The sequence below is a fragment of the Mesocricetus auratus genome, unplaced genomic scaffold, assembly GCF_017639785.1.
Source record: "Mesocricetus auratus isolate SY011 unplaced genomic scaffold, BCM_Maur_2.0 Super-Scaffold_100007, whole genome shotgun sequence".
Classification (NCBI taxonomy): Eukaryota; Metazoa; Chordata; class Mammalia; order Rodentia; family Cricetidae; genus Mesocricetus; species Mesocricetus auratus.
Window position 1 is genome coordinate 55360472 of NW_024429191.1, and position 143207 is coordinate 55503678.

General features: G+C 44.0%; 4 protein-coding genes and 1 non-coding gene across 7 annotated transcripts in view; 4 read left to right on the plus strand and 1 right to left on the minus strand.

The window, feature by feature from the left end:
- Positions 1-306: 306 nt before the first annotated feature.
- Positions 307-21740, plus strand: Tmigd1 (transmembrane and immunoglobulin domain containing 1). 2 transcript variants are annotated; one of them, XM_040749170.1, is made up of 7 exons: positions 307-745; positions 10327-10493; positions 12593-12871; positions 15123-15401; positions 19244-19347; positions 20670-20710; positions 21191-21740. In XM_040749170.1, the coding sequence occupies exons 2-7, from the start codon at positions 10415-10417 to the stop codon at positions 21192-21194; spliced, it is 786 nt and encodes a 261-aa protein (XP_040605104.1). In that variant the 5' UTR covers positions 307-745; positions 10327-10414; the 3' UTR covers positions 21195-21740. The 2 variants fall into 2 exon arrangements, with proteins under 2 accessions (XP_040605104.1, XP_021081290.2); XM_021225631.2 differs by having other exon boundaries at positions 309-745; positions 10390-10493.
- On the plus strand, positions 2930-3036 carry LOC121141601. Its single transcript, XR_005878582.1, has one exon. It is a non-coding gene; the product is annotated as a U6 spliceosomal RNA (small nuclear RNA).
- Positions 21741-41909: 20169 nt separating the features above from the next.
- Positions 41910-83373, plus strand: Blmh (bleomycin hydrolase). Its single transcript, XM_005067370.4, has 12 exons — positions 41910-42109; positions 42386-42583; positions 46512-46621; positions 47445-47586; positions 48839-48927; positions 50170-50262; positions 62360-62515; positions 63327-63485; positions 63589-63656; positions 65180-65297; positions 68719-68788; positions 82462-83373. Exons 1-12 carry the CDS (start codon positions 42097-42099, stop codon positions 82611-82613), a joined length of 1368 nt encoding a protein of 455 aa, XP_005067427.1. The 5' UTR covers positions 41910-42096; the 3' UTR covers positions 82614-83373.
- Positions 83374-93993: 10620 nt separating this feature from the next.
- Positions 93994-128374, plus strand: Slc6a4 (solute carrier family 6 member 4). The gene is made up of 14 exons (XM_013111559.3): positions 93994-94098; positions 105555-105992; positions 108917-109051; positions 109186-109405; positions 110584-110722; positions 111793-111927; positions 112235-112338; positions 113790-113917; positions 114915-115027; positions 115646-115777; positions 116848-116947; positions 118644-118744; positions 123553-123720; positions 127641-128374. The coding sequence occupies exons 2-14, from the start codon at positions 105650-105652 to the stop codon at positions 127713-127715; spliced, it is 1893 nt and encodes a 630-aa protein (XP_012967013.1). The 5' UTR covers positions 93994-94098; positions 105555-105649; the 3' UTR covers positions 127716-128374.
- An 8952-nt stretch (positions 128375-137326) lies between these two features.
- Nsrp1 (nuclear speckle splicing regulatory protein 1) overlaps positions 137327-143207 on the minus strand; it is a 25644-nt gene continuing 19763 nt past the window's right edge. For both annotated transcript variants that reach the window (XM_005067368.4, XM_021225638.2), the window contains exons 4-7: positions 142216-142344; positions 141094-141301; positions 140154-140262; positions 137327-138620 (exon numbers count right to left, since the gene is read on the minus strand). In XM_005067368.4, the coding sequence (XP_005067425.1) occupies positions 137627-138620; positions 140154-140262; positions 141094-141301; positions 142216-142344 (1440 nt within the window). In that variant the 3' untranslated portion in view covers positions 137327-137626. The remainder of the gene's footprint in view (positions 138621-140153; positions 140263-141093; positions 141302-142215; positions 142345-143207) is intronic.

Genomic DNA, 143207 nt, shown 5'->3' on the forward strand with positions numbered 1-143207 from the left:
TTTGCAAGAGGAGATTACTGGCAGGGCGGCCGAGCTCGTGAGCTCATATTTCAAATCCACTTCTGGGAGGGTGGCTCTGGGGCTGTTGGTAAGCTCAGGTGTGGGGGAGGCGAGTGGAGGTTAACCAGGGGTTGATGAAGCAGGTTTGCAGGGACCGCGAGCAGGTGGCTCCCTGGCACCTTGTCATTTATCCCTTTGCAAAGTTCACAGCATGGGATTTCTGGGACTGTCCTTTTGGTGCTTTTTTTTTCTTTCCAAAATTGACACAATGGTTGGCAAGACCACTGTTTATTCAGAAAACAGCTAACAGGATGCTGCAGGCCTGTCGGTGAAAATTCAGGCAAACTACTGCCAGCCACAGGAACCTGTAGGCCAGCAAGAGGAAGGACTCCCTCACCCCTGCCTGCCAGCTTAGTTCATCACCCCTTAGAAGTTAAGTGGCTGCTGGGGGTCTTTGGCCCTTGAAATGAACCGTCCTACTCTCACAGGAAGCCCTCCCTTGTTAGTCTTGGAGCGGGTGCTTTCCTTTGGAACTCCTGGCCTCCTTTTCCTCTCTCTTTAAATTCTCTGTACTGGAGCCAGTGGGTCTAAAGCCTATGGGACTTGATGCTTATTATGGAGAGGCCCCTTTAAGGAGAAGAGTACCAAACCACAACATTCATTGAGGAATGGTCAGGGCCTGTAGAAAGGGCCTGTGCATAAAATGGAGCCTGGAGCCGGCTGGGAAGGAAGTGGAAGTTTGCAGGTAAGGCAGGTGGTCGGTCATCTCATTTGGAGGTACCGCCACCTCCTCTTCCTCTCCTCTTTGGATAAAGAAGTCTTTGAACTCTTTCTACTTCAATCAAGACTGATACTAGAAGACATTGTCTCCTCCTTCTAAGAGAGTCACTTTATTCTGCGTTGCTCCTTCTGTATCCCAGCCTCCTCCCCCAAAATCCCCAACCCCCTTCCCAGTCTTTTCCCACCCAGCCCCTACCCTGCTTGATCAGAATAGACCTGTGAGGAAGGATCTTAACCCTAGCTCTAGAACCTTTGTGGGTGAGAAGTGACCTCTAGTGGTCACCTACTTTGACTCTTAACAGTGTCCCGCCCTCAAGTGGAGAAAGTGTGCAGGCCAGAGCAGGTTTTGAGTTTGAGGCCAGTCTGAGCTATGTAGTAAGATCCTGTGTTAAAGACAAGATAAAGGGGCCAGAAGATGCCTCCGTGGTGAAAGTACTTGATATGTAAGTAAGAGGACCTAAGTTCAGATCAGGTCTAAACCAGACGTGAAGAGTACACCTGTCACCCAAGGGAGGGGTGGGGTGGGGAGACAGGCACATCTGGGGCTCTTTGGCTAGCTAATCTAGCCAAAACTGTGAGCTCTAGATTCAATGAGACATTCTCTCTCAAAAAATAGGGTGTAGCTTGGCATAGTGCCATTCACGTTTGACCTTGGGGGAGCTGGTAGGGGGCCAAGGCAGGTGGGTCTCTGAGTTTGAGGTCAGCCTGGTCTACACAGTGAGTTTTAGGTCAGCCATGGCTACACAGGGAGACCTTATCTTAAAAAACAAAAACAGGTGAAAGGTGACAGAGGAAGACATCTGCTATTAAAACCCGGCCTCCACACATGCACATACATGTTCACACATATATATCATACACAGAGAGAAGATTAAAACCAGTCTGACACAGTTACTACTGTGCTGTCTACTTTGGAGACAGGGATTGTGATGCTTGGGGACATTTGCACTTGGTTTTCTGGGTTGCTGGTATTTGTGTTTGTTGGTCTTGTTTTGGTTTTGTTTTTATATTGGTGATAAAACCCAGGACTTTATGCATACTAAGTTAGCTCTCTGCCACTTATCATCAAGGTCCATTAAATTTAGTATCCTTACATGTGAAATGGTCACTATCATGGGCACCTTCTAAATGGAGGCAAAGATTGACTGAGAGAGCACAGAAAGGCATAAGGAAAGGGCCAGCAAGTGACTGGTACTCGGTAAACATCAGTTCAGTACTTCCTCTAGACCCAAAGTTTATAGAGGGTGAAGAAGGAAGGACAGGATAGGACAGGGGGAGGAACTGATCTTGGTTTCTAGTATGGGTAGGCTGCAAGGGCAAATGATGTCTAAGTTTATTCAGCCCAGGATGAGAGACGCCCTCCCTAGGAAAATGTACACACATACACACAAACCTTCACACACATATTCACAGCCTACAGATTTGGCAGTTTTCCCAGTGCTCTAAACTCATTTTTAGTAGTTCAAGAAGTCACATTAAGAAACAATGAGATGGCTAGCAGGGCAGTAGTAGCACACAACTTTAATCCCAGCATGTGGGAGGCAGAGGCAGGTGGATCTTTGTGAGTTCGAGGTTAGCCTGGTCTACAAAGTGAGTTCCAGGACAGCTAAGTCTACACAGAGAAACTGTGTCTCAAAAAAAGAAAAAGAAAAGAGAAAGAAAGTAAGAAAGAGGAAGAAGAAAGAAAAGAAGCAGTGGGCTGGCTCAGCATGTAAAAGTGCTTGCTACTAAGCCTAAAGGTGTGAGTTCAATCCCCAGAATACACATGGTACAAGCAGAGAACATCTCACCTTCACACATGAGCTGTGGCACATAAGTGCCCTCCCCCAAGATAAATAAATGTAAAATTTTTAAAAAATTAAACAAAATCTAAATACATCTGGAAAAGCATGTGCAGAGGATAGTTTTCAATGGATTCTGACCCCCAGCTGGTCACTAAAGAGGTGTGTCCCTTTAGACAAATCCCTTTCCTCATCTATACTTTCTTTACCTTTTAAATGACAAGTGACAAGAGGGGGGAGCTCAACTGATCAAGCACTGGCCTAACCCTGGGTTTGATCCCCAGCCCCGAGTAAACCAGGCCTGGTAGCCCACACTTGTAATTCCAGCACTTAGGAGCTGGAGGCAGGAGGAGCAGAGGTTCACAGTGGTGCTCGAATCAATAGTGTATGTACAAAAACTGAAACCACACAGAGAAGATTAGCATGGCATCTGCACAAGGATGACATGCACATTTGTGAAGTATTTCATATTATTTTTAAAGAGAGTCCACAGTGAGATAGAGGTCAGCCCAAGTTATGTGAATAACTTACAGCAGCTAGTGGCACTGTTGGATTCTGGGTAGAAGAAGCAACACACTGGGTCCCTGTGCTGGTCCAGAAGGTGTTCCGTGATCACTAGGGTATGACTGTCAGATTCCTTGCTTTTCTGCCATTCTACAACCTTCAGTGTCATTCCAAGTGACTGGTGTAGGCAACCCTCCTGGCCTGTGACCCTATCGCTGCAGGTATACGGATCAGTCCCTTCCTGGGCAGGGCACCTAACTCACACCTCCAATTTGTGCTGGAGTGAACACACTGACATCTGTCCCTTCCTCCCTTTCTCCCTTCCCGCTTTCCCTCCTTCCTTCTTTCCTTCAGCTCATACCTTTGAGTGACTGCCATTCAGTGGGGGCTGTGCTAGATCCTCCCCTTTGGTAATGGTTTTTACTCTGTCACCCTGATCTAGACCTAGTTCTATAGACCGTGGTTTCTCAAGAAAAGGCACAAGTCACCAGGCCACTGTGTCAGAGCGACCTGGGAAACTTGTTTAAGTAAGACTCCTGAGTCTCTTCAGAGCTGATGAAGGAAAGGTGCCTAGTAATGTCCCTGAGTGAGTGTGTGTGATGGGTATATGTGAGTGTGAGTGTAATATGTGCATGGAAGAGTGTATGTGTGTGGGATGTCTATGTGTGTATGTGTGGGTATATATATGTGTATATATGTATGTGTGTGTGGTGTATATATGTGTGGGGGTATATATGTGTGTAGGGGGTGTGTATATGTGTGTATGTGACTATATGTGTGTATGTGTGGGTATGTATATATGTGTGTGAGGGAGTGTGTGTGTATGTAAGGGATATGTGTGTGTGTGTGTTGTTAAAGATTTTCTGAGGGCCTCAGATAAGCTAAGTGTATACTTTACTACTGATAAGTCACACCTCTGCCCACCCCAACCCCATAATACTCACTTTAATCAGAAAGTCACAACTTCCCTGTCCTTGTACTCCTTCTTTGGCACCTTTCCAGAAAGTCCTGGTTCTGGGGAATGTGGAGCACATATGGGTCACGATTCTTAGAACTTTCAAACTCAGGCTGCTCCTCCTCTGGGCCAAGCTATTTGGGAAAGCTGTGGAGTACTAGACTGTATTTTTTCAGTGCTTGTGGTGGAATCCAGAGTCCTATGCATGCAAAAGAGGTCGTTCTACTTGCCCCTACCCAAGCCCTGAATTCTACTAATAGTCCAGTCAGCCACACTCCTTAGGCTTAGGTTAGCTGCTGGACTTAATTGTTAGCAGAAAGGTGATTTTCCTTCCCCTCGGTTCCAGGGGGTGGGACTGATCCAGGGATTTATTTGACTTTGGCCAATCATATCACTTGCCTGATTCTCCACTCCACTACCATTTTCTTGTTGGAAATCCCTCCTCATCACCTGCAGGCCCTCTACAGGGTTCGCAAGCTTTCTTATTGCGAACTAGAGCCATTTCCACCTTGGAGTTGGGCAAGTTGCTCATCAGAGCATCCTCCAATTTAATGTGAAGCCTGGGAAGTACCAGGAAACATGGGAGCTTTGTAGAGTCACTTCAACAATTTTCCATAGAGGGCAGTAGAGGAACTTGAGAAGACACCTTTCAGAACAGAGCCATCATAATTGGCTTGGATGGAACTGGCATTCCAAATACCTCGTACACAAAAGGTACTCATTAAATACTTGCTTAATACACTGCTTCAATGATTTTAATATTAAAACTGTCAAATGTACACAGAAGTTAAAAGGATAGCAGTTAAAATGAAGATCTATATAACCTCTAGTTGGATTCAGTAAATGCCAGCTAACATTTACCATGTTTATTCTGTTGATTTTCTGTTTGTGTTTCTGAAGATAGAACCCAAAGCCTTGAACATGGTAAGCATACACTCTCCCACTGAAACAGATACCCAGCCCTGTGTTTGCTGACTCATTTAAAAGTTAGTAGTAATTATCATGACACTTAACCCCTACATTGTTTGCAGGAATCTCTTGAGAATTAGGGCATTCTTCCACATAACTGCAACATCATTATCATATCTATGAATAATCAAATATTGTTTCCTAATATTATCTAATATCTAGGTATAGAAATTGCTGTTAGTGCCCTACCCATAGCCTCATGGCCTACATAGAAGTTACCTACAAACAGTTCCCAGAGAGCAAGTGACTTCCTGTGTGTCTTTAAGTTGACTCACCAGGCAGGCTGGAAGCACTGGAAAGTCATTGGCTGTCAACCAAAGATGGAAAGACACCAGTGGCTAATTATTGCATGAACTGGCTGTGGGCTGTATTGCACAGAACTCATTGAAGGCTCCACAGTAGTCACTTTCCTACTAACACATCCTTTGGTAGGTCTCTCCTTTCCCTGTCTTACTTATAGTGCTTCCCGATGGTTGTTAGATGAACTATTTGCACCCAAAGCTTTAGCCTAAGATCTGTTTTGGAGGAATCCAAACCCAAAGGCATCAGACCTTTGCAAAATTCATTCTCAGGGAGGCAGAGTCAGGCATATCTCTGTGAGTTCAAGGCCAGCTTGGTCTACAGAGGGAGTTCCAGGCCAGGCTCTAAAGGTACACAGAGAAACCCTGTCTTGAAAAGCCCCAAAAAGAAAAGAAGGAAGGAGAGAGAGAGAGAGAGAGAGAGAGAGAGAGAGAGAGAGAGAGAGAGAGAGAGGGAGGGAGGGAGGGAGGGAGGGAGGGAGGGAGGGAGGGAGGGAGGGAGGGAGAGAGAGAGAGAGAGAGAGAGAGAGAGAGAGAGAGAGAGAGAGAGAGAGAGAGAGAGAGAGAGAGAGAGAGAGAGAAGAAAAATACTTGTTTCGGGATGGAGAGATGACTCAGAGGTTAAGAGCACTGGCTACTCTTCGAGAGGACCAGACCCAGGTTCAATTCCCAGCAATTCACAATTGTCTGCAACTCCAGTTCCAGGGGCTCTGATACCCTCACACAGACATGCATGCGGGCAAACCACCTATGCACATAGAATAATACATAAATCACTAAGAAGAGTTTTTAAATGTGATTTGTGTCTCTATGTGAGTGTGTGAGGTACCTGTGGAGATCAGAAGAGGGCATCAGATCCCATGGAGCTCAGGCTATAGGCAGTTGTGAGCTGCTTGACATGGGTGCTTGAAAACAAACTCAGGTCCTTTGCAAGAACAACAAGCACTCGTATTCATTTCTTCAGCCCTGCTAAATTCATTTTTAGATAATAAAACAGTAGAACCCACTGCTCTTGTGTCCACTGAGAAGCACACCTGGATCCTGCTTGCGTTGGGAGGGCTGTACCCAGCCACCAGGAGCTTTCCTGATGAAGATCCTTACTTGAACAATGCTAGAGCAAGGTTGGGCTGTGCCCAACCTATCTTCATGACAATAATAATTATGGCTTATGAAGAGCCTACTGTACAGCAGCTTTACATGCTCCATTTCACTTAATCCTCACAGTGACTCTGTAGGGAGGGTAGGTACTATTATTAATTCTATTGTGTTCTTCAAGAACCGAAGGCTCAAAGTCACACAGTCAGTAAGAAATAGATCTCTGCTGTGGTTACCCAATGTGTTAAAAAGATGTGGAAAGAGCCAACTGTGATGGTATATACTTGTAATCCTAACATTTTGGAATGGAGGCAGGAGGATTGGGAGTAATAGTAGCCATGGCTACGTAGTGAGCTCAAAGACAGCTTAGGCTATATGAGATCTTGCCTAAAAGTAGTAATTAAGTAAGTAAGTAAATAAATAAATAACAAAAATGGAGAGAGTTGAGGGTGTATCTCAGTGGTAGAGTGCTTGCCTAGAATATATGACTAAGCAGCAACAGAAAAGGGGTGGTATGGATAATAACAAACAACCTTCTATTTTTTTTTTTTTGGTTTTTACGAGACAAGGTTTCTCTGTATTGTTTTGGAGGCTGTCGGTCCAGCCTGGCCTCGAATTCACAGAGATCCGCCTGCCTCTGCCTCCCGAGTGTTGGGATTAAAAGCATGCGCCACCACCGCTGGCCAATCTTCTATTTTTTAACAAATAGGAACCATAGTACTTGGCAGATAAATGCCCATTAGTAATACTACCATAAAGTATGGGGTGCATGGGGGTTTCTGTGTGAGCGCACATGCACGAGCATCCAGGCACATGTGGAAGTCAGAGGACAACCTTGGGTGTGGGTCCTCATCTTCCATCTTGTTTGAGACAGGCTCTCTTGTATATCAAGTTAACTGGCCAGGGACCTTTTGGGATTCTTTGGTCTCTTCCCCCTTCTCAACCTCCTATCTCACTGTAGAAGTGCTGGGATTACAGCTACTGCGTCAGGCTGTGGAGATCTGTAATCAGGAACTCATGCTTGCACAGCACGTGCCTTGCCCACTGAGCCATTTCTTGAGTCCAACTTAAGTATTTCCATCAATAAAATCAGTTTATCTCATTCTTAAAGTATAAGGCAGTGATTTCTCAATCCAGAGAGAGCTTCGGGGAGCTAAAACTGTCTCTGGTTGCTTGGCCCAGCTTCAGGACTGGGCTCAGGTTACTGGTGACAAAAAATTTTTCCAGAATTAAGTTATGTGAAATCTTCAAGTGTTACAATGATTGTGAAAGTCAAACCTCTCCTTAGACTTGTCCGGTCACGGTCCTCAAGCTATCAGATCACCAGGCTCAGTCATCTTAGTCGAGAATTGACAGTGTCAGGTGAGATGTGCTGTAGGTTTCTGCACAAGTTCAGGCTTCCCTGGGACAATACACCCCTGTTAGTAATATCCGGCTCCACCTAGTAACCTGGGTACACAGAAAGGCTTAGATCTTGTGAAGATGTCATTCCCAGTTACTGTCTTCCTAAGAATCCAGAAAGGGAAGAGGACTTTGCACCCAATTTATCTCAGTTACTTGACCCTTCTGTCATAAAGTGTTCAAATTCAAGCATTATAAAGGATCATAACAGGGAAATAATTCAGGGCTCCTGGGCAGAGGAAGAGTTAGCTGGGGAGGTTGGTCAGCTGCTCAGAGCTCAGTAGGTAAGTGACAAGCTTGTCTTTTAGAGAAAGTGAAGTCCAGTGAGGGGACTTTACTTTGAAACAGTGGTGTCTTGGAAAATAAGAGCCATCACTTCGTCCTCTTCACAGGGTAGAGTGAAGCCTCCCACTCTTGAGGGTTTGTTTGTTTGTTTGTTTGTTTTTGCTTTTGGTTTTGTTTGTTTGTTTGGTTGGTTTTTTGAGATGGTGTTTCTTTGTGTAGCCCTGACTGTACTGGAACTCTGGCCTTGAACTCACCTGCCTCTGCCTCCGGAGTGTTAGGATTAAAGGTAAGCACCACAACCACCCACTCTTGAGTATTTATTCAGGACCTTTAGCAGGCTGTGCTTGAGAAAAGTTACTGTTTTATCTTTTTTTTTTCTAACCTGCCTTGTTTCCTTAGTGTGCTGGAGATTGGCAGTGAAACCTCACGCAGGTTATGGTAGTGCTCTCCCACTGAGCTGCTAAGCAAACTCTATTAATGATCAGGTTCTGAAATCACCACTCTTTTTATTGTATCTATTATTAGTGTGTGGGGGAGTGGGCTCATGCATGCCACAGCACACATGTGGAGATCAGAGGACAACTTTCAGGAGTTTGTTCTCTCTCACGTGGGATCTGGGGGTCAAACTCAGGATGTCAGGTTTCCATAGCAAGCACTTTCACACGCTTAGTCATCATCTCACTGGTCCTGAGGTCATTGCTCTTACAATTGAGTGATAGAAATATTTGGGCAAGAAAAGTTCACTTACAAATTTTTCAGATTAATAGTAATTGCATTTTAAGATTAGTAGAGGCCTTCCAGTCTTGTGGAATGCACACTTGCTCCTGTGGGACAGTCCTAGAGCAAGGGAAGAGCAGAGGAGCCCCAAATTACTCAGAGGTGTATTCCTGCCCTTGACAGTTAATACTCACAGTAAAAAACAAAATACTGGGTTGCTAAGGCTAATGGAGGAACAAGGGACTAGAAGAGACTAGAAGCATCTTTTGAAGGGAAAGACTTGTAATTTAGGCAGAAGAGCAGCGATGAGTGTAGCCTTGGCAGTCTTGGGTTTGAATCCTGACTGTAACATTTACTGTCTCTGGGCAAATGTGTTGGACAAATTGCATCACTGCATCAGCAGGTTGGTTGTTGCTGAATATGGTGGCACACACTTGTAATCCCTGTGCTCAGGAGGCTGAGGTAAGAGATCCTATGTTTCTGTATAGCCAGCTTGGGATATCTAGAGAGACTCTGGTTCAGCTGAGCGGGTGGTGGAGACAGAAGCAAGTGAATCGATGTGACTTTGAGGCCAGAAAAGAAAAGACTTTCAAAGACAAAACAAATAGGTCGTTGTAGGGCTTAGTAGTGATTGAACAAATATATGTGAAGTGTTTAACACTCTCTAGAAGTCATGCCAGATGTGTTTCTGCAATATGTGCAGTAATACTCTTTTCCTTTCTGTCTGTCAGTCTGTCTGCAGTCCTGGGAATAAAACCCAGGACTTTGCACACTTGAGGCAGGTACCCTATCATTGAGCTATACACCTTGCCCCTCTCTCCAAGGGAAATAAATAATGTATACATGCTTTTCCAAGAAAGATCTTATAAGGATAGAGCATCAGTATGGAGAAGAAAGGAAAAGGGAGGCCTTGACTATCGGTTCTTGATAGGAATATTAAGACAAGATGCCATGTTTGGAACTAGTGGACACCTTTGAACCTGTTGTAACCTCAATACTGTCCGTGATGGACTGGAAAGATGACTTAGTGGTCAAAAGCACTTACTGTGATTGCAGAGGATCTGGGTTCAATTCTCAGTGCCCACATTGCAGCTAACAACCATATATAACTCCAATTTCAGGGGACCCAACACTTCCTCCCTGCTTACTTGGACACCAGGCTCACAAGTGGTGCACAGACATACATGCTGGCAAGATACCTAAACATATAAGATAAGGATTTTCTTTTGAAAGAATTTTCTCATTGGAGAACAGCTTTCCAAATATGACTCCAGTTAGACTTTCAAAAAAGAACAACTTTGCTCTGTTCAGACAACCTGAGAACACAGAATTAATTTCCATTAAAGTGGCTGTTTTCTCCTTGTGTCTAGGAAAGACCATTTTTCACCTGATAACTAGTCTATATCATTGTAGTTTTATTTTTGTTGCCGCTTTTATAAAAAAGTCTTAAAATCTAAAAGAACTTAATCAGAATTGTTTAATTAAAAGGTAGGAGTGTGCCATTACAGCTGGGCTAACTCACTTGGGACTTTATTTTAAGTCCTCAATAGGAAGAAAGTACATAAACTCATTGTACAGAATCAAGTGCATTCTTTGCCTCCAGGAGAGCCAAGCTGCATTCATTAAGGATGGTGTGGAAGATCATCTGGCCATTGCAAATATGCAAACTTTTCCTAGTGATTTTATGTTTGCCACATGGGAGAACAAGTAAGTTAATACTCTCTATGACCTCTTTTTTCCCCCTGAGACAGGGTTTCTCTGTGTAGTTTTGTAGACCAGGCTGGCCTGGAACTCACAGAGATCCACCTGCCTCTGCCTCCCGAGGTCTGGGACTATGACCTCTTTTTAGATTTAAAAAAATAATAATAATTAAATTAAAATCTCTGGACATTGAGAACAACCTTAAGTTGTTTGGAACTTGGAATGGCTGCCCAATACATTGGTTCAGATTGTAGGGGTCAGAAAACATTTTAAAAAGTGCTGCTATTCTCTCTAGAACTGTAGTCAGAATTTTCTCACATTTTAATATATTTTAGTACCAATTTCAAAAGAGATGATCTTCTGTTTATTTGAACACACAACTTAGAGGAAAATATTGCCCACATCTTTATCTCCATCTCTGCCTTAAAGTGACTTCTCTCTCCTCTCATTTTAAACTACTTATTCATGATAAAACAAATTAGGCCAAAGGTTGTAGCTGTAGCTTGGTAGTAAAGTGAATGCTTAATTAGCTTAAGGACTCCAGGTTCAATCCAGTAAACAAAACAAGGAGGCTGGGTTGCTGGCTCAGCAGACATCTTCAACATGCATTGTAAAAGCTGGGCAAGGCTCTGTATACTTGTAGCCCCAGCACTGGGGAATGGAGACTGGTGGAGCCTGAGAGCCTATTGGCCAGCAGACCTGAGATGGAAGGCTTCTGGTTTAGTAGGAGACTCTGCCTCAAGGCAATAAGGTGCAGAGACTAGAGAAAGACACCTGGAGTCCTCTGGCCTTTGCACGAGAGTGTACAGTGGTAGGCACTGGCACACTTATAGTCGAATTAGAGGTCATGTTAGCACATATTTGGGAGGATGGTCAGCAGCAGCCAGAGCTCTAACTTTTGTTACCTGCTTCTGATCCAGCAAAATAAGAACTGAAATTCAAGTATATATTACTATGCAATGAAAAAAATTAGAAAATCAGAGCAGAAAAGCAAAACCCAAAACCTGCCAGGCATGGTGGTGAATGCTTTTAATCCCAGCATTCAGGAGGCAGAGGCAGTGAGATCTCTGTGACTTTGAGGCCAGCCAGTTCTACAAAGCAAATTCCAAGACAACCAAGACTACATAATGAAACCCTTTCTCAAAAACCAAACAACAAAAGAGAGCTGCTGTAGATCCCGATTGCGCACCCCGCAAAATCTTGTCTACCTCACTTAAAATTTTTAAATTTTACTGTACTGTCTAGTATTAAGACATGAGAAATGCAAGAACAAATTAATCTATATTTCTATCATCTAAATAAGAAAAGTATTTTAAAGTCAGTTTTTGTCTATATACATATTCAATTTTGATGCTTGTGGTAATTATTAGAGATGGAACTTGTATTCTGTCTTCGGACTTAAGTTTTAAATATTTTTCCACTTTGCTAGTCCTTTTCAAGTCCTTGCATTCCTACACTACCTCCCCTAAAAGCAAGCATGTCAAACCTGCTATTTCTCTACTTCTTACCTATATTTACCAGTTCTAGTCTATATAAATATATGATATTTCCTCAAGACTTTTCTTAATGAACGTCCCATTTTTTTTCTGTCAGATCATTCTGGAATTGTTTTGTATGCACTCTTTCTAGCTTGGCACTTGTCAAACTTCACTGTACATTTGAACCACCTGCGGAACTTTTAAACAGCCCCAATATCCAGGTTACACTTCTGTCAATCAATCAGATGGCCAGGGGATGAGCCTAGCATCAGGATGTAAAGTCTCTGGGTGATTTCAATGTGCAGCAAAATTCGGTGGCCACAATTTTTAATATTTTTCTTATTTTAGCTAATAATACATTATGTTATGCTCTCGTACAGATAATCCTAGCACTTGGCAAGCTGAGGCAGGGGGATCTTCTGTTTGAGAACAACTCATCAACCAACCAAACACAAAACATTGTATCTATCTCCTTGTAAAATCATATAGCTTGATATAATTGTTTTTAATTGTTGAGAGTACATTTTATTGCAGTGATGTAACATAATTCATTTAACCAATCCTCTGTTGGTGGACATCTTTGTTCGACATTTGCCTATCTTAACAGTTTTTTCTCGAAATCCTCAGGTTCTGTTTTAACTGTGAATGGTAAAACGGAGAACTATGTCCTGGACACGCCAACTGGTGTCCAAGCATCTCTGGAATGTGCTGTGCAAAACCACACCAGAGAGGAAGAACTTCTCTGGTACCGAGAAGATGGAAGAGTTGATTTGAAAACTGGGAATACAATCAACACCAGCTCTGTCTGTGTCTCTTCCATCAGTGAAAATGACAATGGAGTCCGCTTTACCTGCAAGCTGCAGAGCGATCAGACGGTGTCGGTCTCAGTGGTGCTGAATGTTACTTGTGAGTGGAGGGAAAAGAAACTGCCAGTTAATCTTGGATATTTACAATTTGTTAAGTGACAGCTGAAATCCCCATCTTGATTTGGCCACACTGGCTAATTCACGTTCCCATATGAAACATCAGAGTGTCTATTTCCCCGTCCCCTCAGGAGCACCAAGTGTTTGCCAGGCACATTTGAAAGTCTACACCCACCCTCCCACCTGTGTGTCTCATCTCACGATGTTGCCCAGGCTAGCTCCAAACTTTTGAGCCCAAGTGGTTGTTCTATCTCAGTCTTTCAAAGTCAGCCACTGTGTACCTAGCGCATTCATTTTTTAAACTAAAAATGAAGATATTCACTCTTTCATGTACTTAATGACTATTCATTTTTCTTCTCTGTGGAATGCCTACCCATGCCTTTTAGTTATGTTTCTATTTGGATATTTGCACCTTTTATTCATTAGTTTGTATCAGCAGCAGGGTCTGGAGGTACAAGGCTACATAATGTTAGCACTGATGTGGAGCCTAAGGCAGAGGGATTGTCAATTAAAGGCCAGCCTGAGCTAAGATATTATCTCAAAACAGTAGGGATACAGGAACTGACTCGGCTGCAAGTCAAAGAGAATGTTTTAGCTTTATTTGAGATGTGATTTTCTTAAAGGACCAGTGTAGAGGACTTGCTTAGACATTCATAACGTTGATGGTTAAAAGAAACAATTAATAGGATATGTCCACAAATGGAACTGCTGTGCTTGGTAGTTCTGTTCTCTATTCCAGAAGCTTCCTGTGTGTTTGAATACCACACAACATCCTTGTTGGATACTGATACAGAATTCAAACTCATTCCACAGAGCAACAAAATGTCATTCTTCTGAGAAAGTTATTAATAGCACAGCCCACTCAGGGTCTAATTATTCAGTGTGCAGATGAGACAAGCTCCTTTTCCCTCCTTCGCCAGGTTTGCCTCCTCCCTTACTGCTCACTCTGACCATTTATCAATATCTGAAACACCTGTCGATAAACACAAGGGGCATAGACACGAGGGAAAAGTGACTTGGTTGTTTCTCCTGCACGTGGGTGAGGGGTGGAATGACCTGATGAAGATTAATGTCTCCGACTATCCTTGGCTACAACTGCTTTTGCTGTGGAGGACGAACGAGGAGGGGCATGGGAATTTATCAAGCTTCCATAGAGACAAGTTTTATCACACTTAGAAGCTTCCTGAGGCAGGGCATTCTTTGTAGAGGGCCACTGAGCCAGTGCAAATTTGTGGCCTGGGCAAATGTGGTCAGACAAAATGCAAAACTCGAGGGTGTGAATAACTTTCCAAACCACCACCACATTCATAATAATAGTTAGCATGCTATCAACTTCTTTACAGGGATTGTCTCACTTAATTTTCACAGTACAGAAAGGTATCATTATCCAAGTTGTTTTGTTTTGTTTTTTAACGAGGAAACTGAAACTTTTAACAGTTGAGTAGCTGTCTTAAAGTCACAACAGAGGGCATCTATGGAATCAGACCTAGCTAGCATGTCTGTCTTTAGTATTGTGCTGTTTTAACCAACCCTTGTACAAATCAAATTATTACATATGCTCAGAGAGCAAGGACTGTTTTTGAAACAGGGCTCCACTATGTTACCCTGGCCAGCCTGAAATTTGTTATGTAGACCAGGCTGGTCCTAAAACTCATAGAACTCTGCCTGCTTCTGCCTCCCAAGTGCTGAGGTTAGAGGCATGTACTACCATACCCAGCTATTATTTTATATATTATGCTCTTTATCATATATAGCTTTAGGTATACCTTTTTTTAGGAAAAAAACTTTACATTTAAATCATTTTATTTTATTAGTATATGTGTATGAGTATTTTTACCTGCATGCATGTCTGTGTACTGTGTGTGCCTAGTGTCCACAGAAGCCAGAAGAAGGCATCAGATCCCTGGAACTGGAGTTACTGACAGTTGTGAGCAACCATGGGAATCGAACCCAGGACCTCTAGAAGAGCAGCAGCCAGTGCTCTTAACTGCTGAGCATCTCTCCAGTCCCTTGTAGTCTAGCTTTATAACCTTTAAAGTTCTATGAAGTTAGGAACTGAATGTTTGTCATTTACTTTCCTGTCCCCAGTGTACTTACCACACAATAACTACTCTGCACATTTTTGTCTAAGAGGTGAATACACTCTGAGAAACATGGAATGGGGTTCTTGAATTGCTGACAGTGAACTAATTGCTGCTTGCTTCTGACTAATCTTGAATGCTTGAATCTTACAGTCCCTCCTCTTCTAAGTGGAAATGGCTTCCAAACTGTAGAGGAAGACAGAGATGTAAGGTTGGATTGCAACGTGAAATCCAACCCCCAAGCGCAAATGAGGTGGTATAAAAACAACAGCACCCTGATTTTAGAGAAAGACCATCACCAAATCCAAGAAACAACAGAGTCTTTTCAGTTGTCAATCACCAAAGTCAAGAAAGCTGACAATGGGACCTACACCTGTATTGCTAGTTCATCTCTGAAAACGGAGACCATGGACTTCCACCTGGTCGTTATAGGTAACTTTTCTTAAGTAATTGCTCTACATGACGCATAAGTCAGAATTTGTAAATATTATCAGTGACAACCAATGGTGGTGACCATTATGCTTCGAAGCTAAGATTTCATTGGAAAATTTTCCCCAGCCAGGAGAATTTCTTTAGGAATTCTAGTCTGAGTCAGGTTTGGTGCCACAAGCCTATAATCTCAACTATACAGAAGGCTAAGGGAGGAAGATTGTGAGTTCAAGTCCTGCCTCAGTAATTTGGTGAGACCATGCTCAGAATAAAAAAGGAAAAAAGACTGGAGGCTGGGGCTATAGCTCTGTGGGTATTGTGCTTTCCTTGTGTGTAGGAGGTCTTGAGTTTGAACCTGGGCACTGCAAAATGCTGGGTAGTTCAGGGCTAGAGTGTTTGCTTTAAAAAGGAAAAAAAAGTTCTAAGCCTGGTGTGGTGGCCCATGCTTTTAATCCCAGCACTTGGGAGGCAGAGGCAGGTGAATCTCTGTGAGCTCAGGGCCAGCCTGGGCTACAAAGCAAGTTCCAGGACAGCTAGGACTGTTGCACAGTGAGACATTGTCTCAAAAAAAAAAAAAGATTCATGCCCACTTCATATAGACTACTAGCTTTTGAGCAAAGATCTGGGACCAAGGTAGACCAATTCTGGTGCGGGTTTTTTTGTTGAAGAAACTCCTACAACTTCCCTCCAGCATTGATGTGTGTAGGAAGTAGCCATTTGAGTTTACAGCCTGTAACAGAAGACAATTCAGAAATACATAAAAGAAAATTATTGAGTAGATTTTTTAAAAATCTCTGAAATCATTTCAATTCTTGACTTGTATCCTGTTGCCTGCTCAGCAGAGGGAGAGGGGAAACATGGTTAATCAGAGGCCTGCTCCAGTCACTCAAACTTATCACCCTGTGATCATGGAGAGCCAGTGAGGTTTGGTGTGTTCTCCTTAGATTTCGTTTCCTCTTTAAAGATATCTTGGTTTTGCTTTATGTGTATGAGTGTTTGCCTGAATGTATGTATGTGCACCATAGGTGTGCATCTCCTTGGGTTTCCTGCTCAAAGGGGCAATTGAAATCCCTGATGCCACAAATACATACCATTCCTTTGTACACATGTGGTCTCAGGCAGATACTCGGGGAGCAGGCAAACAAGACGAGGCTGCTGCATCCTGCTAGAATACTACTCACTGTACCTACGCATTGCTATTCTTACCTTTTCCCAGTAAACAAAGAAGCCTCCTTCCTCCTGTCTGGACTGGTGTCACCAGAGCATAGCTTCTTTGCTCCCCACACTAGGGAGACCAGGATACAAACACAGTGGCTGCTTGGGAGGGGAGAGGTTGTTAGTTGACTGCCCCATCACTGGGGTTACTGGTTTTTTCAGTAATTTGTCCTGCTGAGCAATGGCAGTATGTCTCGGGGACTACTTGATTAAAAACAAACAAACAAAACAACAGCAAAACCTCCAAAAGAACCGTGTCCAGAGAGCAGAAGCAATGGAAATGACACCACCTTGAAACCTGTAGCTTTTTTTTTTTCTAGACAGGGTTTCTCTGTGGTTTTGGAGGCTATCCTGGAACTAGCTCTTGTAGACCAGGCTGGTCTCAAACTCACAGACATCTGCCTGCTTCTGCCTCCGGAGTACTGGGATTGAAGGTGTGTGCCACCACCGCCTGGCGGCTTTTTTTTTTTAACCTCACCCAGAACCTTTATAAAAACGTGGTGGGGTGAGCTTCATGTGGTACTATCCTAATTAGCTGTAAGACCACACTTGGAGACCGATTATAGTATCCCTCTTGGTCAGGAAGAAAGCATAATCGCTCTATGACCATGGGGTTTTTTGTTTGTTTGCTTGCTTTTTAATTATACAGCTTGTGTGGAAATCAGCAAATTGCCTATTAGGTGGGCAGAAACTTGTTTTGGGTGGAGTTCTGCCAAACCAGTTTGTTTTCTTCTTCTGGTTTTTTGTTTGTTTGTTTGTTTGTTTGTTTGTTTGCTTTGTTATTTCCCAGGCTGTCGGTTTGACTTTTATAGCACACATGGTCTGCTGCTGGTACTCAGTGGGGCTTGATGCCAAATTTCCCACGGGCTCTCCCTGCTTCACTGCTCCATGGAGGTAGTTTCTAAAGAGCCATGAGACACTGAAAATGCCATGACGTTCTACACCAGCATAAGAGTTAGCCCACACGTTAGAAACTGTTGTACCGGAATGGTCTGAGGGAGAGCAACATCAAAGCAGGACAAAGGGAGGAGTGCAGGCAGTTACACGGTTACACATGTCAAAGTCACTGCCAACGGGAACCTGGAATGCAAAGTAAGCCAGTAGGCCAGTCAGTTTGTTTCGGCAAGGCTTGGGGAAGGAAGGCTGTTCTGTTAACATGTGGCTTCATGACTTTCCGGTTGGTAAAAGATACTCTGATCTGTGACTGCGCTCTGATTTCTTCTCCTAGTCGTCTGATCTTCCCTTCTTCTCTGTTCTGATAGCCTTCCTTGGTGGCAAGTAGAGGTCTCCAGTCCGGTAATGACCCTAGTATATCCCAGAATTAATTAATATAGGATTTTCTAGAAGGCTCATCAGGCCAACCTCTATGGAGGCTTGGCACTACCCACACGTTCACAAGAATAATTTGGGGGGGTGGGCGGAGCTCAGAGAGGGCAGAAGTGAAGGATTCTCTGGAGCTGGATTTAGTCAGCAGTAGAATGTCTGCTTGGCATGTGTTAGGCCCTGGGTACTACCCCTAGTATTAGCACACACAAAAAATGAGGGGCACTTAATCCATTTACTCCACCTCCCCATTATCCTGAGCAAGAGCTGAAAGAAATAATTGAAAGAAAATATTTAAAAGATAATTGATCGGGCCAGCAAGATAGCTCAGTGGGTACTCACTGCCAAGCCTGATAACCTGAGTTCCATCGCTGGTTCCCACGTGGTAGAAGGAGAGAACTGACTCCTACAAGTTGTCCTCTGAACACCACACACAAATCAATAAATGTAATACAAATAAGTGACCTTTATGTTTGAGTGGGCTTCATTTCCTAGCTGTTATGGTTGCTGCAGCTCCTCCACTGTCCTTTCCTTGTCGTTTAGAGAACTATGGAAATTTTGGCCAAGGCTGATAACTGAAATTCTACTCCCTTGCAGCCATTTTCAATGTATCTTGTCTGCCTGGGGCACTAACACAGTACAGACCACTGAGTACACTGCTCCTAGGACCACCTGTGTCTCCTTTCTTTCTTAGTCTAGGGAGCCATTTCCACCTTTGTCTTCTTCCTCTCCCAGCCTCCTTTCCTCTTTCTCCTTCCGAGAGTCCTCCTAAAAACCTTTGTGCATTTAAGAAGGCATTGACTTCAATTTGCTTCTACTTTCTGTGTATTAAAAATAAATAAAGTAAAATAATGAAAGCATGAAATGGACTGAGCGATCACTTGGGATGAGGTGCTCATATTTCAGAAACTCCTTTCACAAATGAATGGGTTCAAAATCTGCCTCTGCCATTTGTTAATTCTGTCATTTTGAATAAGTAACCTAGTCTATCAAAGACCCCTCCCCATTCCTCATCTTTTGGTGTCATTAGAAGGATTTAATTAAAAGAGTGGTGTAAGCCAGGTGGTGGTGATGCACGCCTTTAATCCCAGCACTCAGGAGGCAGAGGCAGGCGGATCTCTGTGAGTTCGAGGTGGGGCTGGACCGATAGCCTCCAAAACAATACAGAGAAACCCCGTCTCGTACAACCAAAAAATAAAAATAAAAAAAGAGTGGTGTATGCAAATATAAGGGACCATGCCTGGTCCATATTACAAGCACATAAGTCAGAAGCTGGCTGCTCTTTCCTGTGTTTGCTCTCCCAACAGACAAAGTTCCAGTTGTACCAATAGAGCCAATCATTGCTGCTTGTGTGGTGGTCTTCCTGACATTGGCTTTTGGATTACTTGCTAGAAGAAAAAGAATAATGAAGGTACCTAAGTATTCTAAGTTACTGGGGTAGAAAGTCATCTAAGAGGCTGGGCTACGGCTCAGTGGTAGACCCTGTCTTGCATGTACAAGGCTCTAGCATCTGTCCTATGTGTAGCTCTAAAGAGAAGTGCACATGACAAATCCTGAGTGGAAATACCTATGGTGTCACAGGCAGCGGCTTCGGAGTTGGTTTTTCTTCCTTTTAAATTTCTCCTGCCAGGGGTGGCAGTGCACACCTTCCCACTGCTGGGGACATAGAAGCAGGAAGACCTTCAATATAAGTCCAACCAGGGCTGCTTGTTTCAAAAACAAAAACCCCAATCAATAACCTCCCCTTCTATTGTTGCTATGGTGCCCTTGGCACGATAAGTAAACATAAGGAGCAGCAGACATCTGCTTACTCTGCTCTGGAATACAGCCACATGCTCTACCGCTGAGGGCTGGAGTTTGAGTCCTCCAATGGTTTACATCATTGTTGACTGTAATGCAGAATGTGTGCATGTTTAGGTTAATGCCATGCATTTGACTCTGCCAGATCACTCAGGGCCAAAGAGGGCACATGTGGCAGAAAACCTCTAAAGAGAGACAGAGTGCCCTAGGCTGAACTCATCAGTCAGCAAGTCATTCTTCATGCAACAGTAACTAGATCTGATTCAGGGCAACAGTGTTTCCCAAGAAGAAATTTGCCCCACCCTCTATTCCAGTCCAAAACATTTTTTACAAAGAAAGAAAGGGAGGGAGACAGGGAGGAGGAAAGAGAGAGAATGAGGGGGAAGGAGGAAAGAGAGAGAATGAGGAGAGAGAGAGAGAGAGAGAGAGAGAGAGAGAGAGAGAGATAGAGAATGGGGGAGAGGGGAGAGGGGAGAGGGGAGAGGGGAGAGGAGGGAAGGGAAAAGAACAAACTAGATAGAGAAGATGGTTTATCAGGTAAAGGTGTTCAATTCTCCTCAGAGACCATATGAGGAGAAGAATGGGCACTTACAAATTGTCTTCTATCCTCCATATATGCACTATGGCTTGATACTCCCTCCCCCAGAGACAGTGAGAGAGAGAGAGAGAGAGAGAGAGAGAGAGAGAGAGAGACTTTTTTACTATGTATATAAAATGAAGACCTGTGAACATTAGAATCATTCTGATTAAGACCTGTATCTTCTCAACATTCAATAAAATCTATCCATGTGGTCAAATCAAAGAGACCTGTGCCCACACAGAGATGGCTGTCTTGTAGCTCCACAGCATCCATTGCCATGCTGATGCAGTCAAAATATTCACTCCTGACCTGAGAAAAGGATGCAAACTCATGAACTTTCGTTTGCCTTTTAGCTCTGCGTGAAAGAGAAAGATCGGAATTCGGACACAGCTCTGTAAGTACTCTGGTAGGGGTAGGGGGTCTAAGTGGGGGGTGGCAGGGACTCCCATCATTAGCCCATTCCGGGTATCCTTCTCCAGATATTGGAGGTGCTGGAAGGTGAAGGGGTTCAGAGGAGAGTAGACAGTGGTGGGAGCTTGCCTCCACGTTAGAACAAGTGTAGGGAGGGTTTCCTAGAGCAGGAACACCTGGGGGCTTGCCACCTACTCTCCAAGCAGGTTTGGCCAAGGCTTGCACAACTGCATTGCCACACAAGCAACCAAGGGAGCTTGTCCTGGTAGGAGCCACTGCCACACTATCCTTGCGCAGCGAGGCCAGGGCACTTGGCCTCATCCTCCAAGCTGTTTCCTCTGTGGGCTTTTCCTTAGGTTCACACATGGCAAGTGGGCATTCTGCCTGAGAAGATGGATTTTGTTTAGAATTTTTTTCTTATTACTATAATCATTGCTCAAACTAATTTCTTGTTTTATTTCAGATGAGAAAGCTTAGCTGCCACCTAGCTAACACAGGAAGAGTTTTGCATCAAGACCACTTCAATTTGTGCAACGTCATCTGTATTTATTGCTACTTTTAAATTCACTCTGGTCAAATTGTCAGAGATTGTGAAGAAGTATTTAATTAATTACAAAGCAGTAGTTGTTGTGACTAATTTGATCTACTTATGGAACTATTTATGAATGAGATTTTTGAATGAATTCTGTTATGCCCTCTCCTTGAAGTATATGTTAATTAATTGTGATTTGTTCCTAATAGATTGGTAACCACTTACTATCTGACTTATCTAGATAGAAGACTAACTGACATTGGGGTTTTCCAAATCAGTGTAATAGCAAAAAAAAAATGAAAATCAAAGTACAGAACACCTGAGAATTATGGCATTCCTAAGTTGTCAGGGAGCACAGGTAGATGTCAATTATCTCCTGTTTTCAATGTCATTTTGTTAATGTCTTAGGACTAAAGAAGGAAGGCTCTCATCTCAGAATGTAAGACATTCCTTCAAATGGAATAAATTTAGTATCACGAAATTTTTAGCATATGACCTTGTTTTTCTTATCTCAACACGGCTGACACTGTCATAAAACTGATGTGTGGCATGGAATGTGCAAAGGGCAGGATGGCTGGATGGTGCCTCTGACAAGTATCCTTTGCTTCTTTTCCCGTAGTTATTTGCATAGATTTTTCTGTATTCTTCATGACTCAGCCTGTACTCATGCTGTATATATCAACTTTAAATTGCAGCTCACTTATCACTCGTCATTGACTCCCTCCTCTTCCATTTTTCTCCTTCCTGATTTTTTTCCCTCAAGAATTTATGTTCCTCCCCCATACAACTGGAGTGAGCTGAGTAAGACAGCACTGGCCAGAACCAACTTTAGTGTTTTAACAGCAATCCACTTCTTTCCCCCTGAGACAGGGTTTCTCTGTGTAGCTTTGGAGCCTATCCTGACACTTGCTCTGTAGACCAGGCTAGCCTTGAACTCACAGAGATCCGCCTGCCTCTGCCTCCTGAGTGTTGGGACTAAAGGCGTGTGCCACCAACACCCGGCAGCAATCCACTTCTAACTTGAAATAAATTTCTTTTCTGTTTTGTTTCTTTGTGTTTTTAAGTACTCAGAGTTAAATCTAGTGCTCTTTACATCCTAGACAAGAAACTGAGCCTCTCTCCTCTTCAGAATGTATGTAGTGTAATAAATATGCTACAAAGGGGAGGGGGAGCAGGGGCTGGGCAGGTGGAAAGATGGTCTGGCATCATGCAGGGGGAGCAGGGGCTGGGCGGGTGGAAAGATGGTCTGGCATCATGCAGGGTTTCTCTAAGTGGAATCTGGGAGCACTGATAAGATGCTGAGGATGAAGTAGGAGGACAAATTGGAATACCTGGATGATTAGGAAGAAGCCTGAAATATACAAAGGCAAAACAGATCTCAGGCAATGACAGGTTAAGGTAGTTTGTTTTAAAAGGAAAAGGAAGTAAAAATATACATATAGAAATGGAGGTAGAAGCCAGAAGCCTGGCTCTGGTCTTGGCTGTGCTGTCTTGGGCAGTCCTTTTCCCTTCCCTGGGCATTTGGAAATGAGGAGGCTGGATTAGGAGAGCTTTACCGCATTTATATTAGCTTGGAAGTTTTGATTCCCACATGCTTTAGGTAAATGTGGGAAAGAGCTGACAAGGACTGTAAAGGTAATGCCTTTGCCCCACCTAGAAAACTTATGAATCACAATATGTTTTAGAACACGTAACAATCCTTGAGAATTGCAGGTCATCAGGAGAGTTTCTTCACCCATATACAATATACAGTGGCCTTGTACATTGGCACAATGACCATGAACTACACACACACAGCAATATCAGAAATAGACATTGCTTTTCATTTTGCCTTTCGGTTCAGAGAGAACAGAGGCAGTATTAACACTAGGTGCCCTGTTAAAATCAAAGTGAGCCTGTTTAGGACGTGAGATTACAAGCTTCAGACCCCATTTGTTGCCTCTCCCCAAGGTTTTCTCTACCTAATCTGAGATAACTGAAATCTTGACACTTGGACTTCTAGTTTTGACTTGAGATCAAGTTCCAGTAGAAAGGACAGACAGTTGCTCCTTCCTCAGTCTGTCCATTAGTGAGGACACCTTTTATTGTTATTTTTCTTCTTTTTGGACTTCATTCTTTTTTAAGGATTTTATTCTTATTTTTAATTATATGTGTGTGTGTGTGTGTGTGTGTGTGTGTGTGTGTGTATACATGTGAGTGCAATGCCCACAGAGGCCAGAAGAGGGCATCAGATCCCCTGGAGCTGGTATTATAGATGGTATGAGCCACCTGACATGGGTCTTGGGAACTGAATTTAGGTCCTCTACAAGAGCAGTTTTGTGTCTTGAACACAACCCCTCTTTTTTTCATTCTCTCTCTTTCTTCCTCCCCAGTATTGAGATCAAACCCAGGACACTAACCTATATCCTTTACCCCACCATGTTTTTGCCAGAATTAATCTACCAAGCAAATACTACTTATTATAGTAATCTATTCTCCTAATTTTATCAATATTTACTTGTTAATCTAAATTTTCATTAGGATAATCTAATTTATCACCTAAAAGCAAAGAAAAAGGTACTTTTCTTAAACCCTGCAGTCTTTTAGATGTTAACAAGATAAGCTAGGGGTGGTAGCAAATGCCTGTATCCTATCCCTAGAGAGGTGAAGGCAGGCATATTAAGAGCTCAAAATCAACTTCAGCTACATAGTAAGTTTGAAGATAACCTGGACTAGATGAAACCTTGTGTCAAATAACTACTACCAAAACCTAAAAGGGATAGTGTTGGGGGTTGAGGAAACAATATAACAAAAATATACTACATGAAATCCTCAAGGAATTAAAAAAAAAGGAGCAGCAAAAATACCCAATGTGATCATGAGTTTTTGACTGAATAGTTGAAGATGGCTTCCCCTCCCTGCCAGCTTTACCCCTTCAGTCACTCCTATTATGGAATGAGAAGGATTGTTTCACCCTCGGAGTGCTCATCTGTGTGCTAGAAGCTAATTTCAACCACTAGAGACAGAATCGATTCTTTAGAAGAAGCCAGAAATGTGTATTTGTATATGAAAGTCTCCTGATTTATCTTTGTTGTTGTTTGTTTACTTTGGTCCTTAATGTCTAGGAGTAGATGAGTCCTCTCATGCTAACAACAGCCATTTCCTGACAGATAGTCCTAGCCTGGTGTTGACTTGCACTTTCACCAACTCAATGAGGTCCTGTGGCAAAGCTCTCACACCAAATGCAGGAATGCTAACTAGTATGTAGTACAGGATAGATGGTTATGCTACACTGTGCTGGGAACTTGATCCGAATTTTTTTTAATCTTATAGACAACCCTGTGAGAGTCATGACTGATGTTAAGAACACTGAATCAATCCCAGTACAAAAAAAAAAAGAGAGAGAGATGAAGACATTGGGCTCAGAGTGCTTGCTAACTAAAAAGTGATTAAACTGGAGTTCATACCCAGATTGATCTAAAGGTTGGGTGCTGGAGTGGGAGACAGTGTCACAGGAAGAAAAAAAAAAGTTACACAATAAATGGAAACCGTACCTCCCATTATACCAAGAATGGTGTCTGTATTTGTCCTATTTTGGATGACTTATGGAGAATTTATAAGCAAAGGTAATTTACAATAATCTTGGTCATGATATCTTTGGAAAATGTCACCACAGTCTCTGAGATAGTCTGCCACATCAGAAGAGTTGGGGAAGAATTGTTGCCTTAGATATTTTGTGCCCTCCTGGTGGCAATCATAAAGTGTCTCTCGCACCTGTCCAGGGGTGGACATTGGTGTCTCCACTTGACAGGTGTGGAAATGGAGGACAGAATGACTTGCCCAGTCTCACAAGTAGCATGAGGCTGAGCCGGGAGTCTAAGGCAGAGCAGCTTGCTGCATGGAGGATGAGGAGTGTGAGTTATACAGTGCCTCTTGCCCTTTGGGGGCTGAGGATTGTAGCAGAGACACACTTCCTGAGTGTCTCTGTGCTCATCGTGTTTCCCATCGAGGGGCCAGAGAGAGAACCAACAGTGTCATTTCTGGGCAAAGCAAAGCAGAACGGGTTCTTTAGGTTCTTGTCTTCCCAGATGTGGCAGCTGTGGGGCAATGTCAGGACACCTCCCAAGCTGAGGTTCTTAATAGCCCTATGGACCAGAGCTTCCTGTTGATGTGTGAATGAGAGCTAGACCTCTGAGTTAATCCACCGGATTGGAAAGGTATGTGTTGTTGTTGCTGCTACACAAATTAACTTCTGACTAACACAGGTATTTCCATCACAGTAAGAATACAAGATGCTAGTGTAGCTCTTGGCAGAGCACTTCCTAGTATGTGTGAGGACTTGGGTTCAATCTCCAGCAATGAAACAAGTCAAAACAGTTTATAAAATAATAAAAAAGTTTAATAAAATGTTTAATTTCAAGGCAAACTTATTTTTAATTTTATTTGTTTATTGTGTTGAGAGGTAGCTCCCCTGTATCAGAAAACAACTTGTAGGAATCAATTCTCCCCTTTTACCATGCAGGTCCCAGGGATCAAACTCGGGTCAACAGGCTTGGTGACAAGGGTCCTTAACCTCTGGGCCATCTTGCTAACCTAAGGACAGTTTTCTTAATAACCCCATCCCTCCTACCCCCTATGGACTCTGAGTCATAGAAAATGCTGACTGACCTGCCACAAGATCATGCTTATCCCTTTGAATAAGTTTATCTCTGAGGAGACAGGGCAGCAATAATATGAACCAAAATAAAATCAAGCCACTTGTCTCATTTTATAAAAAACAAAAATCCAAATTCTACTTTACTTCATGCCAGGGACTGCAAAGAACGCACACTCCCCATTAACCACAGATGTCTCAGCACTTAGGTAATCTTTTCGGGAGAATCTATCTTGGCAACACGAAGGTGGGTACGTGGCCAGTGACTTGCATCATGGGTTGTTTATACTTCCATAGTGCTGTAGTTCTCAGAGCATCTTCTATGCATATGAATACGGCTCAAGTAGGGGTGGAGTGTTTGTGTGTGGGGATATGAGCCACCATCAACAGATTCCTAAAGTGTTGTTGTGGAAACTCATAGCTTACTACTGGCCTTTATTTCTTCTGATGCTCTCAGAAAATGTTAGCTCCTGTTTAAATAAATTAGGAAGGGCATTCTCTTACATTTTAGTGTTACGTTGTAATTTATAAAATATTTTACCTCTGGTTGTTTTTGTTGTTTGTTTTTTTCCCCCACTCTGGTAGGTAATGCTGGCATTATTTATGATTGGAGATACTAAAGTTCAGAAAGGTTAAGTGATCTGTCCAAGGCCACACAGCTAGGAAGGAGGGCCTCTCCTTTCCATCGCTGCCTTTTGGCCATAAGTACCACAGTTATTCTTGGTTTCACAGGACACTCAGCTCTTTTGGCAAGTTAACACGAAGAATGGAGACATGAGGTGGATATTTTGGCTATGACACATAAGCACCAGTTGTTTCCATTTGGTGTTGTTAGTTTGTTAAAGGGTCAACAATAAGATTAAGAGAGCTTTGGATCTGAACCTACAACATTCCAAGCTAGCCAAGGGCAGTCTGTAGATTTATTTCATATAGACAAGGCTTCTTCAGAAACCTCAGGTCACATCTGACTCCAACACCAAGAAGGACCATTTATAAGATACTTCCTGTGTCGCAGAACACACACATGTATAAAGGAAACACCCAGGATTGACACATTTAACATCAAATAGAAAGCAGAGGTGGATGGACAGGGAGAGCAGAATGAGAAAAAAGGGGGGAAGCAGGAGATGGAATGATTTAAAGCCCCAGTGAGTGACCAGGCTCTGTCTATTCATTCAGAGAAGACGAACACGAGTCCTGGCAGGTCCTGGGTTCCTTCATGGTTCTTAAGGTGTGAGTAGATCATGAACTAAGGATGAGTCTTGTGTTCCAGGATTTGCTCTACAGGGAATTCAGACAGTGTAGCTCAATGGAGAGCTTGCCTAGCACTTGGGTTTGATCCAGCCTGTGGGGCTACTGGGACGGAGGTGGTGGGACCTTTAAGTCGGCGGTCTTAGGTCAGTGGGGGCTGTCCTCAAAGGGAAATGTGGGACTCTTGCTTTTTAACAATTGTAGAAGGGAACAAGGACTCCATAGCAAGTTCCTATCTGCACAGCCATCAGCCTAAAGCAACAGGATGCAACAGTCCCAGACTGAATCCTCTGAACTGTGAGCCAGAATGAATCTTTTTTTCTAATTAAGTTGAGAGCTCATTTACTCTGTCACAGCATTGGAAAGCTGACTTACACCCCCTGACTTTGGAATCTTGTCCTTGGGGAAGGCACAAGGTACTGAAGCGAGTAGCCAGGCTCCTTTGGTTACATGCTGCCCTGCTATGCACAGCCAATATTACTCATGGGAAGGCTGTAGCTGCCAGCCACACATCCATGATGTATATGAGCAGCTGCTTTGAAAAACTGGACTCTCGACCTGGCTCCACCACACGGAATCATCCGTCTTTTATAGATTCAAGACAGAAGGACTATTCAGGAGTACTCTCTGTGCAGCTCCATGAGCCCCCTGATATTACACGATTTTAAAAGTATATATTTAACAATAGTAACTCTTAGGCTTTGCCATCTTGTATGTCATTTTTTGCAAACTGTATGTTCCTTCTGAAGCAAATTATCAGCCCCAAACAGGGCATTTCTCTCCAGCTGTTCCTGTGGATCTGACGGGTAGCTCAAGGGCATCATTAAACCATTCCATCAAAGAGACATAAACTTTGTTGCTGCTGAGGCACCATAACCTTGAATTCCAGAAATGATTTTATAGTTATGACACTTCATAAAATGGCTTGATAACGAAACTCAGCTCACATGGAAATGAGCAGGCTGAAGGACTTTGTTCCAATTGGAGATGTGAGTTATGTTTGTTTTTAAGGAAATATCTACTGATTGATTGCCAACTTTATCTTTCTGCTAAATTTACAGTTTCTTTTGATCACTCTAAAGGTGGGCATGATGCTATTTGATCTCACAGTCACTAATCATTTAACTGTTGTGTGTTCCTCGTTTGAACAGTGACTGGCCATCCTTTTTATCCACCTATATCAGATGAATGGGAAAACTTAACAGGTATGAGCACATGCCTAAGCTTCATGATAACGATGTTCCATCTGTCTGTCAAACTTGGAGTAGAAGTATCAGTAAGCCTAAACTATTCAGAGACTTCCTTGGTGGCAGGCTGAGAAAGGACACGCAATACTCAGCAATTTGTAAGCCTGTGGGCTGAGTCCATCCACTTACAATGTCTTTTGATCTCCAGTTTGGAGGGTCTAAGTTCTTAGCCTCTGAAGTCAGACTATGTCATATCCTGACTTTGCAGCTTTCCTAGCTGTGTGATGATACATGCATCACCCAATCTCTCTGTGCTTACATGTCCTTGTCTGTAAAATGGGGTGTCTCAGTTAGGGTTTCTATTGCTGTAAAGAGACACCATGACCATGGCAACTATTATCAAGAAAAAACATTTAATTGGGGCTGACATACAGTTTCAGAGGTTCAGTACATCATGGCGGGACATGGTGGCATGAAGGTAGACATGGTGTTGGAGAAGTAGCTGAATGCCCTTCTCTTGGCTTGCAGGCAACAGGAAGTGTTCTGACTCACATGTGAGTCGAGATGTAGGAATCTTAGCTCCTCCATGTCTGCCTGCTCACCACCATACTCCCGGAAGGTGTCATTCTCCCCACCACGATGATAATGGACTGAATAAATTTTTTCATTTATAAGAGTTGCTGTGGTCATGTTGTCTCTTCATAGCAATAAAAATCCTAAGACATGGGAATAATGACAGAACCCACTTCTGACATAGGGTTGTTAATGGGGAATAAATGACCAAAGATTACTGAGCAAAGCCTGTGATGTAGTTGGTACTGGAATCATTTTACTCATGATATCTTGTGTTTAATAGGAACATCCCTTTTTAGCAGATGAAGCAGACTTGGAGATTAAGTAACTACATATCTCTAAATGGCAGAGCCAGATTGAGTGGATTTCAAATATTTACCTCTTTTTTTTTAATCTCTAAGCTTCTTTTCTTCTAATACTGTTTTTTGAGACAGACTTTTCTCTGTAGCCTAGACCTCAAGCTTGCAATTCTTCTGCTTCAGTTCATGAGGGATGGGATTATAGGCATGTACCACCAGGGTCAGGTCTCCAAGTACTGAATTCCTGAAGAAATCTGGCCTATCACCATGTAGCATCCAACTCACGGACTTGGGTTTGCTGGGTGATCACTCACCACTGAGTTATATCTCCAGATTTTTAATTAAAGGGCTTTAGAAAATACTTTTTTTTAAGTCCTAAAAAGAGAAACTCATTTTTTCCTTCCCTTTCAGGGTGTGATGCTGCCAAATCTTTTTTGGTTTTCCTTGGGTTATGAACACACTCAATTTCACTTCTATGTGATAAATCACTCTGTCTTGGGACAAAGAAGAATGAAAAATAAAGTGAGAATGAAAACTAGGAATTGCACGGGAAAACGGCACTAGGGCATGCGCTGGAAAGGGTGGGACCGAGTCACCTCCTGTGTGTTTTATTTAGTAACATTTTCACTTTTTGTCCCAAGAAAAGGAAGAAGACGGTAACATCATGGTTATTGCTCTGGAACATTTACTTACTTTAGATAGCATCCACTTCACAAAAGAGGAAAGAATTAAAGCCCTGCCATATACAGCTAAGCAAAGCCAGTCCAACAGCATTCCTAAGAGGCAACAAAGACCTATGGGCTCCATAGAACCTAATTATTGTTTTCCCGCAGGTCAAATCTCTCCAGTTTCATATCTCCTGTTATTTGCCCTTCTTTTCTTTTTAGCTTCAGTCTAACTTCTATATTTCAGTAAATTTTGTCTTGGTGACTGTAGGTGAGCACTTTGTAAGAGTTAACCTACTTAACTGAAGAAATTAGATGTTCCCCCAGCCCCCACCTCACCCCTAACTGCACCCTACTTCAGGCGCTCACAATGAAACATTTTCAGAGCTCAATCAGGGCCTCCTTCTACCTGACTCCCACAATACTGAGGACATACTTTATCCAGCTTTTCTTTTCTTTTTTGGGTGTAGGTGTGAGTACCTGCATCCATGTGCATGGAGGCAGAAGATGATCTCTCATACAATGGTGTTCCTCAGGAACCATCTGTGTTTTTTGAGATAGTACCTCTCATTGGGACTTAGGACTGGCAGAGTAGGCTAGACTGGTTGACCAGCAAGTCCTGGGGACCCACCCTCCCGTCTCCACCTCCTCAGCCCTGGAATTACAAGTGTGGGCTGCCACACCTAACATTTACTTCCAGCGCTCAGGAGGCAGAGACTGGAGGATCTCTTTCTTCATGCTACATCAGGCAAACATCTTCCACAGCACCACTGCCAGTGTGTATGCCATACCCAAGTCCACCTCTATTGCTGTGCCCCCACAGCAAGGGTCGTGGAACATGCTGTGTAGATTAGGCTGGCCTCGAACTCAGAGATCCTCCAGTCTCTGCCTCCTGAGTGCTGGAAGTAAATGCCTACACTATCAGGCTCCAGATATTAGTCTTCTTGATCCTGTCTGGATAAAGTTATTGTCTCCTAAGATGTCTCCAAACCCCTCCCCTTTCTCCTTCCATCCCCACTCTTCCCCTTCTCTCCACTCCTCTCCTCTTCTCCTTCCATTTCCCCCTCTTCAGGTCTCCCTATATTTCCCAGGAAGGCTTTGACTCAGAATATTTTTGTCTCTACCACCTAAGTGGTGAGTTCCACACATGAACACCACACACACAGCTTACAGTCCTTCTTCTCTTTAGTCTTATTATTTACACTACAGTCCCAGTGACCTTTTAAAGAAGAAAGACTTCAATTAGACAAAATTCCAGATAATACACAGAATTAGTTATAATGAGTAAAGTAAGTACCTGTGAGACAACTTAAGAAATAGAGAATTAAACTGGGCAGTGGTGGTGCAGGCCTTTAATCCCAACACTCTGGAGGCAGAGAAAGGTGGTCAGCCTGGTCTACAGAGCAAGTTTCATGATAGTCAGAACTACACAGAGAAGTCTTGAAAAATAAACAAGCAAACAATAAATAGGTGAATATATAATAGAAAATAAAAAAAGAAATAAAGAATTACAAATACCTTCGAAGTTCAGATTGTCTCCTCCTTGTTAACCATATTGGACTTGATATTAACATTGCTTTGTCTATTTGTCTATCTTTTTTATTTATTTGTTTGACTTGTTTGATGTGTTGGAGATCTGTCTGTCTGTCTGTTTCTGTGTGTGTGTGTGTGTGTGTGTGTGTGTGTGTGTGTGTGTGTGTCTGTGTCTGTGTCTGTGTGTTGATAGGGATCAAACCAAAGGCAAGTATTCTATCACTAAGCTACAAATACCCTTATGATTTTGTCACTTTATATGTTTCTCTAACCAATACATTCTTTAGTTTGCCTTGCTTTCTAACTCTTAAAAATGGCTGCATGATGTTCACTTCATAATTTGCTATGTGCAGTAATATTGCTTTGGAAACTCCATGTAGACTTTTATTTCTGTATAGTATTTTTATGAAAGTGTCTATGAATGAGCTAGTGGATTTTGGGGGAATTCTGTGCAATTACCAGCAATTCTAAAATAAGCAGTCTTGACCGTAACTCCTAGTGCAGCAATTTCTCCTGTGCAGTAGAACTTACTATGGTGATGAAAGCTTTCTACAGTACAGCAGCTTGACACAGTGGCCTTGCCTCCAACCAGATATGAATGTTGAACACATAGAATGTTACTATTCCATTGAAAAACTCAATTTTTGTTTTAGTTCTTTTTTTTTTTCCAAGACAGGGTTTTCTGTGACTTTGGAGGCTGTCCTGGAACTAGCTCTTGTAGACCAGGCTGGTCTTGAATTCACAGAGATCCGCCTGCCTCTGCCTCTCGAGTGCTAGGATTAAAGGCGTGCCCCACCACCATCACCTGGCATTGTGCTAGGGTTTGGACCAAGAGCGCCACATTTACTAGACACTCACGATACCATCGTGATACATTCCCAATCTACATTTGAAATTTTACTTTGAATAATTCACAAACTCCTGGTAGCCAGAGTGACCCTAGAATTGACTTGCTAGGTTAGAGAGTATGTACACCTTGAAAATTATGAAATATAACCATGTGCTACATAGGATGTTTCTGTCAATGACAAAGAGTATACAAGAAAGTGTTGTTGCAAGATTATAGTAGAGCTGAAAAATTCCTATGGCCTAGTCATCTTGTGTCCCAGTGCCACAGCACAACAGATTACATGTTTATGAGGTGCTGCTATAAGTAAACCTCTGAGTGGCCAGCTGTGTGATAGCACAGCATAGACAATACATGATGTTTGATGGCAAATGGTTGTTTATGTGTTCATGATGTGATACCTCTCACTGTTCATTTAGAGGATGCCCCTTCCACTTAAGGTAAAAAGTTTTACTGCCAAACAATATGCCATGTTATACTAGCTTTAATCTCATCCACCCCCTATTTACTGTTTACCTCATCTTGATCATATCAAGGAACCATATTAAAAGATTGACTTAGGCCATCCAGGCTTGTGTAAGCTCACTGCGTGTTTGCACAACAATGAAGTCAACAACTCGGTTCTTAGGACGGCCCTGTCATTCAGCAGCAGGGACTGCACTGACGGATATTTTTAAGATGGCAATATTAAGCTATGCTCCCATGAGCAGCATATAAGAATTGTCAACGGAGCGTTTTTCATTTTTTTGTTTTTAGTGTCTTTCTTTAAATTGTTTTGTTACAGAGGTATAAAAGGTATCTTATTTCAGTTTTAATTTGTAGTTTTGTCATTCTTGTCATGTTTTCTTTTTGTGTGTTGCCTATTTAGTCTTTTGTGCCTTTTTTCTCTCAGCTTATTTTTAATTTTTTAATTACATTTACTTATTTTGTTCATTATGGGCATATATGTGCACACACATGCTTGTGCAGGTGGGAGGAGAACTGGAGACAGTCGTCTCAACCTTTTCATCTGCTTTTACTTCAGCTTTGGAAACCACCCACTTGCTGGGCAGTGGTGCACACCTTTGATCCCAGTACTCAGGAGGCAGAGGCAGGCAGATCTGTGTTTAAGGCCAGCCTGGTCTACAGGTGGAGATCTGGGAAAGCCAGGGCTACACGGAGAAATCCCATCTTGAAAAACAAACAAATAAACAAACAAACCTATAGTGGCTCCTCGACTCAACTTTTTTGCTCCCCCATGTCCTCCTGCCCTCTCCTCTTCTCCCCCTCTCTTTCTCCTAGAGCCTTCATCCAGTGGCTGATGGAAGCAGCGGCAGACACCCACAGCTAAACACTGAACTTAACTCCTGGAACCCAGTTGTAGAGATGGAGGAGTGATGAGCAAAGGAGTCAAGACCTGGTTGGTGAAACCTACAGAGACAGCTGACCTGAACAAGGGGGAACACATGGATGCCAAACTGATGACTGAGAAGCCAGCATGGGACTTACCCAGAACCCCTGAATGTGGGTGTCAGTGAGGAGGCCTCAGCAATCTATGGGGCCTTGGATAGTAGACTAGTATTTAGCCCTGGAGTACAAATGGACTTTGGGAGCCCATTCCGCATGGAGGGATGCTATCTCAGCCTGGACACATGGGGGAAGGCCTAGGCCCTGCCTGGGATAATAGGACAGACTTTGAAGATTCCCCATGGAGGGCCTCACCCTCCCTGGGGAGCGGAGGGGGAATGGGGTAAGGGGCTGGGGGGATTGGTGGAGGCTGGGAGAGGAGGGGAGGGTGAGCGAGCTGGGATTGACATGTCAAGCAAGCTTGCTTCTAATTTAAATAAAATTTTAAAATGGAAAACAAACAAAAGCAAAACTCAAAAAGTCAGAACCAAACAAACAAAAAAACAGGAAAGAACCCACTCACCTTAACTTAGAAGTGTAGATAACACTCCTATGTTGGCCTTGATGGTAAGCTGAGGCAGTCTGTGTGTGCAGAACATTGATGACTTCTAACTCCAATCACCTTCCCCATCCTCAGTCTGTTGCCTCCCCCAAGCCCTGCAGACTGGAAATATGCTGCCTGGTCTCCATGTGTGGCCACTTGTCAGACAAACACGCAGACACACACACACACACAGGGTGGGGTGGGGGTTCAACATTTATTTTTTACTTAGGTGTGTGTATACCAAGTGATGCAGGTGCCCGTGGTGACCAGAAGAGGGCGTCAGATTCCCTGGAGCTAGAATCAGAGGCAGTTATGAGTTGCTTGATGTGGGTGCTGAGATCTGAACTCTTGTCCTCTGGAAAAGCAGCAGGCTCTCTTAACAGTCAGGCCATCTCTCCAGCACCTAAGCTCTCTTTATGCAAAAATTATTTCAGTGGCTGGTACACCTCGCAGCAGACAAGACTGACTTGATTCAGTGACAACATTATTTGAAGATTTTTCTCACTGGGAGATTTTGTACATATAGAACTATCTAATGAGTCAGACAGTGGTGGCAGATGCCTTTTGTCCCAGCATTCAGGAGGCAGAGGCAGGCAGGTCTCTGCATTTGAGACCAGCCTGGTCTAAAGGGTGAGTTCCAGGATAGCCAGGGATATACAGAGAAACTCTGTCTCAAAAACAAAACAAATAAACAAGTAAAGAAATACCCAACTAATAAATGGTACGTGCCGGAGATCTAGAGAGATCACTCATAGTTAAGAGCACTGGCTGCTCTTCCAGAGGACCCAGGTTCAATTCCCAACACCCACATGGCAGCTTACAATTGTCTGTAACTCCAGTTCCAGGGGATCCAACACCCTCACAAAGACATACATGCAGGCAAAACACCAAAGCACATAGAATAAAAATTTAAATTTTAAAAAGGTGTATATACCATCAAAGTCTTCATGACATGACTATAAATCATTCTTCAACCTCATTTCTGACTTCTTAAATGTTTCCTTTTTCTCATCATTTACTCTATACTTCTGCCACAGTACATTCTAGAGCATTTGGTTTTTATAAAAAGGATGTGGTCCTAAACCTCCACACAAGAGCTGGGGAGATGGCTCAGCGAGTAAAGGGCCACGCCTGTAACCCAAGCCCTGGGACAGGAGGAGGGACAGGGATTCCTAGTGGGTTGGTCAGTTCAGCTAAAATGGCAAGTTCCAGGTTCAGTGAGGGACCCAGTCTCAAGAAATAAGGTGAAAAGCAACAGAGGAAGAACTTTAGCCTCCACACATGTATACACCACACACACACACACACACACACACACACACACACACACACACCACACACCAGTCACACAAAATTTTCTCAAGACTATTTCCCCTTAGCAGTAAGTATAAGTTTATTGAGGAGCAGATACTATTTTCTCAGCTGAAATACTCCGCCATGTGGCAATAGCACAAATAGTTTCTAGTTCACTTCACCACTACCAATTTCAAAAGTATTCATTTCCTTTAAGACTTTGTGTGTGTGTGTAAAATGTGGACCCCCTGTGAGGAGTATGTGACAGATGACTTTGTATGTTTACACATGTACATGCTGGGAGCATGCGCCCAGAAGTCAGAGGTCAATGTTGCATGCCTTCTTCCTCTATCATTCTCCATCCTTTTTAAAAAATTTTGTTCGTATTATGTTTTATTTCTCATGTGTGTGCATGAATGTGCCACAGCATTCATGTAGTGATCCAAAGACAACTTGTGATAGTCAGTTCTCTCCTTTTCTCTTGTAGGTCCTGGGGATTGAACTTGGGTGGTCAGACTTGGCGGCAAGTACTTTTACCCACACGGCCATCACAACCTCACCTTATTTTCAGAGTCTCTGACTGAACCTCACTTGCAGTTCCCAGTTAGGCTAGGAGGGCTGGCTAGGAGCTCAGCATGCTGATAGGCCTGGCTTTTACATAGATGTTAGGACACTAAACTCAAGTCCTCATTCTTATGCAGCAGGCACTTTAACAACTGGGTCTTTTCCCAGCCTTGACAGGACATTTTTTTTGGGAGGGGGTGGCATTTCAAGACAGAGTTTTCCTGTGCAACAGCCATAGCTGTTCTGGAACTAGCTCTGTAGACCAGGGTGGCTTTGAACTCACGGAGATCCTCCTGCCTCTGTACCACTACCACCTGGCAAAATGACAATATTTTTAAGACAAGCCAGGTTGGGCAGTGGTGGCACACACCTTTAATCTCAGAACTTGGGAGGCAGAGGCAGGCAGATCTCTGTGAACTTGGTCTACAGAGCAAGTTCCAGGACAACTAGGACTACACAGAAACCCTGTCTCAAAAACAAAAACAAAACAAAAGACAAGCCAGCTACCCAGAAAACATCTCAATTTTAAATACTGATTCAAAACTTTGAAATCATACTATGTTCGGCAGCACAAGCTGCAGTCCTATCATGTAAGAGGCAGAGGAAGGGAAATCTGAAGTTGGAGGTCAGCTTGGATTGTATAGCCAGGACCCTGTCTTGAAAACCAATAAATATTAAAGCATCATACAGGCCAAACAGGGCATCTAGAAGCTGGATTTATTCCAGTAGGCTACAAATGTGCAAGCCCTGAAGCTTACTAAGTCAGGAAGGAGAGTTCTGAGAAAAGCAACTCTCAGAGTTATCAGGGAGATACTTCACTGTAGATGACTGTCATGAACCTGAAAAGTGTTTGTGTTAGATCCTGGCCCAGACCTCTAGACACCATAAAAGTCTGACCTTTTCCATCAAAATAGAAGCAATTGACCAGCATGTGTCAAAGACTGCCGAACAACAAAGGAGGGATCTGGATGGAAAGTTCACCAGGGACTGGCCCTGTTAGCTCTACCACAGAAGCACTAGGCAGAAAGTCTAACTGCAGTGGCACATTGTGCTGCTCCCCAGGGTTTAGTTGCACCCCTCCATGAGATGTCACTGGGTCCCACTACATTTCTTCTAGCTAGAGTTAGAAGAGGAAAAATATCAGAAGAATTTCATTTGATGGGAATTGTCTTCTTGGGTGGGTCCCTTAGGGAGGACCCAATGGAAAACCAGTTTTCTGTGTACCTCCCCTCTATGCTCACATGAGGGTTGAGTATATGGGTGTGAGTTGCTGGGTGGAAAGCTAGTACAAAGGGTGTCACCCCGACAATAGCGCAAAGCAGGAGATCAGGGAGGAGATGGTGATAGGAATCTCCAGGCATAGGGTGGGAAGATACAACTACCAGCACGAGAAGGTGGCAGTAGGTGTAAAACAGGTCCCTGCCACCTCCTGGGTGATTCCATCTCCTCTTGTCCTTCATGCTTATATTAGCGATGGCACATTTTCTGACACACAGTCCCATCTCTCATCTGTACCGGCTTCTTCCTCATAACCCCCAGTAGACACAGTTCCCTCTCAACTTACTACAGTGAGGCTTTTACCCATCCTCTACTTCCGATGCAGCTGCCCTCTCATCTTATTTGAGATTTCAGTGCCAGGGGTCTCATTGGCTTATTGGTATGTTAGTCAGTTGACAACCAAGAATGGCCATCACATCTGGTCTTTCTGGAATTTGAGCATAGACTCCCCAGGCCATCTCCAACTTCTTGACTGCTCCTTTTCTCTCAGCTTGAAGGAACAGTAAAAGACTTACCATAACCTGATTGGCACAGCCCTGGCCCAGGGTATGTGGTGCAGCAAACAAAGAGAGCTTAGAATGGATTGCAACCCAGCAGGGTGGTGGTGGCATACACCTTTAATCTCAGCACTCTGGAGGCAGAGAAAGGAGAATTTCTCGTGAGTTCCAAGCCAGCTTGGTCTGCAGAGTGAGTTCCAGTATAGGTTCCAAAGCTACAGAAAAACCCTGCCATGAAAAACAAAAAACAAACAAACAAAAGGACCAGATTGTGTTGTAACCCTCTGAGCACACTTAGCCAGGTGCTTCCAGGACCTGAACACCTTGTGCAGTTTATGCTGAGTTCCAGGGTGCTAGCCTTGGTCCTCATCTTTCTGGTTCTGACCTCTTCTGCAAACTTCCATGGTCACAACTCTAGTCAGTGTGTCTTACCTAATTTCTAGACTTTCCTATGTCTCCTGAAGTTCTTGTCTTTGTTTCCCTGTAGGAGACTCTAGGTTGTCATGACTCAAATAGAGTTCAGACACTGATACCCTCATATCCTCAAATATGCTGTTTTTTCTGTATTCCCTCTCTCGATTCAGAGTTTCTTAAGCTTTTTCCACTCACAACCTCTTGTCACCTAAGTAAGTACTTTTTATGTGACCCCGGGGGGTATGCATATATGTACCCAAAATGTATTACTAATAAATCATAAACTTATTTTAATATGGTTCTTTGGTATGCATAAGACAAAGATAAAGTGAATTTCACATTGAGAATGTGGGGTGCTTGTTTATTTTTACAAAAGAATTAAATGTTGACTGAATACTTGATATAGCAGGGCATGAACCATCTTCAGTATTTCTTAGTTATCACGTTTGGTTTTATAATCTTCAATGCTGAGAATGATGCTTTGCATAAATATGGGATGAAAAATGGCAGAAGTGGGCTAGTGAGGTGGCTTAGCAGATAAGGACACCAGGAAGGGGTGTGTATGTGTGCGCATGTGTGCGTGTGTGCGCGCGCGAGCGCGCGCGCGCACACACACACACACACACACACACTAAATATAAAACGACTTTCATTGGGAGAGGTACATTTAGGACCTTTTCAGAAATTGCTGGAATGCCAGGTATGGTAGCACATGCCTTTACTCCCAGGCAGAGGCAGGGAGATCTCTGTGAGTTCCAGACAGCCAGAGCTGCATAGTGAGACCCTGTGTCAAAATAAAAATTAAATTAAAAAGTCAGAAAATGTTGTGTTTTTTTTAAATGAAACACAAGTCAGCCACTCAAAAGGCAATCTTTAAAATCAAACATACTAATTTGACACAAGAAGAAAATGATGGTAGGAAATATTTAAAATGTTTTGTAATTAAATCATTATATTTCAATAAGAGCAGAACATTTTGTATGTACAGTAAAACACAGCAATTTATAGTATACAACAGTGTAAATCTATTGCCGAGGTATCTCAGACAAAGTTCCTTGGTGCTGCATGTTGTGACAGCATACGCAGGTCAGTGTTCATACCCTGTATTCAAATACCAGGCTGCAGTGATGTCATATGAGACAACACAGGTGTTGCCAGACACATCTCAGATTCAATGAATACTGAGTTTTGTATGAATTTTGGCCATCACATGTTCAGAAAACTTTTACAATTGCCAATTAAACAAAAGATTTAGGTCTTAAAAATTATTATGTGTATGGGTGCTTTACTTGCATGTACTACTCATCAGAGAGCCCACAAATGCCAAGAAGGCATCAGATCCCCTGTAACTGGAGTTGCAGATGGTTGTGAACCACAGTTCCTCTGGGAGAGCAGCCAGTACTCTTAACCACTACGCCATCTCTTTAGCCCCTGCTGAAATTTTCTTTCTTATGATCCCCATCCCACCTCCAGTTATATGATCCCATATGGGGTTAGAACCTACTGTTTTAAAAGCTGGGTCTTGGTTAATGATGTCATCTTCTACCCTCTAATTCACCTGAAAGCTTCGAGGCTATCTATGCTTCTTCCCTTTCCACAATCCAAGGCTGTTGTTATCCCCCAAGTGCTCTACCTTAACAACATTCTGACTAATTTCCCTGTCTCCAGAGTCTTCCCCTCCCCCAAAGTCACCAGATTTTTTTCTTTATACAGATCTGAGGATATTGCTCCTTGTTTAAAACTATGTTTGACTCCTAATTAAGTATAGAATAAAGTCAAGATGCTCAGGTGTGGCATATAAAACCCTTCACAGCCCAGCCTAAACCACCTTGCCTCTGACATCAACACGCTCTTTGCTTTCTGACCACATCAGATTGCTACGCACAGTTTGCTGCTGCCATGTGCTCTCACGCCTTGCGTCTTCACTATTGCCTTGAATGCCCTCCCTCTCATTCTTTGTCTTGTAAAATTCCATCCACTCTTCAGAGTTATGATCTCTTGTGCCCCTTTTCTTTTTGTGGGGTGCTGGGGACTAAATCCAGGATCCCCATGCATGAAAAGCAAGTGTTCTACTCTAGAGCCCAGCCTTATCACCTCTGTGGTCATTATAGATTATGTTCAATGTCTTTCCTATCACATTTTTAAAAAGATTTTATTTTTTATGTGTATGTGTGTGTCTCTGTGTATATATATGCACACATGATGAGTGCTGGTAGTAGCCGGAAGGGAGTGTTGGATGCCCCGGAGTTGGACTTAACAGTTTTCTGACTTGTGTCCCCTGGAAAAGCAGCAAGTGCTCTTATCTGCTGAGCCATCTATCTCTCAGGCCCACATCATGAGTTTCTTGAGGACAAGATTAAGTTTTTTTTGGTTTTTAGAGACAGGATTTCTCTGTATTGTTTTGGAGGCTGCCCTGGAACTTGCTCGGTAGACCAGACTTATCTGGAACTCACAGAGATCTGACTGCCTCTGCCTCCTGAGTGCTGGGATTAAAGGCTCGTGCCACCAACACCCTGCAAGATTAAACTTTTTAATCTTCATTTCTTCAGAAGCTTTGTGAGAACTGTAGATGCTGAGTAAAAGTTTGCTTTGAATTGGGCAGGAAGTTTGAACATGATTTTGTGAAATGATCCATGATTCCTTTCGGCACAAGTTTCAGCTTGTTTCTCTTTTTCAGAAAATGGAAAATTCTCAGAGTAGAGTAGTTGATGGTCTGGCTCCCTTGAAGATGGTAGCTATGCCGCAATTGCCAGCCTTTAGTGAAGTCTCTCAGAGACACAGAGACTGAATTTTCAAATGACAGATGGGTGTCTGCATGTGGCTTTTTCAAACATCAGAATCCCTCTGAGCCACGGATGATTATTAACTTAAGACTTAGATCCTGGGTTCCACAGAAAACCCCAATAGTAAGGTTATTGTGTGCAGTTGTACTTATTTTATACGCAGTGCTCTACCCTAGAAGGGCTCGTGCTTCATATACAGGTTTTATAGATGGTTTTGTGTGTGTGAGCACAAAATTGACCTAGTCATTCTCCTTAGCGGGGAGAGTTGGGCTCAGGAGGAGTCGCTCAGGAAGGAGCCTTGTGATGCCCAGAATGTGTAGATGAAACGAGCAGATGTGTGTTTGTAGAACCGTGGTAGTAGCTTATGGGTGGGTGGGAAAGAGATTGGTTCCAAAATCCTTTCAAATTCAAGAACTTTGTTCTCACTAGAATCCAAGCAACAAGTTGCAACTGGAAAATGAACAGATTGGTCAACCAAGTGCCTACAGGAAAAGCTTTTGGGTGGATTTCTTGAGACCTGCCAACCCGTCCTAAGGTCCCATTCCTAATTTTGGGACCACAGGTTCCTTTTCACCTCCTGGATCCTCCTTTTGACTTCTCAAAAGACTTCTGGGCACTAGTTTGTCCAATGTTAGAATGTGAGGGATCTGGGCTCAGCCTCAGCCTACTTCCTCTGAGAGCTTGGGATGCCGGGAGGGCGTCCTTGTGGCCAGGAAAAGGGATCACAGATGGCGGAGGGCGCCGCCGGGGTGAAGAGTGAGCAATGCTGGCCACTGAGGTTGCCAACGTGGGTGGCTTGGCCGGGCGGAGCCCGGGCTGGGGTGCCTGCCCCAGCGTCAGCGAGGCCGCCCCCCCTATCGGCCCTCCCCCAGGCGGGGCCAGCCCCGACGGCGCTGACTCAGCAACGCGAGGGGGGAGTTTTGTCCCTCCGCGGACCCCGTTTCTCTCGGCCACCATTGAGCGGGTTTCCTTTTTCCGGCGCTCCGGGTGCGAGAACTGGGTCCGACCAGCTAGGCAGTGGGCTGTATTGTAACCCCAGAGCTCACCTGAGGACCCCGAAAACTAACGTTTCCCCAGCAGCGTGGGCGCCATGAACAACGCGGGTAAGGCGCCGCTCTTCCCGCGAGTGTTTTCAGAGTCCTCTCCCAGGCTCCGCGGACCCGCGAGGCCCCGCGGCGTGAAAGACGCGGGGGGGGGGGTGAGGGGAGGGGAGACCTAGACGAGCGCGGGGATGGAGGGCTTTCTGGCTTCAGCACTCTCCAGGATGCTCTTGCGAAGTTAAATCTAGGATCTACAGTGACTGTCCTAAAGCTGCCCCCGTCAGCTTTTTTGGGGGAGGTGGGGGGGTGTTATAATTATGGCGTTTGATTTCCCCACAGGACTGAATACGGAGAAGGTAGCTGCTCTGATCCACAGACTAAATTCTGACCCTCAGTTCGTACTAGCCCAGAATGTCGGGACCACCCATGATCTGCTGGACATCTGTCTGAAGAGGGCCACGGTCCAGGGTGCTCAGCATGTGTTCCAGCATGTTGTGCCCCAGGAAGGCAAGCCGGTCACCAACCAGAAGAGCTCTGGTGAGGTCTTCGACTTCTTGCCTACTTTACTGACAGCAACCTATTTTGTTGTCCTAAAAATGGCCTTGGGAGAACAGCTTTGTAACACATTGAAATAACTTGTAATAAACCAGAGAAGAGGCACAAGAAAACGCAGGCCCAAGAACATTGCTTGTATGGTGGTAGCCTGTTAGCATTTAGGTTAAACACTAAAGTGATAAATGGATGATGGTCATTGAATGCACATCGATATATTGTCTTGCTGTTATGTGAGGTTGGGTATGTGTGGTTTGTTATCATGCAGTTTTTATCTTTAACTGTTCATCTAGAAATAGTAGAAGGTAAACAGTTAATAGGGAAGAGGTTGCATACAGATAAACCTAAAGCAAAGATGAGCTATGCCCTTGGTCACAAATGTCCATACAAAAATATCTATGCCCTAGAAGACTTCCCAGAATTGCACTAAAATTCAAATATATAAAACAGAAAAAAAACCTTAATGCTATTACTACAAAATGTCATTGACTATTATTTCAAAGTATGCTCCATGGTTGCAGCTGGAGTTACTGTGCTGGTAGGTCAGTTCCCATCAGCAGGCTACTTTGTAGTACTCTTGATTTCTCATTTCTTGCTGGTTGGGAATTCTTGTTTTGCTGTCTGCTGTCCAGTAACCACTGTTAGAAATGCATCTACACTGAGAGATTGCTTATCCAGGAATCCAAATAGGAAAAATACTCTTTTTTGTTTTGTTTTGTTTTGTTTTGAGACAGGGTTTCTCTGTATTGTTTTGGAGGCTGTCCTGGAACTTGCTCTGTAGACCAGACTGGCCTCGAACTCACAGAGATCTGCCTGTCTGCCTCCAGATTGCTGGTATTAAAGGCATGTTCCACCAACACCTGGCTTTAGAAGAAATATTCTAACAACAAAATTGAGCTAAAGGGACCTTCCATTATAATTTTGTTGTTTTGAAACTATTTCAAGTCTGTGTGTATTTATAAAAAGCATGTTATTTCTACTTAGAGCAATTCAAAACTCAAAGGATATATTCAACATGGGCAGTGTTTTGCTGTTTGTAAATCATACCTTATAAGATTGATTTTTAAATTTTAAAGAAAAAAAAGTATGGCCTTGCAAAAATCTTTTCATGTAGTGCTTATCTAGCATGCCCAGGCCCTAAGTTCAGAAGTGTTTGGGATGGTGTGGTGTCAGGCTATCTAGTTAATATATCACAATAGCTGTGTTCTATGCAATGGTCTCCTAGGGTAATCTTGGAAATGTTAATCTGGAACAAGCTAGTTAGGTCTTATGTGGTGTATCTCTTTAATTCACTCTAAATACTGATAGTACATGAGAATGTAATTTGTTCTTGAGATGTTTTTATCTTAACAGTTCTCTCAGAAGCAGCAGAACTAGAAACAGTGAGCAGGAGAGAGGCCATATACAGATAACCCTAAAATAAAGACAACACTATTCAGAAACACAATTTAAGTTTTTTCTTTGTAACAAAATCATTCTTGTTCAGTGTAGAAAATCTTCCACATACCAGTAGGAGAATAGTTGTTTACGCCTCAAGTCTTTATTCTCTGTATGAATGTTTTTAATAAGAGATCATTCTTTAAGAATTTTTTTTTACACTTTTCATTATATATTTAAATTAGAAACACGCTTACTTCCATGTCAGTCCCAGCTCCCTCTCCCTCCCCGCCCACTCTCTCCCTCCAGCCCCCCACCCAATCCCCACTCCATTGCCCAGGAAGGGTAAGGCCCTTTACGTATTTTTATATGTGCCTTTTATAAACTTTTTCATTTTTCATAAGACATTATATCCAAATATGTTGGAAATTTCCCCTGAATTTTCCTCCAGAAAAACATCTTTATTCAAGGCTCAAAAAGACTTTCAGAATAGAGACCCTGAGTTTATCTAGCAGTAGAGTCATGTTTTGGTAAAGGCATCAGTCTGAAGTTGCCCTAGTCCATACTAGGCTTACAGATACTAGATTCTATCCATTTCAGCGAGGCAAAATATTCAAACATTCTGAATATGACCTCACATAGAAATGTTGAGTGTTATTGGAAATAGGCCTTGAAAAACTCACTTACACTGATATAGAAAGCAGTGAACTACAGAAGCTCTGGCTATTCATTTACAGGGGTAAATGAAGACATGCTTATGTTCTTAATGCTTGTCATAGAGTCTTCAGGGACAGCATCATGTATGGGTTTAAAACATCGCTATGTCAGAAACATACTAAATGGGAGAATTATGGTGTGTTGTGGTTGAAAACGTTGTGGTTGAAAACATGGATACTGGGGCTGAAGAGATGGCTAGGCGGTTAAGAGCACTGGCTGTTCTTCCAGAGGTCCTGAGTTCAATTCCCAGCAACCACAAGTAGGCTTCACAACTATCCACAATGAGATCTGGTGCCTCTTCTGGCGTGCAGGTATACATGCAGACAGAACACTGTATACATAATAAATAATTCTTTAAAAAGAAAGAAAATGTGGATACTGATGGCCAGGTGCGTAGAAAGAGTGTGAAACTGTGAAAATAGAGTAGAAGAACAATCCTCCTTTGTAACTAACAATGACCTTGAACCTCTTGTCCTTTTGTTTTGCCTCCATCTCCCATGTGTTGGGCTATGATTGCAGGCATGTACTACCATGTCTAATTATGTGGTGCTGAGGATGAGTCCAGGGTTTATTGCATGCTAGTTAAGCACTCTCCCAACTGAGCAACACATCCATCCTGGAACAATAGTGCTTCTAAGTAACTTTACTGAATTAACATGATTTGAGGAAGAAAATATTTTGTTTCATTCATGTCTCAAACTTTAAATTGTATATATATATATATATTTAACTCTTAAGCTGAAGTGATTCTTCTGCTTCAACCCTCCCAAACTTTTCATTTGTGTTTAAATATTTATATAGCCTAGTTAGTCAAATATGTCCTTTAAAAACTCATTTTTTTTTTGAGAAAATAAGCAAGTGCTTTTTGTTCGGCTTAGCACTCACTGAAGGATGATGTCCATTTTAAATGAAGGTTTCTTGTTCATTCCAAATTAAGGTTTTGTTCATTTCAAACTGAGGTTTTTGTTCATGTCAAATTAAGATTTTGAGTCCCAAATCATTCTCAGGTGATTTGTGTTTGCTTAGCTGTCTGTTAAAAAGTGGAATGCTTATTTTTCCAGGTCTTTGCCAATTTGTGCATTATTGAGAAGAAAAATGATGTTTCCCCACTTCACTAGTGGCTTGTGAAGAACTTAAGTTTCTTTACCCTCTTTGTCCTTTTTGCATATCATGTAATTTATTCATGATCTCTGTTTTATTTATTTTTTCCTTAGTGTTTCTAGGTTATCCTGGAACTCACCATACTAACTAAACTGACCTTGAATTCATAGCAGTTGTCTTGCTTGAGTCTCCTAATACTAGGGTTATAGGTATGAGCCACCATGCCCAACCTAAAAGGTTCTGGTTGGTTTTGTTTTGTTTTGTTTTGATTTTGTTAGAGAGAGAGAGAGAGAGAACTTCTGTGTGTGTGTGTCTATGTGTTTGTGTATATTGTATAGTAGTAATCGATACATGTCTTTCATTTTGCTTTGGTTTTAATATTTCTGTTCTTGGCTGAAGATGTAGTTAAGTTGGTAGAATGTCTAGCATGTACAAATTCCTGGGTTCGATTCTTAGAATCACATAAAACCAAGTATGGTGACGCATGCCTATATTCCTAGTACTTGGGACATAAAGCAGGAGGATCAGGCATTCAAGAACATCCTGGCTGTATATAGCGGGCGATATGAGACTCTGTCAAAAACAAATAAATTTAATATTTCTGTTATTTTTTATTTAGTCTTAATGTCCAGGTCTTACGGATTTGTATTAGGAAATACAGTTAGGACAGTGTGTTCTATAAACAGTCATAACTTGTTGGTTTGCTTTCTCATTTTAGGACGATGCTGGATCTTTTCTTGTTTGAATGTTATGAGACTTCCATTCATGAAAAAATTTAATATTGAAGAATTTGAGTTTAGTCAATCTTACCTGTTTTTTTGGGACAAGGTAGGGTACTGACCTTGCATGATTCTTTTTGTTTTGGTAGCAACCTAATTAGGGGAGGCTTTTATATTATTTTGCTTTTCTTGATACAGTGTACCATTTTATTATATATGTGATACCATTCTGATTTCCCAAGTATCAGAAGTCTACCTTCTCAAAAGGAGAAGTACATTTCCTTCTTTTCCTTTTGTGGTGCTAGGGTCAGAGCAGGGCTTCTGACGTGTTGTTGACAAGGCTCTAACCCTGAACTCTAGCCTCACAGCTGCTTTCTGTTTGGTAGGTGACTGTGTTCTCTGAGGAATTAACAAATCTGTTGACTCACGACTTGTGTTTTCTTTATTTAAAATTTAAAACTTTATTTTCAGCAATTTCCCTTTCTAGTGTCTTTATTTAGGTCATTTTGTCTTTTACTTTGGTCATTTGGTCTTTTAAGCAACCAGTTTCTTTTGGTAGCACCTATCTGGGGGGAAAAAAGCAGTAAACATTTTTACTTCATTTAAAAACTCTTTAAAATATAACTGTCCATTAGATGTTTACTGATTAAAGACTCTAAAATATGATTTATTTAAACATTAGAATGTATGTGCAGAAAATGGATACATATGTTGAAATATATTTACAAGTATAAGAAAAGACTAGATATTCTTTTGAAGCCAAATACTGGTATTTAATTACCAGCTTCAGTTTTAAAAACTTATATATTGTTTTAAAGATCTTATATATTTGATTCTTATTTGTTCCAGGATTCCCATTCTACTGATCATGCCTGCCAGTAATGTGATTGGCCCCCTTTGCCTTTAATTTTACTTATCTTCTCTTACTTTAGGTTGAACGCTGTTATTTCTTCTTGAATGCTTTTGTGGACACAGCCCAGAAAAAAGAGCCTGAAGATGGGAGGCTGGTGCAGTATTTGCTTATGAACCCTACAAATGATGGTGGACAGTGGGATATGCTTGTCAATATTGTTGGTAAGAGCTTGTCTCTAATAGAATGTTAAGCTCTGCAGTTAGGAGTAGGCCATTTCTTTGGTGGTTATGTACACAGTGGAACTGACTGCATAGTTGCTCTACAAACCTTTCCTTCTCATTCTCACTGTGAAGTCCCTTTCTTTAACTAATAAGAAATGGATGCCATGAAGGCTTGGCTGGGAGAAGAATTAATTAGAAGTAACTTCCCATAAAAAAGCACTGAGGGACTAAAATGTACTGGTTCAATTTCCAGAACCTACACATGTCCCATAACCATCTGTAACTCTAGTTTTAAACCCTCTTCTTTTACATGCAGGCAGAACATCCCTAAAATAATTTTAAAAGAAAGCACTGGGGAATCAAGAAGCATATTAATAGGGCTAAAGAGATGGGTAAGCAGTTAAGAGGACTTACCCCTGTTACAGAAGACCCAGGTTAAGTTCCTAGTACCTCTGTGGTGGGTCACAACCATCTGTAACTCCAGACACTCTTCTGGCCTCAGGCACACAAATGGTGCACATATATAAATGCAGGCAAACTACTCATAAAATAAAAATAAATCTGAAAAGGAAAAGAAAATTGGTTTGGTGGTATAGATCAGTGGTGGAGTGGTTGTCTAACATGCACATGGCCTTGGGTTTGATCCCTAGTAATGCAAACAACAACAAACCATCAGACAAAGCAAACAAAACCCTGTATTTGTGTGAAAATGTTTTTGTCCAAACATTTTCTTTTGTGAGACCTCATGCTGACTATTTTATAAAGTATGATAGGTAAAAATATCAGAATTAGTTTCAAGGTAGATAACTGTACATGTTAAAAGTCTGTTTAAGGGACTGGAGGTATAGTTCATTAGTAAGGCACTTTCTCAGTGTGCTGGAGGCCTTCGGTTCAGTCCTTAGAATCAAACAATCCAAGAAGACTGGTAAGGTCTGGGTATGAAGTCCAGTGGGTAGAGTACTGCCTGGCATACACAAAGCTTTGGGCTCAATCCTCAGCACCAAATAAACCAGGTCTAGTCGTATGTGCCCATAATCACAATACTTGGGAGGTAGAGGCAGAAAGACTAGAAGTTTAAGGTTATTCTTAGCCATAGCATGGACTACATGAGACCCTTTGTCAAACAAGTAAACAAAACCCCACCCCTGTTTATTAATACAGCCTATTTTAAAGGAGCCAATAATTTCAATAAGATTTCTAATATAGGAATTTATTTTCATTTTATTGAACATTAAAATTTGTTGTCTTTTAGAAAAATATGGTGTTGTCCCTAAGAAATGCTTCCCTGAATCTCATACGACAGAAGCAAGCCGAAGAATGAATGATATTCTGAATCACAAGGTATAGAATATGAGTAGGAGGAACTGGGTTAGTGCACTTGACTTTAAAACTGTCTCAGATTTTTTAGAGACAAGATAACTATTGATATCAAGTTCTACCAGTACTGTGGCTACATGCTAACCTCAAGAAATCATTAAGATTACTATGTCTTGTTTCTGTTGATTTTAGTGTTTTCTTAAACGTATTCAAGGGAAAAGGTCCTGGGTTTGATTAACATGGGTCTCAAACACACAGATCTCTGTGCTGCTCACTTTACTTCTAGTAGAGGTGTGCTGAGGCTGCTTCATGTACTAGCAGAAGTAAGCAGAGCAATTTGTAAGACTTCCTTTAGAAGTGTGCTTTGTTCTTAGGCTTACCCAGACCACATCAGTGTGGTTTAACCACCCACTGAGGATTTGATGTAGTCACTGAGCTGTTTTTATGGCTTAAGTTACCCTAATGAATCATTTCTCCTCCACATTTTCCCAGGGATGATTATAAGCCCTGTGCGGTGGTGCTCTGCTTGCCAGATCCCTTTTTTGAAAACTGGGAGTTTCCAAAATCTGCTGCCCATATCTACAAGACTGAAATTAGATGTTATCTCCAGGGAAAAGGGTGCATTTAAAAATAAGTATAGATATTTTCCCAATATTAGATGTAGACTGTTTCCTACCCAGGGAACTCTGAGGTCTCTTATCCAAAGACTAAATGAACATAAATCTTAGCTTACGATTTCATTTTGATTGAAAACAAGTTGCTTTAGCACTGCAGTTTAGTTTCAGAATCTCTTTATGTTGGGCTTCTCCAAAAATTGAAGAAAACAGAAAGCCATGTTGGAGGTTGATGTAGTCATGGTCACAGTGACTGGCAAAGAAGGTAAAGTGGACAGCAAATAGAATTCTAAATGAGAATGTATAAGAGTGCTTAGTGCTTCCATGATCTGTCTCCTGGTTTTCTAAGGGTGGTAGGTACCCGAACCAGACGTTCTCCCATGCATGAGGGTGGGGGGGCTGGAGGGTGGTTTCAGTGGCAGAAAAAGATCAGTTCTATCCAGTATTCTTTGGAAATAGCCACAGATGTGTCTTTATTGAAAGTATTTTTCACTACCTGTTTAAGTGGACCAGTTGGGGAAAATCATTTGTTTTTATAAACTTTGCTCAGGGTGTTAGCTGTGTTGTACCTCCAAGCATAGCTACGGGTGATCTGTTAGGCTTATTAAGAGCTTGTGTAACTACTGGAATGCTGAGTGAGTTTCTGTCATAGATGAGAGAATTCTGTATACGGCTACGGAACCTGGTACACAGTGGAGCAACCAAAGGGGAGATCTCAGCTACACAAGATGCCATGATGGAGGAGGTAATAAGAACCTTTGGCCTTTTATGACTTGTCTAAAAAGCTCTCAGGATATCCTGCTAAGCTGATTATGGAATGCAGTCACTGCAGTGAATTTTTAATCTGAATGAAAGCTACTTATGTTTCACTGAAGAGGTAGTGACAAAAGGATCAAAAGTTGAAGGTCAGCCTTGGCTATATAACCTGGCTACAGGATACCCTGTCTCAACAAAAACTACTAATTTTAATGCTAAAAAAAAGATGAGATTTACACTTGCTTGTATTTTGAGGACTTGTACTGCACTTTCCTAATTCCTAGTTTAGGTTCTATATAAAAATCATTTTTATGCATTTTATAAATAATACCTTCTGTGAGTTTGGCACTGAGGGAATAAAGATGAGAAGACAAGTTTCAGCTATCAAAGAGCTCAGTTTTTGTGTGGCATTCGCTCTTATCCTCCCCCTCCCGGCACTGGAAACGAAACTCAGGGACTCTTGTGTGCTCTACCTGAGCTATATCCCTGGCTTTACAAGTTTAGTCTTTTGGAAAAAAGAAAAGCAATGAATAATGATAATAAACTGTTTGCTAGATGTGTAATGAGAAGCTGTCGATGATTGTATCTATTAAAAGTAATGTGTATAAAACACTTAGAAAAATGAAAAGTTGGCCAATAGGTATTTATCATCAAGGCAGATAAGAGTCTGTATTAATCATATTCATATTCAGTACTAATAGATGTGAAGCCGAAATTCTTCGAGAAAAGAACAGATATTACCTTCTCTAGCCTGTGGGCACATTGGTGAGACCATATTAAGACAGGGGAGTGGAGTAACTTCACATTTTGTCACTTCTGTGGAAAACATGACTGTTTAAGGGAAACAGTGGAGCATGTCTTCCAGAGTCAGATCGATGGCCTTTCCTGCTTGACTGCATGACATGGAACAAGTTCCTTACTCCTTCAAGTCTTGGTTTGTTCATGAGTTATATACCCAGTGTTTGACATGGTAGCTGTTTCTTACATATTTGAATAGATGAATGCACAGTGTTTATTTGCTAACTTCATTTAAATTATATTCAACTTTCTTTTTTAAAATAATTTATTATTTTATGTGCACTGGTGTTTTGCCTGCATGTAGATCTGCATGAGGGTGTCAGATCTTGGAGTTACAGACAGTTATAAGCTGCCATGTGGGTGCTGGGATTTGACCCAGGGTCCTCTGGAATGCCCTTAGCCACTGAGCCATCTCTCCAGTCCCATATTCAATTTTCTTAAATGTTCTGTTGAAGAACAGTCTCTTAGTACAGAAGCTTGATGACCTAAATTCAATCTTTGGGACCCACATGGTGAAGGGAAGTGATGGATTTCTGCTCGTTACCCTCTGATCTCCACACATGCATGCACAAATAAATAAAGTGAATATATATAATTTTTAAAAAAGATTGTGTGCTAATGGTTAATGAAAAAGTTCAGATAGTAGTTGTACTACTTTTTTTTGTTTTGTTTTGTTTTTCAAGACAGGGTTTATCTGTGTAACTTTGGCTGTCTTGGAACTCACTCTGTAGACCGGGCTGGCCTTGAACTCACAGAGATCTACCTGCCTCAGCCTCCTAAATGCTGGGATTAAAGGCATGTGCCACCACCATCCTGCCTTCTTTTTTCTTAGGATTTATTTTTACTTCTGAGTGTTTTGCCTGCATATATGAAAGTGCAGGAAGTGCAGTGCAGTGCCCATTGAGGCCAGAAAGACATCAGATTCCCTAAAACTAGAGTTACAGACAGTGGTGAGCTGCCATGTGGGTGGCTGGGTCTTCTGCAAGAACAAGTGCTCTTAACTGCCCAAGCCATTTCTCCAGCCCCCAGAGATTACCTCTTAATCATAAATATCATATTGGCCTATGGTGTTTGCTTTAGTAACATGTCTTAAGATTTGTGTCCTAGAAGATAGTAAATGATTCTGAATTATAGCCATACATTTTTACATGTTTTGTTTTCAGTTCTTCTATCCCTATCTTGAAATCCAAAGATAATACTTTATTATGTCCTAAGTTTGAGTGTTTTGTAGGATTGTTTACCTAATGATTACTTCATCTGTTCACTACAAAATCTGTGTGGTAGGTTTTTACAATCTTCCAAATAACTCATCATTATTGAGCCTGACTCTTGTAATGAAGAGTCTAGCTTCACTTAAAGCCACAAATTAGTGCCTATGATTTACCTAGCCTTATGGGCAAATCTCAATGATGACTTCAGTGAGTAACCATGAAGCCAAGATAGCTGAATGGAACTTGTTTATGGCAAAGGCATTCTTTCAGAGAGGAGTGTAGGTGGTTTGTAGACGTGGTAGACCCAGCAGATCTTTTTGGAGTCATGTAGCCACTTCAATTATAGGTGTTCCACATGTGCTCATTCTTGAAACCTCCAGATCCTTTTAGGATTATTAAAGTATTCTCTTCCAAAACGTGCTCTATTAAAAATAAATCCTGAAGCGAAGATCAAAACTGATAGTTGTCAGGGCTATGAAAAGGAGCAGGAAGTAATTTTGACAGCTTAGGAAATTTTTTAACAGGGGTTCTTAAAAACATCATTAATATGGCCGGAGAACTGGCTCAGTGGTTAAGAGTACTGACTGCTTTTGCAGAGGACCCTAATTCTGTTCTCAACACCCACGTGGCTCATAACCGTCTGTAATTACAGTTCCAGGGGATCCTACAGCCTCTGGCCTACACCAGACACACATGTAGGCAAACACTCATGCACATAAAATGAAAATGAACAAACCTGTCAAGTGGTGGTGGCACATACCTTTAATCCCAGAGGCAGGTGGACCTCTGGGATAGAGGCCAGCTTGGTCTACAGAACAAATTCCAGAACAGCCAGGGCTACATAGAGAAACCCTATCTCAAAACTCCAAATAAACAAATAACCCTTAAAATAAAACATTGAGCTAAAGAGATAACTTAGTGGTACAGTATTTGCCTAACATGCTTAAGGTCTTGAGTGTTCAGAGGAGGGGAAGTGGGAGGATTTGATAACACATTCCAAATTATCTGGGGATTATGCTAATGTCTGTACCCATTGTCAGTGACAATTAGATTTGGGTCAGTCTGATAGGTAGCAATATTATCTCATTATACATGATTTTAGGTGAGGCTGAGCATTTTATGAACTATATTGTGTGTATGTGTCTGCGTGTATGGCTGTGTACCATGTTTGTGCAGGAACCTGCAGGGATCAGAAGAGGCTATTGAATTCCCTAAAAGGGAGTTAAAAATGGTTGGGTCTTCCACAAGAGCAGCAAGTGCTTTTAACCATTGAATCACCTCTCCAGGTCCCAACATTTACTATTAAAAACACCATAGTGTGTGTGTGTGTGTGTGTGTGTGTGTGTGTGTGTGTGTGTGTGTGTGTGTGTGTTCAGTATCTGAGGACACCAGTACAGGGTATCAGATGAGATACAGTGAGTATAAACCATTGGATGTGGGTGGTGGGAATCTAAATCAGATCCTCTGCAAGTACAGCATACACTCTTAACCAGGATTCATATTTTACTAGGTCTTCCTGAGGTTGAATCTGAGCTGAGCTAAGAGTACTAAGAGTGAGCCAGGCAGGGGACAGCATGGATAAATGCCCTATGATGAAAGAAGCAGGTGTTCCTGACTAATAGGAAGAAGGCACAATGGCTTGAGCCTGGGAAGTGAAGGTGGGGTTGAGTGGGACAAATCGCAAAGGAAATGGGGACTGGCCTAATGTAGAGCTGTGATGAAGAGCTTGCATCTTATTCTAAGTAAGGTAGCTTGTAGAGGGTTTAAGCTAATATTTTATCTATTTTTTGCCCTGAAACTGTGTATAGTGGCACACACTTGTAATTGTAGTGCTTGGGAGGATGAGGCAGGAGAATCACAAAATTAAGGCCAGTATGGGTATATAAAACCTTGTTTCAAGGAAGGGAGTCTGTGTGTGTGTGTGTGTGTGTGTGTGTTTGGACAGATAGGGACAGAGACACCTTTACTCTGAGTATTTTGAGAACAGATTGTAGAAATAGAGAAACTAGATGGAAAGTTAATTGTAACCACACAGGTTAGAGATTACAGAAGTTTTGGCAAGGCTAGGAGAGTGAGACTCATGAGACATCCCTGGGTTTGTCTTGAAGGGATGCTGTCAGGGCTTGCCAATGAGCTCTATGGAAGGCAGGGAAGGGGAGATATCTTGGTGATGTCATGGTGTCTTGAGGGAAGATTGTAGATACGAGGGAAAGAAAGATTTTTATCAGTTAAATCAGGAGTAGGGAAACTGTGTGGGAAAGAATAAAGGAGAGAAGTAATAATTGAGAAGATTTGAGAGGAGGGAAGGATAGATATGGTCTAATAAAGTACGTACATTATGTAAAGCAGTACAGAAACTACAGATTGAGTGGGTCTGCACTGGGGTGGGAATGCCTGCATTTCTATTTCTTTAATTCACACACCACTTTAGAAGCAATCTCAAGAACACTGTTGGTTGCCCCGGGAGCAAGTTCTTTTAGCATCCCAGAACAGCATATACCTCTGATATACCACATGCACGTTACATGCCTTTCCTCTGAGGAGTTAGGTTTGATGCCTCCAGGTGTATCTGCTCACTTTACTTAGTGGTTTTTGTTTTTAAGCATCTTCTTCCATCTTATCCATCATGAAGCAGTAGAGAATGCTTTCCTCTTGTCATCTTTCTCTGTGTAACTTACTCACAAAGGCTCATTATGTACCTCTCCAATAGTTCCTTCATTGAACTCCTGAACTGCCTTCAAAGTTTACCACTTTTATGAAGATGCTTGTGGCCAGGCTGATCAGTGGTTCATTTTACCTTTAAACCTAGTGTCTCCATCTGTAAAAGTAGGAAGTTCAGGTAATTGATTTCTTAAGAACATTGTAGCAAGCTGGGCAATGTGATACATATCTGTAATCTCTCTGCTTGGGAAGCTGAGGCAGGAGGATTGCAAATTGGAGCTACTATAGATAGTGAGACAATATCTCAAAACAGCATTGTAGCTTTGTACTTTATAACAATGGAAGTAACTTGAGTTTTAGCATGCTTTAGATTTTTAAAATGTTTCAACAACCATTGCTTTAAGATTGTGCCACCTCTACATCGTTCCAAGCTTTGGAATCTTCAGATGTACCAGTTTTCTCTGAACTACTGTCTCCTTCTAACCTTTCATTCATTCTTTGTCTACCGCTGGCTGGCTTTAAATTCTCTGCTTCTCACCTTGTGAATATTTATGGTCATCCTCCCAGGTACAGCCTTCCTCCCTCACCTGTCCGACTTCTCTGCCTTCCAGATGCATCCATGTGCATGAGAATTGACTCTGTCCCATTTGTTTGTCTTTACATTCAAACCAGGTGGGCATTCCTTTTGTTCTGAATCCATGCTTCTTGTGCCTTTTTCCTTTTTTCCTTTCCTTATGCTGTTTGTGTCATTTGCCATGTTAGACTTTGACAAGTCAGTGAAAATAAAACTCTGCTAGGGGAAATCGTTTTAGAAGCTAATTAAAATAGGATTTTTTTAAAGACAAACTAAAACTCAAAGGGGAGGTAGGGGGAACTGGGGTTGGTATGTAAAATGAAAAAAAAATCAAACAAAATTAGACTTGAAACTTAGACTCTGCCTTCTTAGAAGATGTATTTTTTAAACTTTATTTTTATATATGTGCATTAGTGTTTTGCCTGCATGTATGTTTGTGTGAGGGTGTCGGATCCCCTGGAACTGGAGTTACAGGTGGTTAAGAACTGCCATCTGAGTCTTCTGGAAGAGTAGCCAGTGCTCTTAACTGTTGAGCCATCCCTTAGAGAATATATTTAATTAGAGATAGAAAATAGATCTTTTCTATACAGACTTAAGCGTTTCTGAAGGGTTGTATATTGGTAGACAAAGATTACGAATTTCCAAAGTAAGAGTACTTTAAATTTCCAACTTAATTAGCAATTAAATTAATCAAGAATTAAAAGCCAGATGGACTTAAAAAGCACATGTAGCCATGCTCAGCATGGCTTCTCTTGACTGCCTTCTTCTAAGGGTGTGAGGGAGAAGGGTCTCAGTGGTCAGAGGGGAGAGGGAGAAGCGTCTCAGTGGGTCAGAGGCAGGACAGAATTTTTCCAGTAACTTATTACTGAGAATAGCTAAAAACATTGACTTCTTTCTTTTCTTCCTGATCCATGCGTCCTTTATCCATTACCAACCACCGCGCCGTATTCAGGCAACAGCACACAAACTGGCAACCAACACAATCCAGTTGTACAGTGATCTGAGGCTTACAGTACATTTAAGGCTTTTAAATTTGAAAAAAAGTAAAGAACTGAAATAGACCGAATGACCCCGAACCCAATCCCCAACCAATGCAAGTAGTGTAGCAATTTTAAGCACCTTATTTCTGATGTTCGCCGGGCACACCTCCAATGCATTGGCTTCTTTTTTAAAATAAAATCAACAAGACCACATAATTATTGGCTTGGTGGTTGGGAGAGTAGAATCAGGTCCAGGTGTCTCTATGCTGAAATCCTTTAGCATTCCAATATTTTAGAAAGCCAGCGTTGCTTATGCTCATTCCCTTGACTGTGTTAGTTTTTGGGGGGTTCTTGTTTTGTTTTTTAAATCAGTTTGGGTTATACACTGTTTTGAAATCACAATTAGAAGGTACAAATAGTAAGTTACATGTACTGTTCTAGGCATTGTGAATTTAGCAGTGAACAAATCAGATAGGAATTCCTACCTTTGTGTAGTTTACTTTCTAGTAGGCAGAAACAAATAAAATATATAAAAAGTGTAATATCCCATGGAGAAAATAAAGGGAGGAGCAGAGGTACTGGGATGAGAGAGAGAATTCCAAAGTCATCCCTGATTGCTTAGTGGTGGGTTCTAATATGCAATTATATTCTGAGGAATATGGTTGTGCTGTTGTGCGTCTTCTGTGTCATGAATGTCAGTTAAATTTTGTATTAGGTGACATTCCTGCTTTGTCCACCAGAGAGCAGACTTGGATATTCAACATTAACTTCTTTCTTTCTTTTTTTTTTTTTTTTGAGTACATTAACTGTAGTTTATTATAGCAGCAGAAAAGCCAGGCGGGGAGGGGAGGAGAGGGAGGAAAAAGGGGTAGGAGAAACTGTCATTTTTGTACCTTTGGGAATAGGGTTATTTCAAAACAGAAATTCTTTTACATATTAAGAAAATATGAGCCTTAGAGGTGATACTTCAGAGGATCCCTTAAAATTATTTATTGTTACTTGACTGGGGCCATATGTCCCCTCCACATTGGTACAGATGGGCTCAGGGAGGTGGACGGCTTTGGGTATTTAAAGCTGTTACAAACAACTAAACAGTAAAACTCCATGTGTTTTTGTTTGTTTATTTTTTGAGGCAGGCTCTCTCTCACTTTGTAGCTCTGGCTGTCCTAGGACTCACTGTGTAGACCAGGCTGGCCTCAAACTCTCAGAAATCGGCCTACTTCTGCCTCCCAGTGCTAGATTTCAAGGTGTGTGCTACTCTTGGCTTGCAAAACTTGTGTTAAATTGAAACAGTTTTTTAGAATCTAAAAGGAAGAACTCTCAGCCATATCATATATATTTGATTAAAAGCTTTACATTTATAAGGGGTGAGCAACTGAGTAGATGTCATCTTGCGAAGGGGCTTACTAGGGAATTCAGTTTGATAACATAAATGCAGGGTTCTTTTTAAAAGGTTTAAAAAACTTCATTATTTTTTTATTAGTGCTTGTGTGTATGATGTGTTTGTGGATGTACATGTGTCATTGTATGTATAAGGAGGCCAGAGGGGACAGCTTTGTGGAGTTGATCCCTCCACCTTTATATGGGTTCTAAAAATAAAACTCAGGTCCTCAGGCTTGTACAACCATTGCCCTTACCTGCCCTGCTGTTTTGGCCAGTGCCAAATTTCTTCTGATGCTTTTGTGGTGTGTGTGTGTGTGTGTGTGTGTGTGTGTGTGTGTGTGTGTGTGTGTGTGTGTGTTGCCTCAGGTGCAGCTTTGGAGAGGAGGTAGTAATTTAATACTTTTTACTTCAGATATTCAGGTAGGGAGACAGAATGTACTATAAGGCACAGTGCACCTTAGAGAGGAAAATGTTATTGCTTGTGTTTTTAAAATGTTTAGAAGTAACCAGAAATATACTTATTTAGCTTGATCTTTCATTCTGTTTTATTTGGCCAGAGCTTGGTGGATTCACTACCTTTGGATAACTTGGGAGTTGACCAGAACAATTTCACTGTATGTTAGCAATTAACATTTGAACATACAGCGGGTGTTCCAGTGGCACAGTCAGTTAGTGTGTGGTACTTATATAACATTTGAACATACAAATCATGGTTTCTACTTAGGTTATCAGTGGTATGTCCCCATGGCAACACTAAAATGCTGTGTGGTTCATGTGAATCCCAAGCAAAGCTTATAGTCTGTGGCTGGGGCAGCTCAATCACAGTTTCCTGTAAGCTGCTCTGCCTCTCTGCTGGGCAGAAACCAGCTGGAGAGTGTAGTATTAGAAGATGGGGGGTGATGTCCCAGCTATGCAAGCTCATAAACTACATGGCGAATCCTAATAGAGGATGCTTCTCTTTCGGGAAACAACAGAACAGGATGAAAGGTAAGCATAACTTTTTTTGAAGGTTAACCTCCTTCTGTAAAGATAGGGGAATCACAGCAATAAAGAACAAACTGCTTACATGCATGGGAACATGAGTGAAGACCACAGACAGTTGATAAGAGGAAACCAGACACAAAAGTGTATGCTTTGTCTCCCATTTGTATGAAGTTTAAAGAGTAGTCAGGACTGAACCATGGCTGTGGGAGTCAAATGATAGTTACCTTGGGAAAGTATGTAAGTTATTTATTTAAAAAAAAAAACAAAAACCCAGGACCCCTTTTTAATGCATTCTGTTCTGATGGTGGTTACTTCCATGAATGCTAAAAACAGTTAAGAGTAGTGCCCACATACATACACATGTGGACATAAGCATTCTGTGACTCAGGTGTGGTGGTCAGAGGACAATTTGCTGGTCCTTGTTCTTAAAAACCTTGTACTGTGTTACAGGAAAAAAGTTATATGAAACCCAGAAAGCGATGAGGTAAATTTATAGTCTTTTGGAAAGTAGAGTCTGAACCCAGTTCTGATCTGCCATTTCCTGGCTCTGGGACTGCAAGCATGACACTTACTTCCTGAGCTTTGGCCTTTATAAGGTGACAGTGAGAGCTGCCAGTTTTGTTGAGAGGATTGAGAGCTATAGTAGGTAGTATGGAGTGTTACGGTACTAAGTGAACCTAGTAAGTACAATAGACAGCATGAGACAGACGCACTCAGTAAGTAAAAGACTCGCTTCTTGAATGTAGTGGAGCAGACAAGTATGCGGCTCAACAAGTGAAGCTGAGTGAGAGGTGAGCCTGGAACAGGGTAGAGAAAGAAGAGGCAAATTGTTATGGTTTTGAGTGAGCGTGCGTGTGTGCATGTGTGCATGTGTGATAGAGTTTCACTATGTAGTTCTGGCCGGTCTAGAACTTGCTATATACACAAGGCTAGCCTTTAACCCTTTAACTCTCAGAGATCCACTTGTATTCCAAGTGCTGGGTTTAAAGATCCCACTAGACCCAGAATAGTTGCCTTAGTCATTGTTCAGTTGCTGTGAAGAGTCACCATGACCAAGGCAACTGTTATAAGAGAAAGCATTTGACTGGGAGCTTGCTTATAATTTCAGAGGTTTGGTTCATTATCATGGCAGGAAGCAAGATGGCATACAGGTGGGCACTGGAGCAGTAGCTGAGAACTACATCTTGATCTAGGGAGGGAGGGAGAGAGAGGAAAGACAGACAGAGAGACACTTTGGGCTTCTAATGGACTTTTGAAACCTCAAAGCCCATTCCTCGTGACACATTTCCTTCACCAACAAGGTCACTTATCTTAATCCTTCTAATGCTTTCAAATTGTGCTACTCCCTGGTGACTAAGTGTTCAAATTATGAGCCTATGGGGGCCATTCTTATTCGAACAACCACTATAGTATTTAAGAAAAAAAGAAAGACAAGGAAATGTGAGAAGAAAAGGAAATATTTTATATATTCTGACCTTGTGCAAAGTATTGGTTCCTGTTTCCTTTGTGTAAATGAGAATAATACAAACATATCTTTGAAAAATAATGCTAACACAAAGGTCTTATTATATATTTAAGAAGATATATTATTTGGGACTGGTTAAGAGCTTCTGCAGAGGATCTGAATTTGATTTCTAGTATCCCTATGGGGTAGGTTATAAGTTCCTATGTCTCCAATTCCAGAGTGATCAAATGCCTCTGGTCTCCTCCAGCACCTGTGCCTTGCCACACAGACACATATATACACATAATTAAAAATATAAGTAAAGAGCTGGGAGGTGGTGGCATACACCTTTAATCCCAGCACTTGGGAGGCAGAGGCAGGCAGATCTGTGTGAGTTTGATGCCAATCTGGTCTACAGAGCAAGTTCAGGACAGCCTCCAAAGCTACACAGAGAAACCCCATTTCAAAAACCCAAAAAAGAAATATGTATGTATGTATGTGTTTTAAAAATATGTTATTTGTGGACTGGTGATACTGTTCAAAGTAAAAGCACTTACCTAGCATGCACTCACACACGCACACACGTGAAAGAGAGAGAGAGAGAGAAGAGTGAGGGAAATGAATGAGAGTGAAAGAGAATCATGAAACAATGCAGTATTTGTTAAACAATTTAGCAGGGCTGGAAAGATAACTCAGTTCCTGTTGTTGAGGAACCTGGGTATAGTCCCCAGCATCCACAAGGCAACTTCCACTGTCTAAACTCCAGTTCCATGGGCTCTGACAGTTCCTAAGCTCTGTGGGTACCAGGCATATATGTGGAATAGATATATACAAGTTTGCAAAACATTAATACATATTTAAAAATCTTAAAAAGTAAACCAGAGGGGCTGGAGAGATGGCGCAGAGGATAAGAGCACTGCCTGCTCTTCCAGAAGTCCTGAGTTCAATTCCCAGCAACCACATGGTGGCTCACAACTATCTGTAATGAGATCTGGTGCCCTCTCTGGCCTGTAGGTATACATGTAGGCACAACACTGTATACATAATAAATAAATAAATCTTTAAAAAAAAGTAAACAAGATGATTAGTAATAGGTTTTCTACGCCACCCCCCATGGTTTTTTCTGCTGATGTAGTACTCCAAGACAAACTGAATTGAAAAAGGATAACAACAGGTTTATTTGAGCAGAGCAACTCCCAGGCAGGTTCTCCAGCCCTAGAGGTGGAGCCAGAGAAGTTGTGCCCCCAAACGAAAGCAGGCAGATTTTATGGGCTGTGGGTGATGAGGTGATGACGTGTTCACTGAAAGCTGGGTTTATGCCCATGTATGGTCAAAAACTGAGCTCTTAGGTCGGGACTTAGGTGGCTGGCAAGTTCAGGGGAGGAAGGCACAGTAGCCTCCAAGAATGTGGAGCTGGGCTTTTTGGTGCCTTTCCTTTGTTCAGAGACCCTCTGAACATGTGGGGTTTGGAGAGAGACAGGAATGGGGCTTTCTGGATTGTGCAGGGACAAACTGGAGATTCTAAACGAACAATTAGCAACTTAGATTTTGTTGGGTATCAGTGATAGGCAAGCTTTCTCCTTCCTTCCTCCTTTCCTTCCTTCCTTCCTTCCTTTTATTCCTCCCTTCCTCCCTCCTATCCTTTCTCTCTCCCTCCCTTCCTTCTCTTTATTTTCTTTCCAGACAGAGCCTTACATTTGCTTTGAATGACCTGGAACTCCCTATGTAGACCAGGGTGGCCTCAAACTCACAGAAATCTACCTGCCTCTGCCTCCCAAGAACTAGGGTTAAAGGCATGCCACCATGCCTGGTGTAGGCAAGTTTCTTAGCTAAGGAAATTTAATTTGCAGCATATTGCTAAGAATATTAATCTATTTGCATTTCAGTGTTGTGTTGTTCAGAGTGCTTAGATGCTGACTTGTGACAACTTCTGAATCTTGGAGCAGTAGTAGATTTCCTTTGCAATTTTTGGGTTTAAAACACAGCTGTTAATTCCTTAAAACTTTTCAGGCTTGTGGAAATGAAACTCTTAATCATTCCTTCTCTTACAGATATTCCGAGTAGTGTGCATCTGTTTGGGTAACCCACCAGAGACCTTCACCTGGGAGTATCGAGATAAAGATAAAAATTACCACAAGATTGGCCCCATAACACCCTTGCAGTTTTACCAGGAACATGTGAAGCCACTTTTCAATATGGAAGATAAGGTTAGAGACTGGTGTCGGAAGCTGCTGGCTGTTTACTTTCAAGTGTCTGTTGTTTACAGAGAGTATAATATTACCAGGTTTATGTGCACATCTGTCAAACTAAATGCTAAAGAAACTTTTTGTTTTCATTCTCTGAAGTTCATATGCACTTGACACCAGGAGTGTTTCTCTTCAGAGAATTTCTGACTCTAGGCCAAGAGTCAGTTTATACCCACATCCCCAACCTTCTTCCCTGCAATTTAGGATCCAGATCAATCTCAGGCACAAAGTAAAATGCTGGTATATTGGATATTGTGTATAGGCTCAGAGCACCCTAATCTGCTGGCCTTTCTGGCAACTTTGTTGTTAAAGGAGGCATCCACTGTTGGCTGTTCTTCTTTCTTCTGTGTCTGTCTAGCAGGATGATCAGGGCCTCCTTCTTTGATGGGCTTTTTGACCCTCTTCCAAGAAAATTGCATTGCTACACATTGAGCCTCTCTTACACTTTGAGGAAGGGCCTGTGGCAATGTTCCATGAGTGATGCCTTTTGGGTTATATGCAGAATTAATTAGGGGGCAGTTTTTAACCAGTAGGGAAGACAGGTAGAGACAGCTCTCAAGTGTGTTCTTTGTGCTAATAGAATATGCAGTGCCCTTTATATGTGCTTGGCCAGCTTTTGTTTGTTACTTTTGCCTTGTGGCTGTAGTGTTTATTCTTGTAGTTAGAGGTGATGAGCTTGTTGTAGTCATAGCAACCTAGCAGAGAGGGTTGTTGTGTCTTGCTTGACATCTTTGGTTTTGTGCTCTAATATACATGTTCTTAATCTCAAAAGATTTGTTTTGTGAATGACCCACGGCCCCAGCACAAGTACAATAAATTGTACACAGTAGACTACTTGAGCAATATGGTTGGAGGGAGAAAAACGCTGTATAACAACCAGCCCATTGACTTCTTGAAAAAGATGGTTGCTGCCTCCATCAAAGATGGAGAGGTTAGTACTGCCTTAAGTTTCTGTGTCTCCCACATGGGGGTTAACATAGCTGCTTCTTTCCTTTTCACTACTTTGGTTTATGTTGACTTTCTTCTATTTCTAGGCTGTGTGGTTTGGCTGTGATGTTGGAAAACACTTCAATGGCAAGCTGGGCCTCAGTGACATGAATGTGTGAGTGCACGGAATTCGAATAGAAAGTTCTTTGTGGGTTGTTGCTGTTGGAGTGCACTCTTGTACAAAATACCTCTTCTGAGGTTCATCAAGACATTGAGGCTGGCCTAAGGGTGGGCCTTTTTCTGCATCTGTGAAGTTGTGGCTCCTGACAGAGACCGCACATGTAGCTGCTGTAACCCAGGAAACCAAGATCATACTAGAGAGAACTCTCTGGTGTTCCTAAGACACTAGCCTATGTGGGAAAGACACTGAATATGCAGTGGGTTGCCCAGAAAGCTGTGGGGCACACTTGGGGTGTAATGAGACACTTTCCAGAGCTCTTTTATTGGTCTTTAAATGCTTCTCTAACTTTAATGCCCTATATATTTTCTCTTTAGGACAAGCTTGGCTAATTTATATATTTACCTTAGATCATTCTCCTTCATCTTTGGTGACATTGAAGGTTCATTTCCAAGCTGAATCAGACAAGATTCCTTGGTTTTAAAATATATCATTTTAGGGGCTGGAGAGATGGCTGAGCGTGGTTAAGAGCACTTACTGCTCTTGCAGAGGACCTGAATTCAGTTCCCAGCTAATGTCAGACAGCTCATAGCTACCTGTAGCTCCAGTTCCAGGAGATCTGATGTTCTCTTCTGACCCACATGGGCACCCACAGATGTATGACATATACTCAAACACACACACGAAATCTTTACAAAAGTAAATACATCATTTTAGATTTACACATAAATAATTGTTACTAGTAGGAGTAATGTCTTGATGGTTAAAAGGAAAGAAATTCTAATGGTGAGATTTTATGGTTTTATATTTGAAATCAGTTTCCAACATTTTAGCATTTATGTATTTAAATTTTACTTTCAGAGCAAAGTGTGGTGGCACAGGCCTGTGGAGGCAGGAAGGATCAAGAGTTCAAGTCAAGCTCTGCTATATAGTGAGTTCAAGGCCAGCCTGGGCTATATATGTATATATATAAGACCCTACCTATAAACTAATTCCACGGTCAGTGGTTTGATTCAAAAACCAGGAGGGTCTACCAACTTGAAAGAGACCATTTCTATAAGAAGTTACTTCAAAAGACTTTTCATTTTTTGAAAGAAAGTTTTCTTGCCCAGCATGGTAGTGCACAGCCAGCACTCAGGAGGCAGAGGCAGGCGGATCTCTGAAATGGAAGGCAGCGTGGTCTACAAAGTGAGTTCCAAGACAGTCAGAGCTATGTACAGAGACTCTGTCTCAAACAACAACAAAACCCAAACAAAAAAATGAAAAAAGAAAGTAAGTTTTCTTTCTAAAATAACAGTATAAATTGAACTAGTCAACATTTACTATTGAGAGTTTATATTTAGTCTCCTCTTAATTGTCCTGCATACTGTAGTGACGTATAAGGAGTGGTACCCACTGATACTGATTCTCTCTGTGCTGGTTCTTTGCAGAGCCACTCCTTTGGAGCTGTCAGGCTCCATGTCCTCGTGTACTTAGGCTGGCTACACTCTCTTTATTTTATTCTGTCATTCTTTTTACAGCTATGACCATGAGTTAGTGTTCGGTGTCTCCTTGAAGAACATGAATAAAGCTGAGAGGTTGGCTTTTGGTGAGTCACTCATGACCCACGCCATGACCTTCACTGCTGTCTCAGAGAAGGTAGGCCCCCAGCATGCCACTAATGGGTCTATTGATGTATAAGTGGATCCACATTCTCCTGTAGACTGTCACTTGGTGTTTGGTTACTCGCTCAGTGGTAATAAAAATAATAACATATTTGGGTCAGCAAAAAGTAAAGAGGTAGCTTCTTTTCTGTAATTTGGAAAGTTAGTAAAGGAACTTAGAAAAAGATGTCCTCTAACAAACTTACATAGACTCTTAGAGTAAGTATCTTGATGGCCTTGTTCAGACATAACCTTCTTTGCATTGGTCATCCAGATTCACAAGTTACTGTTGTACACAGCAATTTGTGGCCTCCATGCCCATCACTGGATTTATACATAGCCATAGAACTTGGGGTGTAAATGCTTTGAGTTCTCTGTGAATGATGCTACTGTTGTTTCTTGGACCCTTTCACAAATAAGCTTCAGTCTAGGCTGCAGAATGGTCAGGGAGCACAGAAGAGAGAATACTGAGCTACATTGGCTCTTTACCCTCACAAGCAAACATGTTCTTTCTCCAGCACCATCACCAGAAAAGCACCCACAGGCTACCTACCTTACCTAAATTACTTTAGGAAATACTTTGTAGTTGATTTTGCTATGCTGCCCACTAGATTTATGAAACTAAAACATGTAGAAATAATCTGATATATGGTTATGCCAGACTTTCTTAACTATCCTCCTAGAATTCCTGATATTTCTGAGGCTTTTGTCTGAATTGTTTGTGTGCTCTTTAGGCAAAACTGAGTGGGATGAATTTTTCATGGTATAGCTTTCTCCCATCCCTTCCAGCTACTTCATTTGAGGGTCATCTTTTGACCTCACAGTGTTGCAGAGCCTTGTGCTCTCTTACTCAAATCCAGATCTTAGCTGGTGGCTGTGGTGCTCTCTTTTGCAGTCCCAGCCCTGGGGAGTGTGAGCCAGAAAGACTGTGTGCCAGAGCCCAGTTTTGTCTGTACTTCATGACTGTGCCTCAAAATGGAAGAATCCAAAACCAAAACCTAATCTTATAGGCTTAATTACATTTATATAAGTTATAGAGTTTGGTCTCTAATAAGACTCTTAGATGTTCTCACTTTTGAAATCAGGTGCAGTGTGGTATATAAGACACCCTGAACTAATTAGGCAGCCACCACTCCTTCCTGCTCCTCTTGAACTTTTCTTAAATTGATACAGAAGGTGAGGTCTTACAGCCAGGGGGCTGTTTTCTTCATCATTGTATTTCCTCAGCTCTATAGGTAGAGGGGTCCCTACACCAGGACACAGACAGGTGTGTGGAGTGCAGCTGCAGTTGCCTCTGTAGATTGGGAAAGCCATTCATACAGCAACACACTCCTACACATACATTTTTTTAAAAAGGAAAACATTTGCCAAGCATTGTAGCTCAAGCTTGTAATTTTAACATTCAGGAGATGGAGGCAGGATGATTGCCATGAGTTTGAGGCTAGCCTGGCTATAGTATGAGATTTTTATCTCAAAAAAAAAAGTAAGAAAAAAGTTTTCTTTCCTACAACTGTGAGTTTTCAATCACTAAAACTAGTTTGAATTGTTTTAATGAGCATACTGAGATAAATGCACACTAGTGATATATTCCTAAAATGTCTTTCTGTGTTGATGATTTCATGGAATCTCTATGAAGCAGGACCATGTATCATTCTTGATTTGTCAATGTTATAGTTGACAACTTGGTCTAGGTTGCACAAGAATCCACTGGTAAAATAGAGACCAGCAAACATTGTCAGACTTTGACTGACAGGTGAACAGATGCGATTCTTTTTATTTTATTTTATTTTTAAATTTAAATTAGAAACAAGGGTGCTTCACATGTCAATCCCAGCTCCCTCTCCCTCCCCTCCTCCCACACCCTCCCACCAACCTCCTCCCCTCCCCCAATCCCCACTCCTTTCCCCAGGGAGGGTGAGGCCCTCCATGGGGGTATCCATAGTCTGTCATTTCATCCAGGACAGGGCCTAGATCCTCCCCCAAGAGTCCAGGCTGAGAGAGCAACAGATGCAATTCTAATGATATTTCAGAGGAAAAGAAGAGGGATTACAGTGTTTAGGATAAAGAGCAAAAACAGACATTTAACAAGCCAGGCTCAGCATGGATAATTCCATGTTCTTAGCACAGGTGTTGGATGCCTGTGGATTTGTTTGTTGGCTAAATCTGAGATCTAAGGAACTTGCTAAGAGTAGAGTGTTGGGGTGAGCAAAGCCAGAGGAAACTGAATCCCACGTGGATGACACTCATCCGCAGTGACATGCAAGTGGGAGCTGACAGATGAAATCACTGGAAGATGACACAAGGGTCAGGGCCTTTCTCATGCTACAGAGATGTGAACTGTTCTGACATCAGCAATGTCCTGGGTAAACACAGAGGAAAACGTTTTTCCCAAATGGAGCTTGCCTTTTGTCCCTTTCTGTGTCTCTAATAAAGACTATGAATGAGGGTTATCATGGTAAGTGTCATTGTCTATTTGAGAAGATGAAAATTGAGCTTGTTTTATTAATGAAGACAGAAGAGGGAGAACAGCTGAACTGGCTGGGCTTTGTTTATGAAATTGCTCTTTTTATTTTTGCTTTGCCATTCAGTCTCTTATATTAAATTCGGTATTTATGTAACTGAATCAGTAAAAGAATATATTTGGAGGATATCATTACTTAGATTCCCTAAATAGAAAACTGGTATCATGATATTTTGTTTTGCTTTCTAAGAACTTTGATCAGGTCTTAGAATCTCTCCTAAAATTAGTGCAAACCAAACCTAGTAACTTACATAAATGTAATTAAACCTGTAAGATTAGGTTTTGGTTTTGGATATAGTTCAAACTGGGCTCTGGCACTTAGTCTTCCTGGCTCAGGCTCCCTGGGGCCAGCTTTGTGCTTTGAGGAGTTGCTTCTCTTCATCCACCTTTACTTGGTTCCAGAGATCCAAGTAAGGTGGTCAGGCTTGTGTATCAAGTCCTTCACCGACTAAGCCCTCCAACCAGCCCTGTGTGCTTTTTCTTCTCTGTATAGAATAGAAAGTAAAGGAGGAGATAGATATCATGGGGAGGCGGTGGCTCAGTGGTTGAGGGAGCTTATTGCTCTTTAGAGAATCAGGTTTTGTGTCCCAGCACCCATAGTCAGGGGCTCAGAAACTCCAGCTCCAGAGTGTCTCACACCTGCTGGCCTCTGACGGCACCCACACATATGCGCACGCTCACACACTCACATTACTAAAAACAGATCTTTGAAATGAAAATGGAGGTAGTGTTTCTTATTGTATTTTTTCACCCAAGAGGTTAACATTCCACTAATCCTGGAGTGTCTTCTTGGTGATACATGGCTCTCCTTACTAACAGTATTCTAAGCAGCCTGAGATGACTTAAAACAATGTGACACCAGCTAAGAGAATCTCATTTGTTCACTCTCTGGCAGGATGATCAGGATGGTGCATTTGTGAAATGGAGAGTAGAGAATTCATGGGGTGAAGACCATGGCCACAAAGGTAAGGTTGACTACTAACTCTGAACCTGGGCTCTGCTGTACTCTGTCTCTCTGGGTAGAAAGCTGTTCCAGTGTAGGGGATTTGCCATACGCATCCCTCTGACTTCAATATCCTACAGGAAAATAGCAGGCTCTTGTTTGCCCAGGGTTCCTATGGCCTACATGTCCCTAAGCTCCCAAGTTAACTGAGACCAACATGTGTTGTTATTTGTGCAAACCGTACTAACTCTACGGGACTGTAACAACATCTTGGTTGAATGGAAGGTGGTGAGTCCTTTGTAATGTCCTTGGTATATGGCATTTCATACGTTTTGTCACTGCACTAGCATATTAGAGAGAGAAGTCTTCCAAGAGGGAGAGTGGAATTGGAAAAAGAAACTTTCTGTAGAGATCTCTTAGATTCTCTTATGTTATAAAGCCTAAAGTTACCATTTAAAACTGTTTTTTATCCTGAAATTTCAAACCCTGGTAGAAATCAGAATAAGTTACAATATCAAGTCTAAAGAAAATAACATAGGTATATGCAAGTTGTAGAAAAAATTTAAATATGGATGACTAAAAGAAAATTAAGATCTCTGACCACTGATTAATAGTTGGGCATGTTCTTGGAAACCTTGAGATTGTTTTGTTGATTTATAAAAGCTTTTTAAAGATTGTTTTTATGCTTTACATTTTAGAGCTTCAAGCTAAAAATGGGGCTGGGGGGTATAGCTCAATGGTAGAGTGCTCGCTTAACAGGCTCAGGGCACTATCTAGTCAATCCTTAGTATGGACAGAGCTGGGGAGGTGAAGGAAGGAGAGAGGGGGAAAGTCAGGTGTATAGCACAGCTCTGATACCTCAGCAGGACTGAGTGTTCAGTCATCCTGGGCAACTTAGGGAGGGAGGCCCTTTTGCAAGACAGAATCCCAGAGTGGGCTGGGCATGTAGCACGGTAGTAGAGGGCTTACCTATGCATAAGGCCCTACCTAGGACATCCCCAATATCGTAAAACAAAAGTAGTAGCTGTAGTGACATGTGATAAGACCACATACATGTGTGGGCTGGTGGTGTTTTATGGCCAGCTCTTTCTCAGCATCTGTCTTCCTTACTTTTGGAGAAAATGTTAACCACACAGCCTGCTAGACTGGGGACAAGAATAAAGGAGAGTGTGTGGAAACCAGAGGTGCAAGGTAGACACTTAGAACCAAACTTAAGCACATATTTCTTCCAACAGGACTCAAAACAGCTCAGAAGCAGGGAGGGTTTGATCTCAGCCTTCCTTCCGTCTGTGTTAGAATAGTGATTTTCAAAATTAATTAATTAAAAAGAATGGTGATTTTCAACTGTGTTCTTCAGAATGCTGATGTCCAAGGCCAGAAGCTAGAGGGGAGGAGGTTGAAAGTGACGGGATGATGCTTCTCTTGCTCATGTTTGGAAACTGTCTGAGACTAGCTGAGGAACTGAGTGTGACAGCACTTCAGTATCTGAGTGGCCCAGCCCTGTCTGTCTGTGATGGCCAGCATCTGAGACTATTTAACTATCCATCAAAGTCTCTTCCTTCTCATGAAAATGATCACTGGTAGATTTTGGCTAGCATCCCTAGGAGTTGGTGTGAAGCTTGGCAGCCCCGTGTTTATATAAACAAACACAAGCCCTATTAGTGCACTTCTGTCAGTGTTTGGTGTGACATGTCCCTCCTATGATTCTGTAATTTTTAAATGCACTGTTATGAATTATAATGCGGTAGTTTTTAAAAAGTATGTTTTCTTAATAGGTAAATTATTCATTTTACTACAAATATAATTGACATCTGGGAGTAGAGAGGTTTTAAGCTTTAACAAAGCTAGCAAAAAGAGTGAAAGGTACTCTGTTAAATCTATAAGTCAGTGATGGTCAAGAAATAGAAATGAATATAGCATGTCTTTCTGTACCACCAGCCAGCTCCCAAATAACAACACAGAGATGTCTTATTAATTATAAAAGTCTGGCCATTAGCTTTGACTTATCCCTCTAGCTCCAATAACTTAAATTAACCCATGTATGTTAATCTGTGGTCTGTCAAGTGGCCTACCACTGTTCCATCTTGCATCTCTTGTTTCTTCCTATCTCTCCCACATGCCTAGATTCCTCCTCCTCTTCCTTTCTCTCCCCAGAAGTCCCACCTATACCTCCTGCCTAGCTATTGACTGTTCAGCTTCTTATTACACCAGTCAGAGCAAAACATTTTCACACAGTGTACAGATATCCCACAACAAATGAACACTTATGTTCCCTGGCAGGGAGATGCACAAAGGTGGTTTCCCAGAGAGAGGCTCGTCCATTGCACTCCAGTGTTGACCCCCTGCAATGTCCCCAAATGCAGAAAACTCACCTGCATAATCTGTAGCAGTAGGAACTAAGTTCATGCTTCTCCCATTTTAATTTTTTTTTAAAAGAAAGGGATACTTGTGTTTAAAAGGATTGGATTACTTGTAGCAAACCTAAAATACTCTTGCTTCAGGTGAACCTCTCTGGCTCTTGGCTCATCTTTGTAAATAGGGTTACATCCAAGAAAAGGACTAAAGTTACAGCTTGCTTTTTTGGCATTTTCATTCTGTGACATCACTAGGTTTTAGATAGAAGAAAGGATGGATACTCATAAAGCTAGGAGAGTGTTCTGTGTTTTGTGTATTTTACTACTCTGAAGCTAAATACTTGCCTCGGAGAAGATTCTGGCCACTTTGCTAGCTTTTCCTTCAGTTGAACCCTTTTGCCCTGTGCAGTGCAGGTTTAACTTCCCAGTCTCACAGCCTCTGTTATGTTGAGAGAAGCAGGGTCTTCACACTTACACTCTGTGGAATCGTCACTGTTTAGCGAAGGCTGAATACTGTTTTGGTTGTTGTTCTCAAATAGCTAACATGCCTGAGATTATAGAGCCACAGAGATAAGAGATTGAACTGGGGATGGGCAAGGAATAGTTCCTTCAAAGCCAAAGTAAATAACTCTTATGTGTTTCTTGGTAATGTCCTTCCTGACTTTAACAGGAAGGAAGGAAAACATGATCTAATTGTGTTGGCATACTTGGCCTGACCTTTGGAGAGCACCTAGTGAGTTATTCTGCTGACAATGTATGTTTACTCCAGCAGGGTCCTCCTGCCCATTATTCTGGTGGGCATTGGCTGGCCCCATGGAGGCAGGCCTTGTAATTTGTGTGAAGCAGGACCCTGGGGTCTTGTTTCTATAGACATTATTAACAGTGTGTTACTGCTCTCTTTGGGATTTCTGGGTGTTAAAACCCATGTTTCTGAAAAGCAGCTTTCATACAAGCTGGAAATAAGCAAGGAAAGATACCTGGGCAGGGTGCTCTTGCTCTTTCCCCTGGCCTGGCTTGTCTTCTCCATCGGCATGTCCCTGGCATTTCCTGCCCAGAGACTACAGGGTAAATCAGATAACCTGCTTCACGAAGTGGGCAGAGGCCTCTTCTGACCAAGAGAGGCAGAGGGAGGTTTGGGTCTTGCCTTGCTGCACCAGTTGAGTTACTTGGTGTTGGTGAGTGTGAGCGCTCACAGTTGGCTGCTCTAGGAGTGGAATGCATGGTGAGCAGGCATCCCACACAGGTGTTTTCCTCCCTGCTTGAATGGGGATCATGAGGAAAGAGACTGTGGGATTTGCCACCTTAGTTTCAGTTTAAAAGGGTCATCTGGTAAAATATTTTATAAACTGTTTAAAAGTTTAAGTTCGAGGAAATAGTGCTGAAGGTAGTGGCCTATACTGTAACCCTAGTACTTCAGAAGTGGAGGCAGGAAGATTAGGGGCTCAAGGCCATCCTGTGCTGTGTGAGACCTGGTGTCAACCCTCCCCCCCCAAAAAAAAATAATAGAGGAAATTGTCTTTGGGTTCTCTCATCCTTAGTCAGAAATTCACTGAGAGAAAATAGTCTCTAAGAAAATAGTCTTGGTGATCTGTGATGGAGCCAGAGTCAGAGCCCAGCCTGATAGGTTTTCCTGACTGCCAAGCCATGGTTTCTCTGAGTTTCTGTTTTGGCATCTGGCTCAATCACAAGACTCTTTGTGATTGTGGCATCCTGTTTGAATGCTTGGTCTTCAGTTGGTGGAGCTGTTTAGGAAGAATTAGGAGGTGTAGCCTTGTTGGTGAAGGTATCTCACAGGGATTGGTTTTGAGTTTTCAGAAGTCCACACCATTTCCAGCTCTCTCTCCCTCCCTCTCTCTCTCTCTCTCTCTCTCTCTCTCTCTCTCTCTCTCTCTCTCTCTCTCTCTCTCTCTCTCTCTCTCTCTCCTTGGTGACAAGAAACAGTGGCTGAGGGGACATAAGACTCTATTCTTTGCTCTTCTGAGACATGGCCTCATATAACTAGTTCTTAGTGCTTATTCAGTTTGTTTTTTAACACATTGTGTATGTGTATCTGTGTGTGTCTTGAGATAGCATACCACTCTAGCCTTGGCTGGCTTTGAACTCTCAGCGATCCTTCTATCTTAGCCTTCTGGGTGCTAAGATTACATGAAAAAGTAAGAGAACAATGTAACTCTTGAGAAGAGATGGTTTACAATACTGCAAATTCTCTTCATTGGATGAAAATCTTAATCTTTTAAAAATTTGTCTCTTAGCAGGGCAGTGGTGACACACACATGCCTTTAATCCCAGCACTCAGGAGACAGAGGCAGGTGGATCTCTACAAGTTCAAGTCAGGTCTGGTCTATAGAACTAGTTTAGGATAGCCAAGGCTATAAAAAGAATCTTGTCTTGAAAAAACAAAACAAAACAAAATCTCTTGTTTTTCATTTTGAGCCAAGAAGAGTTTTGCACATTCAGATTGCTTTGCATCTTTCAGGTACATGAGCTTTTAAATTTTTTTTAACCCACATTTTTTATCTTACAAATAAATCTGCCTAGTCTTGATTTAATTTTAGTAAAATATTTAGACTTCCTCCTAAAAAGGAACCCTGTGTTTCCAATTACAGAAACTTCAGCATGTTGGCTGTTAATCAGAAAGACACTTACTTGCCAATTTATATTATATCCTTTATTATATCCAACATTGTGACCAATAAGTGTCTCACTAGCTGAACAGCATATAGTTTTGAAAGCAGTATACTCCAAGTTTAGTACAAGACTCACTGCATTTCTGTGGTCTTATACTGTGGAAGCAGGTGTGCTGTGGTGACACCCTGACTGCCGGCGCCTGGTCAGATCCTCGAAGGGCCCTGCATGCTCCTGCTTTCTCCCTGTGCTCCCAGCAGCAGTGGGTTGCTCTTTCTGTAGAAGGGGTGTTAAGGTTTCTCTGCAGCTGTCAAAGGAAGTAATGAGTAAAGCTTTGCTTGGACTGTATATGGCCGTCACTCAAACTCCAGAGTTAGTGAGTATTCCATGTTTCTGGCAGAGGTATCCAACATAGATCCTTAGATGGTACCTTGCCTTATAAAATTGGGTTCGCTACTATGTGTATGTTTATTTCACAGCATGGTGTCCTGGTAGGTTGCACCTATGCTATGTGTAGAACACTTGAGGCTTACTGAAAGATTTTGATGTGTACCGGTTGCATGGGATTGGGTCTCATGGATTCCTTAGTCATATACGGCTTACAGAGAACAACTGATATTTGCTGATGTGTTTAAGACTCACATTGGGCAAAATAATATAAAAATTCAAATAGTATAAATGATATGTGACATGCAGTTAAACTGGCTGTATAATATTATGAGCTAAAGGCAGAGGACTTTGATCTCCTGGAATTGGTTGAGTTTGTTACTTCACAGCAGAGTGTTTCATGTTTCTCCACGATTGCTTGACTTAGCTGCTGCCCATCACATCTGGGGAGTTCAGTTCTTTGAGAAGGCCTTTGCATTACTAATCTTAATTAGCTAAATGCCTGGATGGCTTGGGTTGAAAACCAGTCCATGTGAGTGGAATAGAGGAAGCACAGGCTGTGTGGGTCAAGGTGCTTCTTTATTGACATGCAGGACTTGAGACAGCTGTCATTGTGGGCACAGGCATACGCTACAGATCCAAGGCTTCAGACCTGAGAGAATTCCTCTCCTAGTTAACAAAATGTTATGTGTGTATTGTGCTTTTTTCTTGCAAAAGAATCTACTAAGTAGTGTTTTGTACTGTGGATGGAGGATCAGCATAGAATTGGGAGCTAGGATGTGTGGCGGCCTCCAAGTGTCCCACCATCCGTTGGCTTTGTGTGGTGTTGTGGTGGTGTTGAGCCTGCATGTGAGTTTCTCATCTCTAAAGCTGGTGTGTAACTGTTACGTGAAGTGCAAAGGAAGCATACCACAGCCTTGGCTGCTGTCATTAACGCTCTAGACTGATGGGAGCAGGAACACCGGCTCACTCACTTTCTCCTTTGGAAAGGACTGTCTGTCTTGCCCATGGGTCTGGCTTCAGAGCTTTGAGAATACAATCTCGGCATGACTAGTATTACATCACAGTTATAGTGTAAGCTTGGTTTCGTGAGAAAGGGTAGTAAAGCTGGACAAACCTGGCTGCTGAGGAAAAGCCATTAGCAGTGGCATCAACTCACATTTATCAATGGTATGCATAGACCGTGATGGGATGAATATCCCTGACCCTCAGAGGAATTTATACTGTATCTCCTGGGACATGGGGACAGGATTTGAAGAGAGCTGTGATGTGACAGAAGTGGCATTCATGGTGTGCTCCTCAGACTGTACAATACAGGACAATTAGACCGAGAAAAGCAAGATGATTTCTCCAGGAGGCAGGTGACTGCAGAGAGGAAGGGCTGGGCATGGTGCCTCAGTGGGAGATGTGGTAATGCAGTGCTGAGGTTACTGAGAAGGTGAGGGTGGAAAGGCTACCGCAGCAGCCAGGGTGTGGGTGTTTGGGAGATTGGGGGCCATAGTAATGCAATGGCAGAACAGTCAAAGCAAAGGGAAGGGCTTTGGGCTTAGATGCACAGGCCGTTTCAGGAACTTAAGGAGACTGGGATGCCTGCACTGTGTCCTGTGTGCCAAAGCAGCATTTCACTTTGTTATTCTGGTTGAGGTTGTATCTTGTTCTGTCTCTTTGTCTCTGTGTGTGTCTGTGTGTGTGTGTGTAACAAACACGGGAATAAGTGCAGGGTAACAACAGAATGGTGAGTAGGAAAGTGAACTGTGGGCCCTCCTTAGGAGTTCTCCAGGAGGACACAGCTTGATGAAGAGTAGGACTTCTTGCCAGGGCTGTGGAGAGGCTAGCTAGGGAGTCGGTAGCTCAGACAACAGTTCTTGACATTTGGAGCATGCTTTGGGCAAGTCAGAGGTGTGTGGCCAAGCAGTAATGTGGCCTGTCATCCAGGGAGCTTACCCTATAACAAGGAGTGATTTTGGGGGGGGGGGGGTACAGGGGCAGAGAAAAGTTACCTGTGAAATCAGACCCTTGGGCAGGAAAGACCCTGGCCTAACCCAGTCACGTGTAGTGTCATACTTGCTGGGCTTTCATTCAGGGTCCAGGGAGAGGGGCCTTGAGCATTGAAGTAAGCAGATATCTCTCACTACTTAGGGAAGGACACTTCCTTGGGGTGGGTGCACTTTGGCTTATTGAATTTTGTTATGGTTTTTAAAAGTCTAAATGGAAGCCGGATATGGCGCACACTTTAATCCCAGCACTCAGGAGGCAGAGACAGTCAGTTCTAGGCCAACCTGGTCTTGAGTTCAGGACAGTCAAGGACAGCTAAGGCTGTCTCAAAAAAAGGGGGGGGGGGGTATAAATGGGACCAGTGAAGTGGGGTAAAGGACCCTGCTGCTAAACCTTAACTGTGGGATTGGTTTCTGAGATCCACATGGTGGAAGGAGAAAGCCGTCTCCCTTAAGTTGCCTCTGACTCCTACTCCATGGCATGTTTGCACAGTCAAGTAATATAACTGAAACACGGTTAAAGATACCCAGACAGCCCTCCTTTACTGTGCTTGCTGGTTCACCCTGCCTTACTTTTCCTGTGCCTTTAGCAGGGCCACCTTGCCTTCTCTAGCCTTTGTGTCTGAGAGAGGCCACCCATAATATCCGGCTCTACAGATATTTCTATTATCAGCAAAGGGTCATGACCATGAATATGTCCTCGGCCCAGCCAGACGTCTGTGTCTAGTCTGGAGGGAGAAGCGGCTTCTTAGGTCACCATCCAAGTGACAGTCACAAGTGAAAGTGGTTATTTCCCTCTGCCTTTTTCTTTATAAACATTAATCTATTACAAAGAGCAAGACAGAGCTCTGATAATTTGTTGCCTTTCTTTTTGTTAAGAGGCTTTTGTTTTTTAATATGTGTATATCTCTGTGTGTATTTGCGCTAGAAGAGGGTGGGTATTGGATCCCCTGGAGCTAGTTACAGATGGTTATGGGCCACCCAACATGGGTTCTGAGAACTGAACTCACGTCTGGAAGAGCCACATGGCTCTTAACTGTTGAGCCATCTCTCCAGCCTCTACTGCTTTTCTTTGAATGTCTCCGTACATGTATTTGTATGTGTGCACACTTGGGTCTGTGCATACATGCTGCAGCCAGCGTATGGAAGGTAGAAGGCAACTTGAATTCACTCTACCATGTGAGTTGCAAGTATCACACTCAGGTCATTGAACTTGGCAGCAAGTGTCTTTACCCACTAGACCATCTTGAGAGCCCTCAGATACAAGAAAACTTAAAAATGGCTTGGGCAAACCCACAGGAAGGTTGGCAGTTAGCTACACGAGTGCTGGTAAAAGCAAGTGGAACAGACTCAGTTCCAGAAGCATTGTTAGTGTTAGTAGTATTCCTGAGCATGAGCAGACAGCCCAGACTCCAGTGGTGGAGTGGATGATTCACACAGACTTGACACTTGAAGTGAGAATGAGCTAGAATGACAGGGAGGAGAGGAACTGGAAAAACAGTGTGTGGTGCTTTATCCCTTAGGATGCAGTCTGCAGGTACTTTTGAAAGTTTCTCTTCCTCTTCTTACCTTGTTTCTAAAAACATTTTCTTGTAGTAAACTTGAATTATTTGAATAACTTTTGTTTGTTTTGTTTTTTGAGACAGGATTTCTCTGTACACACCTTTGTTGACCAGGCTAGCCTTGAACTCACAGAGATATGTCTGCCTCTGCCTCTTGAGTGCTAGGATTAAAGGCATATGCCATCACCAACCAGCTAAATTATTTGGGTAACTTTTTAAGTAGCCAAAAAATAATAGAACCTGTCAAATATCTGGGAGAGAACATCTATTAGTCATGGCATGACATGCTGTTTAGTTAGTCTTGGAATGTGTGTGTACAGTACATGTACTGTGTGCGGAGCCCTCCATTTGTAACAGCAGAGGATATACTGCTTACTCTTTGTTTGTTTGTTTGTTTTTTGAGACAGGGTTTCTCTGTGTAGCTTTGGATCCTATCTTGGCACTTGCTCTGTAGACCAGACTGGCCTCGAACTCACAGAGATCCACCTGCCTCTGCCTCCAGAGTGCTGGGATTAAAGGCGTGCGCCACCACCACCACCTGGCATGTCTGCTTTACTCTTCAAAACTTTTCCAAGTTGCTATGTGTCTTTGCAGTGTCATCGCAGTGGCTAGTGATGTTCTGTAAGGTGTCTCTCTAACTCTGTCTTAGTTTGGACCCGAGACAGGTGGGTTTCAGTTTCCTTTCTGGGAGCCTTGCTGCATCCTGAGTTAGGGTGTCAGGTGACACGTTGGCATCCCTAGGTCTGTACAGCTGAACACTCTCACCAGAGCTGAGCAGGTAATGTCTCACTTACTTATATAGAAAGTCTCATTACATTGCTCAGGCCAGCCTCAAATGTATGGTCTTCCTGTCTGGGCCTCTCTGTGCTGGCATTACAGGTGTGCACAGCAAGCTTATGACTTGACTTAAAGATTTACTTATTTTATGTATATGGTACTCTATCTGCATATACACCTGCAGGCCAGAAGAGGGCATCAGATCCTGCTATAAGATGGCTGTGAGCTACCATGTGGTTGCTGGGAATTGAACTTAGGACCTCTGGAAGAGGAGCCAATGCTCTTAACTGCTGAGCCATCTCTCCAGCCCCTTTTCCCTTTTTAATAACAAAATAATGATTAACTACAAATTGTCAGGTGAAGTATGTCTTAGAACAAAGATGAGAAAAATTAGGAATTATTTCTAGTTCATAAATGCCAGTGTTGGGGCTGGAGCTGGCTCAGCAGCCAAGAGCACACTGCTTCTTTCCTGAGGACCCGGGTTCAGTTCTCAACGCCCACTCAAGCAGACAGACAGCCCACAGCCACCTGTAACTCAGCACCAGGAGATCCAACTTCCTCTTCTGACTCCATGGTCTATACTGTGTGTATACAACCCGATACATATGTATAATTAGAAACAAAATAATTTCAAAATATGTATTAGTTAAAAAATAAATGGTAATGTTCTGTTGTTTAATATAGTTTGCAAGGTTTAAATCTCAGACCCCCTGGCAAAGGGTCAGAAACTCCAGTAAGCTCTCCCATCCATAAACCAGCCATCCGGGACTGTTACGTAAGTGAGCTTCAGCACCCGGCTCTGTAGCTTTATCCCAGGCCCTGCCTGCCCTCCAGTGGGTTCTGCCCTCTCCCATCAGAACTCAGCAGCATTGCCAACTGCCTTAGGAATTGCTTGTTTATTTTATTGTATTTGCTCAAAGCTTGTAAGACACTAATGCTTAAGTGAAATTGTATGTCTGAAGTTGACTTCATTATACATCGCATTGTCTGTCTTCCTAAATGTTAACTTTGGGATCCCAATTTGCTGGTCTCTCTTGGGCTGGGAACTGAGCCTTTAATTCAGAGCCCCGTACCCATAGTTTGCTACAGGAGTGCACCACAGCACCCTTGGGCTCCAGACTCTTCTCAGCACTCCTGGTTTCAGCCTCGCTGATCCTAATCTTGGTAAAACTCTGAGACATGCAGTGTCAACAGTTGGAGCTACCATGTCCGTTATCTTCCCAGGGTGCAATTACTTGACAGCCTTCACACTGTGAGGGTGTCGTGGGCCTCAAAGAACTCATATCCTGCAGAGAGAGTCTAATCAAGGCAGGTCCTCTTGGCAGAGACATGGAAAGGGTGGACTACAATGATAGGAGATTTAATTTGTGAGGTCTTAATCTGATCTACTTTTGGAACAAGATAGTGCAGATGTACTTTCTGTCCATTTTCTCTGGGCAGTCTTTGAAGACTCATTTGATTGTGTGGCGATAGTATTGTTAGGACACAGAGCTTTATTACAGGAGTCTGGCTCTGTCATTTACCTGCTTCGCTGCCCAGAGCTGGTCCAGGACATGCTCAGCCTGCACTGTGGGGATGATGGTGTCTAATGTCTCAGATGGTACTGAGTTTTTGAGATGGTCCCGCTTTGTAGCCTAGACTGACCTCAGACTTGTAGTAATTGTCCTGCTTCAGCCTCTTAGTGCTAGGATTCCAGGCATTATCCAGTGCATCTCTTTGGCAGGGCAGATGTTGAGTTTCTCAGGAGTGTATACTTCAGATGTAGTGGCATTGGATTTGGGTAGCACTGATACAGGTAATGGTGAGGCCTGAGTACCTGGCAGAGCAGAGCCAGAGGCCTGGTGGGGAATCAGGGCAGGTTAGAAGCAGCACAGGCTATACTCTGTGTCCTTACCCACTGTTGGAAGAAGCAGCCCTTGATAAGGCTTGGTTCACTCCTGAAAGCACTCGTGTGTGTATGCGCACATGCCTGTGTGATGCTGGGAATGGAACTCAGAGTCCATTGCACAGCAGGCAGATGGTCACCACTGAGCTCATTAGAGTGCTTCTCGTGAGGGGGTGGTCTTGCTGGTATGTGCATGTGAGGAGCTACGTCTTCCTCTATCATCTCCACCCTTAGTTTTTGAGGCTGTATTTCTCACTGAACTGGGAACTTGCTGTGGCTGGCCAGCAAGGCCCTGGGATCCATCTCTCTCCATACACCAGGGTCTTGGTTTCAGGAGCTTACCATCATACCTGGCTTTCTATGTGGGTGCTAGTGATCTGGATGCCAATCCATATTACAACAAGCACTTTACCCACTGAGCCGTCTCCCCAGCCCATAGGACTGTTTAAAACTTAATTTTTAGTATAATAAATAGCAATTGGTATATAGATATAACTTAGGGCTTTTAATTATTTTTTAGATTTACTGAACTTTGTGTGTATGAGTTTCTTCTGCCGATGTGGATGTGTACTACATATGTACTTGGTGCCCTTGGGGATCATAATGCATTGGAATCCCTGGAACTGGAGTGGGTGGTTGTGTCACCATGTTAGTATTGGAAATCAAACCTAGGTCCTCTGCAAGAGCAACAAGTGCTCTAAACCACTGAGCCATCTCTCCAGCCACCTTTAATTATTTTAATAATGAAAGCTGGTCTTGAGGTCAAAGTTTGGAAACCGCTTCAATAGAGAACCCATTTGGAGTTTGGAGGGCGGGTGTGTGTGTGTGTGTGTGTGTGTGTGTGTGTGTGTGTGTGTGTGTGTGTGTGTGTGCACGCGCGCACGTGCCTGTGTGCTAGTGCGTGCGTGAATGCATTTGTCTCTATGTCTCTGTCTGTGTACTAGTTGCTTTGTTTTGTTTTTGAGTCAAGGTCTCATGTAGCCCAGGCTGGCCTTGAACCCACTTTATGGTTTGGAAATCTTGATCTTCTTGCCTTCACTTCCCAAATGCTGCTATTAATGCTGACTTTAGAAGACCTTCTTGGGAGAAACATCTATGTCTTCTCCCTTACTCTTGGTCCTGTGTAGGAATGAATACTACAGATCCAGGTTTACATAAATAGAGAAAAGTGGCTAAGTGTCTATAGCAGGGGCCAGCTGCATCCGGGGTAGTGGGTGTTCTTTCCTGCAAGTCCTTTGATATGCACACAGTGCTCCTGTTTAGGGACATGTCTTGCATGTGCTTGTGCTCTGCACTCCTCCCCTAGCTCATAATCACGCTTTGTTTTTAACATGAAACTTATTAGTCTCATTTTCCTTTTGTTCTTCATACTGCTAGTGGCTTAGGTAGAGTATTTGCCCACATGAGCTTGCTGGAGGTCTAGTCCTGAAGAGGAACTTGTGTGGACCGTGTAGAGGCTGAGAGTCAGGTTAGTCTCTGTAGGAAGAGGCAAGTTGCTGGTATGGTACCTCTGTGCAGTTCCTCATGGAAGGGCCATGCTGGGGAATGTGGTCTATTTCATATCTTGGTGTTGTGGTACTACATATCCCTTTCAGAAAAGCAGGGACTTTATGTTCACTCAGCAAATGAGTGGCTGAGTGAACACACAGGGCATGGTGACATGGCCATCTACATGCCTGTAACAGCTTGGCTGGTTGCTGTAGAAGTAAATCATTCAGGAAGTGCGCCTGTGATACTGGGAGTGTGGGCGAAGTGAGAATGGGCCTGGTGTGCTTTTGTGCTGCCTAGAGATTAGTCCTCCCAGGGTGAATATGAACGAGACACTCTCCACTAACCTGCTGGTGTGCAAGTCAGCACTCACCGTCAGTGGGGAGCTGAGTGTGGGGCAGCGTGGACCTCTCTGAACTGAACTTCCCTAGTATATCAGTTACTCTGAGCCCCCATTTCCTACTTGGTAAAAGTACAGCCATGTCTAGTCTATCTGCTTCAGAGAATTGCTAGTAAGACTGAGGTTCAAAGGACATTACAAGTTCAAGCTGGAAAACATTTTGTAAAAGACCTGCTCTCTGCCTACCCTCTGAACTCACAAGTGCCTCTTTTCTCCTCTCCAGGTTACCTGTGCATGACTGATGAGTGGTTCTCTGAGTATGTCTACGAGGTGGTGGTGGACAGGAAGCATGTCCCGGAAGAGGTGCTGGCTGTGTTAGAGCAGGAGCCCATTGTCCTGCCGGCATGGGACCCCATGGGGGCTTTGGCTGAGTGAGTGGTACTGCTCCAGCTCTTTCCTCCTCCCATGGGATCGGATGTAGCTGCCAAGGACAGATCCAGGGACTGAAACCAAAGTTACATGGGTGGCTGTTCCCACAGGACACAGGCAGACTCTTGGGTTCCCAGTCTCCTCCAAGAACCTCTTTGGGAAAGATGCTTTATGCTGAAACAAAATATTCATAAAGGAAAAAACAGGGGGGCGGGAGATGGGGCCGCACTGTCTGCTCTCCTCATCTCTAACAGCTCAGGATCTCTTAGCATCTTCATCGGATGTAACCGTCCTAACTGTCATGGTCTTCGTCTTTGTAGTAGGCTAATAAGATGAGCAGCTGAGGTGTACGGAGAACAAACAGATCTGTGCTCCTGTTCCTAGAGTAGATTGGGGGAGGGTTAGCTAGGATTTGAATTCTCAGTGCTGCATGCTGCCTCACAGGTCACTGTCCTTCCTACATGGCAGTCACTAATTCAACTTTTGCAGGGTTGCTTCATGTGAGTCTAATAGCCTTAGAAGGGAAGGTTGATCGGGTCTGACATGATTCCTTCCTGTGGGGCACAGCTCCGCTTGGGTCAGCTTAAACAGAGGCTTAGAGCAAATCTTGTCAGGGGCTCAGCTGTGGTCACTGAGGTGCCCCACTGACAGGTTAGCTTGAGTCTCTGTCTTGGGGATTGGGTGGGGAGAGAAAGTGACGCTCATTCTTTCTGATAACTTGATGGTGCTGAGAAGCTTTTGAATAAAATACTTTGCTAAATGAGAATAAGTCAGCGTGTTTGATCTGTAAGAAGTGTGTATTTAGCTACAAATGGGAGCAGCTGATGGTTGAGGTTCTTCAAAGTGAAGAAAAGGGAGCAGAGCTCGGGGTGTCCCTACTTCAGCTGTTCTGCAGGATATGAGGCAGCCTGCGCCTGTCGACCCTCCAAGCTTCTGCAAAGGGCCTTCATGCACCTAATCTGAGAGCCTGTGTTCCTGACACCCAACACTGCTTCAGCATCCTACCCAGATCCAGCGTCTCTACAAGGTGGGGTTCCCATGCTAATGAGCATGGGTAGACAGACTGCATCTGTTTCATTGAACACTGAGAAAGACCTCCATGTATCGTTTACATCAGTGTCTCCACCCCAGATTTTTCTGACTCCCCAAATTTGTTCCCAGCCCTAGCAGGGAATGTTTTTGTCATGGCACATCCCAAGGTCAAATTAGATAAAGATTCAGGCCTTAGCTAGTATGTCTACAGTATTCGAGTCATCCTATTCTAGGTTAATAATCCATCTGTACACATGTGAAACCAGAAAGAAAATACAGGTCACCTCCAAATTGAGGCCAAGGAAATTGACAGCTAACTTCTCATTTGTAACTATGTGTATCAGAAACAGTGAAGTACATCTTGGGAGTGCTTGAGAGGTGGAGTATAGTGACTCTGGCACTGAAGGGCTGAGTCAGGAGGATTGCCAGGAGTTAAAGGTCAGCTTTGGATGCTTTGTATGTATAATGAGTTCCAGACCAGCCTGGACTGCAATCAAGAATGCAAACAAAACAAAGAAATAAAAAAGATATGATGAGAGGAAGAAAAAAAAACTAGAATTCTGTACTTCATAAAAACCACCTTTCAATAATGAGATGGGCATTTTTTTAAAAAATAAAAATAAAAATTGAATTTTCCCCAGCAGAAGGAGGTGATTCAGTGTGGGGATTTTAAAATATATCAGCAAACAGCCAAGTCTTAGAGTTCAAAAGAAAACTACAAACAGGAAAACCCAGAGACAGGTAGATCTCTTTGGGTTTGAGACCAGCCTCATTTGCATGGCTAGTTCCAGGCCAACTACATAGTAAGGCCTTGTCTTAGAACAAACACCTGCCCCCCCCACACAAAACAACCCAAAACCATGAAAGTAGCCAGAGAGGCAGGTTAATTGGGATTGATATATTGAAAGTCTTAACATTTGGGTAGAAGATAAAGGTTAATTATAGATATTGGTGTGTTAACATGTACTAAAACTTTCTGGATTCCTAGGAAGAAAACGTAAGCTAGTTCCCAGACAAGTATGAATAGAGTAAGAAAACACAAACAGTCCACAGAAGACAGAGGGCCGGTGAGATGGCTCGTCTGAGGAAAGTGCTTGCGGGACCAGCTTGACACCTGAGTTCAGTACCCAGGAGCCATGGTGGAAGGAAAGGACCGACTGGCTTCCCAATGTCATGTGCATGTCTGTGTTTAACCGCACACAGTCCTACACAAGACCCACAATAACCCAGCACCCACAGGGCAGCTCACAGTTCCAGGGGATCTGGTGCCCTCATACATGCATGTAGGCAAAACACCACCAATGCACATAAAATAAAGTTTAAAAACAAAAAACTTGCCAAGTCTTACAAAAGATTTGTTATTTACTTTCACTTTCTTTTTATTAATTTTTTTTTTATATTCCAATCCCAGTTCCCCCTCCCTCCTCTCCTCCTGCTCCCCCAACTCCTCCCACCTCCCATCTGCTCCTTGGAGAGGGTAAGGCCTCCTCTAGGAAGTCTACTAAGTCTGTCCCATCTTCTCGTTGAGGCAGGACCAAGGTATCCCCCCACCTCTGTGTCTAGGCTGAGCATATAGAATGGGCTCCACTAAGTCAGTTTGTGCATTAGTGTTAGATCTTGGAACCACTGCCAGTAGCTCATATTTTGTCCCGGTTGCACTGTTGTTACCTATATTAATAATAGGGAGTCTAGTTCGGGCTTATACAGGTTCCACATTTGTCAGGCCTGAGTCAGTGATCTCTCACTAGCTCAGGACAGCTGATTCTGTGGGTTTCCCCATCATGATCTTGACTCCTTTGTTCATATCATTGCTCCTCCCTCACTTTGATTGTACTCCAGGAGCTTGACCCAATGGCTAGTTGTGGATTTCTGCATCTGCTTACTTTCATTTTTTGAAAAGAACTCTTGGCTTTGTGAATCCATTAGCCTCTGCCGGTATTTTTTCCATTAGGCTTAATCCTTTCTGATTCCTTTTGATATGTATTTGTATAACTAATCTAATTAAAATTCAGGCTAAATTTCCTGTGCAATCTCTTCTTGGGTCAATGAGTTAATTTTTAAACACAGGGACACATTTCAACTCATCTTCTAGTTTTGGTTCCTCACCGAAGTGTCCTGTGGTTGGAGTGTGGGTCACATTACAACTCTGACATATGAAATTGACTATACTATAATGGTTGAATTTTAAGAAAGTTTCACATGTGGTCTGTGGACACAGCTCTGTAATAGCATTTAAAGGCCAGGACCCCAGGTTCAATCCTTGGTGCCGGGGCTAGAGTGCTGTTGTCCCAGCACTCAGGAGGCAGCACGCCGGAGGCTTGTAGCTAGAGGATTGCTGAGAGTTCAAGGCTAGCTCAGGCTAGAGTGAGAGGCCAGCAGATCTCTTAAGTTCAAGGCTAACCTGATTTACATAGTTCCAGGCCAGCCAAGGCCACATAGTGAGGCAGTCTCAAAAAACAAACAAACAAACCCAAACAAGATCCAGTAAGTAGAAGCAAAGAGTGGGAACTGTGTCTTCTGGGTGCCCGAAACGGATGGTGAGAGCTCGCCCTCCCTGATGCATCACCGGAAGGCAAAGTTGGTGACTCTGGAAGGCCCCTGTGCTGAATCCTCTTGAGAGTCATGCTGACTGTCAGAAACCAGGACCTGATAATGGGACATGCCTTCCCATGTGATTGTGGGTACCGGGTAGGCACTCTCCTCAAGTGCCTCCTGTGGGAAGGGAGTGCCTCGCTGCAGTTAGTCATTTGTTGATTTTGTTTTTAAAGTGATTCCAGATGAGCCCTCTCATACTGAGGACAGCATGTTCATAACTTCCATGCTTTTCATGGAGCTGCCTCTTACTCTCTGGGGCTTGTGGAACACATGTATCGAAACTAGGACATTGAACTCATACCAGCCTGAGGGAGGGTTGCAATTGCCCTCCTTAGCTTATGCTCTTGCTTACCCCTGGAGGGACCCCTTATGCAGAAACACAGCAGGAAGTGGGCAGGGTTGACTCTGATCCTTTCTTTCCAGCTGCCCTATGACAGTTGCTTTTTGAGACCAGCTGCTGAAGGCTAGGACAGCCAAGGCAGGACTGCAATGATGTCGTGGACTGGGGTGTGACTTGTGGATAGAGTGCTTTCCGAGCATGTGTGAGGCTCTGGGTTCCATTTGCAGCATCATGTGCAGAAGTCTGTATCATCCCCAGTCTCACTCACCTGACCTAAACATACCTAAGATTACAGAAGCCCTTAACTTCTACTTAAACATTTTCAATGACATCACCTCTCAAACCTGGTGTTCTTACTCACCTGGCTCCAGTTTATCTCTTGAACACCCCATCTTCAGTTCTGTCTCCCCACTGTCCCCTCTTCCTGATGCTCTCCCTTCTGATCTTTGTTTAGCTGGCTTCTTAGTATTCAGATCATAGATAATGTCAAAGGCCATCAGGTCACCTCATCTAAGGAGCCAGCTTCTCTCTCTCTCTCTCTCTCTCTCTCTCTCTCTCTCTCTCTCTCTCTCTCTCTCTCTCTTCCTCTGGACACTGTCACTCTGTCCCTTTACTTGAGTATTTTCATCATGTCATTTAAAGCCTTCTGAACTTAATTATTTATAGTCTATTGTCTGGTTTCCCCAAAGTTAGTACTCCCTACCAGTTTCCCAAGAGCAGGAACTGCCCCCCCCCCAGTATATTCTCCAAGTAACTATCAGAGGCTGGCTGACTGAATGTATCCCACATTCTGACAGCTGTAATCAGTTACAAGTTTATACAGAGATCTGTAGCCTGCTTCCCGGTAAGCAGCTGGGTGGGGACAAGGTGACCGGGAGAAGAGCCTCCACCACTACATACACAGTCCTTCTTTCGTTCTTTTGTTTTGTTTTTTGAGACAGGGTTTCTCTGTGTCGCTTTGTAGACCAGGCGGACCTCAAACTCACAGAGATCCACCTGCCTCTGCCTCCCGAGTGCTAGGATTAAAGGCGTGTGCCACCAACGCCCAGCCATTGTCATTGTTAAAGTGGTGGGCAGACTCTGGGAGAAGAGACAGAGCAATGAGCAAAGGCCTGCTCAGCTTTCTGGCTTGAACCCTTTCTATTCTAGTTAGCCCAAGCCCAAAGGAAGGGCAGAGGCAAGGTAAACAGTCAAGCAGGCCTGGTGACTCAGCTGGGAGGCGGTGGAAGCCTGGAGAGCCGCTGATATTCTCTCGGCCTCTGTTTCCATATTGCCTGTATTAAAAAGTTATCTTAAAATTCATTACATATGAAAGCTCTGCTTGAACATGAGCAACACTATTTTATTTTTAATAATCCGGCATTTAACCTATATGACAGGACAGAACATCATGCATGCATATCTTTAGAAGATGCTCGACAAACGGCAGATTTTACTTAAAGCCTTTCTCCCGATCTTCTCCAGCATGCCTGGTGTGGCACTAATGCTCCCTGGGGGATTAAGACATTTCCCTGATCCCCAGCTGAGTCTATCACGGAGGAGGAACATAGGCTGCTGAAAAGGAAGGTGGCTATGTGTGAGGTTTCCATGCAGCACCATGGGGTCTGTGACAGCCTGAAGCTGCAGAAGGGAAAGCATGGCCACTTTTGACCACACAGACCACAGACCTCCAGGGGGATGGTAACCAGCTTACCAAGAAGGGAACACCCCAGACACACAAGCCCTGGTTATCATGGGGATGGGGGGTGGAGAAGAGTCCAAAAGAGCTCAGACATGAGAGGGAAAGGGGAAGGAGATAGAGACACAGGGGAATGCCTCCTGCTCACTTCTGCAGCCCTGAGCTGCTGAGCAGCAGGGTACTGGTTTTCCCCTCTGGACTCACACACACACACACACACACACACACACATACACACACGCACGCACGCACGCTCTCGTGCAAGCGCACGCTCACACACTGGCCCATGTGGAAGACCATCATCTGTGGTGACAAGAGGAACTGACAGTTTTCCTTGGCTTGCTTGATTTGCAAGAAGCTTGTGCCCTTAGGATGCCTTTCTGTCCTTCTCATTTTTCTTATTTATTTATGTTTTATTTAAACTAAAGTAAGCTGCTTTGGAATTGGGGTCATTAAATGCTGGTAGAAGGCTTGCTTAGCCGTGCAAAACCTGCTTTTCTGGAAAAAAATATAAAAGCATTACTGCAAGTTTTTTAAAAATTTATTTTCAGCCGGGTGTTGGTGGTGCACACCTTTGATACCAGCACTCGGGAGGTAGAGGCAGGCGGATCTCTGTGAGTTCAAGACCAGCCTGGTCTGCAAGAGCTAGTTCCAGGACAGCCTCCAAAATACAGAGAAACCCTGTCTCGAAAAAAAACAAAAATAATTATTTTCATTTTATGTGTATGAGTGTTTGTCTGCATGTCTATGTATGCACTACAATGTGCCTGGTGCCTGCAGAGGTCAGAAGGACATTGGATCCCTTAGAACTGTAGTTACAGATGGCTGTGAGCTGCCCTATGGATGGTGGGGACCCCCAGAGTCCTCTGAAATAGCAAGTGCTTTTAACCATCAAGCTATCTCTGCAGCCCCTACTGCAAATTCTTAATAGTATGAAAAGTTCACAGCGGGCCAGAGTGATGGCTCTGTGCTTAAGAGCACATCAGGCCTTTCTAAATGTGTGGGTTCCCAGCATCCACATCAGGCAGCTCACAACCACTTGCAGCTCTAACTCCAGGAACTCTGATGCACTCTCTGGCCTCTATGGTGGGCACCTGCCACATGTGATGTATAGTTAGACACACACACACACACATACACACACGCACACACACACACAAATTTGTATATATACATAACATATACGTAAATATAAATTTGCTTTCTCTCCTCTTTCTTCTTTATAGGACACATGGTCTCTGTGCAGCCCCTTATGTCAGACTCCTAGGCTGGGTTTAAAGGCATCACTATCCCAGCCCTGACCCTAGGATGACTGTCAGTATGCCATGGTTTCTTTTCCAACCCTAAAGACTGGTTTTGATTGCCACATCAGACTCCCAAGCAGCTCCGAGCTTTGTGGGGGACTGGGGCATCGAGACAGAAGTGCTGTACACATCTGTACACACAGGTGTAGGGCCCTTCTAGAACTCTGTGCTTCTGGCTTCTCTACCAAGATGGAGTAGGAAACCAGCTGCCACCAGAATGTGACCCTAACTAGGGGTGTTTACAGATAGGGAGGGAATCTAGTAGGATGAGTATAAAAATAGAAAAACCTTGCCAGGTGGTGGTGGTGCATGCCTTTAACCCCAGCACTCAGGAGGCAGAGGCAGGCAGATCTCTGAGTTCTAGACCAGCCTAGTCTACGAAAGCTAGTTCCAGGATAGGCTCCAAAGCCACACAGAGAAACCCTGTCTCAAAACACCAAAGAAAGGAAAAAAGAAAAAGAAAAACCTTGACTCAGGAGATGGAGAGATGGCTCAGTCAGCCAAGTGGTTACTACACAAGCAAGAGGACCCAGAGTACAATCACCAGAATCTATATTAAAAATAAACAAACAAAGCTGGGTAAAAACAAACATGCTTGTGACTCCAGTGCTGGAAGAAAGGGGTCCCTGGTGCAGCAGTTAGCCAAATAGTGGAGAGATACTCTCTCAAAAACCTGTGCAGAGCAATTGGGAAAGACACATCAATCTCTGGCCTACATTGCCCCCCCCTCCACACACACACAAAGGCTGGTTCAAAGTCAGGTGGTGCATGTCTAAGTCCAGCATGAGGGAGGCCACCACAGCCTGGCAAGAAACTTTCAAAGTTAAGGTTAGCCTGGACTATAGAGGGAGATGTTTCAAAACCCTGGAAGTGCACATGCCCCCCAATCCTTGTGTATAAATGCACATGCCCCCAACCCTTGTGTATAAATGCACATGCCCTCAATCCTTGTGTATAAATGCACACGCTCCCCAATCCTTGTGTATAAATGCACACGCTCCCCAATCCTTGTGTATAAATGCACACGCTCCCCAATCCTTGTGTATAAATGCACATGCCCTCAATCCTTGTGTATAAATGCACATGCCCCCAATCCTTGTGTATAAATGCACACGCTCCCCAATCCTTGTGTATAAATGCACACGCTCCCCAATCCTTGTGTATAAATGCACACGCTCCCCAATCCTTGTGTATAAATGCACATGCCCCCCAATCCTTGTGTATAATCCCCCCACACCTTCCACATTAGCCACACCCTTCCCCACCTTTTAAAAATGTGAGGAACAAATGTCACTCCCATCAACACCAGTGTGACAAGAACTTTATTTTGTGATTTCAGAGTTGCTCCTGGGTTAGTTAGTGGTGAGAGAGCATTGATGGGGTGGCTGGCAGCATGTTCGGCTTTATGGCCCACGAGTGCTCCTGTGAGGTAGGACCACTTCTGTAAGGAAGCTCAGAGAGGAATTAAAGCACTCACGTGAGAGGACAGCCCGTGAGGCCCAGGCAAGACGTGGCAGTCAGGGCGGTGTGGCATTTAGAGAAGGTTGTGTTCCTCAGAGGCTTGAGGCCCAGGAATGGCTGAGACCAGAAACAAAGTGACCAAGACAAAGTCTATTTACTGTGTTCCCTGCCATTGTCAGAACTGTGCCTGGCCCTCCCTACACCCTAACATGGTCAGCCCTGGTACCCTTCATCTGGTTCATCATCATTATCAGCTGGGTCAGCCCCAGTTAGCTGCCGTGGAGATAACAGGCCACCATGGCAGACCTCTGAAGCAGGAGATTCCCTGACAGGGAGTGGTGCTGGTTGCCATTTCCTGGGCAGGAGAAGAAGCCCAGGAGGAAGGGAGGGTTTCCGTCTTCTGCCACTGTGTAAACAGAATGCAAGCAGACAGACAGACACGGCACCAGGAGCTTCCTGAGGGAGCAGCTGGCATAGGGCTTTGTCCTGACCGTATCCTCAGTGGATCACTGTCAGGCTTTGGGACTCCAGCTAGTCTTCTTGGTGACGGTGGTGGTGACGGTGGTGGTGGTGACGGTGGTGGTGGTGACGGTGGTGGTGGTGGTGACGGTGGTGGTGGTGTCTGTTGCTGTGGAAGACGGTTGCACCTAGCCCCTAAGCCCCATGTCTCTGGGATCAAGCAAGTGAGCAAAGAGAGGAGTGCCTAGCATCTTCCCTCCATCAGTCTCCTTTGTCAAGCCTTCTCCTCATGTACCAACTCGGTGCAATGTCTTTGTGGGCTTCTGGCTTGCATCTCCTCCCCGTATCCCCACCAAATGTCAGAAACGGGGCTCTTGGTGGGGGAGGAAGGCAGGATGTGTGGGAAGGCAAACAGGGCTCTGCAGGGAGAGGGGCTAGGCGTGCTGAGGACTGCTGGACAGTTGCTCCTGCAGGGTGGCCTCCGGGTAAGAGGAAAGAAAACACTTAGAGAGAGGATATGAATTCTCACTAGCCCCGGGAGCTGTGGGGAGTGAGGGATGGGCACTGTGTGCACAGCCGAGTGGCCTTTCTTACAACCCGGGGGGGGGGGCAGGGTGAGACCACCTGGGGTTAGTCCCAGCTGAAGGGAGAACTCAGCATCCCTGGAGAGAGAGCCTCTCCATCCCCCACAGCCTGGACCAACATTGCTATCATTCTCCAAGACAAGACCCGGGATTCTGGGGCTAAGGGCCTGGCCCAACCCCAAACAGAAGAGGGTTTGCACTCCCCTACCTCATCTAGTTCGGAGGAATGTCGCCAACACCTAGCACACACAAAGGTGGCAGTACCAACAAGGGGGAAGCAACCGGGCAGGAGGAGGCAAGGCCTAGGAAGGTCAGGAATGAGCCCGTAACAATTAATCCACGTGGGGACAGCCGCAGTGAAGACAAGAGCCTTGCTCCTCTGTCTGCCTGGAACCCTCCTCAAAACGACCTCATTCTTTGGCAGCTTTGTGTATGCAAGGTAGTGACAGTCCCTGGGGCGGGGCGGCGGGGATAGCAGACACTGTTTATTGGAAAGGGGGAGCCCAAGCCAGGCATTGGTGGCACACGCCTTTAATCCCAGCACTCGGGAGGCAGAGGCAGGCGGATCTCTGTGAGTTCGAGACCAGCCTGGTCTTCAAGGGCTAGTTCCAGGACAGGCTCCAAAGTCACAGAGAAACCTTGTCTCAAAAAAAAAAAAAAAAAAAAAAAAAAAAGGAGCCCGGTGAAGGCCCCACGACTCTGGGATTTGTCTGCCCTGGGTAGCTTCCCCAGTCCACTCTCCGGCCTCTCCTTGCAGTCCCCCGTCCTGGCGTCTAGGTGGCACCAAAGCCTCGTATTGATGATCCCTGCGGCCCGGAGTCGCCCACACCTGCGGACAGAGAGCCATCCAAGCCTTCCTCAACCCAGCTGGGGGTTCCGAGGTCTAGATTCAAGTCCCTCTGGAACAAAGGGGCCGGAAGCTTTCTCGCAGCCACAGATTCGCCATTACTATCTCCTCCCTAGCTTTGATGTTGCTCCCCCAGTTCCCTGGCTGGATGAGGAGAGATAGAACAGGCGAGCCCCGGTCCTGGCTTCTCTGCCTCAGGCACAGTCCAAAACAAGTACCGCTCTTAAAAAAAAAAAAGTTCCCGTAATTTTGATGAAAAAAGAATGTAGCAACATTAAATTCATGCTTAAGCCTGCGTGTGTAAACAAGACAACCCATACACACTTGACAACAATGTGCTCCCGTTGAAACGCTGAGTGCCTTCAAAGGCTGGTCGTTTGTCGGGTGCCCAGTCCCAGGGGCACCGGCGGGTCTGCGGACCAGCACCGACATTCTCTGCAAAACTGTTTTCGTCTGTGGCTAGGTAGCAAGACCGCAGCACCCTCGGCTTCCCCCGGGGTACTTATTGTAGGCAGCCGCGGGCGGCTCCCGGCACGTGGAGGTTCCCGGCTGAGCTCACGTCCCACCTACAGAACCCAGAACAATGTCGGGTTCTTTAAGTACTTGGAAAGATGGTCCAGATCTGTCTGGGGTGCCCGCCTGTGGTCAAGAACGAGCGCTCGTCGGAAGTGACACGGAACAGGACGGAACAGGACCTACACACAATTTGGGGGCAGATTTGGCAAAGGAAAAAATTAACTTCGGTTAGTGGAGCATCCTCCCGCCACCCAAGTCCAAGGGCAGAAGAATCATCCTTTGCCCTGCCTGGCCCTACCCCGGCCCTGAGTTCTGTGTGTGCGCGTGAGTGTGGGTGAGTGTGAATGTGGATGATTATGAGTGAGTGAGTGTGAATGAATGGGGGGCTCTGTCCGCCTCCCACCGGCCAGGGTTCGTGGACCCCCGCCCCTCCCCCGCCTCCAGCTACAGCAGAGCTGCGGCCGCGGAAAACCATAAAGTTCTTCGGTCTCAAAGTGACGCAAAAATTCTTGCGGAGCTCTTTGGCGGCAGCTATCTAGAGATCAGACCATGTGAGGGGCCGCGAGTACAAATAGCACGGCGGGCGGCGCCACTCCAGCGGCCGCGCCGGTGCCTCGAGGGCGCGAGGGTCGCGCCGCCTCCGCAGCCCCGGACCCGCCGCCGCGCCTCCCGCAGGTGGGTCGCTTTCCTTTTTTTATTATTATTTTTAAATTTTTTGTCTCTAACCCATGCTTCTTTTCAGAAGCTCTCGTTCCCGCGCTTGACTCTCCGGGCTTAGGGCTCCTTTGTCTTCACCGCGAAGGGTTCTTGCGAGGGACCCGATGGAAACCTGGGGGACTCCCCCCACCCACCCCTGCACTGACCTCGCCCAGCCTCGCTCTCCAGCAAAAGTTGCTATAGTTTCCAGCGGTGGTTCGTACTTGGGCTTTACTTTTGGGACACAGGCTTGTGGCTTTATGCAAAGACGCTGGCAGATACAAATAACCAGAAAAACCTTTGAGTGACACTTAAGAGGTCCAGCGCTCGGATGGCCTTGCTAGCAAGCGCGTGCCAACTCAGACAGCTCCCAGACCATTCAGAATTTATGGAAACGCCAGTGGGCTGTGTCACACACCGAAGTGTGTAACCAGCCGTTGGTGGGGGCTGGGATGTATTTCAAATTGTTTCTAAAAAGCTGGTGGCCACGAAGGAGATTTCCTTTTTTTTGTTCGTGGTGGGGGGTTGTCAAATATTATTCTTTTTTCAGTTCAGAGTGCTCAAAATTTTGAAGGGTAGAATTTTTAAGAGTCAGACAACACAAACGCTTGTGTATGTATTTTTATGATCAATTTTGTCCAGAAAAATGAACCAGGTCAATGGATTATTTATGGACCTGCTAGCTAGCTCTCATCGTAGTAAGGGGAGATCAAATATTTAATGTGTTTTCAGTTACATAGGGAAAATGTCTAAGAAGGTAACACTGGGGTTTGTTTTAATGTAGTAGAGAGCTGGGTAGCATCAGTGGCTGGGAGGCAGGAATGTTGGGGGAAAGGCAATCTTAACTTCATGATTTGGGCAGCTGTGAGGCTTGACCCTAGTGTCTTTTGTGCCCGGAACAGGCATCTTACCACTAATCAACATGGAAAGAAAGGGATTTACATACCTAGCTTGGCAGTTAATTTCTGAAATGTCATAGGTGCAGCATTGTCGGGACTTTGCTTGGTAAAGTACAGTAAAGACTGGCTCTCCCTGGGGCAATGGAGCACATCTGTAGCAAACAGGAGTTCAAGGACATCTTCTCTACTTAGCTGATTCAAGGGTGGTGACTGTGGAATGAGGAGTGAGCAGCAGGGGTTAGGGAGCTGAGCTGGGCACCCTCCATGCAGGATTGCAAATAGCCTGGGTGCCCTGCCCAAGACAAACTGGAATTGAAGCCAGTTCGTGGCAGTCCCTTCATTGTGGTATCATGTGGGTGCCCAGGCTGCCTGAATTTTACTTTTGATTACTGTATTAACAGGATGTGGTTATGACTTAACTCTTAACTTCAGATGCCAATGGCCAGATGGGAAATTACGCAGTCATTTCATGTGGGGAAGACAAATGAGGCTTCAGTTTTCAGTAGCATTGACAGTCCTTTGGGGCTAGTGAACTGATGTTGAGTAAGAGGGAACGGGACCTGGGAAACATGATGTCTGAGTGCCTACGGCCAAGGTTCTAACCTTCATTCCTGAAGAAAGTAATCATGGTGCAAAAGGGCTGAGACCACCAGGGCACTGCTGTGAGATGAAATCCTCCTGGGATCTCCTGGTGCTTCTGCAAGGGCAGAGGTTTTGAAGGCTCAGACACCTGTAAGTTAAGTTCTGTGCCTAAACCACACCCAATTAGCAGATGGAGTTTCTGGATTCCTCAGTGGCCCATGCTAGCTGACCTCCAGGTGCACAGACAGGCTGACTTCTCTGCTAGTCTCTAGGTTGGCCCTCCTTCCCCCCGAGGTTTTCAGTGTCCAGCCAAACAGGCATGGGTAGGAGACCCACATTTGACCTGCTTGTTTCTACCTGAGGAAGTGGTACAGCTGTAACTTGTCCTTTGGGGTGGGGGTCACTTCAAGGAAACTGCTTCCTTCTCAGACAAAACAGCATTCTAAAAAAAAAATACATCTTCCTAGAAGAGACCCAGGTGGAAAAATAGATCAAGTTATTCTTTATAAAAAGAAACCTGGCTTGCTTGATTGTCCCAGAGCACAGAGGGGCAGCACATTGCTAGGGTGGACATGGAACCCACCATGGGCCAACACAACCACTTTATTTCCAGGCTGAACTCTTGTGACATTGATCCACATTCAGAAAGTGCTATTCTGTAACACCTCAACTCTGTGTGCGTGTGTGTGTGTGTGTGTGTGTGTGTGTGTGTGTGTCTGTGTGTCTGTGTGTCTGTGTGTGTGTGCTACTCTCAGTGGTAACTGAGAAGTTGGATACTTGTTTACTGAACATTAACAGTACAAACCAGCAAGTGTTTTTTCCCAGTCTGTGTATAACAGGGCAACCAAATCAGTAGAGATGAGGCTGGCATGAAGCTTCGGAATGCCTTTGTCATTCCCGCCTCTGCTTGGCTTCCCCTAGACACTGGCAGCAGCTCCTAAACTCCCACCCAACCCTGCTGGACTAGGGGACTTATTAGGTATGAAGTCATAAGTTAAATTCCACAACTGGACGAACTCCATGAATGTGCAAAGCCCGAGAATCACCCTGGCCGTGTGGAGTTATGGAGGAGGTATCCCAGTTTCCCAGGCACTGACAAGGGAAGGAGACCCCGGGGATCCCAGGCCCAGCTCTTCCTGACAGTGTTTGCAGTAGGGAGGGCAGAGGTGAGAAGGCCTGCATAGGTCAGGTGATGACCTGAAGGTGCTTCTTCTTGGCTAGTTCAGGAAACAGCTGAGTGCTCTGTGAGACTCTGGAGCCCAGACCAGGTGACAGGTGTCAGGAGGATACAGTCAGGGGCTATTGTCATTCCATATGTTTGTATGACCTTCTGGGATAAAAGCCAAAACAGTTTATTTTCTTTGTTTCTGACCTGTGGAGTAAAATAGGAATAAACTGAGTTCTTCAAGTAAATACCCCCACCCCATGGGAGGGCCCTAAAATGAGGATAGAGCATCCAGAAAACCCTAGAGGAGAAGCCACCTATGCCATTGGCTCTCAGGACCCTGCCAGGCTAAGTGTCTTAATGACCACATTCGCTGTTGCCTTGTTTTGAAGGAGCAGAGATGGACGGAGGGAAAGGAGGGTAGACCGAGGTGGGGTTAGCCATTCTGAGCATTCCCTGTGCCCAGCCCTGGGAGAGGGCCGACTAGAGCCCCAGCCTGGTCTAAGGGTGGGATGAAGTTTCTTCTTGCTGATTTCAGCTGAGACTGGGTTTGGTGCCTCACATGGTCAATCCCAAGCCTGGGACAGTGGAGGCAAGAGGATGGGGAGTTTGAAGCTAACCTGGATTCCGCAGTGAGACTCTTTCTCAAAACAAAAACAAAGCAAAAAAAAAAAATCATCCATTTTTGCCAAGTCTGCAAAATGTGACTTTGGTCATAATATGGTTAATGTGATTATACAAGTTATGTATTCAGATATAATGCTTTTGGCTGAACATTTAACCCTAAACGTTTCAGTGTGATTTCCTGGAGATGCCCTCCATGCGCACACTTCTCTGCCGTGCCGAAAGAGCAGTCTCCGCACAATCCCTAATCCCGCCAGTATCCCCCTGCCTGACTCAATGATGCTCTCATTAGAGGGTGGGGTGATCATAAACCGCTTGTCTGGGGGAGCGGTGTCACGTGTGCCTTGTCTCTCTTTCTCCACCCTGTGCGCACATGTGTGTGCATGAGTGTGTGGGGCTGCAGCTGCTTGTGTGGGCACGTGTGGCCAGAGGTTGATGACTGTCCTGAAGATTTTATGTCTTCAGATAGTCTCACACTGAACCTGGAGCTTGCTGTTTGGACTAGATTGACTGGTGTGTGTGTTTGGAGGCGGTGTCTCTGAGATTTGTCCTGTGTCCACGCCTCACCCACTATCACCAACTTAGTGCTAGAGTCACCTGCCTGGCTTTTATGCGTGTGCTGGGGACCCCATGCGTGTGTAGCAGGCGCTTTACTCCCTGAGCCGTTTCCCTAGCCCCTTGCTCAGTCACCTTCTGTCTCCCTGTCCTCTCTTGTTTCCTCCTGTCTGCATCGCAGAGACTGTCTTTAATGTGCTCGTATGGAGGAAAAGCAAAGCTGTGATGGGGACATCCCTATTTTATCTTGAGTTCTGGGTAGGGTGAGGCTCGGTGATAGAGGGCTAGGCTGTTGTATGCCAGGCACTGGTCCATCTCCAGCACTGGAAAGCAAACCTGATTTAAAGTGACATTCCTGTCCCTCACACCTCACTTGCCTTTCTTTGTCCTAATTCACATTTAAATTTAAATATATGACAGCAGCAAAGCACAGACAGTGTTCTCTTCTGCTAAAAGTTGTGTGTTGTGAAGGGACTCTTATCTCCCTTTTGTTCTTCAAAGCTAGGTCTCCCCCTAGCCCAGCCTGGCCCTTCACTCTGTCCTCTCTTCCTGCCTCAGCCTCCAAGGTGCTGGGATTGCAGATGTGAGCCACCAGGGCCGGTGTGAAATTAAGTTAAATGGAATAACTGGCTACTTCAAAAGCCCTTCAAGAGACTAGAAGACACCTCCCCAGGCCTGTGCAGGGGAGTCAGCTGCCTTATCTGCTTTTAGTTTCCTTTGAGAAACAAAGGGTTAAATAAACAGTTGGTTTCTGGTGGGTTTCAGCACCTGCATGCTGTGTTTTACAGAGTTGTTTTGATAACATTTACTTCTGTGAGTAGGAAACACACCCCAGTTTCAAACAGGCAACTGGCAAGTGGGCATTCTGAGTGCAGGCCGTGGAGGCTCTACCTGCCTGTGCTTGTCTCAATAAGCCAGAGCCTCCAGGCTCGTCTTTAATCCTGATTCTTCAGCCCGGGATCTGTTGGAATCTTGGAACTATTGCTGAGATGTCCCCTCCTCCACTTAGGGATGCACCGTGGGTCTACCCTATGGGGGAGGGGTGGGAGGGACAGGGCTCTTAGGGTGGGACCCTGGGCCTGTGTGAGTCACCTTGGGCTCCAGGGGCTGCAGGGCGGCCCAGCACGGAGCTGCAGTCCCCCCCAGGTGAGAGCCGGGTAAGGCTCGCTGCAGTAAGCAGGTTCCAGAGCGCACACCTGAAGCCACGGGGCCTGCTTCCAGAGGGACCTGAAGCAAACACATCGTCAAGGATGTGAGTGATGAGTGAGTAATTTTTCAGGGCTGAAGGGTGCAAAGAGGACGCCTCACGGAGGAGGCAGAGTGTCTCTCGATGGGCCTCCCAGAATACAGCGTGGAGATGTGTGGGCATGTTTCGGGGTTCATCCTGACATAATTTGGGGTGCTTGTTTATGTGCCTTCCAACACAGACCTCGGGAGCACAGCCCAAGCATCTGTTCACAAGTTTCGCAGATGACCACGCGTCTTGGTTGAGAGGCACGAAGCCAGTGGGCCTCCAGGTCCCCAGGTCACAAGCCCTGTGGGTCTTAGTTCCAGGAATGGGTGTCCTGTGTGTTGGTGGCACGGACACGCCCATCGTCATTTGCTGTTGCCTGTGTGCTGCTAGTGCTAAACCCAGCATTTGTCATACTGTAATTCCCACAGGAGCCTTTTAATTTTTCTAAACTGGAGGAATTAATAAGAGGCTCAGAGATGTTAAGCGGCCTGGTCAAAGTCACACAGCCAATAAGTGATGGCTCTGGGTTGTCACCGTAGACGTGTGAGACAGAAAGGAGTGCCCTGGGCCACAGACCTGCTAAATGTCTGGAGATGGTGACTATCTGGGCATGGCTGCTCATGCTCACCGAGACTACGCTTGCCTGTTTGTGCCAAACCTATACCCTTTTTTTTTAAAGCATATAATAATCCATTACATTTTTTGGGTGCCCTTGGGCACATCTGAATCCATCCTGGTGTCTCCTCTGTGTGGAGAAATTGGGATGCCCCTTTTCTGTTGTCAGTACAGAACTTTTTGGTTTTCCCAGTAACTGTCCCAAACTACTCTGAGGAATGCCCCCTATTCATTCCATTCCAGAAAACAAAGGTATCTCTCAAACATGGACTCCTTTGCATAAGGCAGTGACCGTGGAGGTCATATCTAAACTAGATTCTGATTGTACTCCATGTCTCTTTGTTTCACTTGAGGGGGAAGCTGGGGCCTTTATGGCTCCCACTGTTGGTGCTACCCACCTTAGCATGCTCTACCTAGCATGCCCTGGGCAGATACGAATGCAAGCCAGTGCTTTATACCGTACAGCCTGAGAGGGGGAAATCAAAGAATTTCCAAGGTCCTGTGACACAAACTCCTGAGTAACTCCAAGTTAGCATGAGGGACATCCTCATGTCATTTGTGTGGCCTGGGGCAGGAACCCCAGGCTCCTCGGCTTCTTCAGGAAGGACGAGCTTCCCTCTGAACATGGCTCTGATTTTAGAGGACGGTAGGACTGTACTGCTGGGCAGAGTTCATGCCTTCTGGAGTAGGCTGGATGTTTATTGGTGCTAGAGCCCCACAGCTCTGCTAACCTGGGGAAGTGCCGCCTCCCACACAGAGAATGCAAATTGCTACTTGGCTTGATGACCTGTAATTAATCTTATCTCAGTGTTCAACCCAGAATTCACGCTGGAGGTTTGTTTTGGTTTTGAAAATGGAAATGGAGTATCCTGAGAAGTGAGCTCGCTTTGATCTTGACAGGTAGAGTCAGAGTACAAAACTCGCAGAATATTTTTTTAGAATGTGCCAATGGGCGTTAAACATAAGAGTCACGGGCATTTCCAGAGGGTCGGGTATTTTATGACTAATTGTTATAATTATTTGCTTGTTCAGACACCGGTTCCCCTGGCTACAGAGATGGTTTGTGCAAAGAAAAATGGAGATTTGACCAGAAGTTTAAACAGAAACAGGTTTTGTCTCTCCTCCCAGGCTCCTCCGGCTTCTTTCAGTTCTGGGGATGGAACCAGGGCCTCAAGGCTCTTACTAGGCAGACACTCTGCCACTTAGCATGGCCCCCAGCCTAGAAACACTTCTTTTTAACTAACTAGGGACAAATTGAGAGAACTGGTGGGAAATGGGAATGTGAACAGAAAGGGAACTATCAGCTAGCTGCCAAGCTGCCCCTGGGGTGGGGAGTAGGAGGCAGGGAGTGGGGTGGGAGCAGAACAGTTGGGTGCTAGGGTGCCATGCACAGCTAGCTAGCTTCTCCGCCTGGGATAACAGTGTTTGTGTGCTGAGGGCAGCTTCTGGGGCACTTTCTGTCCACGGATAAATTCAAAGCCTGCCAGGAGGAGGTCTGCACTGTAATACTGACCTCCTTTGCCGTCTTCCTACCCCGCAGGATAAAAATATCTTTTAGAAAAGCTTTCAGGAGAGGATTCTTAGAACTGTACTTCACCATTGTTAGGGGAGGCAGGTGTCAGGAAAGCCTGATTGGGGCTCTGGACCACTGGGGAAGTCAGAAGGGAGTCAGGGGGCCACCAGGAGGGAGCTCAAGCCAGTTGCCTTCTGGACCCAGATTGGTAGCTGGAAGGAGTTTTCCTCTAATGGGGAAAGGTGGGGAGACTGAATTGATGGGAACTTGTTTTGTGGCTTCAAGGGGTTATAACTTTGTATCCTGGGTGCTGTGATCAAAAGTTAGGGGTGGGATAGAACCCTAGAAAGTAAAATGGATGATAGAGACAGACCCCTGTGGCGAGGCCCAAGGGATGCTCTGACTAGGTTTACTTTATTTTTATCAAGTTAGAAAGCACTGGGCAGATATTTCAGGAAACTAGAGCTTTATGATGGTTGAGATAAAAATAGAGACTAGGATATTGTACTCCCACCAGCTGCTCATCATAGCTGCCAAGAAATAAAGACTGTATCTTAGGGGCTGAGCCCCTGGCACCCTGGGAAATCCACATTGCCCCTGAGAGCAGCAGCCCACACAAATTTCCATCCTTGCTGCAAGATGCCCAAGGGGAAAACTAAAACACAGAATCTAGAACACACTATTTGGCTCCTGAGGCTGTGGCTGCCTCTTCCTTTCCCCAAGGTCTGTCCTGAGTTGATCCATCCTCCATCCCGCAATTTAAGTGTGAGGGAAGTCCTGGTGTTGGTGCTGGGAAGCAGTTCCTTCAGGCAGGATGGAGAAGAGAGTAAGGAACCATGCTTGAGCAGTCACTGTCCACTCTCACCCCCGGGGACACTTTCTACATTCACTGTTTGGTCGTCAGGTTTCCCTGTGTTTAGTGTGAAAAACCAACCAAGTTCAAGTTCAACATAGTTTTCTCTTTAACTATAATGATATAGCAGCATCTCCTCACCCCACACATGCATACATACACACATACACACACATACATACACACAAATATGTATTAAATACATTTAAATATATGTAATATATAAATATACATATATGTAATTACACATGATAAATGATATACTAAATATAAACATATAAATAAATGTAAATGTATGTGTGACTGATGAGTAGTTAACTTGTGGCAGATGAGTGAGTATGTGGCTATGTTTGAAGTTTGTCAGGGCTCAGACTCCAGCTCAGTGGTAAAGCAGGTATGTGTAGGGAAGAAGATCCAGCCAAAGAAACACACCCTGAGCAGAGCCAAAGAAACACACCCTGAGCAGAGCCAAAGAAACACACCCTGAGCAGAGCCAAAGAAACACACCCTGAGCAGAGCCAAAGAAACACACTTTGGCCCTGCAACCAGATCCAAAGAAATGTACCCTGACCCTGAAACCAGTGCCAAAGAAACACACTTTATCCCTGGAATCAGAGTCAGTGAAAGAAATACACCCTGGTCCTAAAACTACAGCCAAAAGGCTAAAACGGACCAGAGAAAGAAGTATACTTTGGCCCTGAAACCAGAGCCAAATTTGACCCTAACCCTATGCAGAAAACTAACTAATCCTTGAGCAAGAGCTCTAACTAATCTGAGCTCAGCATTGAAATCTGACCAATCCCTACCCTGGAAAAACTTCCCCTGCCCCCAAGAATCCCTATAAACCCTGTGTATGTTCAGCTTGGCCGGTCCAGCTGCTTCCTTCCAATAAACCCCTTTGACCAGCTTTGGGTGAAGATCTTTTGCCGCAAAGCAGGCAGGGCTGTAACACTTCTGCTGGGGAAACCTTCCCTTGGCAGAGTGGAATTGTTACACTCAGCTTTCCACTCTCCCCGGAGCAGAGCTGAACTGTAGCAACTTTACCCGGGAAACCTCCTGCCAGAGCTAAACTACACTGGGCGAACATCCCCAGCTGGAAGACCCTCTCCTGCCAGAATAGAGCTGATACACTTGGGGAGCCTTTCCCTAAGACAGGGCTGTAAGCTAGGCTTACTGTGACCTGTGGTGGTCCTTGGCTCCCAAGCTCCAGGATACCTTTCCACCTGAACTGTATAACTCAGTATTCTGTGACTCCCCAGTGCCAGAATACCTGTCCCATCCGATGCATCAAAACACTTACAGTACGTAGCACATGTGAAGTTGCAGTTTGGTCTCCAGCACCACAAGGAAAAAGGTCTTCATGTTTAGGTCACACAGTGGAGAACTGGCAGAGTCTAGACACTGGTACAGCAAGCAAGCAGAATGAGGCTCTGTCTACACTGATGCATCAGGACCCCCATTGTTTTCAGTGGCATTTGCATCCTTGAGTCAGGTAGGATAGGGGCCAAACAGCTGGGCAGGGTAGACCCAAGGACATGCTCATACATATATATATGCATGTATACCCTATTTCCATGTAACCAAATTACCCCTTGTTTCTCTAAATATTTTTGACAATAGTCAATCCTTTTAAAGGCCAAACACTCTACAGTGAAAAAAAATTGAGCACAAAACTCTAATTACTCTCATCTCCTGCTGTTTGTGTCTAATCTTTGCCAATATTTATATTGTGTGTTCAGGTTTTTATTCTGTGTATGTGTGTGGGAACTCTGTGTGTGCTAAACAAATGCCCTACCACTTAGATTATATGCCTAGCCCCTCACGATATTTTTGTCTTCCCACCTGTCTGTATAGAGAGTTATGGGCTGTATAGAGCTATGATTTTGCTCAGTCGGTAGAGTGCTTGCCCAGGGAGCAGAGTCCTGCTTTCAGTCTCCAGTGCAGCATAAACCCAGGGTCTGTGGTGCACTCACGTGATCTAGCACACACAGGTGGGAGCAGAAAGGTCAGACAAATTCAAGCTCACCCTTACCTACGTGGCAAGTTCAAGGCCAGCCTGGGTTCGTGGATCCCGGTGAGGAAGCAAAGAAAAAGAAAGGGAAAATGTGGGGTCTCTTGAAAACCCCAGTAGGAAGGAGCTGAGCATTTGCCCTCCTCCCATGGTTGGCCTTTGAGGCTGGCGGGGGATCTTTGCCATTGTGAGCAGTGTAAGAGTCCATTTCTAGAAAGGTATGGCATCATCTTAATGAAGCAGAGGCAGAGTCTAATTCTGAAACTGCCAAGTGCTTAAGAGAAATGGAGAGTGACCTGGAAGGCCTTGGCTGCTTCTAAGTTTATAGCAGGCAGGAGGTTTAAAGTCCAGAAGGGCTCAGATTTCTACTCCACGTGTAGAAATCTCACCCCTAGTCCAGAAGAGAGCCCAGCTGCTCCCCTGCACCCCACCATGGCAGTGAAATAAAGGTGCAGCTGCCAGGGTCCAGCCTTCTGCAGGGGCGCGTGGGAACAGGGTCATCAGAGACAAGTCTGGAGTCAGCAGCCTGCACACTTTTCTCCTTGACCCTCTGGACGAGCACACTGGCGTGCTCATGGCTGCAGTAGCAAGTGGCTTAGCCCCAGAAGTTGCTGGCAAGTGGCAAGAAATATGAATGGTGAGGAGCAGTGACAGACATGGCCCACTTGGACCTGGAGAGGACCTGGTTGTGCTGCACACAGCTGCAGGCAGCTGGAATCTTCTTGGAGCCAATCGGGGAGGGTGAGAAAATCAGGCACCGCCCAAGGGTGGTATTTTGCCTCTCTTTTCTTCTTTAGACCACCTTGGCAGCATATGTAAAATCTCACATCAGGTGCTCAGTTTAAATGGAGAGGACTGTTCCTGCTGGCAGTCAGTCAGACAGAAGCTGCGCTGTGCTGCTGTTTCTAGGCATGGCATCCAGGACAGGGCTCTCTGGCTCTGCAGGGAACTTCTCCTGACATTCCTCTGGGTTACTGATAAACTACAGGGGACATTGGTGTCCCTCTAAATGACGCAAGTGCTGGCTCTTAAGTAGGGCCTCTGCAAGCAATCTTGGTGATTTGCTATTTTTGTTTTGTTTCCTTTTCAAATTACTTTATGGTGATTTGACACCATCCATTTGTGGAAAAGTTTAGTTGATTTTATTGACTCTGAGCAAATGGGCTGGTTTGCAGATAAGAGCATTTGTAACCCTGCCACCTAAGAACATTTGAGCCTGTAATTCCTGCACTCAGGAAGCTGTGAAAGGAGGCCTGCTGCAAGTTCAAGACCCACCTGGGCTACAGAGTGAGACCTTTCTTAAAAAATAAAACATGGGTGATTAATACCCCAAGCAAATGAACCCCTACTTTCTCTCTCCTTTCTCTGTATGCTTTACCAACAGAGCTCTCAGTTTTATCTCCGTAACACTGGGAGGAGAGTCAAACCAACTTTGGGTCCTTGGCAGATGGGCATCAGTATCATTTACTGACCAACAGGATGGAGACCACACCCTTGAATTCTCAGAAAGTGCTGTCAGCATGCAAGGACAGAGAGGACTGTCAAGAAAATGGTGTTCTACAGAAGGGTGTCCCCACTCCAGGGGACAGGGCAGAACCTGGCCAGATATCCAATGGGTATTCTGCAGTTCCCAGCACGAGTGCAGGAGATGAAGCTACACACGCTATCCCAGCAGCCACCACCACCCTGGTGGCTGAGATTCGCCAAGGGGAGCGGGAGACCTGGGGCAAGAAGATGGATTTTCTCCTGTCTGTCATTGGCTATGCTGTAGACCTGGGCAACATCTGGCGTTTCCCCTACATATGCTACCAGAATGGTGGAGGTTAGTACCATGGGCCACCAGCAGAGGCTCCGACCCAGGGGTGGGTTGTGCCCCTTATGGGAGGCTGCAAGACAAAACACATCTTTCCTGTCCTGTGTGACTGACATGAGAAATGGAAAGCCTAAGCTTTCATGCTAGCCAAGTCTGCAGTCAGCCAGAAGCCTAAGGTAGACTGTGTGGTGCTTTCAGGTTGTGAAGCCAGACCTGAACTCTCCCACACATGGCCTTGGGTTTCTAGTATTGTCTGTTTCTCATTTGCTGAAGGGCTTTCCTTCTCATCCTGGGTTAGTCAAGCTTCTGTTAGTGAGTGAAAAGCAAGAGAATACTCACCACACTGTGCTGAAGGTCTACTGGCAGAGTGGGAAGGTCTAAAGCCTGTGGGCGGAAACACGGGGAGGCTGTAAGCTCCAGACCCTGCTAGGACTTTGGGCTTGTGCGAGGCCAGAGAAAGGCACTAGTTTATGTCCAAAGTCTTTACGTTATCAGACTTGATGTGATCCAGAGTTGAACCCAGCCTCAGTGTGACATTCATAGCAACCCCAGAGCATGCAAGGCTACACTCACATCCCTTGTGTTGTAGATGTTGAGTCTTGTCCATCCTAGTGACCCTAAGGCTGTAGAGTAGTTATGTTGTTGACTGCGTGTGTGAATTGGGCAGACTGGGGGAGACGGGTGAGTAGGTACTGACCCTCTGTGTAGATACTGGGCAAGAAGCAATAGGTGCCGATTGGAGGACACGTATTTTGACAAGCTGTTTGAGAGACAACTACAATGAGATCTGGGAGGTAATTCATTTATGTCATCAAGACTTCTGTGACCTAACACAAAAGGTTTTGTCTTTTAATGGCTGCTTTGTGGCCACGAAGGCAGCTCCTTGAGCCATGAGAGGTTGCACACCTCTTGCCTGGGAGGATTGGAAGTCATATTCTCCTTATCTCCTGTTTGGCAGAACCTTTAGTCTGAGCCTTATGTGAGGGGCTGGATCCTACTGTAAAGTCAATCTGGTAAATCCTTTGGCTGAGTCGAGGGTCACCATAAAAACCCAGGGTTTCTCAAGCCCTGTTTGCTCACAGTGACTGTAATTGCACGGCCATTTTGGAGTCACACTGAGTTTAGTTTTTAGGGGTGAAGCCCTTTTAGGCAGGAAGGTTATCAGGGGAAATCATAGCTGACTCACCCTTGGGCTAAATCTCAAGCTACAGGTGAACAATCTTGTTGTTCTGTGAGAAACAACTATCTTCAGCCATGTTCTCAAACAGTGACAGCTTATGAGGAACTATTCTGGCTCAATGGAATTATGGACACACAGTCAAGATATCAGTGCTCAAGGATCTGGAGTCACAGGTAGTACTATGGAGAATCCGGTTCCCTGAGTCATAGACAGTTGCATCCGTGTAGATCATCAGACAGCTTCCGCATTGTTCACACACCTGGACATCATCTCCATGAGGCCTGGGGTAGACCCTCGATTCTGGAGGTCAGTTTTTAGAGTCACCTGTCACTGTGATATGTTACTATCTGGCACCATCATCTGATGAGAGAGGAAATCAGAGCTCAGACGAAGGTGGAGGTAGTCCTTGTTCATGGTGAACATTATGCTTAGAGGATACATTTTTGTTTTGTTTTAGCTTGTATAAGCCATGAGGAAGTTGCTCCTATCTTGAGTGTACCCTGTCAGCTGGCCCAAGATGGACCACTTCCTGGTGCTGCTGGGTTAGTCTTTAAAAATTGCTGATTTTTGCAAAATATTTTCCTGCCTCCTTTATTCTTAAAAGGTTAGGGACACAAAATTAAACAGGCCTAGTTGCTAAGTTCTGCTTTTGTATGAAATACTTGCTTACTTGGATGGCTGAGGCACCTGCTTGGACATCAGTTGTAAAATCAAGCCTCTTACCCACCCAAACAGCGTATGAGTTAATTTGGCTCCCCCAAATTATAACTTTGTGGGTTTTGCCTTTACAATCCTTTGGCTAACAATAACCAGGGCCTTGCCTAGAGAACTCCCTCTGGTTTAGTCCTGGCCAGACTCTTTTTTAATAGAAAGCCTCTAATTTACTAAAACCCAAAGTTAAGTCAGACTGGTGACTCTCTGAACGACCTCAGATCCACAACAGTCCTGGCACTTGCTCTGTTGACTCCGGCCCAGCCTCTTTCCCTTTACTCCCTAGGTTCCTCTTTCTGTATTGTTAGCTTGGTTTGTCTTTTGCTTGCTTGTTTTTGCTTTGATCTGCCCTAAGACGCTATCTTAGTTTTCATTTCTTGTTACTTCAGTGAAATACCAAGACAAAAACAGCTTTAAAGAGTTTATTTGGCTCAGGGTGCCAGATTACAGTTCATCACACTGAAAGTTCTAGATGGCAGGAACTTGAAGCTGCTAGTCGCATGCTGGCTCAGCTCAGTGTGTCCTTTTCATTCAGTTCAGGGCCCAACCGGTGAAGTAGTTCTACCTACATTCTGGGTGGGCCTTTCCATCTCCATTAACACGGTTGAAGTCTCTCACAGGCAAGCCCAATCAAGATTTCCAGGCGTGGTGGCCACGCCTTTAATCCTAGTACTTTCAAGGCAGTGGCAAGCAGATCTCTCTCTCTCTGAGTTTGAGGCCAGCCTAGTCTACAAAGAGAGTTCCAGGACAGTCAGGACTGTTGTTACATGAGAAACCCTGTCTCAAAAAAACAAAAACACAAACAAAAAACTTTGTCATTGAGATTCCCTTCCCAGGTAACTCTACGATGTCAACAATCATGCTGACCAACCCAGCCAGGGGTCTACACTCGATAGTACCTGTACCTGTGGAACTTAGTCTACTGCAGCCTCTCTTAAAGCACTAAGACCAGGCCGCCTATCATTGAGCTCATCTCTACATCAGCAGGCTGACCTGGGGACATGTGTGGGCAGGAAATAAAATTGTCTCCCTTCTGCCACAGGTGCCTTCCTCCTCCCCTACACCATCATGGCCATCTTTGGGGGAATCCCACTTTTTTACATGGAGCTTGCGCTGGGCCAGTATCACCGAAACGGGTGCATTTCTATATGGAGGAAAATCTGCCCGATTTTCAAAGGTAGCTGAAGGGTCGGGAGGAGGTGCCGGACAAGGTACATAATTGGCCGGGACTTGGGACCTAGTTCTTTAATCTCTTAGGCTTTATGGGTCTGGGCTGCCCTGTGAACGTGGCCTTTCTCACCCACTGTCCAGGGATTGGCTATGCCATCTGCATCATTGCCTTCTATATCGCCTCCTACTACAATACCATCATAGCCTGGGCACTCTACTACCTCATCTCCTCCTTCACCGACAAGCTGCCCTGGACCAGCTGCAGGAACTCTTGGAACACGGACAATTGCACCAACTACTTCTCCCAGGACAACATCACCTGGACACTCCATTCCACGTCACCTGCTGAGGAGTTTTACTTGTAAGTCCATGTGATGGAGGCCGTGGTCTGTTAAGGACCCATCTTGGCATCTTAGGGACCAAAAAATCTTCATCCCTCTCTTGGCAGACTTCTTTTAAAGTGTTTCATTAGCATATATTAGTTATATAAAACAGGTTCCATTATGACATTTACATGAATGGATGTGATATATTTTGCTTACATTCACTGCTATCATTATTATCTCCCACTCACCCCCTTCCTAACTCGCTCCCCTTCTATGGTAATTTTTTTTTAAATTCTTTCTGGTGACACATGAGTTTAATGATGGTTTCTTTCAGGAGCATGGGCAACTTACCAGTGCTACACCACTGAAGAAAATATCTTATCCCTGCAAACTTTGACTGCCTATGGTCAGGGATGGATGGGACTTCATGAGCCCTTCCTGGTCTCCTGATAGATTTGAGAGGTTAAGCTGTTAAGGATTAGGGAACAAATGTGAATGTAGGGATGGCGGCATTGCTCCCTCCAGGATTTGGAGTTGGGACTCTATTCCAACTGCTACATAAACTGACCCTTTCTTGTCTCCATACATGCCATAAGTCAGGTCAGACTGCTCCACCATGTCCACACTGACCCTGCATTCACTTCCCAAAGTTACTCCTCTGCACCAAAGCAACCCTTCTTGCTGGCTTCTCCTCCTCCAGCTGGTGGCCGTGGAAGCCAAAACCCAATTGCTTCAGTTGTTCAAAACGTGTTTCTGATTTGGTGTGCTGACTTTGTGAGTGGGACCTGCCCTTTGGAAGATACTTGGAGAATCTAGGATTTTTTTATGGTGTTAAACCCTGGGGCCTTACACATGCTAGGCAGTTGCTCTTCTAGTGTGCTAGTGCCCCTGCACAGTAATATTTTTAACATAGAACTTTTAGGCAATAGTAGCCCAAATACAGAGCTAATTTAGAGTGAAGGGCTCGTTGTCTACATACAGATTTCCATGTACTGGGAACCTGGTCATGCCGGTTGAGAATTTCTGGTTCTAGACAGTGGAAGGGGAGAGACAAGGCTTGGCTTTGGGCTGAATGCTCCTCCCAGGGCATCCAGGGCTCTTTCAGGATGAGCAAGGGCCGTTCCAGGCCCTCCTGAGGCTCCTGCTGGTGTCCACTGTCCTCTGGCGATGTGCTCAGGTGGCTCTCCCACAGGCTCTTCTTCTGTCACTCCAGGCGCCATGTCCTGCAGATCCACCAGTCTAAGGGACTCCAGGACCTGGGGACCATCAGTTGGCAGCTTGCTCTCTGCATCATGCTCATCTTCACCATTATCTACTTTAGCATCTGGAAAGGAGTCAAAACATCTGGCAAGGTGAGGAGGATTCTGCTGCTGCTTGTTCTGGACAGCCCAGGACTCCACAGTGTCACAAAAACTCAAGACCATTACCCTGGATGGCTACTGAGCAGGAGAAAATCAGTTTGCCTTAACACCAAACACATTCTGTGACAATCCCATTTGTTAGAAGGTTCTAGAAATCAACCAATATCATTTACATGTAAGTGCATGTAATTAAATGAAGGTACAATTCATATTATTAGAAAATGTATAGGGACTGGAGAGGTGGCTCGGTAGGTTACATACTTGCCACAGAAGCATGAAGACTCGAGTGTGTCACCCGCACTCATGTAAAAAGCTGCACACAGCAGTGCAAGAGTGTGTAGCTACAATCCCAGCATGGTGGGAGCGGGGGTCAGCAGGCAGAGATAGGAGGACCCCTGGGCTTGCTGGCTAGTCAGGTTAACTGCATGGGCCAGCTTCAGGCTTTGTGAGAGCTCAAAAAGTTAGGTGGAGACCAACTGAGGAACACACCCAGTGTCAACCTCTTGCCTCCATACATATATGCATGCATGATATAATATATATATATATTTCTTTTAGTGTAGTGGTATACTCAGTTGCTAATATTGGTCCTAATTTACAGAAAGCTACTCATGAGCCATACCCAGAGCTTTTCTACTCTGGCTGATTTTGTTACTTGCCTCTAGATTCTGTCCCTCCTTGACAGATGTGGAGCAGGCTTACAGGTAGGGAGGACTGGCAAGCAGTCAGATGGCTGAAGGCAGTGGGCTTTTGTTATTGCTGCTGCTGTCTGCTTTTCAGAACAGCATCTCACTATGCAGCCCATGCTGGCCATGAACTCATAGGAATTGTCCTGCCTCAGCGTCTCAAATGGCAGAATTACAGCAGTATATTACGCCCAGACTCAGGCTTGAAGATATATATCCTCCTGTCAGGCCATGCTGCTCCCTATAGTGACAGAATAAATGGACCCCCATTTCCAGAGGTCTTCAGTAGTAAAAGATACCGCCACCACCTGTCTCCTTTCTTTGCTGCCTCTGGGATAGTATGGTAATAACCCATGTTTCTGTTCTTCATTATAGGTGGTGTGGGTGACAGCCACCTTCCCTTACATCGTCCTGTCTGTCCTGCTGGTGAGGGGGGCCACCCTTCCTGGAGCCTGGAGAGGGGTTGTCTTCTACTTGAAACCCAACTGGCAGAAACTCTTGGAGACAGGGGTGAGATATCAAGGGAAACAGTGTACACTTGGCCTGATTTTCACTAGATAAAGCCAACTCTCTTTCAAACAGGACAGTAGGAACAGCTCAAATTTACTGTGCAAGTCTGCAATGATACTTTAGGTCAGAAATACAAGCACTAAGAACACAGTGTCTTGAGGCCACTGAGCAGGACTAAGTTTAAATGGTAGGAAGAGAAATCACTTGTATTTCACCAGGGAAGTGGCCATCCCCACAATGGGCCTAGAAATGCCGGCTGCAGCCCAGGTCTCACACACACCCTGTGCCCTCCCCTGCTGTGTTCCAGGTGTGGGTGGATGCTGCTGCTCAGATCTTCTTCTCTCTTGGCCCAGGCTTTGGGGTTCTCCTGGCTTTTGCTAGCTACAACAAGTTCAACAACAACTGCTACCAGTGAGTACGGGGGACTGTAAGCAAGCTTGGAAATGGAGTGACAGACAGACAGTCTTAGGAAGAGCAATGGTCTCAAACCCGTCTGGATCCACACCATGAGGGCATCCTACCTCAGGGGTGTCACAAGCCCTTGGCCATTCATCCATGGCCATAGTGCCCATCCACCCTATATCTTTACCCAGGCTACCCAGAGGTTGAGAAAATCTCCAAGATACTTCTGCTTTGCGAGAGTCAAATATATGAATTCTTAGTTGGGAGTGATGGTGCATCCCTACAGTCTCAGCACTTGGGAGGCGGAGGCAGAAGTGAGGAAGAGTTCAAGGCCAGCCTCAGCTATAGACTGTGTTCAGTGTTGTGTTGGGCTACACAAGAACTTGCCTCAAACAAGTAACAAAACAAGGAAATGTTATATAGCAAGGTTATAAAAAACACAGCATACAGTAGTTAATATACTTTACAATTAGCTAGGCATGGTAGTGCACACACCTTTAATCCTAGCATTGGGGAGGCAGAGACAGACAGACCTCTGAGTTCACCTGGCCTATAAAGTAAGTTCCAGGACAGCTAGAACTACACAGAGAAACCCTTTATCTAAAAGCCAAAAACAAATATATATGTTCCACAAAATTATAAACTGACTGTGTAAGACACACAAAGTATAACGATTGAACTGTTTTAACTTACAACAAAGTGCCGTGATTCTGGAAGAGTCATGCTTCCACATTTTAAAGCAGGAGCGTTGCGTTGATGATGCCTTGAGTGCCACTGATGACCTTTAGATAGTAAATCTTCCTGTACAGATGGCAATGCCCAGCAGTCCATTTATACTGTTACCAATATAATTATGGAATCTATTCTTTCTGAAGGTGGGGGAGGAGTTCACACACCCTCTAAGGAATGTGACCTTGTGTTGGGATACTAGCTAAAACTATGTAATGAAGTCTTAAAACTATCAAGGTGTCACCTCAGCAGACTTGTGAATTAAAGATAATATTGAAGTTTCAGTTTCACAAATGTGAGGCCAAAGCCTTTTCCTGGCCCCTCTGGCTAAGACCCCACTCCAGGGCACTGCCTCTCCTGGTTAAAGTGGAGAGGTCTGTAGTGTGCTCTTTTTACAGTGGCTCTCCCTGTCCCTGTCTTGCTCTGTCCCCTCCCTTGCTCTGTAGCTCATAGCTCTGTAGCCTTGAACTCACAATCCTCCTGCCTCACCCAGCCTTCCAAGAGATGGAATTAAGGTACATGCTACTGTACCCGGATATGACCATGTCTTCAAACACCCCTGACCTGCCTTCCCCATGCTGGGTGTGGCGGCCACAGCATTTGGGGATAGAACTCTGGGAGACGTGGGGGTAGGTTGGGCATGGAGACTAGTCTCAGCAGGAGACACAGACAGCGTTTCTTAGACTTCCAACCCCAGAAGTGTCTCAGGCAGCCTGGGTTTCCCACTCCAGAGACGCCCTGGTGACCAGTGTGGTAAACTGCATGACGAGCTTCGTTTCTGGCTTTGTCATCTTCACGGTGCTTGGCTACATGGCAGAGATGAGGAATGAAGACGTGTCCGAGGTGGCCAAAGATGCAGGTAGGATCCAGGGCTCTGTTTATGGAATTGATGCACTTTGGATCTCTACAAATAAGTAAACTCTTCAACTGTTCTTTTATATTTCCAAAGATTTGAAAGAAACCTAATTGCCTTGGTGATCTCAGCCCACCCATGCATTCAGTTCTCTCGGTGCCCAGTGGATGATGGGATTAAAAATATGACTTGTATGATGGTTTTAAAATCAGTGGATTTGAGCATTGGGATGATCTCGTGGTATGGTCCAGTCTAGCAGGCAAAAAACTGTTAGTCCTTAGGAACTCCCTTTCAGAGAGATAAGATTTAACTGATGTGGCCATGCTGCTTAATGTTTTCATGGGAAATAGCATAACATATATTTAAAGCAATAAGACCAAGTAGATGGAGCCCCAGGGACATGAGGAATATTTGTATTTTGACCAGATATAGTATTTTGACCAAATGACAGCATCCCTAGCTTACCATAAGGGCTTGAGAACTTGTTTGTCACACTGTCAAAAGGATTGTGAGAGCTGGGCGTGGGGGGGGGTTGTAGGTCAGTAGTAGAGCACTTGCCTATAGTGTTCAGATGCTGGAGTTCATACCATAGCACCCCCAAATAGAAAAAGGGGTGACTTAAAAATGGCAGGGGGTCCTTAGTCCATCTCCTGCTATTCTGGTGCTGAGGACATCACAAGGTACTTTAGTTATAGCCGTCCTGGCCCTGACAACAAAACAGAATCATCACATACCGGAGCTTGTCCGGTCCCAGTCTTAAGTCTCCTCTTTCTCCTGAGTTGAAGACACACAGTTTTCAAGGTGGACAATCTTCCCCTTGGCTTTGCAAAATGTCAGGTGTGGTGAGTGAGGAAGCCTTTGGTACTGACAAAGCCGGATTCCCTGGGGGGCGGGGCTTACAGTGAGAACTGTAAGCTTTGGTGTAGCCCAGTTCTACTTTGCAATAGCTTGGTAGGATGGGTCTCGGCGTGCACCTCCTCCTCTTCCCCCCTCTCCGTTTCAGGCCCCAGCCTCCTCTTCATCACGTATGCGGAGGCTATCGCCAACATGCCCGCATCCACGTTCTTTGCCATCATCTTCTTCCTCATGCTAATCACACTGGGTTTGGACAGCACGGTGAGTAGAGATGGAAAGTGGGTCTGGGAGGATGAGAGGAAAGGGAGCAGGAAATGGCTAGACTCACTTCCTCCCGCCCAAACCCTCACGTGGTGCTGTTTGCTACCTCCTGGTGATTCCCCGCACCCTCCTCTTCCCTTCTTCCTCCTCCATTCCTCCCCATCCTGTCCCCCAGCCCGCTCTTCTCAGCAGTGGCACCTTTGTTATTATTGGCATCATGTAGGGAAAGTGCCTGGCACAAAGGGCTCAGCATATATAAACTACTGTTTTCCTTTTTTTCCCCCTGATGGCACCTAAAGGCTCAGCTCAGAGACCTGTAATTGTTAGTGTAGAGAGGGCATTGAGCTGGCCTTGGGGCACCCAGTCTCCCCCAGACACACCAAATGCTGAAGTTCTGGGTGCTGTATTTTCTTGCCTGCATGGCCTAAATGACAGGTTCTGATGATGGTATCAGATGGAAATAGGTTTCCAGCCATGTTCACAGGCCAGTGAGTGGGCGAACTGGTCTTGATCAGCTTGACTGTTCCCTTGGTGGTCTTATCTCTCTTCCTGTCCACTATCCTTAAGGCACAGGCTTGTCCCAAGACTGCACTGTGACCATCTGCATGTATTTTTTAGTTTGCAGGCCTGGAAGGCGTGATAACAGCGGTACTGGATGAGTTTCCACACATCTGGGCCAAGCGGCGGGAGTGGTTTGTGCTCATTGTGATCATTACTTGCGTCTTGGGATCCCTGCTCACACTGACTTCTGTGAGTCCCAGGGCCTTAGGCTGCGAGTGGCCTCTGCCAGGGCACCAGTACTCCACAAGCAGAGGGGATCCTTCCCTTGCACTCCCACTGTGCTCACTTGAGGGCCTCAAGGGGTGTTGCTAGCACTAGTAAAACACTCATCATGAGTTGAGGATGCAGCTTAGGGTTAGGTTGCTTGCCTAGCATGCGAGGCCCCAGGTTCAGTTTTCAGCATTGAAGAATTTGTCACCAACGAGAAGTTATTTCTGCATTACCTTCTGCGAGATCTGTGCATGGCACGCAGGGTGGGAGTGCTTAGTGTTTCACAACGGATCCAGTTTCACACTTGGAAAATTACCTGGGGAGAAGTTAGGATTTGCATTTCCAGCCATTTCCACCTTTCAGGGTGCTTTGTACTGGTGTCTTGGATGCAATGCTACTTTGTCTCCTTTAGAATTCTCCATGTGAAGTCAGATCCTCTCCAGGCACCTCCCTCCCCCTTCCCCAACTTTGTTTAGTAACCAAGGCAAACATAGTAAAGATGTCCTATCAGATAGTGTGACATCATGGACTTGTGTCCTCCTGGCTCAAGCCATGACCTCAGTGACTCCAGCATTTTACCAGGGCAGGATAGGAGACTTCGTAGGTCTCGGAGAGGTCAGAAGTTAGAACAAAAAGGCACAACAGTGACCTACATGCTTTTGTGTCAAGTTGGTCATTCCACATTCAGAATTTGTCTTTTCTTTTTCTAGACAGGGCTTCCCTATGCTGTCCTGGAGTAATCTGTATAGACCAGACTGGCCTCAAACTCAGAGATCCTCCTGCCTCTGCCTCCCCAGTGCTGGGATTAAGGGTGTGTCCACCATGCCCAGCTTGCAGATTCAGTATTACAGTTGTAGGTTCTCCAAGGTTGAGTCTACAAGTGGTCAGTAAGTTGAAAGTGGAGATAGAGACTTTTCAGAGTTTTTATCTTACAGTGCAGTGGGTTACATAAGGATGAGCTAAGGGGCTGAGAAGTTTCTGCAGGCCTTTGTAATGAGGAGGGCTGCACCTCAGAAGACCATTAACCACATCTGAAATCTCCTTCCCAGGGAGGGGCATATGTGGTGACGCTGCTGGAGGAGTATGCCACAGGGCCCGCAGTGCTCACGGTGGCACTCATAGAAGCCGTTGCTGTGTCTTGGTTCTATGGTAAGAAGTCCCTTCCAGGGAGGGCTCTCTCTCTATTACCCTCAGTCTGCATGGAACCAGGCACTGATTTCATCAGAGGAGGACAGGAAGGGGCAATTGGCTAAGTGTGATCCCCTGACAAGTCTAAGGTAATCTCAGTGGAGGACTCTACAGCCGTCCATCATTTCCTCAGCACTATACTACAGTTGCCATACCCCCCGGATATTTTTTTAACATTTACGCAGGAGAGAACAGCTAACGTCGGCCAGTTCACCCACAGTGGTGGTTTAGGACCTGATGTGCTGCTCTGAGAGTGCCCTGGGTTTAAGCGTCTCGAGCAGGACCCCTTTCCAGAGCACCGAGATAGAGCTTAGGTCCTTGTCTGCTAATGAGAAAAGAATGTCTGCTGTCTCTGCTTTGGCAAGTCCCCAGGTCACTCCCTCTGGTCCTGGGGTGGACTTTGACAGGGGTGAGAGGAGTACAGGAAGTGAGCTGAGCTCTATTGGCAGAGCTGCCACGAGCCCTGGGATAGGGGCAGGGGAGGGCACAGGCACGGACATGAAGAACACACGGTCAGAGGCGTGTCTGTACGATCCAGAAGCAAACATCTCATTCTGGAAATGCATTTGCTTTCCAGTCTCTATGCTCAACTGCCTTTTCCCGGTAGTCATTATGCACAGTGTAAAGAAAATGGGGCGAGCACATGAACTAAAGAGTTTAAGTGTGTGTGTGTGTGTGTGTGTGTGTGTGTGTGTGTGTGTAGCAGCCTGCAGAGGCTGGAGGAGAGTACTGGATTCCCTGAAGCTGGACTTGTAGGAGGTTGTGAGTCACCTGTTGTGGGTTCTGAGAACTGAATTCAGGGCCTGTTTCAGAGGATAGAGTTCAAAGTCACCGTATAGACCTGCCCTGGGAACCACAGACTTCTGGAGGAAGCAGCTGGAAGCACTTTCACTCCTCACGCCCTCACTTGTCAGTGGGCGTTGCCACATTAGTGCCAGTAAGTTTTTACAGAAGAACCTGGATCTTGACCTGGCATGTGAAGCAATACTGTGCTTAAAAAACTCCCTGGAAGAGCTGGAGAGATGACTCAGTGGTTAAGAGCCCTGGATGCTCTCCCAGAGGACCTGGGTTTGATTCCCAGCACCCATGGTGACTCGAAACCACCAGTTAACTCCAGTTCCAGGGGGTTTGACACCCTCTTCTGCCCTCCTCTGTGGACCCCATGGACACACAGGGTGTGCAAACATACATTGAGGCAAAACACTCATACACATGAAATAAATCTTTAAAAAAAATCTCCTTGAAAGTTGCCAGTGGACAGTGCAAGTTGGTCTCTGCAAGGCAGGCGCACTGTTCCTAAATAAAATGTGGCATCCTTCCTACAGTTAACTATAATCAAGTCCAGGCTGAGATCTTAGGATGACCGTGTAGGCACCAATGGGGAACTTGGCTCTCTGCCCAGGTGTCCAACTTTCTGGCTCTGTGAATTTTGCTTGCTATAAAAATGATTCAGTTTTGTAATACACCACCACCAAGCACACACACACACTGCCCCATCATGTGGAAAATCCCAAAGCGACTCCACCAGCTCAGGGCGGAATTCCCGCTCCCATTCCTACCATCGCCAGTGCTGACCCTGTTGACCTTGCCTGCAAGACTCAGGAGGTAGAAAGAAGTTCATGCTCTCGCAGTCAAATTCTCCTTTGGGCGATTCTAGGTATCACTCAGTTCTGCAGTGACGTGAAGGAAATGCTTGGCTTCAGCCCGGGTTGGTTCTGGAGGATTTGCTGGGTAGCCATCAGCCCTCTGTTTCTCCTGGTAAGTTGTCCCTTCTGTCTTGTTGTCCCAAGTATTTATAAGAAATAAGGCTAGGCAATGGTGGTGCATGCCTTTAATCCTAGCATTCAGGAGGCAGAGGCAGGAGAATCTCTGAGTTCAAGGTTAGCCTGGTCTCTAGGACAGCAAGCACTTCACAGAGAAACCCTTGCTTGAAAAATCAAAAAGGCTACTGAAGTGTTGTAACACACAGAAGAACATTCAGACCCAGGGTGTGCATCTCAAAGAGTTATAAACCCAGCACTTCTCAGAGGACAAAATCATACCAAGAGACAAAAATAAGCTAGCACTCTAAGAAGCCCCTCTGTCGGGCGCCTCCCTGCAGCTGTGCCCACCACTGCTCACCTGGTTCTGACACTGAACACGGGGGATCACGCTAGCGCAACATCATCACCACTAACAAAATGATAACATTTCCCGAGCAGTAAGTGCCAGAGCTGACTCGGCAACAAGCTTATACCCATTGCCCTTTTAATCCTTATGATAATTCAGAAAGGGTGTGTTTTTAAAAGATTTATTTATTTATTACATATACAGTGTTCTGCCTACATGCCAGAAGAGGACACCAGATTGAATTGTAGATAGTTGTGAGCCACCATGCAGTTGCTGGGAATTGAACTCAGGACCCCTGGAAGAACAGTCAGTGCTCTTAACTTCTGAGCCATCTCTCCAGCGCCCGTGGTTTGTTTTTAAATACAGTCTCCGTATGTAGATTGAATTGACCTGGAACTCTATACTTAGCCCAGGCTGACCTCACATGTGAGATCCTCCTGCCTCTCAGATGCCACTTCCACAGGCCTGAGTGACTGCACCTGGCTTGTTTCTTCTCATTAACATTTAAGAAAATTGAGGCTTAGGGTCATTAAAATCATGTGACAAACATTATTCAAGACCAAGGAAAGATATACTGTTTTTATTGCCCTGAGAGGGGTCCTAGCAATTTCATACTTAATTTTAGATGTACCTTGAAGGGGCACACACAAAGGTCCCCAAGTTTAGGACAAGTCAAAAGTAGAATTCATTTATTGTCGAAGAACCTGGATAAGAAAATCGAGGCAGGCATATCTCTTGTGAGTTTGAGGCCAGCCTGGTCTACAGAGCAAGATCCAGGTCTACTCCATAACTACTGAAAAACCCTGACTCAAAAAACGAAAACACAAAAGAAAGTTGAGTTCTAAGGGTGGTTCATGATGTTTAGCAGTCACTGAGTCTCCTATGTGCCCCTGCTACCTCCTCTCCAAGTGTCTTTCTGTTGCCCAAAGATGGGTACTACCCTATTAACCTCTCAAATGCATGCTGAGTGAGGTACCCTGGGCTAAGCCCAGCCTGTGCCCATTTATATATAAATGCTTTCATTTATATATATCCTTATTGGGAGGGGTCATTTTTGATCCTTTAGAGACACACACACACAAAAAGCGCAGGTTATGATTCCAGTAACCCACCTCAGCTTCTTGAGGCCATCCTAGACGCCTCAGGCCTTTCTTTAGCCAACAGTCTCTGTTCATCTCTGTGTTCTGACTCTCTTGAGAGAGACCCTTTGCTGCCCCCACCCCCCACCACTAACATCTCAGGATTAAGTGTTTTGTGTCTTTGAGACAGTTTCTCTAACAGTACTGACTGTCCTGGAACTTGCTTTGTAGACCAGGCTGCCCTCTGCCTCCCGAATGCTGGCGTTAAAGATGTGCACCACCATACCATGCCTGGCAGCATTAAATTTTATATGATGGCCCAATTTCCATCTTTGTTTCTGTGGTGCTGCATGTGTCCCTGTTCCCAGAAGCCCTTCCTGACTGCTCTAGACGCCAGAAGCTTTCATGAACATTTTCCCCGAGCTGTGAACATCTGGACACAGTGGCTCCAGGGCGGGCACAGGCTCTGGAATAGACACAGGCTCTAGAATAGACACAGGCTCTAGAATAGACACAGGCTCTAGAATAGACACAGGCTCTAGAATAGACACAGGCTCTAGAATAGACACAGGCTCTGGAATAGACACAGGCTCTAGAATAGACAGGGACTTCAGTGTAGGCCCTGGCTTGTGTACTTTAGGTTTTAGTCCATTGCTTTGTCAGCTCATTGGTCACTTGGTGCTTTTAGCCTATTTAAAAACCATATCAGCCTGGGAAGCCAGCATGGGACTGATCAAGACCCCCTGAATCTGGGTGTCAGTGAGGAGGCCTAGGGAATCTATTGAGCCTTGGGCAGCAGATCAGTACCCATCCCAAGTATACACACGGACTTTGGACTCCCATAGAACAATGTGAGGTGCACTCTCACCCTGAACTCTTGGGGAAGGGTCTAGGCCCTGCCCTATATGAAATGACAGACTATGGACACCCCCATGGAGGGCCTCACCCTCCCTGGGGAAACGAGGGGATAACGGGGGGGCACGGGAGGAGGGGAGGGAAAGGGAGAGGGACCTGGAACTGACTTGTGAAGCAACCTTGTTTCTTATCTAAATTAAAAAAAAAAAGAATAAAAAAACCATTTTTTTAAACAAGGTTTGCTGGTCTTGAACTTAACCCAGGAAATCCTATCACCTCAGTTTTTCAAGTAGTGGGGACTACAGGTGTTCACCATCATGCTATCTGTTTCTTTTAAATCCAGAAGTCTTTCTTTCTTTTTCTGTGTGTTTGTTTGCTAGCTTATACAGGGTCTCACTCTATAGTCCTGACTGGCCTGGAACTTGTTAAGTAAACCTATTTTAGCCTCAAACTCACAAGGATTCCCCTGCCTCTGGAGTGCTGGGATTGAAGGCAAGTGTTCATATACCTGGCAGAGTTTAGTGCTTTTCTATTCAGAGGCTTGGACTGAGTCTTCTGTGAACAGAAGCTAAGGTCCTGCCATAAATAGGTTATTAGCTTGTATTAATACCGATGCTTCTTGATAATCCACTTAACCCCTTTCATTTGTTTTTCGTGGAAGAAGGCACAGTAGATCAATGCCTTGAGGGTAGAGGCATTTTTGCTTATTGTTTTCATATCCCTACCCAGCAAGGAAGCAGCATCCAGGCCCAGACTCACTGTGAGACACCACCAGGGGACATAAATGCACCAGTACTCAAGATAAATGCTATTTTAATGCAGTGCTTAATATGGAAAACATTTCATCAAAATGCTGGGCCTGGCCCCTGAGCCTGTGTGACTCTCCTCATTCGCCTGGCCCAGGTCTGTGCCCATGAGGTCCTATCTCTGACAGATTATATGAAAATATTTTGTCTTCCCCTCATGCATGAGGTGAGAGCCTCATTCTTGTCTGGGTCTGGCGGCCTTGGGTTTTTTGTTTGTCTGTTTCTGGAAGCTACCCATGTAGAGACCAGTGCCGGCACATAAGTCATCATCTCAGGGATGTTCATGTCCTTCCAAAGGCCAATGCTCTGTGGCACTGAGAGGGGGCAGCTCGGCCTTCTGAATCTATGTTGAATGAACAGGTTCCCATTCAGTGCTTTAGGTAAACAAGTAACGAACTGAAACCATTCTTTTTCACTGAAACAAACTTACAAAAAAAAAAAAAGAAAGAAAGAAAGAAAAAAAGGAAGAAGAAAGAAAATAGATTGAGGCCGGGCATTGGTGGTGCACGCCTTTAATCCCAGCACTCGGGAGGCAGAGGCAGGCAGATCTCTGTGAGTTCGAGGCCAGCCTGGTCTACAAGAGCTAGTTCCAGGACAGCCTCCAAAGTCACAGAGAAACCCTGTCTCGGAAAAAGAAAAAGAAAATAGATTGAATGGGCTCAGCGGGGGAGCCACTGAGTGACAAGCTTGGGCCCTGGCAGCGCTCACACACTTGACAGCAGATAGCCCAGTTCTGTTAAGGATGGCTCCTGACCAGATCTTCTCCACCTCTATCCCCAGTTACCTTCCTCAGTAGCCAGGTCTGGGCCTGAGGAGCAAGGTTTGTGGTTGATGAGGCTCCGTTCTTGAAGCCTTCCTCCTGGACACAGGCTAGCACTGCTCTCTGAAGAAGGATGTTTGCTTAACAATTTCCCATTTTATTACCTGCAGACAAAAGGAAAAACATATAACTAGATGCTTAGCTCCATTAATAACTTACATTAGTGTCTTCTTTCTGAGCATGAAGCACTAAAATAAAATTAAGTCAAGAGCAATAGTGATTTCAGCATAGTGGTTCCTAGGCCAAAACCATTCTGGAAACCAAACTGATAATAAGAAAATCTAAGTTGGGTGTTAAGAGATTTGAATTTTCCATCAAGAATTTCACAGGATCTTCAAGTGAAAAATGTGTGAAGCTGCTTTCCCTGCTTCCACTATTCCTTCCCGTGGGGCCCATAGCAGACTGTCACTAGCGTTGAGATGCACCGTTGTAGTCATTCTTACTGAAACCACCGGCTGCAGAGCCTAACACGGAGACGGGAAGGAACATTCCCAGAAGAAGATACTCCTCAGTTTCTCTCTCCCAGACAGAAGGTACCTTCCATCGCACCTCAGTAAAACAGTAGTGAAATGCCGGACATGGCCACACAGTAGAGATGAACAGAGGGGCTGCCCAGGTTGTCTGTTTGCTGGCCAGTCACAGTGGGTGCCAGCCTCTTCTCCATGATAGGAAATGCTACATCTCCCTGCCTTGGGAGCAATTGTAGGGATGCTGTAATCTCCACACTAGCAATGAGATGAAGAAACCCAGACAAGGAATGTACCAATTTGTTTTGTTTTGTTTTTGACTTTTAGTTGGTAGTAAGTTCAATCTAGGATATCCCCTAGTAGAATCTCAGATGTGGTCTTTGGTGTTTGTGGTTTCAAGATTTTCAATGTTTCTTGGAATTTGTCTTAGTTCATCATTTGCAGTTTTTTGATGAGCCCACCCCAACTGCGGCTTTTCCAATACAATTATCCTCACTGGAGTATCATCTTGGGCTACTGCATAGGGATGTCATCCATCATCTGCATCCCTGCATACATCATTTATCGGCTGATCAGCACTCCGGGGACACTTAAGGAGGTATGTGCCATCTAATGAGAGGGAGAGGGAGGGGGGAGAGAGACAGAGAGAGACAGAGACAGACAAAGACAGACAGAGACAGAGAGAGACAGAGAGAGAAAATTAGTAGGATAATTGGGAAGAAAGTAATTCTCTTGTTATGTTTTATTCAAAAGATAAAATCCACCAGAAGGCTCTTTGTCTTATATATCTATAGTGTTTCATTTACCTCATTGAAGGTTAAATAACTGCCTTTTACATTACAAGACAACTCATAAACACTGTGACAAGAGTGAGCTGAGCCTGATGTATCACAGTGCTCGGGAGGTAGAGATCTTCTGTGACACTGATTTGGGGACCAGCTTGGGTTATATGAGACCCTGTCTAAAGTGATGGGGGTGCTCTGCAGGGTTCTGTCTGGGCTGTGTTCGGCTTCCTAAGCTCACCATCTCCTTTACCTGCTGCTTGTCATTGGCATAGACCACACATGTGTGACATCCAGGGCACAGATAAGTGAAGGTTATGATTTAAAAGTGCGGTGGTCCTTTTTCTTTTCTCTATTTTGAGGCAGAGATTCACTATGTAAGCCAGGCTGACCTCAAACTCAGCTTTACCTGCCTCTTGAGTGCTGGGATTAAAGGTGTGGCCACCATGCCTGGTGCCACGGTCATTTATGTTACATGGATGTGTTAAGTACTGTCTTGAAGAACATTGCCAAATAAGGATGTTACAATCACAAAGTAAAGTTGTTACAGTAACAACTTAGCTTAAAAACTGTCACCCACCCAACAAAGTTGTAGGTCAGACCATTGGAGCCATTTTACCCCATGTTAGAAGAAACAATTATTGATATCTGAATTTATAAGTTCTTAAGTTCCTAAAAATTTCTATAAGCTGCAAACTTGCCGAAGTGTCTGCCTCTAGGTCATCTTATCTGGCTCTCTAGAGACCTTGGCAGGTGGATGGGTACAGGTGCTACTGGCAGACAAGAGCATCGAGGGTGGGTGTGACCTTGTCAAAGTCATTATTTCGGTGACTTGTCTGAAGACAACACAGTCCAGGGACTCTCCAGCTCTTCTGACTTTTTGGCCAGTGATTTTGTATTTTTGGGTGCAGTTTGCCTTCTCCTGAGCTGACCATTTGCTAGTGTAGAAACTGATGTGTCCATTTTCATGCTGCCAGAGGTGGTGGTTCCACTACTGGGACTCATGACAGTGTCACTTCACTCCCGCAGACCTGAAATGTTTTCAATGTTACTGTTCGGGTGGGTTTCTGCCGCAGTAGTCTGTGTTTTGTAATGGGTGTCACACCAGGACAGTCTTAGGTCCCTTATTGTGTTTGCAGGGGAGGAGCTCAGAGGTGAAGGGTGGCATCAGGAGAAAGCAGGAGGCTTTTGAGAACTCAGGGGCTAGACTGTGGCTTCTAATAAGCAAAACTTCCGTACTGAATAGACCACCACACTAATGCTCTCAGACGTTTTGTAAGGGCATGAGACAAACATCCTTTTCTGAGAACTGGATTTCCTTTTTCTAAGTAGGAAAATTAAACTCAAGGTAGAGAAAACTCAGCTCTTGAAAATTTCTATAATCAAACCAAAGCAACCTTATCACCTTTCCTCCCCGAGGGGCCAGACAGTCATTTTCCTGCAGTACATTCCCAGACCAGAGTCACTACACTCACTCCTCCAGGCTACCTTTAATGACAGCTGAGGAGCTCCATCACCTGTTTTGCTACAAATCCAGAGGCCAGGGTCAGAAGTAGGAACTCCAGGTTAACAAATGCCAGCATTTTGTCACAGGCTGCCCCTCAAATCCTAGTTGTCTTTCTTGCAAATTTTCAGTTAGTTACAAGGAAATATCACCCAAAAACGTGTGATAGAGCTCAAACCCATTGGCAGTAGGTGAAATGACAGGGCGTCTTTACCAAAGGCCACCAGATGGGAGACAGTGGGTTTCCAGGAAGCAGCTGATAAACCCCGGGGGAATCTTAAGGACAGGACCTAGTCAGCCATGCAAAGCATTTGCCTCTGGGCCTTGGTTTCCGAATCAGTAAAATGTACTCATCAGACTAGAGTGTGCTGATGAGTAGCAACAGTGACATCACCAGGTAGAAAGATCTAGAGAACACTGGATTAAGGAAAATCCTACCCCTTCTTTACAAGAAACTCTCAGAGACCTTTGCTATTCTTGTGTACAATTATACCATGGATTTCCCCCCAAGTACTCCTGGAAAAATTAGAAGTTTCTTGGAGGGCGGGCAGGGAGGGAGGACTTTTATTCTAAAATCTCACTATGCAACTCAGACTAGCCTTAATCTCGAAGTGACCCTCTTGCCTCTGATGGCTGGCTGGCATTGTCAGGTCTATGCCACCATACCTGCCTATATAGGAGTTCTTAAAGCAATTATTCGTTAATTTCTAGATTGGACAGAAGCACTCTGGGAGGAAGGGAGGTTCCATAATAAAATTTTGGTTCGGTTAAAAAAAAACCCAACAAACAAAAAGGCAAACTTAAGAGGGAAGTAAATGACTGAACTCTGCTGGGTACCGGTCATATCCAGATGCTCCGGGCTTTATGAGATTAGATCCTGATAAACCTATCATAAATTGAAAATATCATTAAATAAAAAATACAATGAATATACCTAGCATCCTGAACATCACAGCCTAGCAACACAGTACAGTACAGTTATTCTCATGGCCACTTGGCTGGCAGGAACTGTGTCTTGCTGCCACTACCTAACATCAGGAGAGAGCAATGTTTCTAGCTTGGGAAAAGATCAGAATTCAGAACACTTTCTACTGAACAGATGTCACTTTTGCATATCACAAAGGAAAAATGGGTTGTGGTGATCCACTGTAAGTGGGGGTGAGGGGGTGGGGGGTGGGGAGGTGGGGTAGGGGGGTGGGGATGGAGGGGTGGGGGTGGGGGGCACCTGTATAAGTCTGCAGTGTACAGAGTAAGATCTGTTACTGGTCTAATTCGGGAAGGTATCACAGGCAGTAGCAGCCTAGAAGGCTCAAGGTTGGGGTCATTCACTAGTTAAAGTCATTGTTAGAGAAAGCCTTTGACCCACACAAAGATAATGGGAGAGGGTCCCTAATGAACACAGTTGTGAAGATGTCAGCCATGCTCCATTCTTAGATTAGCTGGTTACCATCTTGCACAAGGCCAGGGCATGGCAAAGTTGAGTCAATAGTCGTCTGGAGGTCTGGCAAAATGGCTCTTACCACCAAGCTAGACGAGTTAAATTGCAGGAACTTACACAGCAGAAAACTGAGTCCTGTAAGCCATCTTCCACCCTCCACATATGCACTGGCATACGTGCACATACACCCAACATCAAGCACTATCTAACCCTGCTAACTTGGGGGAGTCAGCCCAAGGGGCAGCAGCAGATATAGGAAGGAGGGGCACAAAAGCCAAACACTTTTCTTTATTCTGCTATTTACCGGGCTTGCCGCTCCCACACACTCTAATTAGCTCTTTCCTGTATATCATAACTCCACTTAAGACTAATCCTAATTATATTTTTATCAACAATAGTTTACAACATGGTAATGGGTGGGTTTCAGTGGCTCATGGCACTGGGCTCTATGGCCAAGAGGAGAATTGAAATCCAGTCGTCTGTCCCCAAGTCTGTGTATGTGGCTCTGACAAGCCTTGTCTCTTTAAGTCTGTCATGCTATGGCTAGCAAGGTCCTCCTGAAGGATTATTCCTTCTATTAGTGTCACAATGATATCCTCACTGGCTCTAAAGATGCTTGTGTTCTCCACTCTGCCATCTTTACCCATATAAGTTGGGAATTTCTCCTTCAAAGGCCAATGAGGCTATTCCAGCTTATTATGAAATGTCATTAAAATACTGTTCAATGTTTTAATATTAATGTTGAAATATCTTTTCAAACAAGACTTCATAGCATTGTATTTTCTTCCCAATAGCGCATTATTAAAAGTATCACTCCTGAAACACCAACAGAAATTCCCTGTGGGGACATCCGCTTGAATGCTCTGTAACTCGCTAGGGAGGAACTGGTTTCCCAGCCACGTCTCCCAGCTGTGACAAGCCCACCTCCACCTCTCCCCTCTCAGCCACGCCTGACGAAGCAAGGTCTTTGTGCATGGAGACACAGTCTTAAAGGACTGTGGTGCCAGCTGCTTGTGGATTCCAGCCACTCCTTTCCATGAACTCTCTTGGACATACTGCCACATGGATGTAACAGCTGAACTGGCCTCTGTTGGTACATGTGAGGGAATGTGTGTGGGGTGATGAAGTCATCAGTTAGCATTAGGTTTAGAATTAAGTCTGTGAAAGTCTCCTGTATAATTTTTTTGGTATGATCATATTATCTCACATCTGTTTGCTTCTAAAGCCTTCATTGTCCATGAATGCATAAATCATTTAAGAGAAAACAGGGATGTCTTACTAGCCATATATTTTCTCAGTAGCATAGGATTCGATAGCTGGAATCTACTAGAACCTTCTAATCCACATGCTGCTGTGAAGTCAAGAAAGGAAGATGTAAAGACGCTAAAGTGAATAAATGATTCGTGTGTGTGAGCTTTTGTGTCTGTACATTGCTGTGTCTGTGTACTCTTAGACCTGGTATTATGGGTCCATTACAAACTATGTAAGCGTCCTCTAATTTTTCTTACATTAAACAAATTCTACCTACTCCATGTGTAGCATTGTGTGTGTTTTTATTAGCACATTCTGTTACCATCTTTTCCAGTGACAACCCAGTGTTCTCTCCACTGTATCTCACACACACACACACACACACACACACACACACACACACACACACACACACAGAGTTAAACATTGAGGCTAATGTTCTGTGGGCAAATCTGGCCTGTCCTATTAGTGGCAACTATTTCCACGATGGCTGCGGCCAGACGCAGCTTCCATGTTTAGCTGGGTATCTGGTGGAAGCGCTACTTCAAATGACTGAGGGGTTTGACTGTTCAGGTTATTTGTTTCGTGGACACAGGGCAAATCCAACTTCCACTTGGCTCTGGGGTCCATAGGTTAATTCTCTGAGCCGAGGGCAGGTCTTCTCCACCCAGAGAATCTGAGCTAACTATAAAAGTCTCAGAAAGCTTAGTATGTAAAACTCTTTTATTAAACAATTATGAAGAGGCCAGTGGGATGGCTCAGCAGATAAAGTCACATGTTACACAAGCTTGGTGACTTTGGTCAATCCCTGGGACCCACATAAAGGTGGGAGGAGAAGAAACAACCCCACTATCTTGTCTCCTGCCCTCCATACACAACGATGCACGTGTGCCCCCCCATCACGGACACACACTCACACATTCATAAATAATTACTAGAAGATGCTCCCCATAGAATGAAACAGCAAATCAAGCAAGAAGAAAAAATGGGATTCAAAAAATGTAAAACTCAGACTCAAACATTACGCTGGAGGAACACCAAAGTGATGACTTGAGCTTCCCATTCATGAAAGGGAATTGCTAGGCTAGAGGTGAACTCAGAGACTAAGTAAGGAGTAAGTAATCTTTGAGATGGAATAAGAAAGAAACCCCCAAGTCAGAGGATCAAGAGGCCTCAGAGCTATAGGAGGAGGGAAAAGAAATTCCAGAACTGGAGGGTGAGGAGAAGAAACCTCAGTCCAAGATGAAGAAAATAGGCAGGAGGCCAGAGACAGCTACAGGGAGGAGGGGGAGGGGATCTCAGTACTGTGTGAAACAGAGCTCAACTTCTCAGTCCCTTAGTGTGGAAGACACCAAGCATGCAATTGGAACAACCAGGGGTGGCTTGGAGATGAATTGATTTGGTAGTGAATTTTCAGTCAGTGGAAGGAGGGGCAGGAGGAAAGGAGAGAAGCTGGGGGAGGAGGGGGAGAAGCTGGGGGAGGAGGGGGAGAAGCTGGGGGAGGAGGGGGAAGATGGAGAAGAGGCAGAGAGGCAAAGGCTATTTCTCAGGCTAAGACAAAAGGTGCCCTAGCATGAATTTAAAGAAATTTTCTCTAGTTATTTGGTTTGGGACTCAGAAGAAAATGTTGACAAAGTGACAGTAGGAACATGAAACCCGGAAGGAGAAAAAACAGGTATTAGAATACGCTGCCTAACCTGGCTCTTGGCTTCTCTCTCAACATCACTGGCAATACAGAACAGCGATCCTATAAAGTACTCACGTACAAATTCAAGTGTTCTCATACGACATCCTGACTTTAAGGAACACAGAGAAACGGTTTTCAGCCTAGAATCCTGTATCCAGCCAGACTGGCATTTAATTTTGCAAATAAGAAAAGAGGAAGCTTTGATATTGATATTCCAGAAGTTTCTTTCCATCAAAATACCCCCCCAAAAAAACAAGTAAAATCGGAAAATGAACTTCATATCTTACATTTGGGAGTGTGTATAACGGAATAGTCACGTTAAAAGCGTGATGCTCAACTTGGTAGGATTTAGAATGATGGTCTAGAAGACAGACACCTGGCAGTGACAGTGAGGAAGACCCACCCTCAGCATGGGCGGCACCATTCCTTTTGTTCGGGAGCCAAACTTAATAAAAAGGAGAAAGCGGAGAACCAGCATCCATCTCGCTGCTCCTGGACTGTAGACAGAGTGAGCCCGTGGCTTCACACCAGAAGCTGTCGGCACGGTCATGCCTCCCGACTACGATGGACCAGGCTCTCCGCCATGTATCCCCCACTGTGATGGACTGCTCTTTCCGCCACGCCCCCTCACTACGATGGACCGCACTCTCACACTATGAGCCAAAATAAACCCTCCCTTCTTTAAGGCGCTTTGTAAGCTATTTGGTAAGAGCAGCAAGAAAGGTCAATGATAAAAAGGGTATGTTTAAAAAGCTTTAACCACGTAGCCTTCAGAGTGCAGGGAGGAATCTTGTCAACGCAATCTTAGATAGGAAAAGTAATAGAAACCCTGGGAGAGGAGGAGAATGGCAAGATAAATCAGAATAGGAAATACTGCAAAGGCTGACTCAAGAAAAGGAGATTTTATTACTTTATCATTGCTTTGTCATGATGTAACTTTTTGTTGTTGTTGTTGTTTTGTTTTATGAGACAAGGTTTCTCTGTAATGTTTTGGGGGCTGTCCTGGAACTTGCTCTGTAGACCAGGCTGGCCTCATAGAGATCTGCCTGCCTCTGCCTCCTGAGTGCTGGGATTAAAGGCGTGCACCACCACTGCTAGGCAGATTTTTTTAAATTATTAAGACCAATAGAATTCGTGTTACAGATCTCTGAGAGTTCCAGGTCAGCCTGGTGTCCAGAATGAGTTCCAGATCTGTCAGGGCTACACAGATAAGTCCTGTCTCAACAAACAAAAGAATGAACAGACCCAAAACAACAACAACAATAAAAATACCCACTTGAACTATGAATAATACATTTCAGAAAAGGTAAATGGATCAATACAGTTCTTTGTAGTCTGTGACAAGCTTTAGTCTATCATGTACCGTTTCCTTTGGTCACCATTGGTCTAACAGACAGTCTCCCAGGTCTGCAAAAGAGGAGCTTGAGGCTCGGGGAGGCTGACTTCCTCAAGTTTGTACACACACACACACACACAGTACACTCATGCACATACACACAGGCACACACACACAGCTTTTAAGCCACCACCTTTCCTTTCTTGCGCATCCCCAAGATCACACATTAATAAAAATATTATGCATAAAACATTTTACAAACTTGAAAAGTTACCCAGCCTTAACAATTCTAACACTTTAAAAGTTGTCTCTTTGGGGGCTGGAGAGATGGCTCAGCAGTGAAGAGCATTGCCTATTCATCCAGAGGTCCTGAGTTCAATTCCCAGTAACACAACTATCTGTAATGAGATCTGATGTCCTCCCCTGGCCTGTAGTTATGCAGGCAGAACACTGTACACATAGTAAATAAATAAATCTTTTTTTAAAAATTTGTCTCTTTAAAAATATCCAGTCTCTTTTAAAATCCAAATAATTCTCTGTAAAATTCCAAAATACTTTTTTAAGTTTAAAAAACTCTCAGCTGTGGGTTCCTGTACAAATCAAAACTAGCTTGAGTGCTTTCTTACTTCTGGAAGGAATAACCAGATCACAGTCACAAAACCAAACTAAAGAATGACGAGTAAGAATGTCAAGTTGCCCACTCCCAGTCTTCTGGATGCTGGCAAAGGGCCTGGGTCAGGACTCCTGCTGCCCCTCCGCAGCACACAGCTTATCTTGTAGGCGCAGGCGGTTCCACTCCACTGCTGCTATTCTTGGTAGTTGCCCCATGGTCCTGGCATCTCCAAAATGAAAATGCTGGGGTCTCTGCTGCAACCGGGCTGCACCTGCAGTGGCAGCCTCTCCTGGGCTCTCTTCGGGGACTCCAGCCCTGCCACACAGCCAAGCCTCAGCTGCTCTCCATGATCCCTTCATGCCTTTAAAACCAGCGCCACCTGGGTGAGTCTTACACTACCAAGTCCAGCTACCAACAGGAGGTACAACTGAGGCCACTTCTGGGCTACAGCTTCTGCAAGCTGACCCTGGGGAAACACTTTCCAGAAGATATCACCTCTGTGAAGCTGGTCTCTTCTGTTTTGTTTTTCAAGACAGGGTTTCTCTGTTTTGTTTTGGAGGCTGTCCTGGAACTTGCTCTGTAGACCAGGCTGGCTTTGAACTCAGAGGTCCACCTGCCTTTGCCTCCTGTGTGTTGGAATTAAAACCATGTGTCACTCTGCCCAGCTCCAGAAGCACAGATTCTTAATACATACATCCCCAGTAGAATCTGTTTCCCTCTGAAACTTCACAAGTCCGCTCCATCCTCTGCACTGCTCTTAGCATGCTTATCTTCCAAGGTCCCACGGAACTCTTCACTGAGCCCTCAACACTCAATGGCTTTTCTAGCCCCAAGTTCCAAAGTCCTTCCAATCCTCCCCAAAACTACACGGTCAGGTCTGTCCTATTATCCTGGTACCAACTTGGCTTAGTTAGGTTTACAGTGATGAAACACCATAATCAAAGCAACTTGTGGAGGAAAGGGCTTATGGGGCTTACCCTTCCAAATCTCTGTTCATCACTGAAGGAAGCCAGAGCAGGAACTCAAGCAGGGCAGAATCCTAGAGGCAGCAGCTGATGCAGAGGCCATGGAGAGGAGCTGCTTTCTGGCTTGATCCACGTGGCTTGCTTAGCTTGCTGTCTTATAGAACCCAGGACCACCAGCCCAGGGTGGCTCCATCCACAATGGGCTGGGCTCTCCTATATCAGTCACTAATTTAAAAAATGCCCTATAGGCTAGCCTGCAGCCTGATCTTATGGGGGCATCTTCTCAACTGAGCTCCCCTCCTCTCAGATGACTCCAGTTTGTAAGCATCAGGCGGGTGGCAGGAATGAGAGAACAAAATGCTCTGAAACTGAGGCTACATGTCACGCATGGTCCCACGATGTCACGCATGGTCCCACGATGTCATGCATGGTTCCACAATGTCATGCATGGCTCCACGATGTCACGCATGGTTCCACGTAACAGTCTGATGTGCTACAAGTCTGGCCAGCACGGAGTGTGACGTTTCAATTACAGGAGTTTCTTTAGGGACACATCACTAGGAAATATATATATCTGAGGATCTTAAAATGATCACCTGTATTTATTGTTTCTAACTGTATGATTATTATAAACTAAAATTTCAGTGGGAAAAATGGAGAGGATAATGCTGAGATCTGAGTGGATTTGGATTTTAAAAAGTCTTAAAACATAGATCTTAACTACAAAAAATAAGGATGATGAGGGACTTGCTTCCTACAAACAAGGACATTCCCTTGACTACAATACAACTATCATATCAGGAAAGCAACACCCTTACTTTCTGCCTTCTCATCCTGACCTCACTGATGACCTTTGTACACATAGATCCACCCAAAACAACACTTTCGCTTTGTTTCAGATCCTTTGTCTCTGCTCTAGGAGTTTCCATCCTTCATGGCTTTGGAGCTTTGGGAGATTATGAGCAGTTATTTTGGATATTCAACTTAATTCTTAGTAAGCTGACTAGATGACTGATTTTACACCCAAGTCTAGCTGTGTGTTTCTGTTAGGCATGTCTCAGAACCTGTACAACGTGGTTCCTGCCACACCCTATCAGATGGAGCAAGTTCTTTTCATGTTTCCTCAACATTGATATCAACTTCAGTTTTGACTAAGGCTGTCTAGTCTGCAAAGACTTCTAAAGGGTCTTCTCTTTTTTGTCTTATTAATAAGGAGGATTTCCGAGGCTGCAAATACTCTATTCATCAAAAGTGCAGTTTATTTTTTTAAATGTATTGTTCTGTGTGTAGGTGTTCTACCTGCATGTACGTCTGTGTGTTAGGTGCACGCATTACCCTCGGAAGTCAGAAGAGCCCCATCAGACCATCTGGGGCTGGAGTCATAGGTGGCTGCAGTGGCCATGTGGGTGCAGGGAACTGTAGCACGAATAAGAAAAACCCAGTGACAGGTATGGGGTTAAAACAGAAGATCAGAGAAGGAAAGTAGCCAGACACTAGAGAGTTCTCACCTCTACCAAAGCTGACTGAAGGGACAATCCTGTCTTCAGACTGCCTCTGTCTCCATCAAACCACAGACTGCACTGCTCCTGTCTCCTCCCACTTTATATTTTCTCTAGTGCTGGGATTAAAGGTGTGGGATTCCAAGTGCTAGGATCACCTTTGTGTGAGCTTTGTTTCTCTTTTAGACTGGATCAATTCATGTAGCCCTGAGTGACCTTGAACTCACAGAGATCCATCTACCTCTGCCTCCCAAGTGCTGGGATTAAAGGTGTGTGCCACTGCCTGGCCTCTATGGATGGCTAGTGTGGGTAGCTTTGCAGTTTGATCTTCAGGCAAGCTTTATTTGTTAGATCCTACACAAAATATCACCACAGGGAACTGAACCCAGCCTCAGGAGGGGCTGGGCCATGCCCCTACAGCTCATTTAAAAAAAAAATAGATTCCTATCTTATTCTGTGAGATGGCTTAGTGGGCCAAAATTCTACCCTGCAAACCTGGTGTACCGAGTTTGATCCCTTGATCCCATGGTAGAAGGATCATCTCTGGATAGTTATCTGACCTCTATGTATGGGCATGCCTACACACACACACCACACACACACACACAAAATTTTTTTAACAACTATGAGAAATAAACTTTAAAATGTTTGTGGGACACATTATGCATACAGTATAATATATAAACATGTTTATAGTTAAAGAAGTTGAAAATTGAAATCTCTACCCAAGAAAGAGTATTGTCTGCATCAAAAATTCCTGCGTGCTCTTCTCCATATATAAAGGGTACCTTGACATTTATAATCATTTCCTTGTTTGAACAACAGGATCAAGAATGAAAAGGTCAGGCTGGAGAGATGGCTCCGAGGTTAAGAGAGCACTGATTGCTCTATCAGAGGTCCTGAGTTCAATTCCCAGCAACCATATGGTGGCTCACAGCCATCTGTAATGAGATCTGGTGCCCTCTTCTGGTATGCAGGCATACATGGGAGCAGAATGTTGTATACATAATAAACACATCTTAAAAAAAATGAAAAGGTTGGCCAGGTGGTGGTGGTGGTACACACACCTTTAATCCCAGAACTTGGGAGGCAGAAGCAGGCGGATCTCTGTGAGTTCTAGAACAACCTGGTCTACAAGAGCTAGCTCCAGGACAGGCTCTAAAGTTACACAGAGAAACCCTGTTTTGAAACAGCAAACCAAACAAATGAAAAGGTGGCTGGAATGATGGTCCAATGGTTGAGTGTGCTCAGAGCTCTGGCAGGAGTTGGTCTCCAGCACTCACAGCCTGTGGCTCACAACTACCTGTAACTCCAGCTTCAGAAGATCAATATCCTCTTTTGGCCTCTATGGGTACTCTCATACATACAGCATACATGATATATGAACATAAGCACACAGAAAAAAATGAGGGTACTGGGTGCTTTCCAAGCGAAAATCAGGATACTGTTCCCAGAACTAAAGGGCAGAGATAAAACTTCTGCTTATTCAGGGACAATCTACATATCTTAACCAATTAGTATCTTTTCCTCTCCGACGTAGCTGATGTGCTTTGTGGAAGTATTTGAACTTCAGGATGAGGGAAAATGAGTTATTTAATCTCTTTGATATAATCTCTCCCTCCTCACTTTGCACACCATAATAAAATCAACTTTTCCAAGCATAGGGAATAATCCTAAGGAATGATGCTAGTGCTCTCTCTCTCTCTCTCTCTCTCTCTCTCTCTCTCTCTCTCTCTCTCTCTCTCTCTCTCTCTCTCTCTCTCTCTCTCTCTCTCTCTCTCTCTCCTCTCTCTCATCTTTCCACTTAGGTTTCTCGCCTGTGTAAATCAGTGCTTTTTAGGGCTTGTCAAGGATCTACAAGAATGTAACATTTACTAAGTCAGCCAGGGATCTAGACATTTGATTTGTAATGTTTTCTTTTAGGACCTAAGAATATAGTAAAATAATAAATATTAAGCATAACTCTCAATATACAATGGTTTTTCATCTAAGCCAACTTGCCACTAGACCAACCTTATTCTTCTAAAACGGTGAACTCTACGATAAAGTATCATGAGATAAATGACCTTTCTGTAATGGGAAAACATGGCAAAGAACTACTTTTCCCCCAGTGGTCATCCTTTCTTTACACATGAATAAATTTACAGTATTTAACTGCCAGTGTCAGGTTTCAATGACTTAGTTCAAAAATTATAGTTTTGTTTGAACAGAGAAATGGAGTTTTAACAGGTTTCAGTCTCCTTGTTGGAGTATATAAAACATTTTTTTTATTCTTAGCTGACAGATTTACTTATACACCAACTTACTAACTTGCAAAATACAAACTTACAAAACAAAGTGTATCTTCTAAACAACAAGGAATTAAACATGAACGAAATCACTGCCTCTTTTCAATCCTGGGCATCAATTCCAGGGCTGTGTGCATGCTAGGCAAGAGCGCTATTACTGAGCCTTGTCCCTAACACGGAAATTACTTTTACAATACAGTAAAAGGTGAGTTAAATGTGAGAGTACATCACTATCTTTATTTTTATTTAAGCCAACTATAGTGTGGATCAAAAAGTTAGACAACATGCATGATCTATATGGTGTATTTTAAAACCAATTTCAGAACATATACCATTTTTTTCTACTTCTAAAATTAAATATTTTAACTTAAAAGGCAGTATTTACAAAATAGTTTCTACAAGAGAAACATGACAAACTGGACATGGGGTCAGTCATGTGCCTGTAGTTCTAGAACTCAAGAGGCTGAGACAGGAGAATCACCTGAGCAGAAGAGTTCCAAAGCAGCTTGGGCAACAACAGTGGGACCTTGTCTCAATAACAACGACCCCTCCCCCACCCCAAGATCCAACCCCTCAAACAAAAACAGAATAAAATAAAAAAACTCCAAGCTGGAGAGATGGCTCAGTATTTCAGACTACGTGTTGCTCTTCCAGAGGACCCAAGTTCGATGCCCAGAACTCACACGGTGGCTCACAACCTTCTGTAACTTCAGTTCCAGGGGGTTCCATGCTTTCTTTCTGGCCTTCTCTGTGGGTACTAGTCACCCACTTGGTGCATTAACTCACGTGCAAGCAAAACACCATTTGGGTAAAATAAATAAACACAAAACCAAAATAAATCTCAAAAGCAACATTATTATTTTTAATGGTTATAATGCAGCCAATTTTCTTGACAAAGAATCTACAGGAAGATTTAACGCTGTATGATTCTTGAGTGCAACCAACAAAGTGCTACAGCTTAGGAACTATCTCACAAGTCCTGCCAAGCACTGAAGCTGTAAGAAGTGACTTTTGGCTTCAAAAATTTTGAAAATACACTTTAAAGAAACGTCACTGTTCACATACCCACTTGCTTTCTTACAGCAAGTTCCAGGGGTCACAGTGTTCTATGCTTCCAAGGAACTCCAGATCCCGGCAGTCATTAGTCCTCCTCTTTCTCAACGTAAGTCTTTGCATTAATCCGAACCATCTGCCTGGCCAGGTACCTGTCTCTGGCTGACATCACAGTTTCCTCATTGCTCCGCTTTGCAAACTTGCTCAAGGCCTCAGGGGGCCTTACTTGCTCACTGCCCTTCTCCTGCCTTTCCTCTGCCAGTCTGTGTTTTGTTACTAGCGATGTTTCAGAACGAGAGGACTTTTCTTGGTCCCCATTGTCCTTTTCCATGTTTCTTATTCTGCTGGATCTTTCCTGGTCAAGAAACTCACCCTTTGGTCTAGACCTTGGGCTGCTTTCCCTCCTGTCTCGATTTCTCTCTTGTCTTTCCATCTCTCTGTATTTACCACTGTTTTCATATCTTTCCTTTCTTCCTTTCATATGGTCTTCTTTTTCTTTGCTTTTCCTTTCTTTCTCATTGTATTGGTCGTGGTCATTCCACTGTCTGTTTTTCTCTTGTTCTCTAGAGGAGTATTTCTCCCTTTTCCACTCTCTGTCCTGTCTTTCTCTCTGTTCTCGTCTCCTCAGATTATCTTCTTGCTCATGTCTCTTACGGTAGTGATCTTTATGATCGGTTTCTCTGTGCCTGTCTTTCCGGTGGCTGTGGTCCGTGTGACAGCTCTCCTGGTTTCTGGCCTGCCTGTCCTGGTGCTGACCTCCCTTCTGCTCGTGTCCTCTTGACTTGGGACTTCTGGGATGGTGCTTGGTACCGTGTCCTCTTTCTTCACTAGATGACCGTGAGTGGGCCTGATTGTTGTGATGCTTGGGGTACTTCCTGGAGGTTTCTGTGTCTTCTTCCCTTTTGTAGTTGACTTTATTTTCTCCCCTTTCATCATCGTCACTGCTCTTAGTGTCAAAATCACTGTCAGCATCTGGGTTTTCCTCCTCTCCACTAGCTTGGAGAAGGCGGTTCTGCTGCGGTCTGTCCTCTGGATTTGCTTCATCAGAGTAACCCCTAGGCTTCTCTTCTTTTATTCCAGTACTAAAAGAATAAAACAAATCATATAAATAGAAAATGCTACTTTATTAGTTGTGGAAAACAAAGGAACGCTAATGTGAATTTTCTCAACACTTTACTCAATACAACCAAATATATCTGATCATCCCATGCAGAAGTGATGTCTATTTATCTTTTCAATTAGTACTTTTAAACAGCTGAGAACATTTTAATATTGATAGGAGTAAAATCCTTCTCTCGTAGGTCACCAGGACCTTTAAGAAAGGATCTGTACAAGGTCTCATTTTTCTTTGTAGTTCTAGATAAAGAATAATTGGAAAAAGTAAGGTATGCCATGGATCTAAGTTCTATTTTCACAACATGAAGTTCAAGTTGTGATTATTACATTTTTTTTTCATTTTGTTCTTTAAAGTCCTAGAAATACATGAGGATAATTTCCCACAGAAAACAGTACCAAACACAATTCTAAACGTTACTAATTAAACTTTTCCAAGATTAGAAAGGCATCGTAAACCTGATACAGTGCCTCAGTGCTCATCACAACAGAAAAGAAACTGCTCAATCTTCTGGCTGTGCATGCCATCAGGAACCCTAAAATTATCATAACACTACACTTTTCCAGCTGGGTGATTAACTCATTGATAACACCACACGATTGCTTGTTCCTAGTGCTGGAGGAATGGATGGAGTTAAGCATGCTAGTCAAGTGTTCTAAAATATTCATGTCCTCTGCAAATTCTCCTTTACATTTAGCTATACTGTACACATGACACAATTACCTTACCACTCCTATAATATCTTAAAATTTTATATAAGAGTCTTCTAATCCTTTGCTTTTACCAGATCAGAGAAGGATAACTAAAATGTCTACAGAAATGGTAATAACTACATTTGAGCTGTTTGGTATTGTAGTCATTAGCCTAAAATGGCAACATAATACTTGAAATGTAGAACTAAAATTAAAATTTTAGATTTTATTTACTTTTAAGTTACCTGAATACCCAACCTGTGGCTCCTGCTGATATCAGACTGGGCAGTTTTAGGCTCTGATTTGTGAATATGACCTTTATGGAGGCTAGGTTCTATTCAAGAAAATAAGCCACTTTCATATATTATGCTATCTAGTGTCATGTAGAATCACAGGCTGTATGACCCAATCCTTTACCAATCTCTCCTTACTTCTTGCAGTAATTGTTCTCAAGCGCCAGGGCTGTAAATGTTTTTAGTTTGACCACACTTTTGTATGGTTCCTCCTTTAAGGCTATATATAAGCACTTAAATATTCAGAAATTCTGTACACTAAAACATTTTGATATAAAATAATAATTTTTTGGTGAGCTATAGAATAAAAATCACAATGAACAGAATCTTTAGGTTTTTAAGTTAGGAAACTGTACAACTCCACTCATTCACGCAACTAGGTCATGCTGGCTGACAACACAATAAATACCCAATGCTTTACCTTTCTACTCAAGAGTTTAAAATGATTCCCAAATTGCGTAACTACGGACTGTCAAAGCTATCTTTCTTCTAAACATTCCACTTGCTGCCTCTTACCTGGCTTCACGGAAGCTGGACTTAGGAACTGCCTCTTCACCAACGGCTTGATTTAACAGGTGCCTATAAAATCCACTAAGATCTTTCTGTTTGGTCACATCCAATCGTGCTGGAGGGGAAAGCAAAGACCAAGTGAGAATATGGATTCAGTAAAGGAGAGCACAGCTTCATTTTACACATGCAGAAAATATATCATACAGAGATGAGTAGACATCCTCTAGCCCAGGTCCAATGTTTTAACTGATGTGTGTCTATGCACACACATGTGGAGGCCACAGGATAGCCTGTGGGAGTTGGTTCTCTTTTGCTATCAGGGAGTCCTGAGGAATCAAACTTAGGCTGTCTGGTTTGGTGGCAGGCTCCTACACCTGCCGAGCCGAGCCATCTCCCTGGCCCAGATATAACCTTACAGATTTAGTTTTCTTTCACTTGAAATTGAATAGCATTTGCCAACTAAATTACTGATAAGTACATATCATAGTTTGACCTTGAGAAACACTCAACTCAATGGCTAAGATATTCCTTAGCCCCTGATTATTAATGATATTCTTTTTCTAACTGCCCAGTTACTGTTCCTTGAGTGGTGTTAAACATTTTCTCATTTAGAATATGGAATTAGAGTTTAAAGTTTATTTATGCTTCTGGCAAATGTAATGTTGTTATGCCTTGTAAATGTTTTTACATTTGGAATTTCTAAGACAATGGTTTGTAATGATCATAGTTTAAAGTAATAAAATAAGAACTAAATGAAAAGCCCCAAAGGAATAACAGTTACTTAAGGGTTCAGCTGTGTCTTTGGTGTAACACTGCCTCTATGACCATACACCGACACACAGACTGTATGTTGAATTCATTACATACACTGCAGTCACATACACTTCATGCACTGTAGAGCAAATGGCTGGAGCCGCAGTCTGCTGTCATACCCTCCTCCTTTTACCTTCCAAGGCAGCCGCCCTCTTTTCTCTTTCCTCCTCTTCAGCTCTTTCTTCAAGTTTTTTTTTATAAGCAGATGTCACAAATGCCTCTTTGTCATCAAATTCTCCTTTTTCCATCTCTCGTTCTCTCTGTATTTTCTTTTCCATTCTTTTTTCCTGTTCCTTTTTTCTGATCTCCACTGCTTTTAGTAAGTTGTGGATATATTTGGGCTAGGGAAAAAAATTTAAAAGGACGAAACAAAATGACACCCAATAATATAGAAATATTAAATCTAAATAGTGTGTCTTTATAAAACTCAGAATAAATTTGCTAGCGAAACTACTACTAAAAGGTTTCTACTATAAATTGAAGTGTAGCAGAGGGAACGGTAGCACACACTTGCAATCCAAGCCTGGGGGAGTCAAAGGCAGGATAATCATGCCAAGTGCAAGGCCAGTTCAGTCTAATTCCCAGTTCAAGGTAGATGAGAGCTAGAGAAACCTGCCCCCCTCAGATGCATACACCAGATTGGCCTCAGATTCCTCAGTGCCATCATGTTTACTTCCTAGCTCCTACTTTTCTTTTTTACTTTGTTTTATTGAGATAGTGCATGACACAGTCCAAGATGGCCTTGAACTTTCTATATATCTAACGATGGCTCTCATCTTTGGACTCTCCTGACTTAGTCTCCCAAAGGCATATGTCACCATGTCTGGTTCTAAAAAAAATTATTTTTTGAAACAAGGTCTTACCATGTAATCCTGGCTGTCCTTGAACGCATACTCACTTGCCTCTGCCTCTCAAGTATTGGGATTTAAAGTGTGTTCCACCATGCCTGGCTACTTGATAGACTTAATTCAATAAATGAATCAGAAAACAAACCAGAAGCAGTTTAAATCTAATATACAGAACTGCTAAAGAAAAAGTTTAAAAAAAATAGTTGCAAATATTTCAAGTTAAAAAAATCAAAATCCTGAATAATTCATTTGATATCTGCTAGGGCCTAGATTCTAAAACTCAAATCTATAATTTAGAACCAAGAACTCATTGCAACATTTTTACTTAAGTCACCAATAGTACCAAAAAACCAAAACCAAACACAAAGAAAAACAAGATCAAAGAAAATTGTATTTCAGCTACTAACCTTTCGGTCTTTCCCCAGAAGAAGTTTGGGATTACTTTCTTCCTTTTTTTTCTGCATTTCATCATAAATGCTGTCATACTCATACACAGTGGAATCTTCTGCAAGAGCTTTCTGAATCTCCAGTTTGGTCTTTAAAGAAGGTAAAAGTTTTAAAAATATGCACCAGCTGACAGATACCACTAAAAGTCTTTTTTTTTTTTTTCAGAAAGGTTCATACATTAGAAACGTGTCTTAGAAACTGTACAATCACACTTCAAGATGGGAATATGAATGTGAACTCTACAGCAGACCATCTGGGTTTAAACCCTGGCTCTACTGGCTTTGAGCAATTTGTGTGCTTTAATTTTCCTCACCCAGAAGGATGATTATTATATGTTTTCTAAGTTGTGATAACACAGGGAGCAAGTGCTCAATAAACACTAACTATGACATTTTCAATTATATTCAATTATCCACATCAAAAATTTCAAAAGTTATGGGCGTCATGACTGAGCAACACATAGCCCTGGATTTTTATGTTATGTTTAATAAATTAGGTTTCCTAATGAATTGAAAAACAGAGTTCCTAACATTCAAAAATCCAAACAGCATTAAATGGGAGCCATATTATTATTAATTTTTACATTATCAATCATATAATGTCCTCTACTTTTATCATGTTTCTGTCTTGTTCTTTCTCTTATCTAGAGGCTGTAGAGATGACTCAGGGGTTAAGAGCACTAGCTGCTCTTGCAGGGACCTCGGTTCAATTCCTAGAACCTGCTACATGTTGGCTTACAACCACTCATTAACTCCAATTCAGGAGATCTGATGTCCTCTGGCTTCTGAGGACATCAGGCACACAAGCAGTGCACATACATACATACATACATACATACATACATACATACATACACACACACATACATACACACACACACTCACACGTGAAACTTATACATATGAAATAAAGTTTTAAAAAAAAAAGAAACTTAACCTATGAGTTTCAAAGC

Excerpts from the sequence above, each read along its gene's own strand:
- Tmigd1 (XM_021225631.2), top strand. The coding sequence starts at position 669 with ATGGTCAGGGCCTGTAGAAAGGGCCTGTGCATAAAATGGAGCCTGGAG. Across the intron at positions 10,494-12,592 it reads TTTGCCACATGGGAGAACAA|GTTCTGTTTTAACTGTGAAT; the intron begins GTAAGTTAATAC and ends CGAAATCCTCAG. Across the intron at positions 15,402-19,243 it reads CTTCCACCTGGTCGTTATAG|ACAAAGTTCCAGTTGTACCA; the intron begins GTAACTTTTCTT and ends CTCTCCCAACAG.
- Blmh (XM_005067370.4), top strand. Across the intron at positions 46,622-47,444 it reads ACCTGTTTTTTTGGGACAAG|GTTGAACGCTGTTATTTCTT; the intron begins GTAGGGTACTGA and ends CTCTTACTTTAG. Across the intron at positions 63,486-63,588 it reads CCTCCATCAAAGATGGAGAG|GCTGTGTGGTTTGGCTGTGA; the intron begins GTTAGTACTGCC and ends TTCTATTTCTAG.
- Slc6a4 (XM_013111559.3), top strand. The coding sequence starts at position 105,650 with ATGGAGACCACACCCTTGAATTCTCAGAAAGTGCTGTCAGCATGCAAG. Across the intron at positions 110,723-111,792 it reads GAGTCAAAACATCTGGCAAG|GTGGTGTGGGTGACAGCCAC; the intron begins GTGAGGAGGATT and ends TCTTCATTATAG. Across the intron at positions 116,948-118,643 it reads TGCTGTGTCTTGGTTCTATG|GTATCACTCAGTTCTGCAGT; the intron begins GTAAGAAGTCCC and ends GGGCGATTCTAG.